Source organism: Alosa pseudoharengus, unplaced genomic scaffold, assembly GCF_046254945.1.
Source record: "Alosa pseudoharengus isolate Yale_2024_CS ecotype anadromous, Long Island Sound unplaced genomic scaffold, YU_APseudo_1.1 YU_APseudo_1.1_scf_6, whole genome shotgun sequence".
Taxonomy (NCBI): domain Eukaryota; kingdom Metazoa; phylum Chordata; class Actinopteri; order Clupeiformes; family Clupeidae; genus Alosa; species Alosa pseudoharengus.
In genome coordinates this window covers 26,708,330-26,832,574 of record NW_027468848.1, presented here as the reverse complement: position 1 = coordinate 26,832,574, position 124,245 = coordinate 26,708,330, and the positions used below count along the sequence as shown (strand labels likewise).

Sequence of the window (124,245 nt, the reverse complement as noted above, 5' to 3'; positions counted from 1 at the left end):
ACCCACCGACAGGGGGTTGAACTCAAGTCTGGGCGTGACATAACATCTTAAGACACTTTTTTTTTTTTATTCAGTCAGTCGATGGGCCTTTTTGCATGACTGGCAACTAATTCTAAGTTCAGGGATATCTTCACAGAACCTTAAGACTGCTCTCAAATTCATTCCAAGCTCACAAATATCTCCTCAGAACCATGTGTTTCTCATGTAAGCTGTGTTCACTAAGGCAAAGAGCTGGAATAGTAATTAGGTGGAGCTTGCAGAGACATTTTCAGGGACCTATTCCAACAGCAGTGTACTGATAGATGACACACGCAGTCGCTAAAAGATTCAGAGGCAGCTTTCGGGGATTTGGCAAGCCCGGCAACTTCGAGATTTAGTGGACAAATGTGCCTTACGTGCCTGAGAATGTGTGAGGGCCACACATTGCAGCGTCCACTTTCTGCCCTCGATGTCTCTGTGTGTGTGTGTGTGTGTGTGTGTGTCTGAGTCAGGGAGCTGGCCAAATCAACAGCCTGCTCTCTCTTTTTTCTTCTTTTTCTCCATCTCTCTTTCTCTCTCTCCTTCTCTTTTCCTCTCTCCCTGCTGTGCAGTAATCCCAGAGCCTGCACACAGGTTATGAGTTATGTGGAAGGTATCTGGCCCCTGAATCTTCAGAAGCACCAATAACCCTGAGTAACAAGACCTGTCCCCGCCACTCCTTTCACCTTGTTTGAATGTAAATTTCACAAATGAGCTGAATTAGTCACGGGCACTGCAGCGCATCCAGGCAAGCCATTGCAAGCTTCTGTGCACCCCAGACAATGTTGTGAAATCCCCTGAGTGTTCCAAAACAATGTAAGAATCGTCAGTGACACTGTATGCAGTAGAAGGTTTACAACTGCATTTGGCAACAGCATATTGTTCTTTCTTTCTTTCTTTCTTTCTTTCTTTCTTTCTTTCTTTCTTTCTCTCTCTCTTTGCTCTACTTCTGTCTGTGTGTGTGTGTGTGTGTGTGTGTGTTGGGAGGGGGGTCGAGGCTGGCTTCTGATTCATTTACAGATAAGACTCCACACAATGCTTTATTTAGCACCTCTATTCTGTTTCAAATGAGGGTCAAGTTCCTATTTAAGTTGCTTTAGGATTAGCTCCACAGTGTCCTCGGATGCACATCTTAGTTTCTTGATAAGAATCTCATTACTCATCAGGAAGCTACTCCGCATTAATAGCAATGGACCAACAATGCAGGCCTCCGCTGGTCTGTTTTGTTTATTCCAATGTCATGCTAAGAGACGTAGCATTTAGTCACTGGCTCATTATTGATAAGCCAATTACCTAACAGTATAATGCACTGCAGAGACATTATCTGAGTTGCTCTCTTTTCTCAACACCTGAGGCTATCAGTGAGAGACTAAATACAGTCAATTATGCAAACTTGGCAGTGGCACTTTGGGGGGGACTTGTAATGGCAACCTACATTAGTGAGGTGGGTGTCATTTGAGAAATGCCCCAAATGGTCAATACTTCAAAATATTAACAATAAACACAGGCTAAAACTTCCCCCTTCGACAAAAACACGTCAGCTTTTTTCTTCTAACATACATTTCTCATGTGTATAAACAGAGCAGCACACCGTGTCATATTGTTTAGCTGAGACAAGATGAAGCACGGTAATGGATGAAGGAAGTTTAGTAGCTCACACACACCATGTCCTCTGAGACATATATAGCCCCTATATGCACGTATGTGATTCTATTCACTTAAACACAGAGAGTGGAGAATGATGATCTGTGATCTGTAAAAGCCCACAGGAAAGGGCTCCCATACCACTGAGACTGCTTGTCAAAATATTTAGTCTCTCTATTGTTGAGGTTTTCATAACTTCATCCCTATAAGAGACCGGACACACCTGTCTTGCATGGAGTGGAGACGAGAAGATGGACTTACTGACCCTAGTGAAATTTGCATAATGTTTAGTGTGAGAATAAAATAAATGTACAAATACACACCCACGGATAATACATTATTTACATTATAGCCTAAAAATAGTTTACACCTGACACTGTCATATCATATTAATAGCCTACTAATTTCTCGGTTGCAAAATGATAATGAATTTGAATCAATTGCAACACTATGCCAGATATACTTTATACTCAAATGTACCTAATGGACGAATCAGTTACAGGCATAGCAGATAAAAATCTAGCTTTATTGTACATTAGTTGCCTACTCTAAGCATAGTCAGGATCGCAACGCTTTCAAAAGCGTCGAATTATTCTAAACGTTAGTTTAAGCATGCAATTTCCGCATTTCCGATCATTTTTGCATGTTCTTCAATAAAATGTGCCCAAATGTGTGTGTGTGTGTGTGTGTGTCACGGAGAGAGAGATTGTGCGTTTGCCAGCAATTACAACAGGGTGTTTGGGGTAATTGTCATGAGCTCTGTATTGTTAACTAAAGCGGGCCATTTGACTGGGTTTTCGACGTCATTAGCAGGACAAAGACATGCGAAGATAAATTGGTCGGGTTCACACTCCTAATCTCCCTATCATTAAAAATTATGAAAATCAGGCGGAGGGAAAACACTAACAAATCTAATATTGTCTGAAATGCAGACAGCGTAGCCTCGTGCACAGACTGTTGAGAGACCATTTCTTTACAAAAATACCGTCACATATTCCACATGTCATCGTTTTGGGAATGTTTAATGAACCTGTGACGAAGACAACGAAAGGTAGGGTACATGTATCACAACGTATGAACCTCCAAACTTAAGAGTTTGTTCGCGTAGGCTACTGGTGTCATTGTTCTAGAATACGAAATAAATACAAGATTCAAGCACATCCGTGTCATGTCCGAATTTAAACATGCATTGTTTTAAAATAGCCTAGTTGTCAGTGCCTCAGCGGCTGTACCATATCACCTTAACTGAGACTTGTTGCAAGAGTTTCAATAAGGTAATGTACCTAAGCTTCTGGGTAGAAATAAACTTGGATAAACTGGGAAGGGAGATAGGCGTGGAAGTTTACACCGAATTTTATTCACTGGGTAATTGAGCGCTTTGATTGACATGTGCGTGCCAAAAGGTCCCGGAGCATTTCCATTGGTCGACAAGTACTTCACAATCTCCCCTTGTTCCTCCACTTTGGGCATTTCAAGCAATGCTCTCTTGGCAAGCAGCCGTGTGAGTCAGCACCCGGACTCAGCTGCAGAACCCCGTTTTGTCGGCATCGGATTTCCAGAAACTCAACTTTTAACATTTTTCCAGGTCTTTTTTGGTCATCTTATTTAGGTTCTCTACACGAAGAAGATTTCATTATTTTCAGTTTTTCTTTTCTTTTTTTTACAATTAGCTCTCCATACTGAGAGCATCACATATTTTTTTGATTTTTTTTTCCAGTGACTGTTCAGACAATGAAGTGTTTTGCTGTTCTAAGTTTTTGGAGAGGCATTGCTGTGGCGTTGGCCATGACAATGTTCCCTGTGAGCAGTGCCTCAGAATATGAGTATGCAGACCCAAGCTGGAAGTCGGACCTGTACACCAGTGGGCGCATCTATGACAAGCCACCTCAGTGTGTGGACATCCCTGAGGACCTGAGACTCTGCCACAACGTTGGCTACGACCAGATGCTGCTACCTAACCTGCTGGAGCATGAGACCATGGCCGAGGTGAAGCAACAGGCTGGGAGCTGGGTGCCTCTGGTGCACAAGAACTGCCATCCTAGCACCCAGGTCTTCCTGTGCTCCCTGTTTGCCCCAGTTTGCATGGAGACACCCATCTACCCTTGTCGCTGGCTGTGCGAGAATGTCCGAGACGCCTGCACCCCGATCATGGAGGCGTTTGGCTTCCCCTGGCCCGAGATGCTCACCTGCGACAAGTTCCCCCTGGGCGACGTGTGCATCAGCACCCCTAATGCTACAGAAGCCTCAAAGCCTTCAGGTAACACAAACCTCTTTTTATTCGTTTTAATGCAGCACAGGTGTGAGACTGATGACGAGGACACAAGGAAGAGGAATGCTGAATTTAAATGTGTTTTGTTGTTGTTGTTGTTGTTTAAGAAAGAAATGCCTTGTAAGTTCTGCTACACAGTGGTTCTCTAAGTCAGACATGAATGGCATTGCAGATGGGGCAAGTAACCACAAAATGAGGGTATGTATGTCACACAGTGACAGTGTTGCCCACAACATGTCCTCACTCCTGACAACCTTGGCAGCATCCAGAGTATACCACGTCTCAAAAATGTGGGAATTGAGAGCATGTGACTTGCAGAAGACCTTGCAGTGTAAACACTAACACTTAGGATTTGGCTTTGAGAGACATGCTGACATTTTGAAGTCAACTGTATGCATGCAGGGTGATGTGACACCAGCAGTCACACCTTTTGCTTTCTGTGAGAAGTGACACTGTTGCCTTCTTAAAAGCGGTAGACTGTTATTTCAGGGGACAAGGTCTGTTTGTAGATCAGGACTCCCATGCTAACCACCTTTTGGACCTGTTCATCAGTCTTGTTTTTTTTTACCCTATAGCTTCAACATTCTTTGATCTGTATTTCAAAATGTGATAGTGATGTGGTAGTTTTTTGGTAGATTTCTGTTTAGTATGTCTTTAACCAAGTGTTTTAGTTTTTATTTACCAAGCACATTGTTCGAAATTAATATTGCCATGCTTGTTTAACAGCTGGTAGCAATTGATTTTGAATGTTTAAGATCCAGCACATACTGGGATGTTGTCCAGTAACAAACGTTTGTGTGTATCTACTTATTTCACCCGAGGAAAAACAGCTAGAACCCATTGTTCGGATCAACAGCTCTTGCTCTCCCTTAGTACCCCCAGGCCCCAAAACAGGCATTTATTAGCTCCTCAGTTAGCTAATGACACAGACCGAGATAAAAAAAAGAGGTTGTCCCACATTTGATAAGATTGCTCTGTCACCTCTGCAAATGTGATTCCCTTCAAGGCTACTACTGCTGTAAAACCCTTCCCACTGTCTTTACACCCCACAGAGATGTTAAAGTCCTGTGCACTCACATTGCCTTGTGCTACATGCCTGAGAGCAGTCTTGGTCAGATGCTTGAGTATAGAGGTGTCAGTTTTTGTTTTAAAAGGGTTAGGTATTCTCTCCCCCTGACTCTACTACCTTCACAGATACTAACAGCATTTGCATTAACCCCCCCCCACACACACACACACACACACACACACAAACACACAAACATTTTTTGTCTGAGAAAGTTCTGCAACGGCTTTGAGATGGTGGATTTATGTTGGAAACGTTCTGTGCCCCGAAAAACAGTGTTTGCATCACAGGGTGCTTTTATCACTTTCTCAGTGTTCCTGGCAAGAGAAAGCACTTCTCCTGGAAAGGCTCAGAGCCGTCAGTTGCGAGAGACTAGGGAAAGTACATCTAACTGAGATGGCTGGCTCATAAATCGAAGGGGAATTTCCATGAAACTCTCAGTCTATGTACGTCAAGACATGAGGAAAAAAATGGGAATATAAACAATAGAATCAATTAAATTTTTTTTAATCTTGGTCCATCATATCACTCAATATCATAAGACACAGTGGTGGCAGTGGTGGCAATGGTTGTGGCTGAAGCATATAGCAGAAGTGCTTCTGATGGGGGCACTGCACAGCAGGGGTAAGGAGCTCTTCAGTAACCAGCACAGCTGCTTAAGGTAGACAGCTCTCAGACCACACAGGCATACTTCAGCCCCGGTCACTCGCCACTTGTGATAAATAAACCAACTGTCCTGCCGTTTATAGCCACAGACCCAGAACCTGTTCAAACTATGTTTGCAAACACTTTTTTTTCTCATGCTAAATTTTAGTTATGATGTGTGGTAGCCTGATTTTTGTTTTTCATGTCCACATACCGTTTTTCATTTAAAGTTAGTTTTAATAATTTGTGTGCAAATAAATTTACCAAGTCATGACTCCTTGGTTCAATGGTGTTTACCTCTTCGAATGAGTTCTATTTTTTGGATTTGTAGATTGTAGAGAAGATGCACTGGAAAAAGTAGAAAAGATTTACTGGAAAAAAATGTTATCCTTTTGATTTTCTGAGTAGCACCTGTTGTCACAAGCATTTTCACTTGGGTGTAACTTCCACAAGGATTTGTCAAATACTTGTAATTAGTAGACAAGTGACTACAAAGAGTACTGTGTTTCAAAGGTAAACACATTTTCCATTTACTCTGGGCTGCAGTTAGTTTAGTATAAGGCCTTGTAAGAAGACATGCAAGAACAAAAAAATAAAAGTGAAAATAAAAACGCTAGGTACAAAAGTGGTGATTTGGGTTAAGACAATCAATCTGTCAATTTTATCTTTTTATCATTGTTGTTCCTCCTTGTTAACATTTACTTTGTTCTGCAGATGCAGAAGATATTATTTTCGTAACCAAATCACATCATGTGAATACAGTGAACACTAGTTGTTATATGAAATCTTAAGCAATTAGATTTATACTGTGGCCTTTTACAGTATAAAGGAAACATTAGTTTGTTATATTATGCTGTGAAGATGACTTTGATGATGAAATTCCAGTAAACCGTCTGTTATGAGATTTGTTTGCATGCTGCATTTATTATTTGAGGAACATGAAATTCACAACTCCCGTGGCCTTGGATTCATTGTGTTGCTATCTTAAATTAATAGTAAAATAATAGTGAAATAGGCTTATTCAATTTTGAAGACAATGACAGGAGAAAGTACTATGTATTATAGTAAAGTAGACATATTTAATGCACTGCTTCATTTGTTGCCAACTTCAGTTTTTTTGTGAGAGTGCTGTGTTTTTTTTTACACAAGAAAACTATAAAATGTAATAGAATATGACAGTGAGGAATTGCCACTGTTTTATTTTCTTCACATAGTCAAATAAGACTTTGATTTTCTTTGCAGGCGATTGCCTAGTGCATTGGTTTGTGCATTGACGGTTTAAATTCAGTTTGATCCACTTTTGTCTGACCAGACCCCATCTTGCCTCCTGCAGGTTTCTCCCCTGTCTGTCCCCCCTGTGACGACGAGATGAAGGCTGATGCTATTTTGGACCACATGTGTGCCAGTGAATTCGGTAAGCAGTTTTTACAAGTTAGCCACTTTGGTTGTAAGTTACAATTTACTATTTTCTTTAACTTGAGAAACAAGTACACACCACTTTTTATTATTATTTGCTGGTTTGATTTATCAGATACAGATCTTTAAAATGGGTATAATGAATAACTTTAGTAGTCAGTACAGTAGCTAGATCATGTACAGATTGAAAAAATGAAACAGTATACTCACAATAAGGTGGTGTTTTGCCAAGACGTTACATTAAAATTGATTGGCCTAGTCATTAACTTTCATGAACTTCATCCTCACAAGGCCAAGGGAATGCAGAGTGAAGCCTGTATTTCTGCTGTCCTCCGCCTCCTTGTTCTTCTTCTCTCTGTTGTATTTCATCTGCCATCTGTCTCTCTCCTCTGTATGGCTCTCCTCTCTGTATTTCTTTGTCATGGGGCTTTTGTTTGTCATTAGGTTTCTTTGCCAGAAATGCATTTAAAAAGTGTTGTTGTGATTTAGATTATGCCTTGGTGGTCTCTTTCATCACAGATTCAGGTCTTTTTTTACGGAAGCTTCTCAATTCCTTCAATCCCTTTACATAAACATGTTCTCAAGAGTGGAAAAACACCACTGCCATCCCTCTCTTGTGTTGTCACTTGTTGGGGGGAAACATGGGATTCATAGCTGAATTGATAGTGTTTGTTATGTATACAGAAAAAAGAATGCTCAAGAGATAGGACTGAGGGCCCATTGTGATTTTGGCTGCAGAATGCTGCCTTCAACAAACAAGTAAAAGTTGTCAAATAAAGGCAACATTGATCAAGTTTGTGTTCCATCTCAAGTCAATGGAAAATGAATTGCATGAAAAACATAAATGTATTGCTATCAGTCAGATTGAGGGCAGATGAATAATTACTTTTATTTTTAAACGAGTCATGCAGTTCACTAAGTTGACCAAGAGTTTATCAATGTTGAAACCCACAGGCATTTTAAGTGTCATGAAAACAACTGAATAGTTGTGACCACCATAAATCCATACCGTGTTTTAACATTACAATTTCAAGGTTATCACTTTGTATGTAATGGAAGAGAGCTGATCCAAAGTGGTAGTAAAACCTTTTACTTGGCAGTCATTTGGGGCAATAAACTGGGGTGTTTGTTCTGCTGTCTGGCCCTTGGGAAGTGACAAGAACCCCGAGACTGACCCCTGCTCAGGGTGATCACTCGACACCGTATGGTGTCGTTGAGGGCCGAGGGCCTAGTGCCACATCTCAATTCTTACCTCATTTTCAGGGTTATGACCAAATCAGCGAAGAACCTAAAATTATTGATAAAAAATAAAAGACACTTGAATATGTAATACATGTAATTAATATTAGATTTATATTTATATTTGGAATAAACAGAAGATCTGACAGAGAGCTTTTATTTAAATATCTGTGTACCATTATGGTCTCCCATTGCATAAATGCATGGAATCATGCAACAGTTTAAAAGACCATTCAAGTCACCACTGACTAAAATTAGGATAGGTTTGGCTATAATTCCATGGCCTTGCATCCTTCATGCTTGATATCTGATTTGACATCTGAGCACTAGTCCCTGACAATGACTGTTAAATGATGCCATTCTTGAAGCAATTAAGCCTAATCATGATAGCGGCGTAAGTGTCTGAACAAAAGTAGACTATAATTGCGTATACATTTGTGTGGCCCAAAAATAACCCAAGTGGACCCTGACGTTTTATTAGTCCTGATGTTAACTGATTTGCTAACCCTGAACCGTATATCTTGCAGGTGACTGTGACTCCACATGTGGAGACAAGCTTGTGTACCGTTCCGTCAGCTCCCCGAGCGGCGACTGTGTTTGTTTTGGCAGCGCCTTATGAGTGCTGACCCTGAGATTTAATCACTGGCTCATTTGTTATCCTGTAATCTTCACTGGTGGGGGAGAGGCATCTGTAGCAACTATTAGTGTTACAACACGCTTCTGTCAACAGTTACACAAAACTGTAATCATTATTTGTAATTTTGAGAATAGTTTATTTATTTCATTTTTTTCCTTAAGGGGATGGGGGATGGTCTTTTTTTCTTTGTGATACTGGTTTAACTGTAATCATTTGGAAACATTTCAGTGACAGCAGGCTAGAGTGGAACCTCTTCCAAGTCGCTTTGATCTTTTAATGGCAATGATTGTAACTTAACAGACTGCGTCACCTCGGCCCGAGCTGGTGAAAGATTTGCAGCTGCAGTTCGGCTGCTATCATGATTTACACCCGTCGCAGCAGGTTTATTATGCTCCCCGGCAACAAACTTTGTAGCCCCCTCAATTGAAGGCCTGCATGCACTTTTGTAGTAAATGACGCATGCTCGATTTTCCTCCTCTTCCTCTCCCTCTCCTCCTTCTTCTTCTTCTTCTTCTTCTTGTTTCTGGGAGGCAGTAAACAACGCTGTGCATCAGCAATGCTCCGGCTCCTGCCCCTTTCGCTCCCCCTGGCAGACAGAGCCCATGTTTGTGAATAGTTTGAGCGCAGCGCTCCTGCTGTGTTTACGACGCGGCCCCAGAGAAGCCGGAGAGGAGCCTGGCCCTCCATGCGGAGAAGGGCCGAGAGGAAGTAAGGGGTCGCAGGTCAGAGCAAAAGGTTAAACACCCCCAATGACCGCTGAGTGAAGGGGGCCGGGCGGCCACTGGCCCTCGCCACACTCCTCGGGCGTTTCCACCGTCTGGTTTAATTCTGAACTTTTTCCCTTAAGCGTAGAATTGATGATGCAGGTTTCATTTTAGGTCAGCCATAGATTACTGTGTCATATATAATAGAGATGCATGCTTGGTTTATGTGAGGGGCAAAGAGGTCACTCGTTGTAGCTCAGTATGTTGTCTGACTAAATATTTACAAGAGCTGTCTCCAGTGATGTAGTAATCCTGATGTGCTCGTTTCTCTGCTGAAAATTTCATTTAGGCAGAATGAGCTTCTGTTTGTGAATCCTCTACAAGATTATAACTTGATAAAATAGGCCCCTCTGTTGCTCTGTAATGAAATACAGACACACATTCCGCTCTATTTATAAATGCACATGGTACAGTTCGTATACAGATACCCATGCATTGACATGTTTCTCATGGTCTGACTGTCTGCTATGATAAGATTCGGAAACTATGAAATTTAGATGAAGTACCAGGGGATCTTTGTTAGGATTAAGGCCAGAATTTATATCTGGCGTTTTTGCTTAACATTTAAATGGTTTCATGTGGTGTTTGGACTCGGACCATCCTTATTGCATTTTTGTATAATGCTCTGTGATATTGAGTAGGAAGGAGAGTATAGTGTAGTCCCCAGGAGACATTAGACCAGATAACTTGTGATTGTCAAATGTTGTTGGAGGGGGGGAAAAAGTTCCATATTGCAGTCCTGAAGCTATTTTTGCTAAACCAACTGCAAAGATGTTCTCCAGAACGGGGTAACATTCTGCCTATAGTGACTCAGAGCACAAGAAGCTTAAGGTGCACAGAAAGTTCATAGCTTTGTTAAAGCGGGATTTGAATCAGATAAAGTGGTTCCTTGGGTGGGCTCGGGCTTCTCTTTATTACTTTGCTTATTATGAATGCTGCCCATTTTGATTCAGTTTAAGACTAAGCCACCTCCAAGAATAAGTTCAAGGGACTGAGACGCCGGATAAAGGCTCTTAATCCGTACCATGTGCATTGTTAATACCTGGAAAAACAGTTTTTTTTCTACAATGGTCATTAATTGTGAAAGTCTGAAGGTGTTAGAGATGGGCACTGCCACTCTGCCTAGTTTCCTGGGAGCATGGGGCTCGCATGAGTTTTCCAAACTCTATAGCATGCAGTGCTTACAACCCTACACGGCTCACACTTTTTTTTTTCCTTCCAGGGAGGGCTGTTTCCTCTACGAGCTGCTAAGAATATAAGTCACGGTTCAAAGAGATATGGGCAAGGATTACTTTTACCATGGTTTAGTCCCCGGCGTGTGATGGCGACTGACAGTGATTTTTATGGAACAATTAGCAGTAAATCTCGGCTTGGGTGTCAGAGTTTTCATGCCTCTTGGGAAACCTCACCATCATTAAGCGAAATTACTGTCTAGGTGGCAAAAAGCCTGAAGTTTACACAAGGGTCACAAGGCAAAACCACAGCGTGACGGAGAGAGTGGAAGTGATGAAGATGCACATTACAGTATGCAATGTCTTACTCATCTCCCATCGCCGCTGTTAAGATAAGTGTTGTAGTGTGCTGTGGCGAGTTGCTTTGTACATCAGGACTGAGAGAAGCAAAAGAGGGCACCCTCATGTTCATGGGTTGAAGAGCGATCCCTCTGGGGTTGACTCATGCACACGTACGGCAGAGAAGGTGAGGGAAACAAACAGATTAAGAGGTTAAAGAGAGTTTAGTGAAAGATCAAGCAGATTTAAGCAAATCTAAGGAGAAGTGTGGGATTAAGGAGAGATGAAAGTCGGAGCGGTCAGTCTGGCCTAGGACTGCTCAACGGACGAAATCAAGGAAATGAGGCATGGTTCATTTTTGGTCACTTTTTTTTTCCACATTCTAGGGAGACAGTGACTCATGGGCAGGTCCATCTGTCCCGTTTGATATTTTAGATGTCCAACTGCTAGAAGACCACTGACCTATTCCTAATTGGCACAGCCTCATAATGGGTGTATTCCCATGAATGAATATTCAAAGATCAGGTTACATCTGGAGTTGAAATTTCCTGAGTTAACAAAATGCCAAAAGGGCATAAGGCATGTCGTCTTTCTATGGATTGGGATCATGATATATGCCCCATCCTTTCCTCCACACACCCCATGCACACACCCCCAGGCCTTTCTAAAAGAGTTATGCTATTGATTACAAGCCCTCTTAAAGTCTTAAATGTGCTCTAAGAAGTTACATTTAGGTCAGGTTTTGTATCCACACTGACTAGCATTGGCTGGCTCAGGGACAAGAGAAAATGATACATTTACACTACAGTATGTATTAATCTTTTTAGGTGCCTTTAACCAAAGTCACTCTCGACAAAAACATTTTCATTAGTGTGTTTGCTCCCTGTGAATGAAAGAACAGAAGACACACAGATAAAACAAGGGTTTTGCATTCACAAATGGGACATGTCCAGCAAGGAGTTCAAAAATATTTAATATTCATGGCATCATATCTGAGTAAATTAACAACAGTAGTATTTTGAGGTAGGTAGCTATTGCTATTTAGATAGATGGGTAAACCTTAATGAAGGGGAAGCCAAACCTGTAAACCTTTGGAAATCTAGGACTGTAAACCTAAATTACAGTCTTGTCAAATTACAGGCTGTAAATTGACACTAGAAAACCTAGTATATTTTGTAGACACGAATGTACTATATGCATCTGCATTGTGTGGTCGCATGTGGACATTTTGGAGTATACTGAAACCTTTACGCCCATTTGTGCTCTTTTCTCTAGCGTTACTTAGTCAACTAATCTCCTCTTTGTTGGACCTGGTCTTGGGCTGCCCGATAGGCATACCCGCTGCAATACAAGCCTCTCTTGCCAATCGGCCTGACTGTGACCTGCTCCCAGAGGGAAAGGGATAATGTGACGCACTTTGGATTATTATTGTGCTCTGAAGCAAGAAGGGCTACTATAACTTTTCAGCTTTTTTCTCTTTCTTTCTGATTTTTCTTTTTTTGGCAAATGCTTCTTTGTATAAGATGAGGGGTGTGGGGGGTAAAAGCCACCAGTGTTTTGAGGGAAAATATGACTTGCCTCTCACCTCAGTTTATTTAACTGTCACACTTCTTCAACCTATTCTTTCAGCCATCAAGACCAAAATCAAGGAGGTCAAAAGGGAACAGAATGACCGTAAGGTGATCCTGCAGAAGAAGAAGAAGATACTTAAGCAAAGCACACTAAAGAAGAAGGACTTAAAGAAGCTCGTGCTGTACCTGAAGAATGGAGCAGACTGCCCATGTCAGCAACTAGACAACCTGGGAAACACTTACCTGATCATGGGCCGCAAGGTGGACAAGCAGTACCTCCTGACAGGCATTCACAAATGGGACAAGTCCAGCAAGGAGTTCAAAAAGACCATGAAGAAACTCAAGACCCACAAATGCCCAGCTTTTGAGAATGTTTTTTAAATAATCTGTTTTGTTTATTTGTTTCGTTTGTTTCTTTTTGCATCTCATTATACACATGAACTTGCACAACCAAGCAACCCAGAATATTGCCTATATTTTCATTGTTTATATAAATATATATATATATATTTCTATGTGTATTTACAGATTTACCATTGTAGTGAGTCCCTCATTTTGTGTGCAGTGGGGCTCTGATGGTGTAGAACTGGTGACGTTGAAAGAAAAAAAATGCAGTAGATTCTTAAAATATCAAACATAATGGATCACTTATGTACATAACCACATACATGTCCAGAGAATGTTATAAAATAATGAGAAACATCATAACAGAATTTTTATATCTCTTGTACAATTCTTACCTGAGTCAAAAATTGGTCATCGTGATCACCAGAAGTGAAGTGGAATGGTAAAGGCCATACATACAGACAATACTTCCATCATCCCATAACCATCACCACAACATATCACTGTGACAGCGTGTCCTAACAGCATGTGATGAGAGCGAACATTAGTGATAAAATCTGTTTTAATTACATTGTTTTCAATTGGAATGTCCTGACAGAATGCAATGCAAAGCAGAACTTTGCAATGCGACATTTTGAGAACTTTTTTCGGGTGCCCCGTTTCCATTTTCTTTCTGTCGCTAGCATTGCTCTGCTACTTTGACTAAGAAATATGACTCAACAGAAGGGTATATTTAACAGATTCAGTGTGGACAGATAGCATTAAATGCTACAAGACAGTCGCTCGCTCGGATCCTGTTAGGACACATTGTTACTTAAGACTCTGATATATAAAACTCAGACATACAAGTTGAGTCATAAGAATGTTCAGAATCGCTATGTACTGTGAAGTAGTCTCAAGGATGTCCATCTTTTTAGTGATGTCATTGTGCGTTTAACTCGTATTTTTGGGACAAATCAAATGAGAACAAATGTACGTGCTATATTTCTTAATTTCATTTTTTTGTGATTTAGCCCATCAGATAAAATAGCTCTAGGAAGTAATGAAATAATGAATAGGGCCTACTGGTTAAGCACATACATTTTTAAAACAGGACAGAAATGACATGCAAATCACTGTCATCTTAATCCCATACATGGTTAGTTAGTTTGATACCTGTTCTGAAAAGTGACTACCCCAAAACTTATAATGGACTGTTATGTATACATGACTCAAGACAACACAAATTTACCGATGTGCATACACTGCACTCAAACATGAGTCTAAACGGTAAATGTCTGTCCAAGATTAAACCATCGTTCTGTAGCTTGAAATGCACTGTTTTGTGTCTTAAAAACACTTAGACGAAATGGTTAGTGACATGACTGTACAGGAGGTTAACACTTCTGTTATAAAAATCTGTGTCAAATTGGACTCTTATTTGTTAGGTGGAAATAGTGCCAGAATATGATGAGTTCTATGCAGTTCACAATGTGCCCCCCATGCATTGAAATGTAAATGTATAAGACAGAATCAAAGGTGTTTAATTATATGCTTGATTTGTATGTATGTCACCAAGTGTCATGTCCCTGCTATTTTCTATGTAAGAGCAACACGTCTATAAGTTGATAGTTTCATTAGTGCACCTCAATTGTATACAATCCTGTACAATCAGCTTGTGTTTTGTCAAACAGTTTCTAAGTATAACAACCCCAACAATTAGGTAATGATGACTAATGGATAATTACAGTTTAATAGCAGACAGAACATCTGGTCACAGATAGGGCTTAAATTCTAAAAAGGCAAAGGCCTTACATGGAGCCTTGGTGTACTAATCACAAGAAAGAAACTGACTTGTTGACTACATCCATTATTGTGACTTTTTTTAAACTCTGCTCTACTACAGTAAAACTTTATAAAACATATCTTCTGTAAATACACATACGTGAATAAAAAGAGGTAATAATGACATTTGGCTTCCAGGTGTTCAGGTGTACATTTTCAAAATATGTGCCATATATCTATTTTCCAAGATAGGTTTTCAACAGCTTTTTTGTTCTGGTTTAATTTTTGATTCCAAAAGAAAAAGCTCATTACCTTTTATGCATTTAACTGTTAAGATAGAAATATGTTCAGTGAATATAGAAGTTTAATTCAATCGAAGGCCAATGCAATCATTGTCCCATTTCTCTCTCTTTATCACTCACTCACGCACACACACACACACACACACACACTCACACAGAGAGAGACAGGCAGACAGACAGACAGACAGATAGAGAGAACATTTCTCTCAATTAATGTATAATATTGTGATATAGTACAGAAATGTCTAGCTTATCAGTGTATCATCATGTTAATTTCTAAACATATGGTAAATGACACTTCAGTTCAAACAGAACTAATATAGTTAATGGAAATCATCTTCTGCTCTGCTGCCTCTATATGAATACACCTTTTGTTATTCATTCGTGCTGCTTAAGCAGAAAAAAGATTCCACAGCATCTGATATAGTTTGCACAAAAGCCATCTCACATGCTAAAGCATGGAATCAATATTTGTCAGGTCCCAAGTAAAAATCCTGAGGATATTACTTTTAGATGGAATAGATAGCAGTTTGGCTCAAGGACTAAGAGAGAGCAGAGCATAGAGGAGAAATGTGTGCTTCACAGGCCAGAGTCGAAATTCTTGGACTGCTTTCAAATTGGCAGATGCTTCACATCAGCACTAATATTTGTGAGCAGCTTGTACTCTTATAAGGCAAATTTGCTCTCTATTTTACAACTATTCCATCAAAACTTGAATGGTTTTAGTTCTGTGGCATTAGAAATATACTTTATATTTATTCAATCACATTGTTGTTTCCTCTCAAATTAGTAATAAACACTGTTTACATAATAGTTACACATTTCCCTTCAGGATATGAATACAAATAGGAAGATAAATGGCCTGCAGAAGTAGATATCTTAACTCATTGGTGTCAATGGCCCTCTGTTCATAATTTGCTTTGACCCCGATCTGTATTAACTTCTTGCTGTTCCATGCAACTAATGCAATCATCCCTCACTGATTATTTTCCATTGCTGAATTAGGATGAAACAAAAAGCAAAACAGGAATGCTGAGTAATGGCTGGCCATGCCAAAGTCAATGTAACATTGTCTATTTTGGAAAGTCAGTCACCAGTCACCTACACAACTACTGTGTTGCCAAATACTGTAGACCTGTGTAAATATTTAAGTAATATCCTTGGGCTGATTTATTTGTTAAGAGAGTGTATTAAACTTGTCAGGGTTTGTTGACTTAGCTTGATCTGATGACAGTTTCTGAAATGTGTATGCAAACATTACTATACATACATTCAGATGTGCTTTGGATGGGCAAAGTGTAATTCATGTTTGATACAGGTAGTCCAATGGAGTCCTTTCACCATCCAGATATGAGTGTATGCTATAAACATCCTCCATGGAAGATCATGGGGATGTGGCAGTAGAGATGTACTGACCTTGATGTATTTATACAGAAAATAAAAAATCATTCATCTGTCCATGTTAATCAAAGTGGGATTGCTTAATCTGGCAATACACAAATCTTAAAAACTCCAAAGAATCTCCACTGACCAATATCTCAGCAGGCAAGGAATATTTCAAATTATTGCAAGAGCTCAGAGGATATTGAATATTATTAGAGTATAATATGTATAATATCATAGTATCATAGTCCTGGGGATGTCTCTGCCTATATTTGTTTCAATGTTTCAATAATATATCTTTGTTATGGTATTGGTCTTGGTACCAGTCAGAAAGCATGGGGTAAGTCTACAGCACAGGAGAAGAGACAGGTGCTAACCAGCAAGAGCAAGCTAGACATTTAACAGCGGTTTCTCAAGAAAAACAAGGAAAATGGATAATCTGACGTTAAAATGGGTATTGAGAGGAGAGCTATGGGTCATTGATGCTAACCACAATAAATTCATTGTAGGAACCACTCATCAGATTAGGTAGAATACTCAACAAATCAGGTTCTAAAATCACTGGCGTATTTCCGTGAGAACAAGAGAGTTGAGGTTATCTCTTTGCCGGCAAATGACAGGGACAGTTGAATTTTGTTTGTGTTTTGTTTGTGTTTTGTGAGGCAAATACAAGCAATGCAGGAAGATGGGGCAAAGCACGGGACTGGAAGCTCCTGGTGGATGTCGCAAGGCAACCCAAGTACAATAGTGTATTGTTGTATAAGTATATATACTCTTTTGATCCCGTGAGGGAAATTTGGTCTCTGCATTTATCCCAATCCGTGAATTAGTGAAACACACTCAGCACACACTAATCCTGGCGCAGTGAGCTGCCTGCAACAAGAGCGCCGCTCGGGGAGCAGTGAGGGGTTAGGTGCCTTGCTCAAGGGCACTTCAGCCGTGCCTACTGGTCGGGGTTCAAACCGGCAACCCTCCGGTCACAAGTCCGAAGCCCTAACCAGTAGGCCACGGCTGCCCCTTGTGACTGCTTTGAGACCAGACATGGTGTTGTGTGGGGGTGTGTGAGCAGATCATCTACTTTACTAAGTTAAGTATTCCCTTTGAAGATGTGATGAAGGAAGTCTTAAAGGAAGAAGTCCAAATATACAGAACTGGTAGCAGAAGTGAGTGGACGCGGCTGGCAAGCACACACAAGACCAGTGGAGATAGGTCTTAGAGGCTTTGTAGCAAAGTCAGCCACAACACAAAGGAGCTGTTAAAGAGTTATCTGAGGCTGCTGAAAAGGCAAGCCAATGGCTATGGCTAAGACGCACACAGACTACTTGGGTTCATGTTGTAACCTGAATTGACTGAGATTTTGAAATCCTGTCGCTGTGTTTCTGGAGTGCTAGTTGTTGGTGCCTGCATGAAGCACTTACGTTTTGGATGGTTATGTTGCTGATCGGATCATAAATGGCAACAGCAATGAAGAGGTTTGACTGAAGAATTTGTTGGTATTTGTTGGTGTCTGCATTAAGGTTTTGTCTGGTTATGCAACAAAGAAGAATGACTTTAAAAAGTTTTGGGAGAGAAATGAGTATGGAGGGGGGTGGGTCTGGGACGCCAGACACTACTGTTCTTCAGCGAAACACTGATGAAAGAAGGTGTCTGCTTCTTGGATAATCCAGTGAAATGCTCCGTTGGTGGTGATGTTTTTTTTTAGTACAAAGGTTGCATTGTTAGACATTTTGTTTTTATTGCTTTGGTTCTTTGGTTGGTACAGGCTACTGCCAGTGCATGTGGTTCCTGGAAGGAGGGTTGTTACAGATCCTGGGTACAACATGTGGCATGTTTGGCATTGTCGTTGTATCCTGCTTCATGTTGTGTAATGTTAAATAGGCTTGGTTGTTGATTGGCAGCTGTGGGAAATCCTTTATCTACAGCTCTAGGAACACCTCTCCTGTGTATCTGAAAAATACATTGATGCAAATGTACGAGGAGCTATTTCAGGTTTTGTGTCATGTGCTTTAGCATCTAAAGATTTACAAACAAGGCAAACAGATCACACGTCTAACAAGGCAACTGTCATATTCTCATATTTAATTAATTAAATGATCTGTTATATTTTTATAGCATACTCAGCAGACACAGTCCAAGAATGTAAGTTAAATTTATCAATTTTGTGTTTACTTTTCAGCTGCATTATTTGTTTACAATATTTTCATACTGAATCATGCCACAATGTTTGTTTTCTATTTCCAGACCCAGGACTGTATATAGACATTTTTACTGCACACCCTGACCACCGAATCCACTAAATTTCACAAAAAAGTGTACCTGATTAAAATCCCTGTGTGAAATTCTGCATTACATTCATTCTAAAACTACATTTAACCAACATATTTCAGATTTCCACATCTTATGCAGCTCATATTTACCCTGGAAATCCAGAGTTATCGCGAGAGCACAATGGAATTGTCTCTGCGAGACACTCTGGCAATGAGCAATGATGCACGTTGCTTTTACCCCACATTCCTGGGAACCAGCTAAACGGAGACAGTTTTCTGTGAATATCTCGAGAACCGTAGGGCCTAGGAGGACCACCTTTTTTTTTATGTTGGTCTTAAGGGGCCATGTCAACCCATCCCATTACCACTTTTTTCATGTATAGCGCCACCTAGTTAAAAATTAAAAAGCAAACAATTAGGTGTTTTCATCACAATATCTCTGGCTGACATGGTCAAAACTGCACGAAATTGAATGTGTAGGATCATTATGACACCCTCCGAATGCATGCCAAGTTTCGTGAACTTTCGTTCATGGGGGGCCTTACAATAAAATAATTTATGTGTACATTTAGTGACCGTACACCAAGAGTTTTCTGTGAGCACACACAGGCACATACACAGGCACACACACGCACACACACACACACACACACACACACACACACACACACACACACACACACACACACACACACACACACAAACACACACATAAACATAAACATGTACACGCAGACATGCACACAATTCAAGAATTATGAACAGGCAAGATGGGGGTGGGGTTGTATAAAATGAATTTTACATGTGAAATCTATGAACTAATCATGTTTTGGTACTTGTTGTCTAGCAGATACCAGTGAGAATTGAGAGTGCATAATGCAATTTAGTGAGACAGTTAGAATCATATATGCCTTTCAGCGTGATTTATTTTTGTGGAAAAAATGTGCTGGACTGGGCGGCGGTCATATTTTGTACCGCTCTGCGGTACATCTAGTTATGAATAAAAAGGTCTTGGTCAGGTTTTATTCGGTCGGTTATTAAGGTCATAATAAGGAGGTTGGGGCACAGACTGAGGTGGGAAAAGCTGACTTTTTTCCTTGACCCAAGGAGGGATGGACCGTGTAGCCGTTGTAGAGCTCCACAGTCTGGGTTATTCAAACACCTTAAATGCCATAATGCCCACCATAATAATTTACAACATGACATTTTCTTCAAGCTTGTGAAACCAGACGTGGGTGTTGGGTCAGGGGGTTGCCTTCCCTTAAATATGCCATAAACATTACATATCCTTTGAGAGTGTTTAGTGAGAAGGGAAAATTGAAATGGTAGTCTAACTGTGCTGACGTTAACCCTTGTTCCACTGACTGTGTGCCATGGGCGATGTTTATTTTGGGTGGTTTGCATTTTGGGTGGTTATATAGATAAAGATATATCCATTGATTTAACACAGGCTTTTGGTTGGGACACCTTAAAAGCAACTCTCCTATATTTTGTTCACTTAGACACTTCAAGCATTTTTGATTCCAACCAACAACCCTCAGCTGTAACACAGAACCTATAGAACCATAGAACCTGGTAGAACCTATGGATATGATCTGTACCAAAGCCCACACTCAACAACAAATTGAAGCCTCAGTCCTCCTTGACACAGTTGTTGGTTAGTGTCCTCTGTCATACGACCATAATGTGACCTCATTTCTCAGAAAGCAAACTTTGGCCAATGACCTCCCCCATGTGTGATGACCCATCCCAAGGGGCGTAATTTAAGTCAGTAAAATGGGGACAGGAGAAAGAAACAAGAGAGGATAGAGAGGCTATGTGTGTGTGTGTGTGTGTGTGTGTGTGTGTGTCTGTTGAGTGTGTGCGTGTTTGCACATAAGCGAGCATATATGTGTGTGTGTTTGGGTGTCTACACTAGAAAAGAGAGCTAGAGAGACCGAAATTGAGAGTGCATGTGTACAAGGTGAATGTGTGTGTGTGTGAGAGAGAGAGGGGGAGTGAGGGAGAGAGAGAGAGAGCTCCCCATCTCAGTCAGCCATTGTTGTAGCACCTGGCTGCAAGGCCCATTGGTGATTTATAATGCATCAGTAAGAGCTGCCACTGGGGCTTATGTATGAAGTAACTCAGACCTCCATTGTTTATTATTCTACCCACTATGTACTACATTGGCTAGTGCAAATTCACAGACGCACACTAACACAGTAACACACACACACACACGCACACCAGAGAGAGAGAGAGTTTGAGAGAGAGACTCACAAAATATCAATGCTTTTCATATTCATATTTTTTTATTCCAATTGGGAAGTTAAATATGATTCACTTCAAAGATTTATTTCCATCTCTTCAATTCCATCGAGTTTTAAAACATCTTGTCTTGTGTCAGCATAATACAGCTTTGCACACACACACACACACACACACACACACACACACACACACACAAAACCATGTCCCATGCACAGCTTTGCAAGTATGTGATCAAATCTTTCAAAGCAGCCGCCAGTGTGAGTGGCCTGTCTGTGCGGACAGTGAGAGAAACCCCAGAGAGAGGGCCTGATCATATTTCACCTCTCTCAATGGTGGATTGAACTCGTATTTGTCCAAGCCCATGGTGCACATAATGAGCTGCATAGTGTTTCTGGTATTCAGTCACCATCAGGTAATAGATCTGCTGTGTCAGCAAAACAGTGTGGCCCCTGTCTTGATATGTTTGCAAAACATAATCCATAATGTTAACAATAATAATAAAAAAAAATTTCTTTTAGGAATTTTTTTGAAAAGAAATTGTTGGTTAAAATGTGTCTGTTGAGGGAGTGTACGGGTTAAAATGGGCCCTAATGAAGAGAGATTTTTTTTAAAGTTATGCCCACATTTTCTTACACAGACAATGTGTCTTTGTGCTAGCCGGCAAGATTATGAGTAATACTATCTTTCCAAGTGCCTGTGGGTTTTGGGTAATGGACTTGAATCTGTTCGAGAGTAGGTGCAGGTTAAAAAACCAAAGGCGAATCTAATAAAACAAGTCAAAGTGCTTTTTGAAAGCTGTAAATCTCAAAAAAGAATAGGAATGTGATGTATTTTTGTTTAAAAGGGACACATGTTATAAAGTTTTTGTGTGTGCCAGAAACTAGGTGAAATATTCATTTCAGAACAACCCTACATCTCCCTCTGCAGGTAGCAATGCTTCTTCAGCACTGTCATGGTTCATTAAAGACAAATGCTGTTCGAACAAAGACTTTTTGTGTGTAATATCCCAGGATGAGGTGGCGACCACCGCTGAAATCATCAGGGAACGCTAACTCGGCTCGGCCTATTTATCTGTTTAAGGTAATTACGATTGGTGGAAATCGGTCTGCTTTTGCGGTTAAACCACAAGTGTTCCTCCAGATATCCTCATTGGAGGAGCTATTTTTCGCTTCCTCTCCCATTAAGATATATGTATGTATGTATGCATGTGTATCCCCCTTTGGCCCCAGCTCGCAGCACGGCGTTTACCCCGACTCCCATTCCGTTGTCTCCTCCATCTGGGAAGGGTGAGGTGAGATGCTGTTTGACATTTACACCGACACCAAGTCGGCCAGCTGGGAGCAGAGGGGCTTCTCATCTCTCAAACCTGAGTGTGTGGGATTCCAAGACTAACAACGCGTTCTCAGGCTCTCCATTCCCCCCCCCTCTGCCTCCGCTGCTCTGTCCCTGCGGGCAGGGTTGGCTCCCCGAGCAGCCGGCAATGCCAGCGCTTGTGCGCTTTGGCCCCGGCTAAATACGTAAAGGCCCTGCGCACATTCTTTAAATGCCATTCATCCCCCCCCCCCCCAAAAAAAAAATGTACAAAAAAAGAGACAGGGAAAAGATGGTGGTTAACTGAAACAGTCCAGCAAATGTGGTTTTGGAGCAAGGCCTGTGGTTTTGGAGAGAAATAGCATGAAATGAGGTGTGGAATGGTAACCTTGATACACCCTTCTCTAATCCTCCTTAAGTACTTTCTTCCTTCTCACAGACTTCCTCCTCTGTGAGAATAGCTTTACGGTCGTGTTAGCTGGGAAGGCTCAGTTGATTAATTGCTGAGAATGCACCAGCAAAATTATCACTGCCCTGGAAACCCTTGATCTCTGGCAGATCTGAGTGGGCAGTGTACAAGTCAAATATTTTGCTCCTTCTTGAGAGAAACACAATTTCAGAGCATTTTTAACATTGTCATAAAAGACACGGTTACATGAAGTGTGCCAATATATTTTAATATGTAGCAAAGTGTTGTGTAAGTTAAAGCGACTCTTCTGGATACTTTAGTGATTGAGGCAATATTCCACAGGAGGGCAGTGTCAGCCAGATGTTGATTGAAGCAGACGCGACATCCGTGCTTCGCCTGTTGGGGGGCTCCAGATAAAATGTTTTCATTGCCAGTTCCCCAAAAATAGCTGAAGATGGTGTTGAGTGCACCAACATCAATACCAATATCAAATATTATACAGAGACACTTAAGACTTAAATACTTTATATTAGCATTAAATCTTCATGTGTCAGGGACAATTTAAAAGTCTTTCTCTGGGTGTCCGTAGGCGTAGGCCTATTTACTGATCTGTTGAATCTTCTGAAGAATCACTCGCATTACTGAATTACTCCCATGTTGATTCCACTATAATAGATTACTCTCAGACTTCTCAGGTGTCAGTTAAAAATATATACAGGCAAAAAGACAAGGTTAAACTGAAAGACACTGTATACGTGGAATGTTAAATTCTCTACAGTTTCCCCCCAAAATCATGACATTATGCAGTATATTTTTTCCAAGAAGTGTAATTTCCATAATTGCTGTTTATTGGACAAAAATATTAATCTCAGACTGAAAAAAATACTCTTGACAAACCATTCATTATACGAGCTAATACATCATTGTTCAGCTACGGCACTCTTTTTACAATAAATAGTTTAGAGGTCTGCTGGGTACATTTCTGAGAGTGTTTCAACTCAGACCTCCCGGGTTGAATAGAGGTAAGGGGAGGATTACTTCTGTGCTCTTTGGCTCATCTTAGAGCAACAATGAGGTTTCTCTCTCTCTCTTTCTCTCTCTCTCTCCCTCTCTCTCATGTTAGAACAAATGCCACAGTAAGCTAACTCCTCATTGTCCAGCAGCTCTGCTGGACAGAGATAGGAGAGGAGGCCCAGGTGTGTCGGTCAGATGAGAAATGCAAATACCGAGCGGCTCACACGACCCCATTATCATCTCCTTTCAGGTGGGATATAGAAATATCCAGGCCTTCTCTTTCACTCTTTCTTGCTATATTTAACGCCTCAGCCAGGCAGCCACTTTAGATATCCACATTAAATTATTCACATTGTTTGGATTTCATTTCCTGTCCACAAGATGATTTTTTTTTTTTTTTTGGGGGGGGGGGGGGGTTGGGGTAGTAGGGGGTGCATGGATGGGTGGTCTGTCTCATGTGTGTCAGCCAGTGGATCTTGGCTCGTGCCCTGTGCTCTCATCATCTTTGCAAGCATATGGGACCTTTCAGCTGGGTGACCCCAATTTTACAGGACACTGCCCTAGCCTGCCACCAGCCTCTGCCTGGCGCCCAGCCACAGTAAACACCGCCCGAATGTCCGCTAATCGAATCATTTCCCCAGGTAAACTTGTTATGTCTCGCCACCCAGGGAGTAACATTACAATGACATCTCCAGGGACACGGGGACACTTTTAATTAACTTTCAGACGGCTGCCTACATCCTGTAGTGCTTTTTAGCCCTTTCTGTCACAAAGCCATCAATATACTTTTCTATTTAATACAGAATAACTGTGGACTGAACATAGTATCTACCAATGGCTTTTGGTAGGTCTAAATCATCTATCAGACTCTCTGTACCAAAACTGGACCGCTGGCAGTTTCAATGGCAGGTTTCCACTGCCAAGCTATGGGAGCAGACGTGAGATTACAACTTCATTCCAAATGCATAACTAAGCAGGTCTGTTAGTTCTTACTGAAATAATACTTTCAGATGTTGTGTCCTGTGCTGTTTCCCACCGCCACTGTGCCAATATTCTGGCCTACTCTCCGAGGTAGGCCTTTATGGTATGCTGTGATAAGCATGCCAGCATGCATATGCCCAAAGGCTGACTACACACGTGCAATGTAAAACTGGAGGGTAAGCTGGAATCGCATATATTACCATATTTATTAAGCTTCCTGCCAGCATTCTTTCAATGTGACAAAGGCAGCACTGCTACAGTGCCATTGTTGTGAAATTATTGCTCTATCACTTTGCATTGCACAGACACAAGCAGGTGAAGACAAATGCACTTTGCCAAGTCTTGTCACTTAACTGGAGATGCATTAAGCTCTAATTTAGCATGATAGGAGGTGGCTGACCAGCATGTATTTATAATCTTAGTCAGGTGGCATTTATGCTATTCCCATAGAGCAATCATAACTGCTTCATGCCAAGTCTGTCAGGACCATCCCATGCATGGTTGGATTATTTTGGTATATCATCATACAGCATCTTATGTAATGTTCATTGGATATGATATATAATTTCATGGATGTGAAATTTGTGACCTAAAATATTAACAATTTGGGTGTCTATAAACACCTCTACAAATAGACAAAACATATACATTCCTATACATTGAAGTAGTATACATTTACTTCTCTAAAGAATGCCCTACATCGTATGTGACCTATATTAGCCAGAACCAGTTATTTACCCAGACTTATGATAGCCGTTAACCTTTTAGTGGGGGATGCTTTCTACTGTGCCTGTGGGAATATATTTATCTTAAAGGACATTAAGATCACACAAAGAGAGAAGGCGAGCAGTACAGAACACAGCACTTTGCTTTCAATGAAGATGACACTAGTTGTATATGAAGAGTTCAGATGCAAAAGGTGTTAAACACCACCTCTGTCAAAAATTAGATATCGATGACGAGTGGATGCTCTCCACACATAGTATAGCCTATTGTTAATAAAATAATTTAGCTTCAAAACACGCTAAATACCAATCTCTTCCTGGTCTGAAATATCGATCTGTAGGCAGAAGCCTCTAAAAGCCTCTCTTTCTCAGTAAAAGCCTAATATGAGTCTGATACTGCTCCATTGGGATGTGATTATGAGGTGGCTTTTAACCGATACAGGGGGTGAATCCTGTAGGAAGAACACCCGAACCATCCTTCTTCTCCACAATTGCCTTAACATTGTTTTCTGGTCGTCTTTTAAAGTTATTGCACTGTTAATATCTTCTACAGAGTTACAACTGTTACAACAGACGCGATGGCAACGTTTTTGTTAAGGAAGATCTGGGATGAATGAAACACTTTGTAATTAAACGTCACATCGTACCATACTGAAAGCTAATATTTTGTCACTAGCAACCTACATCTGTCCTCTGTCAAACACAGTTGCATTTTCAGCTCTGAACAAAACCGTTCAGGAGTTCTTCTGGTACGTACCGCTCTGGTTCGGGCATTGCTCCACAACGGAACAAGTCCAGACCGAACTTCTGGACCTCAAATGTTGTGGGCAGGGCTAAGTTCGGCTGGCATCCAGGCTAGCAAAAGCCACTACGTTCCGAGAACCAATCAGAATGCAACATCAATTTATGTGACTTCAAGTAGTTTCAACAGGGTAGCGCACAGATTACTGCACTACCATAACTTGATACAAAAGTTACAGTAGCTGTGTCTCGACGTTGCTTGGCAACCATTCAGATGGTTCAGATTTCTTGGCGGAAGAATGATTATCTATTAATAAATCGTTACATTTCTCGTTGCTTTGCCTTTACTTACCTTTACTACTATTTATAACAACAGTTTTAGAAAAGCAATAAGCCACTCGAGTCCGTAGGTTACACTGATTCTACAACACCTAAGCTCCGCTAGCGCGTCGTGCCTAACAACACCCCTTAGCGGTTGTAGAATCAGTGTAACTTACGGCCTCTATCGGCTTATTGCTTAAATTGAATTCAATGAACACAGATATTCTTTAGAAAGTTCATTTCCCAACATTCCCGTCACACCGGTTTGACGGTACTCCTTTAAGGGTTGTTTAGAGATTATTTAGGGGGAGATCAAGACCTCCTGTGAAAAACAACTCAGTTTGTAGGTGCTATGGTAAGGACAAACTTTGTTCCATGTACGACACAAAGTGCAGCTTCTCAAAGTAGCCTGCAAATTCGCTGATGTGTTACAATAACATTAGCCTATGTTATGGATACGTCTTGGCTGGAACTTTTTTCCAGGAATGTCAATTTCATTTATTTGTTAGAAAAAGCAATGAATTGACTAAAGTGATATTTCTGAAGAAGAAAAAAATACATTTTATTCATTAACTACACACCTTATCGTTGCCTTTAAAATTAAATGACTGAACTTGAACATAGGGGCCTGATAAAAAAAAGCTAATTTAAAGGAAAAATGGTCAGATGGATTTTTAGAGGGTTTTGCATGTGAACTCTTCATATATCCTGTCAAACCATATATTTACATAGAATATATATGATAGCATCTACAAACTACATGACAAGTATGAGTGTATGCAAGCATTAAAACATTACTTGATGTGCCCTGACTTCCTGCATCCTTCCCCAATGTAATGAGAGGATACATTGTGCAATACTCATACAGCATTAATATGCATGTGATGTTGCTAGAATCCAGATAGCTGTTCTCAGTGCATGTCACTACATTACAACAGATCATGATACATTGTTCATCCTAATGCCTCAGTCCACCAATTCTTCCTACAGAGCAAGACAGCAAGTTTCCCTCCATAACAGTCTATTATTCATTACTTTATTATTATGTAAAATTACATTTTACGTGGTTGCCGGCATCAAGCTGCATGAAACCACTCAGTTTATGGTTTAGTGTCTGCAAGGTGTCCAAAAACTCATGCTTTCATCTCAAAAGAATGAATATAATTCAAAATCAATATATAATCCTCTGTTAACAGGCGGAAATGATTATACCATAATAACCATTAACATCTTCTAACTGAATGCATTTACTAATATACTATTTAATCTGTGTTTTTTATGAAAGTGTGTAAGGCAGAGCCAGTGCATGGACGCTCATCTGTTTCTACATATATGTGTGTGTGTGTGTGTTTGTTTGTCTGTCCTTCCATGGGTGTGCAATGTGTATGTACGGTGTGCGAGCGTCTGGGTTTATGCAAACACATGCCTTTAGATCTGTCACAACGCTGCAAATGACCTTGAGCTGGCCGTCAGCTGAGGCTAGATGAAAGGTGGAGCCTGGTGCGTGCATGTCTGCATCGAGGATGTGTGTGTGTGTGTGTGTGCTGTTCATGTCTGCATCGAGGATGTGTGTGTGTGTGTTTGTGCTGTTGGTGCGTGCATGTCTGCATCGAGGATGTGTGTGTGTGTATGTGTGTGCTGTTCAGTGGCTGTGAAGCACAACAGCAGGCTTAACTTTTAAGGCACATTTGCCTGGAGCCAGGGCTCCAGAGCATGTGGATCGGATTCATATTGCCATTTCATTTTCTTTCCAGATGTATAGGTCCTCCTGCCTTATGTACCGTTAGGAAACTAATTACGACATTCAAAGTAGGCCATGTAACATGTCCTTATAGCAACATATGCTGTGTGTATGCGACCATGGATGATCTGGTCGGTGATTTCCTTCTCCAGTGAAGTCCAACAAATTCGCATAATGCACAATTTGCATAGCTTACTGGTGAGTTTCCATACTATTAACCACAATTCAGCATCTCTTTATCTCAGAAAAAAAGCTTTTCCTTTTTATTTTTGTGCTGAATGTAGCCATCACATCACAATGATATATCAAGATGGTCTTTTCATGTGTTACATTGCATTGGATGACATAATATTTTCATATGATTATTATCCAACATGAATTCAAACAGTAGTATTTTTTAGTAATTGCTGCTACATTCCTTGATAGGGTTCTGGTGCAAAAGCCACTTCCCATAAATGTGAGGAGTGCATTTTACCCTCCGAGGTCATCATGGTCCTGGCACTTTGAAGCATCCCAGCTCGCAACAAAATGGGAACTGAATACACTGTAATGATATAATAAAATGCATGACTTTTGTCTGACCCCGATGTGGAGAAATGATAAGCGGAGGAGACATGAGGTTTGCTGTGCCCAGGACCGGGAGGGGGCTCTGGCTAGGGCCTATGCTCTACCAGGCTCTTAGTGGAGATGGCAGGGGCATTTCAGGACCCCATCCTACTCTGGCCCTCAGAGCTGAGCATTACGAGTGCTGCCTACTGACCTCAAACACAGAGTCCACATTTACATCTGGAGGAGCGGGGCTGGGTCTCACAAGGTCACAGCCAAGCTGTAGCTCACCCTGTCTCTCTCTCTTTCTCACAGCTGTTTTTGTGTGGAATGCTTCCTGTATGGGATATGTAAGAGTAATAGCATTCATTGGGCAATATTTCTTAACATAATGTACAACAATGCATGTAAGGCTCCTTAGGCTTACTGTCTATGATGTAATCGTGTCAATATAATACTAGTACATAGTTTTTGTTTATCGTCAATATGATCACAACGCCTTATGAGGAATAAATGAAAGGGATAACTAGCCTAGAAATCTAGATGCACCCTAGCGGCAGCAAATGTAATTTGCAGCAAGGGTTGTCTAGCAACTCTCCGTTGGCTTGCGAACTGGAAAAAAAATGAAACTTTGAAAAAATGAAAAAGCAGAGTTGCGACGGTTCCGCATGAATTCCCTGCTACTTGAAAACAAAAAAGATGGATGCTGCTGCTGGCGAACAGCACGACACGAGTTAAGCTTTTTTTTAACTTGGCAAAAGTTTGATCAACTAGCCAACTAGCTCCGCTGGTGGGAAAAAGCATGGGACTCATGAGTTGTAGCGCTACCCTATTGCGTGCAGAGGGAATTTGAAAAGACAACCGTTTATCCCGGCCCTCGGATTGAGCACCGCGAATGGTGAGAGATAAGAGGCTAAGAGATAACTACAGACGAGACAACAGTTGTGTGAAAAACAACTAGACTAGAATTGAAATGATTCTTAATCATAATGCCGTTTGGCATCCTGCATTATGTCTTTGTTAATGTGTGCTCTACAGCTGTGTGGCTTTATTATGACCGCTGTGCTAGCGAAGAGGAACACACACGCGCACACATGCACAGGCACGCACACATAAACATACACACACTCACACACACATAAACACACACACACACACACATAAAGACACACACACACACACACACACAGTACACATTAAAAAAATTGTGAATAAGCTTTATAGTCTACTGTCCTTGTCCTATGCAAGCATCCTTTGTTTATCCTTGAATTCAATGAAAGCCTGTCTAGAGGCCTTTTGCCTATCACCAGGTGTGAAATGTTAATGTTTGTAGAACAGTGAGGGGCCAGGCCTCTGAGAAACTTCCAAGGTAAGGGGGTAGTTTTAATTAAAAGACAATAGAAGCTGACCAGACCTGATGAAGGCCTAATCCTCATCCTCCTTTTCTATTGCATATTCAAACTGGGTTGGAACTAGAGGTCACTCCTTCTTTTGTTTGTAACATAAAGTTAGTATACACCTCTGTGTAGTTAGAGATACGGGTGAATCCTCTTGGTGAAACTTGTGGCTCTCCCTTGATGCACATCATTGTAAAGAATAAAGCCTGTTTCCTGATTGACCATTCATCCTGACTGAGTTTCAAGATTACTGGGGTACATGAAAATTGCCATCAACATGCACACACATCCATAGCACGCACACACATAAACACACACACGCACACATAAACACACACACACACAGTGAACACACACACACACACACACATTAATTTACATACACAGAAGTTGCAATAGTAGGGGATGGAGATGGAGACAAATTGACAAGCGTGATTTCTTTTTGCAGAGAATGTGCAGGACTATGTGACGGTCATATTTTGTACCGCTATGCGGTACATCTAGTTTTCACATGAAACAGTTTGTTTCTGTAGATTGTATTATTTACCCTATCAGTGATAATCATCATCATCAATATCATCATCAATCATCAATATATTTCATGTGGTAATTTCAAATATACAAAGTAGAGATGTTACTGTAAATCATACCTGTCAACAGCTTTGGAGATTTTTTTCCCGGGGGGGACAGTATTTGTACCGGATCAGTGTTTGCATATTCAACAATGCATTTCGGTCGTTGCTTTTACCTTACCAAGTTACCATTACCTTACGCATGCCAGTTATGTATCCACCAGCTGCCTGCCTGCAGCCTACTTCCAAAACTCCAAAGCTGCTTGCTGTCAGATTTGGTTCCGAGGACACAAGTTCAGTGTATCAACAACACTCAATAACAGTTTATGTGATGTGTTAATCAATTAAATTCCCAACAATTTCACAACAGCTAGTTCTGGAGTAGCCTAGGCCATTCAACTAGCCCGCTTGCTTACGAGACTCAGGCTGCGCAGTCGCCACCCGCTTCCTTATTTGGGTTTTGGGTTGCCAGGTTTTAACCTATGACAAAATGGTTGAAATTGAAAGTAAGTGATTGTGTATGTGTAGGGTGTATTTCATACACAATCTGGCAACCTGGGAGATGTCAGACTAATAGAAAAAAATTAATGGATCAATGATTTTAAAATGAAGTTTTAGGAGGGTGCCAGGAGATGACCTTGAGTGTTGACAGGTATGCTGTAAATTCCTAGCGCTGTAGGTGGGGGATTTCACACAGCAGCCAATTAACAACCAAGCCTACTGTCAAAAACAAAATCACTAACACATCAACCTTTGTGGTCAAAAAACACCACCAACAGAACAGCCTTCAAGAGCATTTCACTAGGGTTATCAAGCAGGCATCTTCATGGGTGTTTCATTGAAGTAGGCCCACGACACCACCAGAAGGCTCAACAGTGGTATCTGGCATCCCAGTGGTAGTCTTATGAAAGTGATAGTGGTATGAGCGACTGAGAAGACCATGGGCCCTGACCGCAGTATGCATAAGCCTGGAGTACTTGGAGAGTACTGTAAACCTAATAGCGGAAAAAAGGGTTGGATCAAACGATTGTGGTCAATGCACGACTATGCATAACACATTGCCATACCATTTATTTACATTGCATCTTTAGATTCAAGAAATTACGGTAGTACCTTTCACTGAATGTTTACATAATCATTTGTGCACAGTACTGTTTTTTTCTTCATTGCTTTAGCTGTATATTTTCTGTTGTCTATTTGATGTTTGCCACTATCTGGCAAAGAAAAGAAACAGATCATCAAAACAAAATGTGTCAAATAATCATTAAACATATATCTGGTCTGACTGAAATGTTTGTTGCAACTAAAGGGTTAACTATGTCCAAAATGTCTATGATGAAAGGTGCGCTCAAAGCAGCGCTGATTCAATGTTGCTTCAAACAGGAAAGAGTTTGGGGGGAAAAAAAGTTTTGTTGTAGGTGGGTTTTACAGTTTTTCCTCAATTGTTTACACACAAAAACTGGTGCTTGAGACACAATGACCACGAAATGTAACTTATGCATCAACCCCCTGAACCAATTCTGCTAAATAGCACAATTCCTAGCTGCTTTACACTCAAATTGCAGTTTTCTCTTGTTTTCAACACTGCCATTCAAATTCTAAAGTTAATTGCCCTACTATGCACACTGACTTATCACATGGGCAAACACCTGTCACACAGTTTTACAATTAACAATCAGAGCTTTAGCATAATGCTTGTCATGTAGTGGTGGGTCGGTCGCGAACGAACCAGTTCGTTCGAACGGGTCTTTAAAATGAACGACCTGAACTGATTCGCCTTTCCAGTTCTTGTTCGTTCTTTCGTTCGTCGCTAAATTACACTGACCTAGTGCTGCTGTGAATGCCTTTCTAGGACGAGAGCCAAACCAATCATATGCTGTTGTCTGTATTGTTTCTAAAACGTTCTCATCGAATTAGCCAATGAGCGGCATGAAAGCATAGCAACCGTTTCCATGAAAAAAAAAACAAATGGGCTAGTGAGACTAGTGGGAGACTAGTGTCTAATGGTAAATGCATGCTGTCTTTGCATTTTCTGTGTCATGCCAGGTTAATAAATGTCTCTTCAATCTGTTTATTCGTTCGTTCTCACGCCAAGACCCCCCACCTGTTTCACTTCGGTCTGTCGTTCTCGTTCAGTCAGTCTCGTTCTTGGCTAGAAGCAGAGTGATTATGGCTCTGTAGCCTATAGGCAAAATGGGGACCTGTTCATCAATATAACCTTTCTGCCAAGCCTACATGTTTGTCGGCATACTGGGTCTTTGTTCCTTTATGAATGAACACATTTTTTAAAAAGAAATTAGTCTACTCTATTTACCGTCAAATTGTCAAGGTGAACACATTAGCTACTGCTGCTTTGTCTAAAAGTACACATAATCATGAAGTTGCAGCTATATATTTGCCGCTACAACTAGTGTTGTGTTGACCGTTTGCGTTGAGGAGCTGAGAACCTGCATTCCATGATTCACCGCCGGAAATGCGACTGAATGAATGAACGAACGATTCAGAACGAATCATCTTGGCGAACTGAACGACGCAAACTGTGTCATGAGAACGAACGATAAAATCCACCACTATTTTGATGTGGATGAGGTGCTGTGGCCAGACCGAAACAGAAGAGAGGATGCAGCATAGTTTTTTTTTTTTTACTGTAACTGTATACAGTAAATACTTCTGTTGTTTTGTATGTAGACCACTGTATGTGCAACTTTATGTTGGTTGGGATATACACTGTGCACATTGTTTTTGTGGGAAAAAATATATTTGTTACAGTATATTTGTGTGTTCTGAGTATAAAAACAATATTCTCAAATATGTTACAACTTATAAATGTCTATTCATATGATGGTTTGTGTGTGTCATTTGAAAACAAAACACCATTTTGAGAAGAAATAACTGTTTTGAATAAATGTTTTGAATGTAAAGTTTCATTTTGCAGGAGATTTGAGGGGTTTTGCCCATTGTGTGTGTGTTTCTTTATTTGTGTGTAGAGTTCTGAGAGTATGAAGCATGCTTTCAGAAAATGTGTGTAAACAATCGAGAAAAACTGTAAAAGGCACGCTGGTTTTGTCTGCAGGCGATTTCACCGCAGTTCACGGATAAAAAGGAAACAAGTTGTCCCCCTGATAATTGATGATTCACAAAATGCATGTCTCAGCCACGGCAGGCACTGAGAGACTACTGCGGCAGCAATGACCTAAAGAAATGAGACTGACCTGAGTCTCTCTATAGCTCAAACACATCCAAGGCCCGAGTTTACATCGGCATCTGAGTTGCGTATGGCATCCCTGTCCGTAAGGAAATAAAGCTGATGTCAGTGACTCCGCCTGGGCAACTCCCCTGGTCCTGGAACAGCACAGGCTCCATATATGAACTGTCACAGCAATTCACCCCTACCTGCCTTCAAACTCGCCCTGTATCTGATGTGAGGGATAACTTAATTTCTGCCAAACCGTTTCTTTGTTGATTGACTGAGTCAATTTCGGCAGCTCCACCAGAGGGGATGTACGTATGGGACTGGCAAAGGCCTTCATCTATCAAGAGAACTACCGGATTCAGCTTTGCAGTGTGCATGGATTGTAGAAATCTAGACGCACCCTAGCAGCAGCAAATGTAATTTGCAGCCAGGGTAGTCTAGTAACTATCCATTGGTTTGCGAGCTGGAAAAATTAAACTTCGATCAGGCCAATCACATCGTGTATAGAGTTGGTGGGCGGGCTCCGTGTGAATTCCCTGCTACTTGAAAACAAAGAAGATGGATGCTGATGCTGACCAACAGCACGACACTAGTTAAGCTTTTTTTTAAGTTGGCAAAAGTTTGGTCAACTAGCCAACTAGCTCCGCTGGTGGGAAAACGCATGGGACTCATGAGTTGTAGCACTATCCTATTGCGTGTAGAGGGAATTTGAAAGACAACCATTTATCCCGCCCCTCGGATTGAGCACTGCTAATGGTGAGTTCCCAGACCCTACATCTTGATGTGGGTCTGGCTCGTCAGGCTACATGGATGCACACTCAAGACACAAACAATCTATATGTTTTACATTAGGATTTATACATTTAAGTCATTGGATGAGAAGATACTTATTTAGTCCTACTGATGTTTCTGTGTGATTCCAAATCATCAAATAGCCTACCATGAATCCAAGTTGCCCTGTAAGAAACTTCAGGCTGTGGACCTGCTAAAGCCTAAACTCTAATCAATGACAAAAGAATAGTGCCTTAGGCCAGCGTATTCTGAGGCTTGGCTAGATAGGGGCCTTCTCAGCACTTCTGGAACCAACTGAATGTACCTGAATTCAAACCACAAAAGCCATCTCTAACACACAAACACACACACACAGACATCTCTAACACACACACACACACACACACGCAGACATCAACATCACATGACAATGCTTCAGCAAGAGTCTCCTAACTTGACACCGATGACTGTCCCCCACACCCCACCCGCAGAAACACACCGCAGCCTGTCAGTCTGGTGCATCCCACCCTGCAAAGATGACACAGGTTCAGAGCCGAAACACTCCGCCCGCTCCTTTGGTCGCCGCGGGCGATAGTGCATGGATTGACTGATGGTGACATTTACTCTCTCAGTGTGACTGCTCATGCAAAAACAGCCCTAGCCCCCAAAATACTGTCAAGCTCGCAGTCGCATGGAACAAGATGAGATCTTCAGGGCGATGTCGCTGATAGATAACAAAGTGGCAAATTTCCCATTTATTTTATCCAGCATTATTTTTGTCAGACTAAAAATGCTCTGGTTATTTCAGGTTTATTTCGTTTTGCTGATCCAGTACAGGTTGCTAAATAATGTATTGCAAGGGTCATCCCTGCTACAGAAATATAAGAAATCTAAGATCTGAGAAAGTACATTCTTTGTGAAATTTGGGACTGGGTCTTTCATGATTAGAACCTACAGTTAGGCACTGCTACTAGTATGACATTTTTAATTCAAAATAAACCAGAACATAAACTGTATTCTTGCTGGGCTCTCAAAATTGCTAAATGAATTGTGTAGTAGGTATTAACTGCAACTCTATCTGTAAAAGAGACAAAAATAAGTTTTTGAAAAGGAAATCCGAAGTGTCATTTCAGAAAATGCCAGTGAGCTCAGGAGAAAACCTTTCCGGAATGCTTCAAGGTGATTCAGTCACAGTGACAGTCTTATGCAACACCCCTCCTACCTTGAGTTTGGCTTCACCCCTTAGATTCAAATCAGTGCTGACTTTAAGGTCACAGTACTTTCCCTTGGCTGAAATGGATCACTGTAGATTAAAATAGTTGATGCATCACTGTACAACTCTTTTCCTATCTTTTTACTGTGTATGAGTGACCAACTGAAATTATGTTTTCTGGTTTTAGGTGGCTTTCGGTGTGGTCCTATTACAAATACATGGTTTAATTATTTAATTATTACTAATAAAAGCATTTTAGGCCTCGTGGCTGGCTGAATGCAACTACAATTGTCAATCAAAGAAAACAACACAAAAAGAAGAGAATTTTCAGTGTGGCAGTTGAAACGCTGTGGAGGCTGTTGAAATAGCCAGTGTGCTGAACTACAAGGTCACCCTTATTAACTCTGTGTTCCCCCAGGAGATTCAAAATTTGACAAGGTCACAAGGTGACAAGGTCGTTCAAAATTTGACAGGATAACAAGAACAACCGAAAACGTAGTCTAATACAGATACTGTGTGGTGCTGCCCTCGTGGTATTAACTTCACATGGCTTTCATGAATGGGGTTTTATTATTATTTTATCCGATGTTTTAGGCTACACTGAGTTACCCACTAGAACATCAGTCTCGCCATCGATCATTTATCAAATGTATGAACCTTCACATTCGATAACCTTCTAACAAAAACAGAGTACCTAGATTTCAATTTGAGTGGTCGTGCATCCTTTCACTAAATGTTTCGTGTTTTAATGTCATAATACCATGTGGACACGACAGAAAACAATGGGCAGACTGAACACCTGCTGTAGGAACTGTACCGTTGCCACCTTCATGTTCCACTGGCATCATGGGAGAGACGACTGTTGAAGAAAGAGTGAAGAAGCTCCGTGAAACTACTACTGTCTGCTGGCCAATGAGGCAAGAGCGGGGCGGAGAGCCGTCTGCAATTGTACTACAGGACTGCATGCAGCTGCATGAAGCTAGCATCTTCAATTCTCCATAAGCGTCTCGCTCATCTGGTCAATGGATTACACAGTTTCCCTTCAAGTGCAACACCAGCTGACAGTGTTCCCAACGCACTTGTACCAGGGTTACAGTTTGGAGTTACAGGTACACCGTTTTTAATTATTTACGTGCCATTTGTTGTGATCGGTTAAACTGTGTTTATACTCTGCAGTATGTCTGAGTAACCTAACTCTCAAACAGGCAAACTGCAGTCGTATACACCTGAGATTCAGAGCACAGTTGTCCCTGAGCCCAGCTTTACTTTAGCATGCCTATTTCTTAGCTCGTGTCAGCATCCTTGAAACTGTGGATGCGCCGGTGCCGAGAGTGCGCGTTGTGAAAAGCTACCAGGCAGAGTGCCCCATCTCTCGTCAACAGGATTCAGTGGCGGGGGTATTCTTACGACCTGAAATATAGGACAGCACGCTAATATTTCAGCCAGGCTATGCAGCGTGGCTGACACAATTCTTAATTTTATTGATGTACATTAGCCCGTCTTTGTTTTTATGATGAGAAATAGCTGTAGGATTTTGGATAATTATTGCGTTCTTCCGACAGAGCTCGGACTGTTGCAGCTCTTTATCTATACTTTGAGTGGTCGGATGTAGTTGGCAGGAACATAAAATTATACTCAGCTGGTGCATAATTTAGCATTAACCTTACCACATTAGAAAATTATTCCAACTCACCTGATTATGCGCCAGTTACTGCCTAATTATAGAGCGGCTGAACGAGGACAACGAGCGCAGTGTGCCTTGTGGAGTATTTACCAACATGTTGTTTTTACCTCCACCTAACTTGGTATTCTGGCGTACAGGCATATTTGTAGGTATTGTTACTGGTGCTTTTTAGTGCTTTTTCTGTGATGATGGGACCAACGAATCTGTGTTTGTTTTTTTTCTGTTTGTTTTTTCACAGTTAGTTTTCATGTTCATGGTCATCTATTTAGAACGTCCTTTTCTTGTTTTGCAGTCTTTTTATGTTAAGCTAACATTGTTTTTTATGTAGGCTACTCATGTTACAGGACTGCAGAATGGTGAAATACTTTAGTTGATTATACTGTGTGGATCAGGCCAAGATCAGTTCTGCTAACCATCCACTCCATTGTTGTTCTAGCATATATATTTAGAGAGAACTTCTCTTTAGTAGTCACCAATTTAGAAATGCAAGTCTATTTTTATCAGCACACATAGAGGCATCCAATTACAAATCAAGAGGTATTTGTGTATTTGAAATGGCCTTTGAAGTCTTCTTTTTCAGGTGGTGGAAAGATGATCTTATAGCCCTCAGTATAATAACATTAATATTCTCTTTGCTGTGATCACATGCCCTGAAGTGCAACATGAGACAAAAAAAAACGTCTATTTTGAGATAGGAAGCTACTTGCTTTCTTCTATTTCCTTCCCAGCACAGACTACAATGAGACAGCTTTGAAAGAGACCCTGTGATAAGGTTTCAAAGCAGAAAATCTGTTTTGGGCTCTGAAAGTGCATAAAGACGGAATTATATACAGTATGTTCTAAATCTGTTTAAGCACACAAGCGCACACACACACACACACTCCGTTTCTCTCACTTCTTGCTCTCTTGTCCTCACCTCTCATTTCCCTTAACCTTTCTGGTGCAATAGGTGGGCAGTTTTGACCGCACTTGCTCGTAAAGAATCCTTACAGATATGGATTAAAAAGGCCCCTGTGCGAAAGGGCTGGAATGAAATATATGAATTATTGATGCTTTGTTGACAGTGTGGTTCCACGCCCCCCCCCCCCAACCCCCCACCCCCACCCCAACTTCACCTTACGCTGTGGAGAGGCAGCACTTTTGGGTTTTCTGTAGTGGCGTGTAGGACTTAGCATGCACACTCTCAGTCACTCCGACATGCTCCTCGTAGAGTCTCGGGGAAAGAGAGGAATTTGAGAGATTACAAGATCAGTTCTCTGCTCATGCATTATAGATGCATCAGTCAAGCTCTCACAGCTCACAGGCCCCTTCTTGTGGAGAAACAGCAAATGAGTTTTCCCCCTGCATGAATGTAATTAGACCTTATTTGCCCCATCAATTAACTGGTAGGATTCTGGCTGATTGACAGCTGTTTTTTGCAACCAGTACAAACACCAGGAGGTTAGTCCTTGCCTGGTCCCAGAAGGAGAGCTTGTGATGGCACAGTCTTAGCTAGAGCACAGCTTGCTCCTTGATATTTTCCTCCAATATTATAAACCCATTTTTGGACTTAAAAAAAAAAAAACTCTGTCGCCTGTGCCAGAGGGGGTTGCGGTCTCCTGAGAACTTTATGTGCTTCGTGTGCAATTTTCTGAAAATACAAAATTCTACTTTAGCAATCTGTATTTGTCGTTGCTCAGTAACAATGAGTGTGTGGTACTGTATCTCAAGCCTTCCCCTGGGTGTTTTTGTGAAGAGCGGTTTTGCCCTGGAGAAGAGCCCTTTTCCAATACACTCTGCTAGAAAGACATAAAACCAGATTGCAGTTAAGCATAATCTTAGTAGAACACTATGCAGGTAACATAGTTAAATGTGGTTGGCACAACACAGTATAATCAACTTGGCATTAGGTGTCATGATGGGTTTCAATAGTTTTCTGGTACTGTGGTGTAATTTGTTTACTGTGCAGGGTGTTAAAAAGTGTTAACATAGATTGAATGACTTCCATAAAGTAACATTGTCAAAAGAAACATCATGAACTGTATAGGGTAAGGATGAATGACATACAGTACACTCTCTGTATTCCTGAGTAAAAGGAGTTGGACATTGTCTTTATTTGTTCAGAACATAAACTTGTCTCCCATTCAATCCCACTGCTTGAAAATGCCACATAGGCCTACTACGTTCATCTGTCCTTAAAGGCAATGCTACTCTTGATTTAATGGCTGTGACATATTTAAATCTATTTTTATCATAACTTAAGCAGAGATCAGTCTCTGGTCATCGGCAGGAGAAGCTGTGGGTCTGGAAGTTTATGAAACACTTTAACATGTTGTTAGATAACATTGCAGTCAATGTTAGTGACAAGTTATTAAGGATGATCTCTCCAGAGAATATGTATTCAGACAAGCAATAAAGACCTCCCCCCAAAAAAACAAAAGCTGGAACATATCCGGAGATGATAACCTCTGGGAATTCATCCCTGGGTTTCATACAGAAACGAGCTAGTGTAGTGACTAATCTTCCACTTTCACATTTCCTGCAGAACATCACTCCCTGTGGACAGCAGTTTTCAAAATGAGGCTCATTGTGGTGTGTTTACTTTCTATTGGGATCTGGGGCTCATGTTCGTTTCATGAAGATGAATAAAAATAACCTGTCGAAAACTTCCCTGGATCCTGCCATCTGCCTGGATGCCTGTATGAACCCCTTTCTGTCCACTTCAGCTTGGAGGAGGATCCTCCCCTTACTCCCTCTCCCCAACCTTCAGTGCCTGTTCACTCTCACTGAGTCCCATGATTAGGCCCTGAAGACAGTCCTCCCACCAGCTGCTTTGACATAATCCTTGTGACAGCTCAGGTCCCAGTGACTAATGTAGAATTACTTTGAAGCAAAGGATTCCGAAATGCCTAAATATTTATACTCGGGGTACATCTCTAGTAGGAATCTGGAGCAAACTGTTTCTCGGACTTGGTGTATTTCAGGTCCTGGAAACCACACCAAAGAGGGCAATTATTTTTAAAAGTCAATATGCTTGCTGGCATCCTTTTTTGCCAGTGCATTTAATATGGGAGAGCACATTAAGGCCTCTAATATTAAAGTGCCTCATTTTTATTCCACCTGATTATTTAAAGAAAGCTTTAAATGGCAAATCCCTATAATCCATCCCTGCTCTCAGTAGTATTGTACCATATGAAAATAAGCTCATAAATAAATGCTCTTTTTGGTGGATGATACTTGTTCCCCCTCATAATTCAATATATTTTTCCATACCTTCTTTTTCTTGTATAAAAGACAGCCTCTGTAATATGAGTTGTGTAACTTCATGCATTTTGTTGATGGCACTGAAGATGAATAAAAAATCAGAGCTTATGGTACTTTAAAGATCCACTGTACATTATTAGGTTTCATCAAGTGTACTGCACTGGGATTTTTCTTCCATTTATATTGTCATTAGCTCAGAGCATGAAAAATTATGATCATTAATTATGAAAGTCCGAGACCTTTTCTATTTGTACCTTAAGACAATCTCAAAGTTTTCGCTCCTTTTTTGTATATTATTTCGAACACAGAGTAGCCAATTAATTTCCTACAAAATCCCTTCTATGCTCTCTACAGATCACGGTAAGCGTCCAATTAATGCACTACAGCCTCGACTGGGCAGTGTTCCAGGTTCTACTTTAGACCTTGAGAATTACAGACACCTTGTAACAATAAGCTGTAGTTACAGCCAAGCTCTGAGACAGCAGTCTGAGTCACTCTGTCTATACTCGCGAGGGTTGTCTGCTGCAGTTGTGACATGATCTGATCAGCTATCTGTAAAGAGAGAACACTCTTCACTGAGAATGTTTTTTATGGCAGAAAGGGGAAAGAGGTAAATAGATGTGTACAATAGAGAAGTCAGTTTTATTTGATCCAAGGAGTCAATTACACACTTAGCTTTTTACAATCATTAATAATTATAATTACAGTCACTGATAAGAATAATTAGACTGGTTGACATATAGACTTACACATTTGGCTTTAAGATCTATGACTCGTGGATTTATACTCTTTAAACATCTTTGTAGAGGGGTTCTTTGACTGCAAGCTCATAGTTTCAGCTGTACTATGAAATTAAATTGAAACTAAAATTAACTACCCAGCCTCGAGAAGAAACATTTATGTGAGAAGTACCTATGTGTAACCTACTTTTGGTAAGGATGTAGTGTTGTGTTCCAGACTATGGAGCCCTATAAAAGGTTCTCTCTCTCTCTCTTTCCCTCTCTCCCTCTCTCTCTTAAAATTTCTGGCAAGAGGTTCTCTGTAATGAAAGCCTACAGCGAGAAACTCTATTTTAAGGTAACGTTGTGTCTGCTGTGGAGGAGGGAGAGGAAGCTGTGGGCTGTTTCGTAAAAAATGTCTGACTTTGTTAGTGGATCCACGGTCACTTTCAGCCACTGCTGTTAGCTGCAGGTTGGTGGCATCCAACATTAGTGTTTACCCAATGCTAATGTTAAGCCAGAAGCCAGGTTGTTGCTCAGTGGCATGTTTCATTAAGTAGTAAGTCTGGTAGCCATTCCCCATACACAATTATTTCTTCATTTAGTGACAGATGCACCCCTCTGTACTGTGTGAAGATGATGTGTCCAGTGGTTTCAATGTGAGCGTTCTTTTCCCACTGTGTTATAGAGTTTTTTTTAATTTTTTTATATAAACATAAAATATGTTATCAGAGTGCAAATGCATATAATAGAATCCTATCGCTATATATGGATAAGCAGAGACCTTGTGGAATTCTATGGGTGCATGTTGGTAGCTTCAGGACTTGCATGTTGTAGCCATTACATCATGTGAGAGATGAAAGGCTAACATAACAAATTTTGACTTACATGCAACTGAGGCAACACAAGGTTGAAAATGAAGTGTGCATAAATTAAGTAATGGCAACCACACGAACCACATCTGTACTTAACGCGATGTCTAAACTGAACCACATTACACATGAATGCACTCTCTCTTACATAAATGAATGTTGTAAATGGATTTAGGAGCCATTCTTGTGATCCTGCAAAATGCAGCGACTGCATTAGGCCACTGTTCATTTAGCGAGGCTTGATGAAATGCTAAAGTAATGAAATGTGCCCTTGTGGCTCCCTGCATGAGGAAAGTTCTTAATTTAAGCCGAAAAGTAAGTAAGTAGTAGAGTTCATCATTCTGCTGTATTTGTTGCAAATTCACATGTGCTTGGCAGTCAATTAGTGTGGTAAGTTGAACGCTCTGACCTTCAGTGTTCTGGCATGATGGAATTGTGGAGGATCGTTTGTTTTTCTTGAAGTAGAGGATTTGGTCTCGAAAGAATTAATAATTGTCCAAGTAATCATCAACAAACCAGTCTTGTTTGTTAATGCTTGGTGTTTTAATTAGGTTCTTGAGTTTCTTGTATGTTCTTGAGAGCTTGTATTAAAATATATTTCTCAAAAGTGCTCATGATGCAGCTGGAAGATGATAACTTTTTGAAAATCTTCCCTAGCTCCAGAGTTGAGCTTTGTTTCGTCATCCTCCTCGCTTTGTAAGTCACACGCTTTTTTTGCTCAGCCGTCGGTTGTGACAGACACCTTTTCTTTTTCAAACCTCTCTGTGGATGTCAACCAGAGGCTTGACAGGTTCAGAGACGCAGAGCCCGATTGCCTTTAATCCTCCCCCTCAACACAGAAAAAAAAGACAAGAGCATTATGATCCCAGCCCCGCCACCCGACACCTCTGCGTCAAAAGACGTCTTTGACAATATCTGAAGATCTGTGTGTGCATGGCCCCAGGCATCCAAAATGCATGAGCCCAGGATGCAGTGGGCTAGGGCCCATTGTCGGAAAGACCTCAACTGACACGCACAGATAGCCATTGTCGCTAAGTGAGAGAATTGCCTCTGTGGCACAAGTGCTGGCAGCTAGCCACAGAGCATTGGTAAATTATTTCTGCAGGGTTTAAATGAGTGGTTGTCACTTGAAGAGTCTATTCACTAATGAATTATTCCTGAGAAGCTCCTGAAGGTTTTTTTTTGACCTCATCAGCTTTACCAGAGCAGGAAGCAAGTGATGAATGGATAAATAAGAAATAAAAACACCAGAGATATGTCACTTGATGCAGGCTACCAGGACAAAAGGCTTTAAAGGAGTTGTTTTTTGTTTGTTTTTACAGTGTAGAGCTGTGCATGTCGAAAATGTTGTTCTTAATGTTGAGAGAGTCTCATCTGGGACACTGGAATAGCTTTGTGATTTAGATAAGTGCTTTGAATAAGATATAAATAAAAAAAAAACTATATATTCTACCAGATTTGTTGACATTAAAGCACACTTTGGTTCTGTCAGCTTCTTAGAGTCCTTCACAAAGACTTATAAATGTGCTATGCGCTGTCATGCATCGGCCTGGTCTTTTAATGTTTCATTATTATTTTGTTGTTGTTGTCGCTGGTCTCTTGCATTCGTGTCGTAGGTTTGTATGTCTTAACTTTTTGTCATACCTTTGGGGATTCTGCCTGCATCATTATTTTATTAGAATGTGCCTACTTTGCCAAAGGTATTTTGTTCGCCTCTCTGCTTAGCTATCTCTGTGATGGTGCCTTGAGTCTGTAAGGCAGCTAAATAGTGTGTTTGGACAGGAGCAGGCATCTTTCACTCTTTATTCTATTTTCAGGCTCTGCTGCAGTTGTGATTTCGTCAGTCACCAGAGTGCTGTTTCAGTTTTAATGTGTGCTCTGTGTCATCTATTTTCTATGAAACCGGCGCATTACTAACTGATGGCTCACGAGGTGTTTTCACATAATTTTGCCATTTTTAGTATCTTAGTAATAGAATCGTGTTGTTCATGTACCCTACTTAGTAATTCCATACATTGATACATGTTATATTGTACTGTCTATTGTATTGTCTGTGATATAGTATTGTCTTTTATATTAGCCAGAGAGCATATAGATTTATAATTAAACCCTTGCGCTAGCTTTCTTTTGAAGTGCCTCCACAGCTGTAAGGAAATCCATGATGGCAAGAAATCTGTTTAATTTCCTTTCTTAGACATCCTGTTCCCTGGAACCCTTCTCACCAATGTATAATCTATACCTCTCAGATCTTCCACTATATGTTTTACCACAGGGATTTATAGCAGGCTTTTATTTTTTTCCCAACCAGTGACTGTTTCTTTTTAACAATCACTTTCATTCCACGTCCTCCTTTGTGTCACCGCGCCAGCCAGGCTGCCTTGTGGCATTAAAGCACATTTTTTACCCCCCAACATAAAGTTAGCTCTTCGGCAGGAGAGTTGTTGCAGCACGTTAACACCCGCTGTCTATGGTAATTCCTCTGATTAGGATACATAGCAAGCGCGCCTCTTGCTCCGCTCCTCGCCTCTCATCCCAGTTTCTCAGCGTGCTCTGATGTGCTGCCATGGAATGGTAATGAGCTCAACTGGGACATGGGACAGCGCGAGAGAGAGAAGCGCGCTCTCCGACGATGGAGGGAGGGTTTCGGGAGCAATGCAGAAGTTTCCTCCACAAGGTCTCTTTCCCTGACAACGTCTCACGCAGCTCTGTCTTCTGTGCCGCGTTTAATTAAGGGTTGTTTACGGAATTCCATTTAATTTTGTATGGTTCAACAGAATGGCATGAATATTCAAAAATCTCGACTCGACTCCTCAGGAGTGGGGCTTTGTAGTGTTGCTAGGTCTCTCTGTGGAGAGACGATCACGTGATTCTTTTTTTCATTCTTCCTTTTGTTTAAATGTGAAGTTCTCATCACGAGTTCCTTTGGGTAATTCAACTCAAGTCATTTTCGTGAAACAAACAGGGGAAGCGGTAAACTTTAAAAGCTACCATCACCCTAAACTGTTCCATGGTCCTTGGGTTTGATCATGAATTATACAGCCACTCAGCCCTACTTAAAAAAAAGCATAGCTTTAATTGGAAGGAGAAAAACATGGAGCCGGTTGAGAAAATTAGGCTGACACAGAAAGGGTCTTCAGCTTCCCTTAGCTGTGATATACCATTAATTATGTAGGCTATGAAGGACCGTCATATCCACAGGATGCTCTTTCCTCTGCGTCAGCGTACATGTCATCTCTCATTGTGTCCTTAACAAGTTTTGGAAAGGAGAGAAAACATGTTGCAACCATAGCCAGCACTGTCAGCAGAGCTTACTCAGTACGTCGGTCACCATTGTCAGTGTTGGTTGATTTTTTTGGGGCTCCATAAACGAGCATCCGCATGTGTGTGTGTGTGTTTTTTCTGCTTGCTTACCCATCTATACCTGGACGGCGCAGCGCCGTTGCGCTGACACACCTGTCCAACAGTTGATGACTGCGTCAGACTGCAGCGTCAGGTGTTTTTTTTTTTTCCATGACTGAGTGTGTGTGTGTGGGGGGGGGCACCTTGACAGCAGCCCACGATGACCCCAGCACATGGCCGTGTGGGCTGCGGTCCAGCTTCACAGCTCAACACCTTCCCTCACGAATTACAACAGACCTTTTATGGGCTGAACATCTGTCAGGGCCGCCCACCACACTGGCCTCTCTGTTGTCTTGGCAATAACCCCCTCACCACCAGTTCCCTTCTCTGTCTCCCCCTCTTTCTCTCTCACTCTTTCACTCACTGTCTATCCATCTTTTTTTCATTACGTCTCTGTCTGTCTCCCATTCTCTCCCTCTGTCTCTCTCTCACCCATTCTCTGCCCCCACTCCACCCTACCATTTCTCCCTCTCAGACAGATAGACACTCAGGCCACTGGCTGTCGCGTTCAGAGTGATTTTCTGCTCCTTCAGCACTGGCCGATGCAAGACGCCAGAACCAGACCGAGACAGACTCCATTAAAGTATATGGCACAGAAAGTAAAAGCCTACTACCTTGGTTTGTTTATATTGCATTTAATACATCACCAGTGCTGACCTGACTTTACAAGTCACAGGATGTTTTTTTCGTCTTCGCCTCTGTATAATTGGAAAGCAGGCTTATTTATGGAATCATGGTTGCGTGAAACAGATACAGACATATCTAGTTTTTTCTTCATGTCGACTTATCATACCTTGACAGTTAATCATAGTTATTCACAGAGTGTTGACTTTGCTGAAAGAGGGCGTTGTTGATTTTATTGTATTTTTCAATGTTGCTTTGGTGTTGTTTTGAAAGGCCAACGTTTGAAAGCTGTACAGATAATTGTATGGTAATACTGTAATGTGTCATCAAGGTTCTGACATGGTAATCCAGGAAGGCTACGTGGCCATTTTTCCAAAACAGGCACTGACTAAATAATCAAATCTGTCTGGATGCATGGGTGCATGGGTGGCTTAGTGCAGACGGTGACCGCACTCCCGAAGCTGGGGCACCATTGAGGGTTGATCTGAAAAGAACTCTTAAAAGCGCTAATTTATGCTGCTCGTCCCGCTGTAACTCAGGCACTATCTTTGCCAGCGCTGAAGCGAGCTGCTCGCGGCCGATTTTGGAAGAGCACTTCACCGAGAGGCTTTGGGTTATTTATCCCCCCCCTTCCTCCCTCCCTCCCTTTCACCCTCGTCTTCCTCCTCCTCCCTTGGTTCTGCGATAGTCAGGCAGGCAGGCACTGTGTGATCTGACAGATTTTATTCTCATCTCCTCGTCATTGTTCCTCCCCATTGGACCCCTTAATGCCAGTGTGCCACTGACTGATGCAACAGCTAAGACTTGTTGTTCCATTGTGAAATGACACGCTATCAAGGTCACCCCAGGTTTTCAGGAACTGTGCCTAAAAATAGCGCTGGCATTGTGAACTCTTTCCCTTGGAATTAGCGGCAGAATTGTGACCAAATGGTTTTAAAAGTGGGGATTACTTGATTAGGGAGATACTGTATTTGTCCCATTTTCTAAATGAAATCACAGTGTAATGATATTTTGATTGACTGTTATTATTTTAGGTATTATAATGTCATATGACATTAGCTTTTGTGCATTGACATTAATTGACATAAGTGATTGATTATACTGAGGGAAAATAGCCGTCTGGTCCAAACTGGTCCTCGATACAATCTAGACAGCAATTACAACTCATTACGTTGGATGTGGCATTGAGAAGAAAACACCAATGCACTTATAATACATGTTTTATTCAAGCTCAAAATGCGGATCCAGGCTTTTGATCCACAGAGTTGGATATATGTCCATTAAACCTCAGTGGTCCTTCCCTGATACACCAACTGTTAGGATCTATATTTGAATCGGATGTCTGTGTCAGGAAAAGCCTAAAGCACCAAAGGGTTTGATATTTCCTTCACCTGTTTGTATAGCTTTTGCTAATCTTTTTCTACCTGCTGGTGAAAGAAGCAAATAATACATTCTAACCGCATATTACCCTTCTCAACACACCAAGGGTAAACAACAGCATCAAAAAGCTGAACTATGCTGGAACTATCTTTGTGGTGCAGCATTATGTGTTTAGGATTGCAAAACTGTAGCACTTTACTTAAAGCAACACCAAAGAACTTTTCCTCTGTCGCACGCACTATTTGTTTATCCAGCACTGGCTTTGGAAATAACAATGTCCACAGACAAGGTAGAATATGTGGCATGATTTTATGAAAGTACGATGTATTGCGACATCAGATGCAAGTCACATTTGTAGTTTCTTATGTGTCATTCCATCGAACTACAGATCCGCTACCCGATCTGGCAAACTTACATAGTGCGGTTATAGCCGATAGAGGGCTGCGAAGCGAATGCAGAAGTGCCGTTCACCCTGTTACGAGTTGATGAACCACTGAAACGATTTTGGAAACATTATTTTAAGGTAGAAACAACTCTTTGGTGTTGCTTTAAACCCAGTATCCATAAAGCACAAAGTATTTATAATGATAATAATAATGATGGTCATAAAGTGGTACAATGGCATAGTGAAAACTTTGCGTAACATTTATTTTGAAGGCTTGTATGTCACATCCATAAAGAGCATTCGATGTACTAGCATAAGGCAAAGATGTCACCAGTGCCAGTATCAACTGCTAAAAGATGCTCTATTACCGATTCTTCGATACTTACGTGAGGGCTGTAAGGGCTATACCATTGTAGTGAGTGCAGTCTGTAGTGATTTGTAGTTAGTGCGGTCATTACTGTGTACTTATATAGACATACGTCTAAATGTGGTATTATAAGTACTTTATAACATCTTAGGAATGTGTTTGTGATGCTTTATGGATACTGGGTTTGACATTATAGTGAAGTGTTACCAAAGATGTCTAATGATAATGTCTGATGAGAAAAAAAAGAACATGGCCTCATTGTATTGTGTGGCTTTCTGCTAACTGTGTGGTGAGTGACATTATTTGCAGTGGTATGCTAATGCTGGAGGTTTCCCTCTGAGCTTTGATCTTTCCTATTGATCCCTTAGGATGTCAATGAGGAGGCAGCTGGGATGGAGAATCTCTCAGAGGATGGGTTAACTAAAGCCTTATGTGTGGGTATAAGCTGAGCTGTCAAGTCTATGTTAATTACAGCACCAGATCTTAAAAGCTTTTTCACTGTCCCCTGCTTCACCCAGTAGACTATGCCCCATGCATGCATTTGTTTATTTTAGTATTTTAATACACTTTCCCATTCATAATTACATACATCTTCATAATCTCGTTGCACTCATAATCTCTGCACTCTTTTTTACCTCATAATCTGTGCACTCTTTATTTTATTCCTTTAACATGTTTGCCTGTGGTCGCTTGGTCTAAAAAAGTCTAAAATGGGGAGAGAGAGAGAGAGAGAGAGAGAGAGAGAGAGAGAAGTGTGAATATGCCTAAGACGTTAGGCTCTGAAGGAAGGGAGGAGAGGAGCTAAATTAGAAAAGAGAGTAGAAATAGCAGCAGGCTATGAATAGTGAAGAAGCATCTTGCCAAATCTAATTGCTATCTTCCCACTACCTCTACACGGTGGCATTAAAAGACCACATTAAGGGCCATTATTTCTTTTAGTCTCAAAATAAGTGTTCATTTATTCATGCTGACCCCAAATGGATATGACTTTTTGGATACGCTTTTTTTATTTTTGGGGGTGTAAATGGGGGAACTGATTGCCTCATAGTACCTACATCTGGCTCGAGAGTCGTTTCGTTTCGTTCAAATTGGTGTTCCAGAGACTGCAGGGGATATAAGAAATATTGACGAAAAAAGACTGAAAGAATGATGGAGAGGGAGGGAGGGAGCAATGGAGGAGGGAAGGATAAATTGCAGAGCACAACAGGAGATGCATAAATCTGAAGCAGCGCAGTGATTTCCACAGTGTGTCTTGCACTAAGAACTGATGACATGCATGCTAGCAGCACAAAATAGTGGAAACTTGCACGGCAGAATCTTCCCTAGCCTGGCAGCACACAAACATCAGTGGAGGGGGATGCATGGTTTTGTCACGGCTCTTTTGTCTGCGTCACCTGCTGAAGGCCGACCCTGACTCTTTCTCTCTCTCTCTCTTTCTCTCTCTCTCACTCTCCCTCTCTTCACAGATGAAGTCACCCGAAGTGGACCAGAGCCTCTTCACAGACAGCTACTGCAAGGTGTGCAGTGCACAGCTCATTTCCGAATCTCAGAGGGTTGCCCATTATGAGGTGAGCCGCTCTTCCCGTGGGGTCTGGGCCTCCAAACCCCATTATTCTTAGTCTCTCTCCGCTCTCCCTTTACACCTAACACACACACTCACACACACACACACACACACACACACACACACACACACACACACATACATTGCCCACCACTGTCTCCACAAACACCATAACCACCATCCCTCAGAGGTGTATAGGTCAGTGCGAGAATGGCCTTTGTGGTTGGAGTGGTTCACGCTGCAGTAAGTCCAGGCTGCTCTTGACTGAGAACAAAGGTGCGCTGTGTGTGAAAACCACAGGGTCAGAGCTTTCCAGAGGGCTGAAACTCCGCTGTGGCCACATGTATAGACCACAAGGCTGAGTCTATGGAGGGCTGCAGCACTCTCTGTGTTGCACTTCATTGTTATTTTATGTTAGTTTCGCTACATTCCTGGGAGAGCAAACAAAGGCAGCATAAGGGTTTTTCCTTTGAATTTCCAGAAAGGAGACTTCTGGGGTAAGCTATACTTCTGCATATCAAACATCTCCTATGCATCTGAATACAAAAAGGAAGGAAATACAGAATGCTCATGTCGTGAAGGTAGTAGAAGCCAGATACATGCAAGGTGCTCTTGAAGATTGAAAGTAGTACTATTGTAGAAACAACAAGGCTGCTTGGCTGACTTCAGGAAGGAACTAATGTTTACATTTTATATGCAGGTGTAATCAGACCATGTGACCACATTGTACTCTACATACAGCCCCTATAAGGTATTCTTCACATACCACAAACCTGAGGAAGGCTCAGAGGGCTGAAACCGGTCTGCATTTTTACCCACATTATGCCTTGACCTTAAATAAAGGGCTTTTAGGGGCAGCCGTGGCCTACTGGTTAGGGCTTCAGGCTTGAAACCGAAGCGTTGCTGGTTCGATCCCCGACCAGTAGGAAAAATGTGGGCGGGGGGAGTGGTCGAGCACTGCTCTCTCATGCCTACATCCACGGCTGAAGTACCCTTGAGCAAGGCACCTAACCTCTCACTTCTCCCCAAACGCTGCTGTAGCAAGTCAGCTCACTGCCCGGGGTTAGTGTGTGCTTCACCTCACTGTGTGTTCACTGTATGCTTTGTGTGTTCTCTAATTCACGGATGGGATAAATGCAGAGACCTAATTCCTTGTATACGCAAGTATACTTGGTCTATACATCTGATTTACATTTACTATTTACTTTCACCTATGCATTTTTGGAATGCTAGTGATTTGGTGTAGCCTGGAAGCCATCCCAGAATTGAACCGCGCCCACAACATTTCGGTCTGGACTTGTTCCATTGAGAAGCTTCTATGAAAACTGTGCGGACTAATCAAACCGTCTGGGCGGGATTTATACGATAATGGATTAATGAGCAATCATAGATATGTGAGCAACCGTGCCTAGTCATTCATGTCACCAGAGTGCCCTTTGGTTGATTTTGTTTACAACAAAATAGCTGTCGCTGGAAAAGCTAGACGTTTAGCTATTGTGCTATTGTGTCTGTTCTACAATATATTTACAGTGCAATCAGATAAAACAGATATTAAAGGAACACGCTGACTTTTTGGGACTAGCTCATTCACCGTATTCCCCAGAGTTCGATAAGTCGATACATACCCTTGTCATCTCCGTGCGTGTAGTTACTCGGTATGACACACCCACTGCTAGCCTAGCTTAGCACAAGTGCCTCGAAGTGACCGGCTTCATTAGCCTACACCTCCCAATAGTGACAAAAGAATTTCAGGTAACGCTTTAGAATAACATGTGCTTATTAGGTATTAACAGTGCATAATAAGCAGTTAACAATTCATTACTAACAGTTAGTTAACTGTTGTTATCCTTTAATAACATTAACTAACTGTTAACATGCAGCTTGTAAGTGTTAATAAGCAGCCTTTTAGGTTACTTACAAGCATATTTGTTAACAGTTGTAAGTGTTAACAAGCAGCTTGTTAATGCTTGTTAATGGTGTATAAGACAAAGAGGTGGATAACTAATACGCTTATAAGACCTTTCTTACCTATTTGTAGTAAATTTTGCAGCCCCCCAATCTAAAGCGAGGACCATGTAGCCTATAGTTCCACAAGCCCAACCTTCTATCTCTCTATACTATATCTCTCTATCTAGCTTGGTTTAGCTGTGAGAAATGCACCTTTAAAATTGTTGCAGTGAGCAGGGATCGAACCCCAGTCTCCTGCATCAGAGAGTGCATCGCTACCTATTGAGCTACACTACTTTTCTTGTTCGGCTGATGAATTTGTTTATTTTGATTCTATATTCCGAAAATATTCCGATGTTCTATATCACACTAGCTATGCTTTTTACAAATATGTTTCTAAAGGAAAAAGTGGTGTTTAATTAATGCAGAAACAGACCACGAATGTTCGCCTCTGTTCAAGGCAAACTGAAACATGTTTCAAATCGATCACGAACGTTCGCCTATGTTTGCAACTTTAAACCAGAGCTTTGAACGCACCCACTTATCGTCTTTAAGCCTCGGTTGCTAGGTAACCAAACTATATACAAAGCTGGCATATCTTTAGACTGCTGACAAACTGACAAACTGTTTTATGCGTTCACTGAACAAAGATTATGGAAATTAAACACCACTTTTCCATCAGAAACATTTGTAAAAAGCATAGCTAGTATGATATAGAACATCGGAATATTTTCCATCACCCAATTAGGAACAGTAGTGTAGCTCAACAAGTAGCGACGCACTCTTTGACGCGGGAGACTGGGGTTCGATTCCTGCTCACTGCAACAATTTTGAAGGTGTATTTCTCACAGCTAAACCAAGCTAGATAGAGAGATACAGTATAGAGAGATAGAAGGTTGGGCTTGTGGAACTTTAGGCTACATGGTCCTCGCTTTAGATTGGGGGGCTGCAAAATGTACTACAAATAGGTAAGAAAGGTCTTATAAGCGTATTATCCACCTCTTTGTCTTATACACCATTAACAAGCATTAACAAGCTGCTTGTTAACACTTACAACTGTTAACAAATATGCTTGTAAGTAACTTAAAAGGGTGCTTATTATCACCTACAAGCTGCATGTTAACAGTTAGTTAATGTTATTAAAGGATAACAACAGTTAACTAACTGTTAGCAATGAATTGTTAACTGCTTATTATGCACTGTTAATACCTAATAAGCACATGTTATTCTAAAGCGTTACCGAATTTCAATATTTTCCTATTTACATGCTGTGATTTGTATAGTTACAACATGTACAAATAACAATGTCAAATTTAAGCATATACATACAAACTATGTTTTCATTCAGGGAAATCAATGCTCCTTGGGGTTTGAAGAAGTAACACCGGAGCTTTTCAGGTGCTGCCTGCAAAACACTTCGCCCAAGTAGCTGTGCTTCGCTGGAATGTGAACAAGTATGTATAAGCTTACAAATGGGCTACAATTGTGTGCAGAGGTAATTTTCTCCCCTGTATCGGTTAAAACACGCCCCATGATCATGTCCCAATGGTGCAGTATGAGACTCAATTTCTGAATAGAAATAGAAATAGAAACAAAAAAAAAAATCCAACCTGCATGCACCTTTAGTACGCTGGGACCCGGATGTTTCAAGACAGGGTTCAGTCCATGCTTTGGGGGGGTATGGTCCAGTTCATGTCCAGTTCATGTCCGTCAGTTACAACTTGACCAACCGCCAAAGAAAACAAAATTAAATTGTTAGCCTGATGGTTGGAATTGCAAAAGTAATGGCTCCTGTCTGAACACCGGTTCTGCTTCTCACTCAGTGTTCTCATGCAGGCAGGCAGGTCCCAGGTGTGCTGGGCTGCACAAGGCTGCACTGGGCCCAGGATGGTGAGGAGGAGAGCTGTAATAATAGATGTTGAAGGGCCTCGTATGAGAACCTGTCAGGGCCTTTAAGTATTTATTACATTGCAGTGTGTGTGTGTGTGTGTGTGTGTGTGTGTGTGTGTGTGTGTGTGTGTGTGTGTGTGTGTGTGTGTGTGTGTGTGTGTGTGTGTGTGTGTGTGCGAGTGCGTGTGCGTGTGCATGTGTGTGTGGGTGCACCTGCCTACCCACTGAGAAAAAAACACAAGGTTTTTTGATTGGATCTCTGCTGCACTGTTGCCACGGCAGTCCGCCCATCCCTGTGTTTGCTATTAGCATCTAGAAACTGTACTGCATCGCTGCAATATTTAAGAGCTGCCTAATTAACGTTCTTGTCACATTTTTGTGGAGTGGCAAACAATGCTGGATAGTTCAGGTCCTAAATTATGTACGTAGTAGAATCACGCTTTGGTTACGGCAACTCAGAATTCATTGCCAAATTATGTAACACACACTCCTTGTGTGTGTGTGTTCGTGTGTATATGAGCCTCAAAGCAGGAATGGAAAATTGGGTACGCAAGGTGTGTGTGGACAAGTAATCCGAACAGCCTGCAGCAGGTATTCCAATAATTCAATTGTTCAGACAGGCATTTCAGATTGCAGGAAGTTGGCGTCTCTCTATGTGTGAAATATTCATTTAGGTTTTTTCCCTCCTCTCTTTTTGTCTTTTCCCCGGCCGTTCGCTCGCTGTCTGGAGAGCAGAGCCTGTGCCACTTGGACCGATGCCCCCCTTTGCAGATGGGACTTGTCTGCGCTCCATCTCCAAAGCATCTGCCTCCCCTCCCCTAACTCACTCTGACATGTTTGGGCCACTGTGACGGTGGCGGCGGAGCTGAACAAGAGTCAGAGGAGGAGGAGGTGGTGGGGGGGGGGGGGGGGGGTGCAGGGCCGTGGCGGCCCAGACCTGGTTCTTCAGATAGGGCTTACACCTCCTCCAGGAGTCTGGGTCTCAGGTGTCCCTGGCTGCAGACTGAGGTTTTGGCAGACATTTGGAGGACCTTATTTAGTTGAGATGTGGCTCGGATTAAAGTTCAGGTTACCGTCTGCCACGGCTGCTGCTCATTCCGCGGTTGCCGCCAAATGCCAGACATCAGGGATTTATCAAAAGCCTTTGAAAATCGAAGCTGCACTTTGGAGAGACCTTTTTTGCCTAATGAGACTTGGATTAAAGACCTTTTGGTGTCAAATTCAAAGTGTCTGTCTCACAAAGTAGAATACATCATTGCCATTGAATATGTACAGTGTTTTATAGTGAACCTCAGTGTCAGTGCTTGATGAGGCCAGAGCAGGTCGCGTTTTGTGCTTAATGCTTTGGATGGGTTTTCCATTTCAATGAGCTCGAAGTGTCTACTTCTAAGCCATCACATTTTAAGCCTGTGTCCAGAAGCATTAGTTTTGAGGTTTAAAAGTTGGCATAGTGCTTTTAAGGTGTTTTTGTGTTTATCTATGAAATGTGTTCAAAATGATCTGCAATTAGACAATATGCTCACCCTGACATGCCATGTGCAAATGTTAAGTAGATGCTTGAGAGAGGGCCTCTCATCTTTCTGTGGAGTGTTTACTCTTTAGCTATTTATTTCTATCTATTATATCTATATTCTGTACACTTGCGCTTTGTGGCCAACGTCAATGACAAACAAGTGTTGTGGTAAAAAATTAGCAGACTGCTCATTTTCAAGACTATACTGTAGATGTGATGAGACATGTCTTGCAAATAATATGCATTAATAGTTTAACTATAATGCTTGAGGCTGAAATAGAATTTGTGATATAATAAATTTTTGCAGCCTATTACCGACACAGGAACTCTGTTATAACAGTAGTGTCAAGAAGAGCACATACCCCACAACCCCCCCCCCCCCCCCCCCCCACACACACACACACACACACACACACACACCACCCCTCTCTCTCTCCTTGCCTGTAGCCTGTGTTTGTAGCCTAGGTTCACTCGACTCCCAGATCCAGTGCCTTCCGCTCCTGCATATGCATGAGGACCAGAGAGGAGAGAGCAGACCAGAGTGACCAGAGGGGTCTTAGTATCTCCCGGTCAGGGTGATATCATCGGCCGTCAAGGACAAACCCTCTCGTCTCCGCGACGCACTGAATGATCATCGTGACCCAGTTCTCTTTCCCCTAGCCGCCATCTCCCGACCTGTCCTTGCGATCGCTGCCCCGCTTTCAGACCTTTGTGCTGCACTGGGGGCCAGGCCGGGCTAATTCATATTAGATATAATTAGATGTCAAGTGTGTCTCTTCCTATTATCAAGACAACGGTGCGGTCATAGATTGCACTGCGCTGTGCCAGGAGCGGACTTCAGCGGCTGACCTCAGGAGTCAGATATGTGCTTTTCCCCTCGTTCACTGGGGAATGAATTGATTTTGGAACTATGTTAACCCATGATATTGAAGCCTAACTTCCCGGAAGAACGGCTGAGGACAGCTGTTTTTATTCCAAATTGCGTTCCGGCCTCCCAAAGACCATTGATATTCCGTGACAATGGGTAGCCCAAGTGACACAGCTCTTCATTGTGACTGCGATGGTTGCATCACAATGATTAAGGAAATGGGTCCCCAGTAGATTCAAGTCCCACATGGGATCCACGGTTATTGTCCCTCTCTGTCCTTCTGATGTGGTGGGAGGGGGCGGTTCCCTTCGCCTTAACCACTGAAAAAATAAATAGTTCATTATGAAGGACTATGGAGGATGTATTGATTGGACTGCTCCTATAGCTAATGGGTCCCGCCTGCCTGCTGTGGGTTGACCTAGGAGGGCACTGAGTTGGAAAATCTAAAGTGGGAGCAGGCGCAGGGAGCTATACAGCTCATGCATTTCAACTCTTAATCAAAGTGTCATTGTTTACTGTCCTTGAAAGATGAAGCGTTTGGGCAGCACAATCAATGGTGTGTCCCGTCCAAATCCATTAGGGTGCAAGACTGTTTCAATCACAGTCCTGAAAATGGGAACAGTGTGGTGAAAGAATGGAGCGATCATAATGATATCTGAGGACACTTTCTAATGAACCCCCCACCCATCCGCCACCCCATACACACACAAGCACTCACACACACACACACACACACACACACACACACACACACGCACACACACACACACACACAAACACACTCAGGGAAAGAGAGAGGGAGAGGAAATTTGTCTTCTGATGTAGTTAGAGCTAGAGAGTGAAAATAAGCACTGAAGCTGTCTGAATGACAGAGAACATGAGCTGCACCAGGTTTTTATGGGCGTAAGAAAATATTTAGTTTGCACTTCAGACACCCAACACTGCACCCATTCTATCCATTGTACGGTATAATTAGGGATGGTAAAGAAATCCAACAGACTTGTCAAGTTCCCTTTTCAAAAGTGCCTAAAAAAAAAACACAGTGCCTACCAGGGCTGATCAGACAGGGTTGGCTTGACGTGTTGACAGGATGTTCACGCCAAATGGCAGACTGTAGACTCAGAGTGTTATGAGCTAGGCCTGAATCGTATCAGTCTGTTCTTAAAGCACCGGAGAAGCTATCTGGACTCCACACCTGATCCCATCACTTGTACATATCACAGGAGCTCGGCAATCTCTTTATCTTCCTCAATTAAACCCTGTAATGGTCAGGATGAGCATCATGAACTCTTCCACGGGGATGTGTTCTCAGTGACACTGGTGTGGCTTTTGGAGGAGGTTGGTGGAGGACTTTTCCACAATACTCCCTGACCACTATATCCGGAGGGGCGGGTGAAGGCTCCAGCTCATCCTGATGAGAAATGACTCAATAACATATTTGTTCCATGACCTTTGTGGACCCAATCTCTGTCCATGTTCAGATCATTGGCCAGACCTCCTGTGTAGGACGCCGACTAATTTGATGCTGATGAACATGCTTAGGGAGCCCATAAATGTCACCTTCGCTCTGGCCGCAGATTCCTCATGAGGCAAGAGCATAAATGTCACATAGGAGTCACCAGCTCTCACAAAGCAACATACAGTATTAGCATCCAAATGATGTGTTCTTTGGCTCTTGAATCAAATTTAATACTTTTTCTTGTAAGACATTTTGACATGAAGAAACAACAGAATGTTAAAAAAAGCCTATGCTCAGTGTTGCCCAGCTATCCACTAAAGTTAGCATGTAAACCAGCTCGCACCGGGGTGGTAATACCACTTTGTACCACCATGTCTTAAAGGTACACCTTTACGAAGCCAATTTGATAATAAACAAACTTGTAATAGGTGAATCGTTCACCTAGAATAGCTGTACAGTAAAAACAGGGCAGAGCTAGTGAGCGGAGCTGAGCGGTGCGAATATCCCGCTCTTCGCTCAAGTGGCTGTTCACTCGGCCGCTCATCCGCTCAAATTCACGTCAGGCCGTTCAACTCAATTTCGCTCCCCGCTCCACTTAAAAATCCTCCCGCTCCAGTGAAATCGCTCCATGCTCACTCCAATTTAAAAGAGGGAGAAATAATCTATAAGCCGAATTGTCACCTTAGAAAACTTAAATCCCAAAGAACCAGGAGCAATGGCAATTTCACTCATAGAACATTTATTTTAAAATATAATGCAACACCGATAGTGCAACAACGAACAAGCTTGGCAACGTCAATACACATAAGCCTAAAACTAAAGGGATCAGTGGGACTAATTGCCTAACAGGCTTAGCATCCACGTTTTACTTCAGCCTTACTTGATATGAAGCATATTCAAATTGCTCACGTTTTTCTTTGCTCTCCGTAGCACACTCATGTTTCCGCGAAATGTGTCTTCTTAAATTCCAAAATGAATCTTTACTCACTGGAACAGTGTCACCACATGGTTGTTCTTGCTCTACATTGTTAGTATCTAGTTGTTTGGTAGGAAAAGTACGCTTGCAGGCCCTATGACTTTCAGTTTCCTTTCTAAAATATTTAGCGACTCCATCCCCATCAACAAACTTACTATGGCCAATATCTTTGAAATTTAACGGTCTTGGTTTCATTAGGAAGACATGAATTCTGGGTGGATTTGAGCATGCCTCAGACTAGTGGTGTGAGCGGTATGGGAGCGAAATTGGAGTGGACCAGAGCGGCCGCTCCGGCCTCTAAATTAAAAAGCGTTCCACGCTCAAACAAAATTCCATCCGCTCACTAGCTCTGGTACAGGGGGCCTAAGTGTTATGGAATTATTATGTGACCGCTTTGAAGACAATTCATAATATACAGAATTACACAACTCCTATAAAACATGTTGAATCATGGTGCCTTAAATCTTGTCTTCTTTCATTTTATGTTGTCAGCTTAATCTGAAAGCCTTTCTGTCTTAGTCCATATCTTGAATATTCTTGGGCCTCCCTTGCATGGTGATCAGTCAAAAGAATATGCAACTATGATAGCCATGTATGTGCCATGTGTTAAACGTGCACTCAACCCATTTCTGAACATATTGAACAGGTTATTTACAGAATACAATCCTGATGACAAAAGAGAGAAATTAACTAATGAGATGGCCAACCAAAATAGCTAGAGGTCCCCCCCACTGTGTTGGATTTCTCTCCAGATTCCAGCATGACTCAACGTGTAATCTGGTCACTTCAGCATGTTCTAATCAAAACAAGCAAACATTAGAAATATATATTTTTTAAATCATGGCTTGGGAAAGTTGCAGCATTCCATAATATTTCTACATCCTACTGATGAAATGGTTTATTTCTCACTATTAGCTCCAGTTACCAGGAGATTCCATCCATTGTTGTTAAGCGCACAGTAAATGAGTATTTAAACATATATTGAGTGTCTCCTATCAATATAATCATCCACGTTTCATGCTAACTTTTAACATGCTGCTCTGAAGCTCGGAGACTCAAGTTGCAAATGTGTTTTCTGATAGAACGTCATTAATGCCGGTGAAGTTAGACACTTCTGAACAAATTGCATGATGAAACTACTAATGGGCAGAACAAAAGGGATCTAAGGCCGTGGGGAATTACTGTAGAATAAGGTGGGTTGTCAGGACGTTGTCAAAAGAAGGGAAAGCTTGCCATTTTAATAGTCCCTGAGTGTGACAGGAGCCTACATTTATTTCATTATTTAGTGAAAGCTGAGCATTAATTTGGAGACCTGCATTACTAGCAGAGTTCATTTGTGGAGTGTGGCACACACACTGCAGGTTTCAAGAGGCAGAGTAAGACTTTGTGCTTGGATTCCTTCTCATTAATTAATTTGTATAATGATTTGATTTTTCATCACATTTTAAAGCATTATATCTTTACAGACAAGATACTTTTTTTAATTAATGACCCTCCAGAGAGACAGTGAAGCTGACAGATGAGGGTATTTAGCTCATGTTTGAGGACAGTTTTTTTTTTTTTTTTTTAATTTACAGGTTCGTAACGGAGTAGTGCATACAGTCATTTATACTCTGGCCTCCCTATGAACTTGTCACTGAGTAAAAATGCACATTGACTTAGGAGTACGCCTGTTCGTATTTGGAGTCGGATGTGTAGCACTTATAATAAAAGGTATTTTCACATAGCCTGAGAGCTTCCAAAAGCCCACTGAGACGTACCATGAAAGAGCAGCTTCCCAGCTTGAGGGAGTGTTGCTTGACTGGATAGAGCACCTCCATCTCTGGCTAGTCAAGGTCAGGTTGTTATGGCCGAGGAGCAGCACATTAAGTCTGTAAGGATGACAGAAACTGGGTCAGATGGTGTTATTTATGAATAGTGTAACATTCTGTTCTTTAACATTAATGGGTTTTTTTTCTCAGAATCCATATAACTCGCTACTGTATGTCCCTAAAAGCAGACCTATTTCCACATATTAGCAAAAGTAAGCTACTTAGACATTTTAATGGCAACTAATCATCTCTATATTATGCTATATGATATTCTTTTTTCTTCTGAAGCTAATAAAAGATTAGTAATTATCATTCTAGTATGTTGATTTCACATGCAGTGTCTATAGTCTTTAGTGCTGTCCTGTTAGAATAAAGTTAACAGAAGTGGAATGGGCTTGTTAGCAGTTCTACGCCAATGGTTTCTCTCCTATGTTTCTTTCATTCGGTGGAAATGGATTTAGTTTCGGTGGGTTTTTTAAACAGCGAGAGGCTCTAACTGTGGTGGCCCAGTTTTTGTGACAACACTCTGTCAAGTGTCCGCGGATGCGTGTCCCTATTGTCTACTGATCTGCCGGCTGCACAGTACAGGTGTAACTGCCAAGAAGCTGCTGGCCCCTATCTGAGATCCCACTCAGCAGTGCACACTAGGCTGTCTGAATGTGTGTTTGTATGTGTGTGTGTGTGTGCGTGTCCTCGTGTGTGTGTGTGTGTGTGTGTGTGTTTGTCTGCCTGCCTGAGAACGAGGAGTACGAGGAAGTATTGAACGGCATTTCAAAAATGAGACATACCGTATGATCACATGTTTTAGAACATTCGGCAGGAATGTGACTTTGAGTTCTGCTCTGTGTGTGTGTGTGTGTTTTCAGCTTTGATACTACTGCAGTGTTCCTCGTGCAGTGTGTTTTTGTCTGTTTGAGCTCTGATGCAGCAGCAGGGGTTGTTTTTTATTTTTCCAGGGCAGTGAAAAAGATGAGCAAATAGGTATAGAGGCATCATGGCAGCCATCTTGGCTCCAGGAGGGTGACGTATCACTCCTTGTCAGTCTCCTGTCACTCCTCCAGTCTCGTTCCCCCTGCTCCGTGCCATTACTAATCACACCATCCTCTCTGCGCCCAGATTCTACTTGTCAAACAAATTAAATCATTCCTAAATGTCCCACCAGCCTCTGTTTTGTGCATGATACAGTGCAACCTGTCCTTTTCAAGCGTTCTGGAGATACTTAATGTAAAAAAGTGGTTGGCGGTGTAGCCATGTGTTAAATTGCAATTGACAATGCCCTAGAAGAACAGGAGAACAACAACTGGCAGTGAGGCACAGCCCTCTGTGCTTTCATCAAATTAAGGCTGTGACATGTATTTATCACAACATGTTTACTTTACACTTAGGTGCCTTTTAAAATGAAGGCTGTCAAAGTATTAGGCTGTGTTTTGTTTTCAAACGATGTTGTTAGTCGTTAACTCCATTGATAATTCATGTATTGTGTATTCGGTGTGCACCTCCGGATAAATTGGATATGTTATTTGTTGTCTAGTCAGGACAAGCATACTGAAAAGTTGACTGAAGTCTTCAGTATGTTTACATTCAATTCCCCAGAACAGATGGAATGTATATTCTTTTGTTATCTTACTTCTTACTGTAAAACACTGCTCATAGCCATACATACTGTAGATAGTTAGATTGGTTCTCCTTATTAGCCTCACGTTACCTTAGTCAAGTAATCAAACTACAACTAACTGCATATAAAAGTGTAATGTTTGCTGAATCCGCCCTACCTTACATGTGCGTGATATTTCCAACAATATACTTCTAATGTTGTTCAAGGCCCTCTGTATACATTTGTTTTGAACAGTGGGTTTAGACAAGATATTCTTTCTTGCCCTTTTCTGTTGACATTTTAGTGTTATTAAAAGGACTATGCTTTATGACCGTGGCACTTCCAAAGAATTCACAGCGTGAAGGCACTCGGGCCATGTCACACCAATTAGTGCCTTGCTTATAATAGCCTGCATTCTAATGCCATAGCATCCCGTGGCTCACTGAAGCAGCAATGGGGACAGTTTGCTGCCTGGGTAGCCTTATCTTTTAAAACCTGTGGCAGGATATGAAAAGCACAGTATATGTGTGTGTCTCTGTACTCAGGATAATGAATCAATGTACAGTATATAAGCCAGGTTTTATTGCCGCACTCTGTATAGCTAGTGATAAGATTAAGTGTTTTTTGTTTCACCATTACCTATAAGGAGATGAGAAATATGTGTGTGTCAGTACTTCAGCAATTTGATCACCATCATTATACATGTCAGATCCACTGTGGATCACTACTGTGCTTTAATGTAAAGCCATTATGTAAGTGGCTGCAGAGAATATTTTTGGCTTTCAATCTACATTCAATATCCACAATGTCTCAATCAAAATCTGTTGAAGTTTACAATGTAAATACTTTATTTCCATGAACATTCAAACATTTCATTATGTGTAATTGATGTCCATGAGATGCCTCTTGAAGTCATCTGAGGTATAACTGCATAAACACAATTTAGAAAGGCTGTGCAGTTCAGGTCCCATAATTCAACGATCATCTTAACCATGTAGTCCAAGACTCTCTCCATAGACCTCCAGATCTTGTCTGAAGTACAGATATGACCAGCAGTGTTGAAACACTTTCATAGCATTGAATGAAGCAGGAAGCTTTTGACCTTCACTATGCAGCCAAACCCAGTAGCAGAGTGACCACATTTGACCAAAAACCGTTATCCTTTCTCTGGTCTGGTGGCCACTCTTTAGATCGGGAAGGATGTGAGGATCTTCTGGAAGTACAGCCATCTTATTGTGTTATATTGATCATGTATTTGTGTTAGAGACTAAAATAGAGGTCGTACCTAATTGACTTCCTGACTTTTACACAGCAAAAAATGAATTCTAACCAAGTGTTATTAATCTTATAATAAGATCAAAAAATCTATTTGGTATCGTTTTTAGTATGAAAAGACTTACCTAGCGCTCTCTCGAAAGATCATTTTGACTTAATTTAAGAAGACTTTGACTTATTTTAAGGAGTCGTATCAAGACAAATTTACTTAACGCACTGGCAGACAAATTTGCTTGTTTTTAGGACAAATTTGCTTAATACACTGGCAGAAAAATTTGCTTGTTTTCAGGATGAAATGTCTTAAAAATACAGTAAGTCAAACTTTTCTTAAATTAAGTCAAATGATTTCACAAGAAAGCGCTAGGTAAGTCTCTTTATACTGAAAACAATACTAACTAGTTTTTTTTATCTTGATATAAGATTAATAATCTTAGATTGGTTATATTAGAAAAGCAGTTTTTGCAGTGTACTAGGCGGTGTATTGTAAACTCTGACGTGGGGATGGAGATTCTCTTGTTTTGTAAGACACTAATTGAATTCTCAGGGCTTAGCCTTGAGTGCTGTGTTTGATGAAACCCAGACAGAGCTTATTATCACTTGACTCACCACCTCTGCAGAAAAGTCTTGTGATGGAAGAGTCAAGCTATGGTCACGCTTGACAGCAGGACAGAGACGTCATCATTGCTAAGGTGATGGGTGATCGCAGCCATATATTGTGAAATTCCTGGGAAAAGCCTGGTCTGCTGTAGCGTTTACAGGTTCGCCTCTATATATTGAGGTTCACCTGTAAGCATCAGTGATCCAGAGCATGCAATCAAGACAAATCACATTTTGATTCAGGACTAGTCTCTCTGATTGCCCAAGAGCGATCCGATTAAACAGACCTAAAACCTATAGAAAATCTAAATTTAATGTTCCAGGGTTACTTTAGCCAATGTGATGTCCTTTGCACTTGCACACAGTATTTTTTCGCTGTGTCATTATGGGCTGTTGCATGTTGAATGATTGGCAAAAAGAACATAGACATGGACTGTGATACATCAAAGAGAAGCAGTCTGAATAAGTATCTGCATGTAAGTGTCCTGTTTTTGTGACATTGTAATGAGACATTTAGTCTTTATTTTGGCTTTAGCTCGGCTTTGAAGTTGCCACTGCCTAGCCCCTGCGTGTTGGTGAGATCAAAGCAGAAATTTGCTCTTTCATTCCCACATTACGGAATATCACACTCTTAACAGAAATAGTGAGGTGTGAAGCCAAATCCGCTGTAAGTAGCAGTCCTCATATCCCCCGATGTGACAGCTAGCCTTTTGCCCTGACACTTTCGATGACCTCTCCTCGGGGCAGAACAAGCTTGACATAATAAGTGACATCAGACCTCTCCAGTCCCGTGAGGGGTCGGGGATGGCGTAGTTTCAGAACGTTCACCCCATGTTGAGGACCTCACCTCAATGGACGCACACAAGTACAGTACATACAAGAGTCCTCACTTTGAAATGGAGAGTGCTATGGTACGTTTGCAGAGTGTGGAGATAGAGTTGGGCGATTGGGGATATCTTTTTGACCTTGCGAGAGCTGCCAAAGGGGCCATTACTCTCTGGCCGATTGGTTGGCGTGCCGGTAATGGATTTTTCCTGAATTTCCGATCCTTCGCTCTCATGCCAGGCTGGCTGCCATTCAGCCTCAATCGGCGCCCTCATGCCGAGGCTATCATTTAGTGTCATTTCTGTCAAAAACTGACCACTAAGGTCTCTGGATCTAATCTCCTAGCAGCAGTTGACACACACACACAAACACACACACACACTCCAATGAAAATCACTTTTCTTGCCCAACGAGGGTCCATCTCTACCCTGTGGCATTTCTGGCTCCATTGGCTCTACCCTGTGGGATGTATCGTTGCTGATGACATCCCTGTCAGGACTGCCTTTTATACAGAATTCTTCCCCAGGTCCCCGCCAGAATTTCACTCCTCAGAGTGTAGGTGTTAACCTGGAATGCTCCTAGACCCACACCTGGGATGACTCTTGACTGTTTTATACAGGTCAAGAGTTACAACAGCTGCCTTATGCGCTGTTGTAAAGCCATCAGGTCGATGTTCAGCATATAAAAGAGCACCCTGTTCAGACGTGCTACAGTTGAATGCACCATTAGCGGTTTCATATGATCACATTCACATTGCCAGGGGCCCAGTCCGTTACCTCACAGGGCCTAGTTAGGCCAATGCCAAAAATACCTGTCACTGAAAGCCTCATTAGCACTGTACCACCATATTTGGCTAGCCGGATCTTGACATAAAAAACTTTATACTGTAGTAGAGTTTTGTTTTGTTTTTTGTTTTCTTTTTACAGTGCATTTGCCATCTCTTTGTCTGCCCATCTGTATTGTGTACTTCAAATTCAATAGTGGAGCTTTAATTACCGAGAGCTGTCAAAAGTGGTTGAGTGCATGGGGTAAACAGTCTTTAAAAAGAAGGCCCTTCCTTCTGGTTGGATTATCCATTTCTGTAGTTTCAATGCTACTGGTGGCTAGTGGACGTTTGCTCTGTATTTTTCACTTTACAGACCTGAGAGCTCAGTGACACAGCCTCAAAAATTGGTTCCCAAGAGAAACAAAGATTTCACAGAAACAAACTCCCCGTTTAATCTGACAACACTTGTGCATTTGTAATATCAGTTGGCAAATTCCCACTGTTCCACTAAAAGTATCCAAATGCCACCATCATGGTCTACAGAGATGTGGAAAGAAAACAATCTTTCTTTCAGTGCTCCATCTCTTTGCTCTCTCTTCTCTTTCTCTTTCTCTCTCTACTTTCTCTTTTTTTCAAATTCCCCCTTTTCTCCCTTTTCATCAGGAAACACAATCCTGCACACCCACTGTCAAAGGCCATGATTTGAGATAAACTGAACAGGGAATCAATTCTCTCCTGCTCTGAGAGTGCCCCTCCTGTCAAAGCAGAGGAATCAATGGCTTTGTCATGTGCTTCCTGCACTCTATTAACAACACCAGCAGTGCTAGTTAAGGGCCAAGCACCAGAGGTGTGTTTGTCAGGGACCAGCCACTTCTGTGTTCATTAGTTTGTTCATTGTGTGTTTCATTAGTTTAGCAAAGTGTTTTTGAGATTAGGAAGCAGATTTATTGGAAACAGATGAATAGCAAACAGATCAATCAACAAGTCATTTAGTGTTTGTGAAGTGGAATTTTTAATGAACTTTTTAGAATATCCCAGTCCCGTTTTTTCCCATTAAATATCGATCAAGTTTTTGAAACAGTAGACAATCTACTGATCTTGAGATCTACTAGCCCATCATTTAGTTTGAGGTGTTATCATGGAAGGCCATGACAAAAATTTTTTCACTGGTGTCACTGATGTTAGCCTTTTAGCATAATATATATAAGTATACACTGTATAGTAACTTTTAGCATCATGAAACTGATAAATGGACCACTTTTGCATTAGATGTTTCATTAATAAAGTAAAATAGACTATTATTTGATCAGTTGTCCATCTCACAGTTTGTTAACAAATTCTCAATTTCAAGGAGAAACTTAATAGAATATGACATGAAATGATGCGATGAGTGATATATCATGTCTTCTTTCTAGATGAAATATCTTTATTTTGTTTAAGTCGTTTTCTGTGTTTGTCTTTTCAGAGCCGAAAGCATGCAAATAAAGTCCGCCTGTATTACATGTTACACCCTGTGGATGGAGGTTGCCCAGCTAAGAAGCTCAGAACAGACAATGTGAGTACACAATATTTGTATTGCTTTGTTTCTGAATTATTCATCACGAGAAAAGCATATTGTATAGAACACAATGCCTCCTTGCCTCCTTACACATTTATACTTCATCACGATCACCCAAGCTGTTAAAAATTGCATAGCCCGTTGTGTATAGCCGATCTTGGAAACCTTTGGTCTTAATGGACTCTCCAGCTATTGATTTTCTTGACCCTACTCGCTTCTGTCTTGGCAAGGCAAACTGTTAAATAGTGCTGCATTTATTGGCAAGACTGAACCCAGAGCACTAGGATGTCACTGTGGATGTTCATCAAGTCAGAGAGTGTGAGACAGAGAGAGTGAGAGACAGACAGACAGACAGACAGACAGAGAGACAGAGGTACGGACAAATGTGCAGTTGAAGCATAGTACAACAAAAATTTGACAGCTACAATTATGCCCTCCTGTCAGAGAGAAACGGCAATAATGTGCGGCTGTCCTTGAGTGATGGAGAGACTGAGAGGTGCCGGTGATGGTGTGTGTGTGTGTGTGTGTGTGTGTGTGTGTGTGTGTGTGTGTGTGTGTGTGTGTGTGTGTGTGTGTTAACGCCTGCACGCCACAGCTCAATAGCGGGGGGTTTTGGAACGCTAAGATGTATGAGAGTGACTCACTGAAGCATTCTTTTCTGGGGCCTTTTGTTGGAAACTGTCAATGCCTTCACTGCGTGCCTGCCTACCCAGCTCTGGTCCTCACCACCCTGCCGTTTGAGCAGATGCTTCATTTCTGTCACAGTGTTCATAAATAGATCTACAAAAAACCCACTGTAGGAGGCAAAATCTCCACTAATTGCTTGTTGGTAATCAAAGCCAGACATCATTGGTGATTTACAGCGAGGGCGCCGTGTAGCAGTTGACTTGTCTTCATCTTGTGCAAGGGGGTTTAAAACCCACACACCATGACGCGCTTGGTATCATTTCTATTTCTTCCTCCCTGCTCTCTCCATCAACTGAACAGTTGCGTCTTCATAGAGTTTATGTCAGTGCCACAGGGTGCTGTAATAATGTGCGGGTGATTGAGACAGCGCCGTGTCAGGTTGTGTAAACCCGAGACGCGTCCGATGGGCCCCCGCCATAATTATTCCACAGGCTGCCACCTATCAGTCACCAGCCGTCCTCCTGCACCCCGAGAGAGCCCTGCCTAAAAGCAACACGGCAAGATACACACTGAGAGAGAGAGAGAGAGAGAGATCGAGAGAGAGAGAGAGAGAGTTCCTCTCGCTCAGCCTGCCGGTGCACCCTGCTCCTTCGCTCTCCAGGTCTGTGATTAGCATTCATCACCTGCGGATGTGACAGGCACCCATGTCCGGAGATAAGATAGGGTTACAGGTCTGATTGGACACAGGTAGTGATGCTTCACTAAGGCGCCTTCTGAGCACTGGAAAGGCAGTGGGGGAAAAGGGGTGGTGGGGGGATTGTATCCATCATCCTGATGGCCGTATACAATTAATTTTAGCTATTTCGAGCCTGATGGGAGCCTCTTGCGGTTATTTCCAGCTGCAAGTTGTCAGGTAGCTGGGCACCTTTGGTATCCACCTTTTCCGGTGGGTACTAAAAAAATAAGGTGGGTAAAACAGCGGCGGAAGTAGTATACCTACGATATTTTGTGTGCTAATTAGCAATTAGCAATCATTTTCGGGCTATTATGTAGTGTACTGTGTAAAGTCGCAAATCTTTATGAGACATAAAGGAGTTACGGAGCTTAGGGACAACATGTGCTGTCTGTGGTTGTATGTATAACTGGACTAAACTAATTCAGTGGCTTGAATGTGAATGTTTTGAACATAAGCCTAAAACTAAATTGGAGTGTTCCTACCAACGATGGTAAAGTTTCCATCGCATCCCAAAAGATGACGAATCAAAAAGAATATATTTGAAGAACTTAAACTTAAAAAAGCCCCCCAAACACGCCCCGTTTGTTCACTTAGAAGTGGGAGTCTTTTGACGCCAGGCCTCATGGGTCATAGTAAACTTGTGTATAGATCAGGAGTGTTATGCTATTGGTCTTAGAGCAAAGTACACTGCAAAGGAGAAATAATTATGTCTTTCTCCTGTAATTATAGGCAGCACTGTAGGGAATTCTACATTCTCTAATTAACAGCAATGATCAAACAGGTTTGTGTCATGTGCTATGTGTGGACAGTTTATTTACACATCCCACATACCATATTATGATTATCTTTTGTGATGTGTAACCAGCAATAATGCAATTAATATGAGGTTCCAGGTTCTGTGACTGACAGGCCTAAATTAGCAGCTATATAAATAAAAACTCTTGAACAAAATGTGCGTGGGCATCAGCTCTGTTTCTGCTATGTTAGCTTTTCAGATGTCCTCACACAAGGTGCTCAGCAAAGACACTGTTGTGTGAGTCCCTCATTGGGAATGTTGCCATCTTGGGTGTCTCAGCGTGCAGATTTGACTGTGCCCATGTGTTTGCATGTCATGGTGCTCATCTCAATCATTTTACTGAGACACTAAGTTGAGACGCACTCCCTTCCCTTAGCTAACACCAGCAATTAAAGAAGAAGCTATCACCAGCAATTAAAGAAAAAGTTAAAATTCTTTGATTTTACCTGTTTTTTTTCATTGGCTCAGCTATTGTTTACCTACTACCTAACACTCTGAATATGTTCACCCCACACAGCACATTAGAGTATGTTTGATCACCACCGCTGCAGTGACTGACTCTCTGCAGCATGAGCAATATTCCAGTAGCTCAGAGCAGCTGTTGTTTTCTAAAGCCTCACTCTCTCTCTCTGTGTGTGTGCAATCATCAGGGATGAGACAGCAACTGCGATGAAGGACTGCGGCAGACGGTCAGTCCGCACCAGTCAGCCTGCCTCTCACTCCCAATGTCACGGGAGGTGGACCTGACTATCTGTCAGTGTCGCGAACAAGACAAGCGTTTTGCCGTTATGGCCGCTTGTAAAAGTTCAGTTGAGCACTTTTATAGCAGGGAATCGTTATTTAGTGCTGCTCTTAATTGTAGAGTCCCACAATAAAATGTAAATAGTGTGATGGTGGTGGCATTGAGTAACTGAATGTGAAGTGTGTGTGGATAGTCAAGCTGAGTGATTGCTGGTGTCGCCCAGCTCTATTGATTCAGTAACAAAGACCAGTTTAATCAAAATGTCTTGCTTATTCATACCTTTACAGAAGTCTACTCAGTGAAAACAGTGTTAACTTTTGAACTGAATGACTTTCTGCTGAAATAAAAGCATGTGTCTGAAATAAGCTTGAGTTCACATTAGCTGTATCATCATTACTAATCATATCATTTATAATTTATGTACTGCTGTTTTTGTTCTGACTGTGTCGATACATCCTCCTTTCTGGTAATAAAGACGAGTGTAACTGTACATTGTGACAGTGTGGTCTTGGCCATCTGTTTAGCTCAAATCTGCCATCTGCATTGCTAGCTAATAGGTACATGCCCTCCTAAGAACTCCTCAGAAATGTGCATCCCTTACTGGATCAGTAATGTAATACTGAAACCATTGAGGTGGACACAATTCGTAGCTGGGGACATTTTTGTGATGATTAAATATGTGTCCCTCTGTCCAACATGTAATTAACGTTAGCCGTGTTTAAATCAAAATTCTGGTGAGGATTTAAATCTGGTGGGGAAACCGGCCCTGCTGTCAATAGCAAGAATGTCCCTCGCTCACTCTCTGAAACTAAAACATCCTTGATACCTGTGTAGCTACTCAGTCTCCTGGATGCATTCGTCTCCATGCTCACTTTCCTGTAATGCCTGGCATCATTCTGTCACAGAAGCTGGATAATTCAAGGTTTGGCTAGTCAGAAAACTTTGCCATGTTTTTTTTTTTTTTTTTTGCTCCGACAAGCTAGAGGACCCAGCTGAAATCACCTTAGTTCCACCTCCTGCTCTTCAAAGCCATGTTAGTTCATAAATCCATACAGTTGGCTCTAGAGGATTTCTACTTTGTGAGCTTCTGTGGGTTTAGAGGCGGGTGGACGTACACAGAGGAGCTGTGTGGATACTATTACATCCCAAGTTGACTTCTCATTAAGCTTGTTTAAGTTCCTGGCATATTGGCCAGGTCTGTATATCTAAATGCTGGTGCCATCTGAGTGATGGATTGCCTTGCCACCATACAAATCTCCTATCATACATCCCCCTCTCTAATAACGCTTTAAGCCATTTTATATGAGAGCGGCTTGGGCCATCAATATTCTTTTTTTATGTCTTCGCCTCTCTGCATATTGTGCCGGTGATGCATGGACAGACATTTTGGGTTCTCGGAAAGAGAGAGAGAGCGCGAGAGAGAGAGAAAGAAACAGAGAGAGAGAGAGAGAAAGAAACAGAGAGAGAGAGAGTGTGTGTGTGCGCATGGAGCGTGTGGCTCGCTCCCGGTCAAGCAAAGGGGACGCACACCAGCCAGGATCGTGGCCTCAAGGTGCCGGCGTCTAAAAATACAAGTGGAGGTCTGAGGGGGCTTTTAGGGTAGGACATGGCGTGCCTGTGTCAGGGGCCCCGGCTGAGCCGATGCAAACTGACAGCTGTGACGGGCTAATCTGTCTCTGCGGCCGGCATGGCAACGTGGAACGTTGCCACGGCGCACGCCACACGGATATCCGTTGAGCCCTGTCCATCCTGTGTAACCAAGGGCTGTTTTGAGGTTTGGGCAAATGTCCTTGGCGTTCATTGTCGCCTGCTTCCGACGTTCGTGTTCCGCTCCCTTCACTTTTGAATGCTGTTGAGAGTGTGTAGTCAGAAAGAGAGAGCGTCAGTTCACTGTTCCATCTGTGCAAACACTGCAGCAGCGATGCCGTGTCTCCGCGGACCACCTCTCTGCACCTGTGCTGCTTATTGTTGCCGGAGCATTCCGCTCGGAGTCAGGAATGAAGTCTTTGTCTTTCGAGTTGGTTTCAAACCTGTCAAACAGCAGGCTGTGAAAAGGATCTGGAGTAAACAAAGGCTTTGCCCTCAGAGGGGAAAATGTCTAATACAAAACCTTTGCCTTTTGAAAGCCAATCAATGCGGAGAATACAGTGAGCTGACCCAGAACGTCACTTAGTAGTTCAGTAGGTAAACAGAGTAGAGTCTTTCTCTTCGTCCTCAGTGTGAAGCTGTAGGATGTTATCTGCAGCCTAAGAGAGGATAGCCACTCTCAGCCTTTTGTTCAGCATCGCATCAGTCTTCTGTCAGCCTGGATGAGATTACTCCCAATCAGTTGTCTTGCATTTTTATGGAACAACATCATATTTTCTCTGACATGTCAAGTGAGTCTCCCTAATGGGCGTCAGTTTTCCCTCTCTGTGGCCATTTCCGCGCACACACCCGCATCCTCGTCCCGGGCACCGCAATCTCCGGGATTTTTTGGTGCTGTTGCCTGTTATCTGTCGTGCCTCAGACATCAGCAGTAAATTACAGCTTCATTGCTGTCCTCTGCTCCCATGAGGCCGTTCTGCACTGCTAATCAGATGGTTATCGCAATGGGCTGATTGCGCAGACAAGGGGCCCTCTGATTCTCTCTGTCAGCTACTTTGGGAGCTGTGAGGCATAAAATCGCTTTTCCCCCCTTTTTTTGTAGATTTATCCTTTTTATCTAAGTGACAGTGTATGTCTTTTTTCATCCTCCCGAGTGCTTGAAAGATACAACTTAATTGTTGTCTTAAAAAAAGTACATGAGAGACCCCAGCATGGGAGTCTGGTAAGTCGGTTAATTAAAGGATGAAAATGATTAACAACATTGCTCTTTAGCTCATAACAAATCAAATAGGCATGGTGTATGTATAGAAAAAGAGAGAAAGTGCCATAATACTTTTCCTTTAACATTGCCACCTAGGGGCACATATACAAGGCCATCATGCTGATGTGAACGAGCTGTATAATGTCCAGCCCTGATTGAGCCGATGTTCGGTGTCTCGGCTCCCTTTAATCTTCAGTAGAACACGGCAAGCAGACAGGTCCTGTGCACCTACAATCAATGGACACCACAATTAAACCACAGCCAGATTGATTTCGCACCCACATACAAGGGACATGGAAGAGCAGTGCCTTGCAGTGAACGTTAGCGGTGCTTTGGGCAGAATGGAATTTGACTGCTCTACAAAAGAGAGTTCTGCACCAATCTCTCCGATAGCCTAGCCTCTCTTCACACAGGGCAGGATTGTTTGGGTCTGTTGCCATAGGCACATGATGATGCTTCAATATACCAGCCTCACATATTTGACAGTGAACTCCCATGACCCATTAAGTAATATGTTCTCATTTAAAGAGCTGTTAAGGACTACTTGTATGGCTATAATTGTTACGATCTAATGGCTTCTCAGAAATTATGGCCACAATAAAGTCAGCGTGTACTATTAATGGTCTCCCATAAGTATGTGGTCATTACTGAGGCCAACTCATTGGTGCGGTGGGTCAGTAAGCATGACCTAAAGGGTTTACCTGTTAGCACATGGTTTTCCTTTGGGGAAAGGATTTATGAATTCAACCAAAGCCAGGGAGAGGCATAAGCACTGGAGGGAAGAGCCAATCCTGTTTGTGCTCAAACCTTAAACGTGGAGCCTGTTGTATTTCCACCTCAGCCCCTGCATTGAAATAGGTGTTGCCTCACTTCTGCTCATTGCAGAATACCCAGAGTGCTTTTGAAAAGGGAGCGGCGCAGTCCCAATTCACAGCCTCTAAAGGTGAGAAGGAGATTATGGGCTGCCTTGTCACCTATTAAGAAGTGCACATAGGCTCTGGGGCTCTTCATGCTTCGAGCTCTGTATTACAGGGGCGGAGCAGAGCTGAATGTTCTCATTTCTCGCCAAGCCATCTTTTTCATGGCTGAGTGCTGCAGCCCCACGACGCAGCGGGGACCCTTCGACTGTACCTCCCAACAGAGCACCAACCCGCAGCTTTGTTAAGCATGTGTCCGAGAGAAATGGAAGACATTGCTTTCTTTTTGTGTGCATGTCTGTTATTTCAGTTTTATTCATTCATTCATTCATTCAATATTTTTTGTATTTATTCATCTCTAGAAATACATAGTCAGATATTCTTATTGCAGAACTCCCATTACCATTGCCATAAAGGATATAACCATCATCATTAGCGGTATACAGGGTGAGCATACATGCTTAATGAATCATGGATAATTATGCTATGAATCTTAACATTACATGGCATATTAACTACTACTATCATCATCACTTTCACAGAATAGTTTTCAGACCAGTCGGAGGAGAGCACTTGCATAACAACTGTACAGTTGTGGTTGTAAAACTTTTCAGAAAAGACAACTATTCTGGTTCTTCTTTAATGTGTCATATTGTGTCCTTATCACAGTGCACTTGCATAAATAATACATAATACCATGTTTTCTCATGCAAGTATGTGTTACCATGGAATTAAGTGAGTAATTTACTTACTAATTGACACTAAACCTTATTGTTACCCTACTTGTTACATCCTGTAAGAAGAATGACAGGAATACCTTTGAGATATATTATAGTTACCAATGCAGTACTAAGTGGTGCCCGTGAGGACTTAAGATTAAGTGGGACCACTATTCTTAATGCTCTGATTCAGTTTTTGCTAACCTCACTCATAGCCTCACTTGTTTCAAATGTCCCAACAGTGCTTGCAAGGAATAGTAGGAAGGAGGATACTGTAAAGGTGCAACATGTAGGTTTTTTTTCTGCTGACAAAATAAAAATGCTTTTGGGATTGCCATTAGCATTGCATTGGTGTTGTAGAGAGGAAAGCATTTTTCTTGTTTGACAACAGAAACAGCTATACATATTGCACCTTTAAGAGCAGGAAGATGATCTTCACATCAGTCCTCGAGTTAGTAAGTTCACTTCATACATTTTCAATGAATGTACAATGTTGTAGTCTTTTTCTGCAAAAAGTTCATTCCACTTTTTTTCCCAGATCCTCCAAGCAGGGAAACATTAACTGAGAGAATGTTACGAACTGAAGTGTAGATGATGAGCACCATTACTTTGGGGGTTTCCTGCAGTAGCTCTAGAATGCTCTCTAGAAAATCCGCCCATCTGCTCTCCTGCAGCAAGCTCAATGTACGGTGGCTTAGGTCTCATTGCATGCAGCCCTTCTCTGTCTCCTAATGAACGTCTGCTCCTTCACAACGGGAGCCTCGGCAGTGATGATGATCTCCTCTGTGCTGTCGCTGTTGACTAGTTCCTGCCCCGCCAAGGCCCTTTCCCCACCGTAGCAATGGACCTCTGTGTTCCAGGCTATATCTGGAACGCCTTTTAAAATATATATTTACCGTTGTTATTATTTCATTATATTCTGCTTGGTTAGGCCCCTGCGCTGCACTCTGCTGGGCTGTCCTAGTTCTTGGGTCAGACGTGAGGAGCAGCCAGAGCTGGGCCCCTGCTGTGGCCGGGGGCATTATCCCCACTATCATATCACTGCTGGCAGCAGCCTCACAGGCAGAGGAACTCCAGGAACCAAGTGCACTAGAGAGGGTGGGGGTGGGGGTGGGATTGGAGAGGAGAGTGTTGGGTTAAGTCAACTAAGAGACTAAGGAGCTGAGGTACTAAGAGAATAGCACCTGTTTCTTTGTTGCTTCGAGATTACGGCAACTGAGTCATGTCTGCTGAAATATGGTAATGCGAGGGAAAATGCTTGATCTGTTCTAGATGAGTCAGGAGTTTTTCTGGCCTTGGAAAAAGAGTTCCAGATTTCAGCCGAAGTAGACAAGTGCCTTTTTCATGCTCTATTTGTGCCTTAAAACATGGCAACGTACGTACAGTACGAACAGACCGCATGTGAGTGAAAAGGCATTTTGCCTGTACGGCGAGCTGTGCTCTTCTTACTCATACATATGCATTTATGGGAAGGGAAAGTGGGGGTATCATACAAAAACGTAGGAGGAGAAGTGTTGAGTGATTGATTAGGTATTCCGGCATTTGTATGAAAACAGCGCATGTCTGTTTTGCGCTGGAAAAAAAATCTACCAAGTCCAGAATCCAGATTGCAGTTAAATGCATCAAAAATAAAACAGAACCAGTATTCAGAGCTGCAATTTTGCTTGTTTGAACCATGTCAAAAGCAATTTTAACTTTTGGTCACCTTTTTATGTGTTGCCTTCACTTCATATCATGGCATCCACCTACATAAGCCTGCTATTGCATCTGTCATAGCCTATAGCTTCACAAATAGTTTCAGTAGTAGGCCTAGTGTAGAACAATTATTTCCCTACATTATCTTGCTGTTTGTCGACATCTTATTACCATATATTTCATTTTTTCATTATCGCTAAACTTTTGATTCCTTCTAATGTTGTCATTGGTTGACCTTATTTAACTACATTCTGTTGTGGGCACCGCAAATTACATTAGAGGTGACAGGCGATGATGAGCACTGTTTACTTGATAAAGTGAAAGCTTAGTAAATTCCAAGTAATATGGCAAGGCACAGCGTGCACACACACACACACACACACACACACACACATGCACATAAAAGAGATGAACTCCCAACTATATGTATGAAAATATTGTGCACTGATGTCTTCAAACATGTAGAGATAACTGCATGAGTCTGGATTTCCTTTTTACAAATCAAAATAAGGAGGATTTTTTTATTGTGTTTCAAATGAATGAGAGCGTGGAAGGGGTTTCTATGGAACCGTCGCGTAGCACATTTATAAAATGCTGTGCAGCCGTACATTCTGGCGGCAGACAACGGTGATTATTTTTCTCTGTTGCTACGAGATTACGGCAACTGAGTCATATATGTCTGCTGAAATATGGTGATGCGAGGGAAAATGCTAGATCTGTTGTAGATGAGTCAGGAGTTTTTCTGGCCTTGGAAAAAGAGTTCCAGATTTCATCTGAAGTAGACAAATGGCTTCTTGCCATTTGAGAAATAAGAGCAATATTCAAGCAATGTTTCTCTTGTAAACTTTGGCTTCACTTCATTAAATTCAATCTCCAGGCTAAAAAAGGATCGAACATATTAAAAACTCAGAGTATGCATCAACTGCAAGAAACACAAATAAAGCATAAAGACTGAGACATCTGTTTTTATTCTTACTATATATGGAAATACATTTTAAAAAAGCCCACTAGGAAGGCTTGAATGTACATCACAATGTTCCTTTATATCATCTGAACAGTCAGAGGCAACCTGACGCAGTAATTAAACACTGTCCCCACAGCGGATATTCAACAGTTATTTACCCCCGTTCCACCGCCATTAATTAACATCAACGCAGATGCACGAATCCCATGGTTTTTCTTTTAACGTTAGAGCTCACCCACTTAGTCTCTCTCTCCATCTCACTTTGCCATAATTACACAATTTCAAAACCTTTTCGACGCTTCATTAATTCAGTCTTGACAGATGACTTCAAAGAGCAGGGAGGTATAGTGCGTGTGTGTGTGTGTGTTGTCAGCGCATTGCGGAGTGACGATAGGTAAAGGCATAGCAAAGCTGTGTCTGTGTGTGGTGTCTGTAGGCTTTGAAGGACAGGACAAGGTCATGGGGAGGGAACCTGTGTGTGTGTGTGTGTGTCGGCGAGTGACTCACTGTGCAACAGCAGGCAGCAGCCTAGATTCAGCTTCAGCTATCACTCTCTCTCTCATAGCGTGAAGTGCTAACACCGGGTGCACAGGCTGCAGGTTCTGATACCCACCCCCCCCCCCCACACACACACACACACACACACACACACACACTACTGGTCTCACCTACGTGGACCCTCCCACCCCACCCTGCATCTGCGAGTGATGCAGGCGCCCGTGCCACTACATTGAGTATGCCATCAGTTCTTCCTTTTAGAGTGAGGAGTTGTGATAGTGGGAGTGGAGAGTGTAGTGGTGGGGGGAGGGGGATGGGGTTATGTTGCCTCCTTGCCACATGGGAGGAGATTTGTTTTTGTGCTGCTTGCTCTGTGTGACAGTGCCTGGAAGCACAGCCCCCTTGTCAAAGCACATGTGTCATATCTGCTCCTCTGACACGGCCCTGCAAGGCACTGCTGTGTCTCAATGAAGAGAGAAAGAAAGGAACAGAAAGAGAGGCAAGGGAAAGATGCATGCAAACAAGTCTGTTGTTTAATTCATAAAAGCCATAAATCGTGCGATGCTGTGGCTGTTGCTTTTGATCATTTTCTGGTATGTTTTTGTTGTTTGGGTAACCCATTCTGATTAGTGCTAAAAGCTGCTGTGCCTGATTCAATGAGAAGCATCACAAGGGGCATGTTCGAGATGAAACGGCTTGTGAGCAGTCGGTCAAAGGATTCGAGACACTAGCGAGGCGATGCGGCAAATTGTTTTAAAGTCAGCCGTGGCTGCAGAACAACCTTCACTGGTGCCGGCCTGTGCATTGGCGTTTCTTTCCCTGCTAAGCAGTGTCTGTGGCTTGGAGGGTTGGCACCATCATGCCTTGGCAGCGCCAGTGTTGCCCTGGAGCTCTGGACGCATCCATCTCTGAAGTCCCCGAGCACATCTCTCTCTCTCTCTCTCTCTCTCTCTCTCTCTCTCTCTCTCTCTCTCTCTCTCTCTCTCTCTCTCTCTCTCTGTTTCTGTGGCAGTTCTAATTCAGCGTGCTACACAATGGCATACCTGAAACGTCAGCACAGATGGAGGCCCAGGGTGGAGCCCCCGCGTGCTCGGTCGGAGATTGCTCACTTTTAAGACCGCGCCCCTGTAACTGCCGAATTGACTCCATTTGCATCCCACCGGGAAGCCAAATGAGAAATCTCCGCAAGCACAGTCAATTGCTCCCGTCGTCTGGAACTGCAGCAAATGGACCTGCTGATGCGCTCACAGTGCATCTGCCCTTAAGTGCCGTGAAGTGTCTGACCTCGAGCGACAGAGAGAGAAACAGTGCCAGTGCATGATGGGAAAATGTGATAAGCCCCTTCGCTTCTTTCAAGTTTGTCCTGTCACTCCTGAAAAACAAGGCACAGTAGACCTCTACCTAACGTTGCATTGTCCATCCTGAGACTGTTTGTATGTGTATGTTAACACCAGGGCTCACTAAGAGTCCAATTTGACCCATTTCTTTCTCCCCCTCTTTCTTTCTCTCCCTCTCTCTCTCTTTCTTTTCCAGGGAAGTGAGGAGGGCGACGTTGACAAGAACAAGTGTTGCACTCTGTGCAACATGTCCTTCACCTCGGCCGTAGTAGCACAGTCCCATTACCAGGGAAAGATCCACGCCAAGAGACTAAAACTGCTACTGGGGGAACAACCTGCCATCACAGCCAAAGGTAAGGGGCCACTCGTATTGGGCTTTTAACCACCACTGGGCTTTTAACTGAGCGCAGGACTATTAGGAGGGTTGTGGTGAGAGGACGATTGGCAATGCTGGGAAGAGGAGAGTGCTTTTCAGAAGATTGGTGAGCCCTCAGCTAGAGTTCTGATAAGAAGGGGCTTATGCCCTTGGAGTTACTCAGGGCTTGAAACGGCACAGTGTGTTTATTGACCAAGACTACAGAGTCCCTGTCATGTAGTAATCTCAATTGATATGCAAAGAATGCTGATGAATGAGTTAATTAGGTAACTAAGGACTCTTTAATGTGTAGTTTAGGGCCTCAGTGTGTTTGACTTTCTTCTAAACAGCTGTTTTTGCTCTCGTTTTACCCATGATTTCCATAAACTTTCTATTCATCACACAGTCCCTGTGAGTGAAGGATCTGTGTCCCCTCTGCAGGTCTTTTAACTGGGCTTGTTTCATGCTCACTTCAGTTCTCCGACCGAGCAAATCACTTCTCCCCCACATGTATGCCTCAGTTCTTCCCGTTATGCCCAACAAATGTGCTTTACCTGCTGGAGATTTACTTTTTTATTTCCCCGTTTCTATTTCAAATCCAACATCCTTGTTGTGTGGATGTGTGGCATTTTTCGCATTGTTAACGCCAGTAAGCCAACAATGAGCGAACGGCGGTTTGATGGCTCTGCCATGTCACACGGCGTCTTCCACTGCGCTGCTGACAGCAGCACCATAAAAATGGATCGCGTTGCCGCGGCCTTTGTGACAAGCTATGTCTACGGAGACTGCACGGGGGCTTACCATGCGGCGTGACTGAGGAGAACATCTGGCGGTTATTTTTCTTACCGCCCTGGAACAAATCGAAGCACCCAGCAGGAAAAAAAAAAAGGGGGTGGATGGCAGAGAGGCAAACCACCAGGTGTCTGTAGACGTAGGCCATTTCTTAGTGCCCGGCCCGCCTCGCTCACACATACTGCGGCATCCACCGCTGCCGCCGCGCGTACGCATGTGCACACACATGTGTGTGGACAGGCAAGCTGGGCCGTGCTGACGCGCGGTGCATTCTACACATGCGACGTGTAGATTTAATTACAACTCCCCGCACCTCCGGCTGGAGCGAGAGAGAAAGACGAGCAGCCCTTCTAGGAAGTAATGTGTGGCAGCTGCTCCTCTTATATCTGTTTACAAATTGGTGGCGGGGAGAATAATGAACACCAGCCAAGAGGGGAGTAGGAGACTGAGGCTGAGACTGCCGCCACCGCCGTCGCCGCACAATGGAGTCGGGAGAATTGGATCGCTCCCTAATTCAACACCTGGGACCCAGGCGAGCCGTGGCTCTCTCCTCCACGGGAGAGGAGGCCTTTGCAGGTGTTGTGCCCGCAGTTGTCACCATTATGATAAACGAGCTCCCAGCAGCCTTTTTTTCGGGGCTCTTCGTTAGTTATGCACTGAGTTAAAGCTTGAGCTAGAGATTCAAAGAGTTGCTCCGAAAACTAGCGTAACAGTTGATGAGATTGGATGTGTAGTTATAGTAGTAGTGTTTATACCAGTTCATGCTTGTTTCTGAATGTGTGTGCGTGCGTGCGTGCGTGCGTGCGTGCGTGCGTGCGTGCGTGCGTGCGTGGGTGGGTGTGTGTGTGTGTGTGTGTGTCTGTCTGTCTGTCTGTCTGTCTGTGTGTCTGTATGTGTCTATGTGTGTGTGTGTGTGTGTGTGTGTGTGTGTCTGGCTGTCTGTCTGTGTCTGTGTGTGTCTATGTGTGTGTCTGGCTGTCTGGCTCTGTGTTTATGTGTGTCTACCTCTTTACTCCAAAGATCCGTCTCTGTAAATGCAGATTGTGTAAAGTCAGCATAATGTACCGCTTTATAGGAGTATTAAGAGTAGCACACAGTGCAATGTGCTTTGTCAGCACTCTGAAGTCATTCTTTGAGGAAGCTATAAAAACTTAGCTGGGTGCTGTGTGTGTCTTACACGCTCAGCTTTCATAATAAAAGAGCTGTATTCTGGAAGTCCTAACCTGAGAGTCATTTGGCCTGATAGATTTTCTAGCATGCCAGCAGGTAAAACTTGAAGGAACTTCAAGGTAGTTGCTTCGGTAACGATCAAAAAGAAAAGCGAACCAGCTCAAACAACTTGGCTGTGCTTGAAAAGGCTGAGATTGATGTCCCAACTGGTTTCTTTTTATTGGAACTCACACAAATAAATTAGCGGAAAACAGAGAGGAAAGTTGCTCTGCTAAATGCGTATCTCAGACAAAAACACTATATATTGTGTCTCCCCACTGACTTCTAAAGTGTCTGATTTATGGGCAGTTCTGCTTACTCCGCTGCTGCCAGCATAAATCTCACACGTACAGATTTTTACTAAAAAATATCACAATACAATTGCTCCAGTCTCTTTCCATGTCCATGCTCCATATCGACAGTGACTCCCTTAAATATAAAACCCTGTAAAGGGTTCCCAGACTACACATAGCACTTCGGAACTTTTGGAAGGGCACCGGCAGTTTAAAAAAGTGTCTAAATGCTCAAATGGCAGTGGCATACCTCTCTACACACAGAATCCATTCCAAGCGCACCAGCCTTATGCCCACCTTGGCAGCCATGCATGGCAAGAGCTGCCAGACCGAACCCATCCAACTTTTACACCACCACCTCACAACTCTGCACCTGGTGGAGCAGAAGATTGGCTTACCTTCCAAACAACAAGGTGGGCCTCTCTGGCGATATCACACATGTGATTGTGATGGTGTGCTATCCTCATACAAATAGTCTTTATTATTACTGGGTAACATATCAGTGGTCCTCAAGGTTTTTCATTCAGCACTTGAAATCAAAATCATAGAATTACTAGTTGTCAAACAAATGTTATTAACAAATGTTATTACAAATGGTCGAACCAATGTTATTAAAAGCAACTACATTGACAGTGACATACATCTACCCACTTTCCACTACCTACAAATAGCCTAGCATATGTCTCACCACAGAAAAGGCCTGATAAGACCATTAAGGTGAGTTTTCCAACTAGAAAACAAACAGATAATGTGAACTCTTTCCAAACTTTCAGGGTGTTTTGCAACCCTGACTCATAGCGTTATGATCAACTCCCCTAATAAAATTAATCTACCAATATATGGGAGCTTAATTAGAAGCAATGACCCATTTTGTCATCCAGCATATGGGAAACAATTAAACTCAGAATTAGCATTAAAACAGTGTGTCCCTGAAATGCTGTAAACTTCAGCGTTGCCATAAACCACAGTTTGAAGAGCTTTTGCCTGTAGGCATCAGTTGTAAGATTTCACAGAAAATCTGTTGAAGACTGGGCTGACAGTATTCTTCAGAGGTCAAGGCACAGGCTACGGCGCATCCGTGATGCTGTGGGTCTCTGAAGTGATACAACTTGTGAGTGACAAAGCTTTTGATTTAGTGTTGGGGAAATATACGGAAGGCATGAAGCATAAAGCTCAAAGAAAAATGGAGATCCGCACGCCGGAGAGCTCCATTAAAGTTTTTTTTTTTTTATTTATTTACAGTGACGTTTCAAGCCCTTACAGTCCTTCCTCAGACAAACAAGTGTTACACAGCTGCCCTTTTAAAATTCCATTTCCCACGTGATTACAGTTAGGTTGGAGGATCCATTATACAATCACTTCACAATCTGTTCACTTCACAATTCACGTAAATACTATCAATTGAATAAATATAGAATATTGCACCATGTACATGTACATAAACAATACAGACATACACAGATACAAATATACACATCATTGCAAATGCTTACAATATTTATTTCATTTTGGGTATATAATCTAATATTCAATCCACACTTCAGACCACAGTATATTCACATAATTCATTCACAGAGCAGTATTAGACCATACATAGCCACAATACCAATAGGTCTCTGTGAAAAGGTAGTCCCTCCTTTTCCCCAACCCACCTGACCCTTGCATAACATTTCAACTGACTACTTTTCTCCTACACACACAAACACTGAAACACCCTCACACGCACATTGTCACTCCCTGTAATTGGGTAACTTGTTCCCTGATTGGGCAAGGGAAATGTGTTTGATTGTGTGGGGGTGGTTTTCATCCCCATTTTAAATCATTGTATGTATTGCCCATGTGTGCTTCTATGGGAGCTGATCCCTGGAGCACCAAAAAAGTTGGGAGCACACTCTCTGACCTGGGTTATAGCATCACTTGATGGAAATGGAAGAGAGCCCAAGAGTTAGTCAGTCAGCTGTGTGCTGTGCGTGTGTTTGTCTGTTGTTGTTTGTTGTGTTGTGCATGCGGGTCAGTTCAGGACTGTCACCAGTCCACATTGGGGTAGGAGTCTGCTGGCCACAGTTAATCAAATCAATGTGATCGGATTAAAGAGGAAATCAGTGCTACACTCTAGGGGCATGTTCCTGAGCCCCCATGTTCATGCCCCCAGAGTTTGGCACTGTTTGGCTGTTTTAGCTGCTGTCTGTAGCAACTCGTGCTACTGTAGGTACAACCGAATATTTTTGTTTTGTTCCGTACCGACAGTACTCAGTGACCTTGAGAAACGGAGCTCTATGTGAAAAATCGCCGGATATCCTCTTTAAGCAAAAAATCTGAATGGAGCATTAAGTAAGTATAAGTATATATACTCTTTTTTGATCCCGTGAGGGAAATTTGGTCTCTGCATTTATCCCAATCCGTGAATTAGTGAAACACACTCAGCACACAGTGAACACACAGTGAGGTGAAGCACACACTAATCCCCGCGCAGTGAGCTGCCTGCAACAACACAACAACACCGGCGCTCGGGGAGCAGTGAGGGGTTAGGCGCCTTGCCCAAGGGCACTTCAGCCGTGCCTACTGGTCGGGGTTCGAACCGGCAAACCTCCGGCTACAAGTCCAAAGCGCTAACCAGTGGGCCACGGCTGCCCCGTGACGTGACCTTAGCCTTAGTTAATTTCATGGGAGACTCAAAAGAGCAGAGGAGAAGCACCATGACAGAGAACCTTATTTTAGATATGTTAGATTCACTCTGTTATCCAGTGTGTGCTTGTGTGGTAGTGAATTTATGAGTGCCGTCCATAGTAAGTGCTAAAGTGAGGCTGGACAAATAGCTCCTCAACAGTAGATGACTATCTGTTTGGTACTTGATGTTGATTTCAGGGCCTTACACCTAGTTTGAAAAAAAGCTGTAAAACACCATTTTACCTAACTAAACAACCAATTGCAGCCCTGCTGTTTGAACACCACACTAGTGCTCATCTCAACATCCCATATCCAACACTACTCCTGATCGGCTGTAAAATGAATAATAAATATCCATAAAATATGTCAAAGCATAAAAACTGCCTAGCGTCATTAAAAATCAATTCTAAATCTACAAAAAACATGACCATTTAACATAAATGTACCTTTATTTCAATTGATTTCATTGTTCACAGGCACTTTGAAATTCCAGGTGAACTGGGTCAGCCAGTGTCACGCCACACATTAGCGATGCACCTTAAATCCTAACACAATAGGAGGGTTTTAAGGTGTCTGCGCCTGCGTAAAGGCTGAATCTCTAGCGCTCTCTCTCTCTTTCCAGCATTTGCTGCAAGGTTATGCTATCAGAGTGAACCTATGCACAAGGCATGCTGTGTCACCCTTTCAACACACATCAGCATCCAGCGCCAGCCTCCCTCCAGTGGTAATTGACCCAAAAAGAAGAGCTGAAAGCCTGCACTGGAGCTGCGCGCTCAGTGGTGGAACCAGCCACAAAGGATTATGAAAGGCACAGGGAGAGTGAGGGCAGCCAAGTGGAAGACCTTGACGTCTGAGAACACTGTTGGATAGCTGCACACTCAGAATCAGTGTGTGTGTGTGTGTGTGTGTGTGTGTGTGTGTGTGTGTGTGTGTGTGTGTGTGTGTGTGTGTGTGTGTATTTATGTTTTCGCAGAAACATTCAATGTAGCGCAGTCACGTATTGTGCGTGTGCTCACATCCCATGTGCTCACATGTGTATGTAGGAATGTACTGTGCATTTTACTTCTGTGCTCATGTGTGCATGTCAGTGTGTGTGTATTTGTGTGTGTGTGTGTGTGTGTGTTCCATGTGTATGTATGTCTGTTTGTGTGGAAAAGTGGCGCGTACACACATCCATGCCAATGCTCTCTGCCCCCACCCCTCCCATCCTACAGTATGCCTCATCCTATGCTCCATGTGTGTGACACGAGGTCATCCTCCTTACCATGAGAGCTCTGTCTCACACGCACATCTGTGGGGGCTATGGACTCATGTGGCGTAATTAGATGGACCTTAAGGGGGGGTTGGTCTTGACTGCCGCTCTGCCGGGTGACTCGCACAACTCTCCGCCACTGCCGTCGCATGTCATTACAATCACCGCGACTTCCCGGCCAGTCCCCCCTGCCCTTTGGCCTTCCTCTGCAGTGGGCACATTCATCACCTTCCGTTAGCTTTGTCCAGGTACAAGCGATTAGTTTTCTCCTAGCATGGGTTGTATGCTGTTTTAAAGTGTAATGAGCCCAATTTATGGTAATTGGAAATGGAGTCCGTATTGAGATGGAATGCTGTCAGACATAATGTAACAGGTAATTGTTGTCCCCGAGTGTATTACATGCATGATAGACTGGAACAAACCCAGTGCCATTGCCACATTAATGGATATCGTCTGGGTAATTCCTACTGATGCACATTCCACAGGTTATTGAAAAAATACTGCACACAACGTGTCTGGGTTTGCTGGCAAGGGCAGATATTACACTTTATGGATTATACCAGCTAGTAAGGGCAGATATTACACTTTATGGATTATACCAGCTAGTGAGGGCAGGTATTACACTTTATGGATTATACCAGCTAGTAAGGGCAGATATTACACTTTATGGATTATACCAGCTAGTGAGGGCAGGTATTACACTTTATGGATTATACCAGCTAGTGAGGGCAGGTATTACACTTTATGGATTATACCAGCTAGTGAGGGCAGGTATTACACTTTATGGATTATACCAGCTAGTGAGGGCAGGTATTACACTTTATGGATTATACCAGCTAATGATGAGTTTTGGAACAGAGTGCCAAACAGCAGAGTTGTAAAAGTCTGGCTTCAGGCACCTACCATGTATTGGTTCCACCTGTGCACTTCACACAGGTGATTTCACCAATTAGCTGCTCTACCTGGCATTCAGCTGGTTTAGTGAATAGTTGGAAGTGGAACAAATATGTGGTAGAACTTTTTAATTTTGAAGTCGGACTGTTACACCTGTGCCAAATTGGCCCCTGATCTGACATGGGCATAGCTCAGTGTTACCTTCTCTACGGAATAACATTGCATCATGTTTTCTGCTCATTCCCGACGCTTTACTTCCTGCCACTGACAGATTTGGCCATTAGCGGTGCCATCTGTATCCAGTGGTTCGCGACTCGAGGAGGCAGGGCCCAGAGGAGGACTCGACGGAGGCCCATCCATCCTTCTGACACCTGACAGACACCAGGAACCCCAAAGTCCATTTGTCCAAACTTTACGGGGTATTAGAGGGGAGCAGACTTTTTATGGCAAGGTTTCAAGACGGGGATTGAAATTAATCCTGCACTAAATGTGATCTGCAGCAGAGACGCCATCCATAATGTCATTTTATCTCCGCAGAACCAGACATATTGTCTGTTTAGGAAGCAAAAATGATTAAACCGGTGGATTTATACTGTAGTTCTAATGAAAGCTCAACCGAACACCTTTTCCAGTGTTAAACACTAGTCAAACTGTGATAATCTTGATAGTGTCTCTTCCCTATCTCTTCCACAAATCAAGCTACCATGGGCCACCTAACCAGTTCCATTTAGAGCATCGGTGCAGTCTAGTGTCTCACTGTGCAGCGAGTGGCCCTTCATTGGCTTCTAATGCGGCCTGTCATGAAGATGAATCTGAGGCATCCCCAGGCTGCTGTTATTGATTTCTGCATAACGAACATTAGTGGGCCGGTGGAGTGCAGCCACTGACCCGTCTGTCTCTCGGGGAGAGCCTTCTGTTCGAGCCTGACATCAGCCAGAAACACAGTGCAACCACTTTCTCTCTCTCTTTCTTTCTGTCTCTTTCTCTCTCTCTCTCTCGCCTCTTTCCCCTCTACCTTTTTCTCTTTCCTCTCTGCCCTGCCTCTCTCTGGCTTTTACAAAAAGGGACTAGGCATAACATAAGCCTTGTCTGTTCTCCACAAAATCATAAAACCACACATTATGTGAAGGGAGAGTCTTGTCGCATTCGAAATGCAAAGTGCACAAAACACGCATTTAAATGTAAAACGAGGCGAAGACCCGCTAATTATCTTTCAGGGAAAAAAGCTTCTCAGAGAAAAAGCTAAATGCACGTTAATTTCCTGTACTACTATCATGTCGTCGGCGTAGACACGCAGAAAAGGAATTTCTCAGCTGCCACTTGAGGTCTTAAGCACAGCTGTTATTTTAAAGCTCTGGCCAGACTCCAAGCGCCCGTCTGCAGTGCCATATCTGTTAATGTCTCTGCCTTTGTTAGCCATGGGATTAAGCCCAAGCAGATTTGTCCTCTATACGTTTTGGTGTCGTGTATGTTAGAGGTTTATTTTTTCTCCTATATAAGCAAATGAATATGGCTGCTTATTATGGTTGTGGAATGCATATTAGGTCATTAAAGTGCCTCAATGTCTCAGTGACATTTTTGAAAATATTAATTTAAAAAATGTGACTATAAACCTCTAATAATAGCCATTCGGCCCCATTGAAGGAGCAGAATGGTGGTAATTAAGGATGTGGATGTTTGATTCACATGAGCAGGAAATGGCAGGCTTTTGTTTATTTCGTCGGACAGCCTAGCTGTTCCTTCGTCTCATCTCAGCAGTGAATTTTTTAGCATTGAGGAAATATTTAGTTTTTGCTGCTCGCAGAGGGGGATAAGGCAGAGAGAGAGAGAGAGAGAGAGAGGGAAATGCAAAGCCCAAAAGGGAAGGCATTGTAGGAACAGATAAGTGCATGGGATTCGGAGAGCTTTGATCTTCCTCTTTTTGATCCAACAGCTGAATATCTCTCGCTGTGGTGTACACAGTGCCTTCTCTCGGGTTGGACAAGTCGGTACGCTCTGGGTCTCCATGCGGATGCAGTGCTTCCTCTGACTGCGGGTTATGGGATTCATTTCATTACTCTACATACTGCACTTCTGGACTCAAGAAACCGCATTGAAGTGTGCTGCGCTGCTGGATATATGCTAAACTATTCCTGTAGGTCTTACACAGCCTGCTACAGTAAAAATAGGTTTAAGCTAAGATGGTGTGTGCCATAATATGTTCTGTTTGTATGTGTGTATTTGATAGATAGTAGGCTTTGTCTTAAATAGCTTGGAAATATTTTTAAAGCCCTTCAAAAGTATGACAAGCATTTGGCCATAGCGTATGCTTCTGTTTTTGCATCTTAGTTTGCTGGTATGAAAAATAATGGGGGGTTTTTTCCGATGCCCAAGCTGGCAACCATCTCTGTTGTGCTGCTTTATTTGTTAAATGCAATATTAAAATGGCATCACATAATACCCTTTGGATATTGTCAGGAGAAAAATGAGGTTTGTGAGTTGTGGTGCATTTTTTCCCAATTTAATCATAATTGGGAAGAAAAAATAATAATTACAGTATGTGAGTACTGAGGTCTTTTCATCATGCAAAAACTTCTGTGTTGATTGTGAAGAGACCACAGGCTACCACATGTGTACACTGTTCAACACAGTGTTGATGAGCACTTCTTTTCTCTAGAGAGGAGCAGGCTTACACATGGAACCACAATTTGCGTGAAGGGTTTGTGCGCTTAAAAACACTATGCTTCTTGTACTCATCCATCACTTTGTTTGGCACCCTGGCCATCAGGGAAAAAACTGTAGCAGTAAAGGGGGCCATTTCCAAGACTAGCTCCCCATCCATGACACCATTTCCAAGACTAGCTCCCCATCCATGAGACCGTTTCCAAGACCTACCCCCCACCACCACCACCACCACCATCCATGAGACCATTTCCAAGACTAGCTCCCCATCCGTGAAGCCTGGCAGTTGTGCTCAGCTGGGCACCTGCTCCAGCCAGGGGAAGCACTGTCACATCTCAAATGCTGCTTTCCACGGTGATGAGACATCCCTTCAGGCCACCTGAGCACCTTCTTGCATTGTTGTTGTTTTTTGAATATACTGTAGGCTCATAAATGCAGTATGTGTTTGTCCCTATTTATGCAGTGGAACATGGAGTTTTGTATGCGTATTGGGAATGCAGAACACTTTATTTTTTTATTTGTTTATGAGATAAGTACATTATCAGATGGAATTTGTGTATTTTTCACCGTCAAGATAAATAGGCCATTACTAAAGCACCAAACTCTCCAGAAGTTTTTCCTCAATGTTCCCTGCCAAAGTCAACATCCATTTCCTCATCCGTTAATCTTTCAAATCCCAGCCCGGATAGCAGCTGACTAGAGAACAGCTCCGCATCTGGTTCCGATCAGGCCCAGAGCTGGCTACCATCTGTTCCACAGGACTCCGCTGGTGAAGAAGCCAGAATGCATTAGCGTGCCACTGATTTGTTTCTTCGAGCTCAAATTGGAAAGTTGACTGGCAGGCCCATTTCTCAAACAAACCTAATGGGGAGCGGTTTTGTCTAGCTCACGAGCACGTTATAAATATACGGGCACTTTCTGTGCAGTGTGTGTGCCTCAATGCTTAATGTATTCATTAATATTTAGCAACAACATTGTTTTATTCAAGACAATCCATGCATTGGGTGCAGATCTATTATTACATGAAGTTAATTTGTCAGTTTGCTTATAGGGAAATGGTCTTTAACACAGCATTTTGTTTATTAATCATTACGTTGAAGAGAATCAAATTAAATGTCTCAGAGCATTTAAGACATTTTGATGACTGATTTGTCATTTTCTTTCAAAAGTGTGTAATATAATCTATTCTGCAATTTGCTCTGTTATGTAGCAGTTCTGCTGTTAACAAAACTTGATTTGATAGTTACCACCTCACAAAAATAAACAATCAGCCACTCAGTTGTGCCATCATCGAGTGAGAAGAGTAGCAGACTGGAACGTTCTATCTTGTCCTTGTTTGCCCTCTCGTTGTTTAATCCCATGGTCTATAAATATACCCCCCCCACACACACACACACACACACACACACACACTTTTCTCTCTCTCTGGGCGACTATGCTACCAAGAGTTTTTTACCACTAAGTGCCTTTTAGCCAGGCGGCACATTGATATCCTCACACACATGGCCCAGCTGCAAGAGGACCGGGCGGCAGAATCCGCTCCCTTTTCTGGTATGGGAGCGTTGCCCGGCGCTCTCCTGAGCTGCAGATGGGCTCAGTGGGGCGGGCGACAGCGAAGTGGCCAAGCGGCACGCCAGTGATGATATACTGAAGTGGTGAGAGGAGACTTCCTGCTCTGCCGCAAAAACCTACCGGAGTGGATCAAATATCTTAACTTAAGGGCATTCCAAAAAACGGAATAGAGAAAGAGATACAGGAAAAAGGAAGAGAAAGGAGAGAGAGAGAGAGAGAGGTACAGTAGATGGAAAGTGAGGGCAAGAGAGAGAGAGAGAGAGAGAGAAATAGAGGCAGGGTGAGAACAATCCATCCATGATGTGTTAAGAAAAGGCCATCCCCAGTGACCATAGAAACATTAGGGAGAACTAGGAGAGCGGTAACAAATGCCTTTTGGCTTTACAGGGGTGCTGAAAGTTAAGGCCCAGAACTTAATTTGGGGGAAGCAGCTGGGCCATTAAGTCTTAGGTCGCTCTGCTATAATTACATTGGGCCCGACAGAACACCCCGCAGTGAAATTATATTGATGATGAATAATGGGCCTTGGTGGAATTCAGGTTTCCTGTAGGAGAGAACAGCTCCTGCCGTGGTGGTAGCCCCCTCCTGGCGGTTTCTCGTGGTTGACGTGCGTGAAATGTTTTTTTTTAAGCATATTTTTTTGAGCTTTTTATGCCTTTAATTCGATAGGACAGTGGAGAATGACAGGAAGCGAGTGGGAGAGAGAGTCGGGGTGGGATCCGGAAGGGACCTCGGGGCGGGAATCAAACCCGGGTCACCGGCGTATGGTGCAGGGGCCCCAGCCAGTTGTGCCACGGCTGGGGCCGAAATGTGAAGTTTTTGAGGAAACATTGATTACCCCCCATCATCTAATTCTTTGTTACATGCACACATCCTGTGGGGAGCTTTTAGATTGTCGAAATGATGTATTTATAGGCTATTTTTTTTAAGCTTTTATTTAAAAAAAGAGCTTCTACGTCACATTTGCTGTACAAATTGAAGAGGTATACAGTAGTTGTTCTCAGAGTGAGATGTGTTGAGTTAACCACCTCCATCTGATATACCTATGCAGTTTCATCTTCAGCTCTTTACATATCAGAGATATTAACACCGCAATTCCCAAAGCATTCCCTGGTAGAGTGTATAATAGCTCCATGGTGTTTAAGCCCCCACCGTCAACTTCAAGGCAGCGTTGCGACCGTCGACTTCAAGGCACCTAACCCTAACCTTAGTGCCTTCCATGCAGCGCGGCCTGGAAGACGACGTTGGGGGCTTAAAACACCAAACACCGTGTATAATATACCCTATATACACTACAGACACCTACAGTATATACAGGCAGCCCCGCAGACATACTGCATGCTGGAGAAGCTGTAAAGAGATGCATGCTGCGACCAGTCTTAGAGATGTGGACTTCAGATGCAAAAGGTATTTCTTTTGTTTTCATTTATTGCTTCTCTCTCTTCAGTGGGGATAGCACCACTGGCATCATATTTAAAGAGGATCCCAAAACCATGTATTGGATGTTTCGACATCTCCTGTCATTCTACCCCCAGGCAGGATTTAAATCCTTAAAACACTTACTAAAGGCTAAATAAAGAACATCTGCCCCAGATTGAGTGAAACCAGAGGCTGTGGTTTTGCTTTGACTTTCCTTGGAGTGCCAGTTTTTTATTTATTTTTTTGTGATGGATGTTTTTCTATAAATCTCCAAACACCTGAATCAATAAGGCCATATTTCACCGTTGGCTGGAGCTAATATCTATGCCACTTTAGTGACGGCTGGCAGGCAAGGCACTCATGCCTCTGGAGGCACACTTAAAAGAGTTCAATTTTTACGGCAGCACTTGTTCCTAATACTCTTGATTTGCCCTGCGCTAGGTGTTCTGCCAGAAGTAGATTGAAACGATCAAGGTCCAACATGCCCTGATGGAAAAACACTGCTGCTGAAAACTGCACACATTTACAAATAATCATGTTTGTGCTGCCGAACAGTCTAATTGATGATTCCCAATTCAGATTGATACACCTTCTTTTAGAACTGACCAAACACCTGCTGTACACAGTTCTGATCACCTACAAATATTACAAATATAATATGTGCAAGGTTCACACAAAGGTCTCAAGTCTAATATTTCTTCTTCCATTTTTTGCAGCACATCATCTAGAGCTATAAACTGCAGTCCATTATGAATGTGAAATGTAGGCTGGACATATCTCAGTCCCCCTCCCAATAGAGTCGCTGTATAAAAAAGTAATCATAGCTAAGAAGCAGCCTGGTGAGGATCAAACAGTGACCTTGGATAAAGTGGACTAAGAAATTGAAAGTTGGGGTGGGGAATTCAGCCTGAATGGCACAGCTAAATCCTGGCAGTGGGTGAGGGAGGCTAGGAGTGATCTGATTTAAGGGAAGTGTAGTCAGCTCTAACGTGCTACGTCCGTAGTCAAGGTCACGCAGCCTACCTCTTCAAACAGTGAAGCAAATGCTGATCACAGACTTTGTGAAGGGATGGGGGATGTAGATTCGTAATACCTTGCCACAACCTTTGAAAAAGCTCAGATGAATATTCTAGCAAGCATTGTATCTACCCGCCTACTGTGACAGGACGGCTTTGACGTCGTTTTTTTTTTATTATGAGTTGGTAGAAAAAAAAGTTAAAGAAGAAGTATTATGTGAGCTGTAAGACATGTTGAAGTTATCTTTTTAAAGTTTAGTTAATTTTGTATGATTGTGTTATTATGTTGTACATTCTTTAATGAATTCTCTCATACAGTAAAGAGACAGGCAAGGGCACGCAAACACACACAAATGCACGCGCACACACACCACTGGAAGCTGCAAACAAGACACATCACCTTGCGTGTTTGCTCATGGAAATTGCGATCGTATTAAGGATGTGACAACTGAAGCAAGACTCATTAATTTTATTGCTCCCACGGATATGTTTCTGTAGGTTTATGCAGAGGCACAGGGCCACAATTAACAACAAAGACTTTGAATCAGTGTGCCTTGGTTTGAGATAAGAGAGAAAAGAAAAGGATCCCCATTTAGGTGAAATTATCTCTTCTCATTTCTCCCTCGGTTCTATTGTCATCCTTTACTAAGGCTTTCCCGCCCGTGCACACACACATACACACATACACACACACCAAAGCAGTAATTCAGAACTTGCGTGGAGGCTAAACTCCTTTAGCCATATTTCATCTTCTTAGCTTACGGCAGCTAATTGTTTGATGTGGGTCCTTTGGAAACAAATTTGGCATCTTTTTTCCCCCACAAGTTTACAGAAGAAGCCTAGGCATCCCATACCTTTTCACTGTTCATAACCCATTGTGCAAAACAATGGATTTTTTCAGCATTTCTATTGTCCTCTCTGCCCTAGTTTCTCTGTTGAACACAGTGATATATTAAAATGTTTGGTACTGATACAGCAGCTTTTTGGCAAGAGTAGGATGACTATTTTTCTCTTTTGTCAGCACTGTCTCCATACAGCATGATCAAATAAACACGGCCTTGCAGCGGTAAAAACAATAGCCATTGAATAAATGAAATAACAATAGCATGGATAGGGATGGCCATGTCCTAGTTTAAGTGTTTGTTCTGCAAATCTCTTGTGAAAGCCACAGAAACCTGATGGTCCTCAACACTGTCTCTGCGATCTTGGCCCACTGACACCAAATGTGATATGATGCCCCCTAAATGGGCCCCAATAAATGTTGTCTAAGCCATGACAGAGCGAGCAGTGCGAGTGCTAAAACTGATTAGCGGGATGGGGTGCGTTGGTATGGATGTGAGCGGCTCTGTCTCGTCCCGTTGTTTTGTCCAATATGTCCATTAGGGGCCGCAGTCATGCGTGAGGACTTAAGTGGGCAGGAACTGAGTGCTGTGTCTAGTCCATACATGGCATCTCAAATTTTCTGTCTGCCTCAAATAGTCAACAGCTATTTTTTTTGTTATTCTTTTTTTTAACGATGACTTAACTGGCTATCTAACTAACTACTATGATTTTGTTTTAACATATCTAATCTATCTAATTAACTAATCTAATTAACTAGTTGCCATGTATGTATGTATTGCTGACTATTGTCTTTTGCTTTCTTGCATAATGGTGAATAAAAGAAGTTCAAGTGAATTGTGGAGGAAGCTGAAGCATACAATAGCCATGCATGTCCTCCACCTTTTCACATGCTGGATGTCTTCATTTGCCAGACGGTCTTCACATACAATCTTATTCCTTCCACAGAGGTGCCCCCGAGTCCCGTGAAGGCCCCCTCGGAAGCCTCGCCCATGGCCTCGCCCCGGCAGCGCCGCGACTCGGACCGCTACTGCCAGCTATGCAACGCGTGGTTCAACAACCCCGGCATGGCCCAACAGCACTACGACGGCAAGAAGCACAAGAAGAACGCCGCCCGCGCCGACCTTCTGGAGCAGCTGGGCAAGACTCTGGACATGGGAGAGATGAAAGGTACAGAAACACAGGGCACCCCTTGTGGCGTAATGGTGGCCAGCCTTATTGCCGGTGCTGTTTGTTCTTCTATCACTGCTGTGGTTGAGAGCCATGATATTATTGCAGTCCCCAGCAAACAGCATGAACTTAACAAAGCCTTAACACTCCTGCTGCTCTGCGGAAACATCAAGGACAATTCACCTTTAGCTTTGTCCCTGCAGGCAAAAGAACCCAAACATCAATCATTTTCCTGTTTTAAAGAAGGCATAGTTTTCCTTCAGTTAATGGCTTTACATTGACAGGAATGAAATCCTCTACATCACCTCTGATGTCCTCACGCTTTTCTGTTACTGTGTCGTCTCCATTTACTATGTTAAACACCTGGCATATGCCAAAGTTCCCACTATCTCGCTCCTGCTCTGCTTATACAAATAGTTCAGAGGGAGTGCTCTAGTGGAGCCATGTTTTTATCAAATAATTGAAATGCGGCTCGCCGCGCCGTGTGCCTCCTCTCCTTACCTTGGCCTCCTCTGGCGGTGAAGAGCGAGTGGGAGTGGCAGGGAGCAGGGCCTCTCCTCTCCTCTCCTCTCCTCTCCGCCGTTTGTTACGGGGGCTGCTGCTCGCTTCACAGGCTCGGAAGAAACACGTTGCCCCATTATCTTCCCCCAGTCGCATTACCGTGTGTCAATAATAATTACCAAACATTGTCTCCCCGGTGCTCGGTGCAAAATGTTGGCTCTATTATCGCTCCATGTGAGCACATAAAACAGGCAGGTTGAGGAACAAGGCTGTTGGAATGATAGATTGCCGGATCCTTTTTTTAAGGCCATTAATTATCATTTCAAATTTGGACGTAAAAATGTGAGGCTATCACTCACGTTCTTCGGAAGCACTCAGTTAATGCACAAGAATGGTGCGAACACATAATTTATAAGTCATAATGGCCCAGACATAACGGGGGCTGCCAGTTCACTGAGGTGTCTGTGTGTGACGTTGGGTAATGGGATTGGTCGATGCTGGATCATTTGTTGCAGTCTATCTTGATGAGCACAGTGCAGTCAGTGGCCTCTCTATGCAATAACATGTTTCCTCAAACAATGTGTGAAAAATCGCAGGTGTGCTGTGAGTTCGCAAGGGTACAGGCTAATTTTGAGAATCACACTCGACATGTGAGAGCTGGCAGCCCTGTGAGAGGTATTGTTTAGTTTCCCAATGGCATTTATTTAAAGTTCAAGGATGACTCAGCTTCAACATTAAACCAAGGATCACAGATATTGTTTTAGCCGTTTTCATAAAACATGTTGTTTGTTATTTGGATTCCAATCAAAATTAAGTTTATGTAATGTCCTAAATAAGAAACTACTTTGATTACAAGACAATCCACTGCAGTGCCCCGAGAAAAGACTTCCAGTTTGCCAGTGACAGGGTGCTAATTATCTTTTCTAGTAAGCCAACATCAGATGTAAGTCTTTAATCCACCCCAATAAGGTCAGAGGTGCAACAGAATCATTGCATGCACTGTGTGGGTGTGAAGATTCTACTGCCCTATAGACACAAATTAAGCACAGGTTATTTGTTCATCCCACAAAGTGGTAAGCTAGTTTCGTGCTAACAAGCGAGTATACAGTAAATGTGAGACAAGTCACTGTTAATAACATCCCAAATGTAAAACCGTTTGCTGTCAAGCCACAGTCTCTTCCCCAAGGATACCTCCATAGCTCTTAGCGGTTTTCACCTCTGATCATTGCACGGGAGTTGTGCAGAAGGTTTCTGAATTGCTACACAGCCATTATGGGGATGAGTGTGTATGTGTGTGTGTGTGTGTGTGTGTGTGTGTGTGTGTGTGTGTGTGTGAGCTAGAGTGTCAGCACGAAGGGAGCCGCCGCAGTGTTCAGCAGCCACCTAATGAGCGTTTCTCTCCGGCGATTATCAATTAATAATGATGTGGCAAATCACCCTAACAGGCAGAAATAGCATTGTGCGCCAGCGGAAAAGGGTGGAGGCTGGAGGGGTGCCATGGAGGGGGGCAAGCGCAGCGCAGCGGGCAGGATTGCGCTGCCTAATTCATGGGGTTGCCGAGCGGGCGCTGGCAGACCCATCACTCACACGAAGCTATCTCACAACCTGGAGCACTTCGGCACGTCGGATCCTTCCCCTCCCCCTGAGCCCCCTCCTAACGCTTCCAATCGCTCGCCTTTTCTTCCTCACACTATTTTCCCCACTCCCTGACACCCAGGCGATGGAAACGGCTGTCTTTTTACCCCCATCGTCATTTTTCTTATCCTTTTTTTTTTTATACACATGCCCCTGCCCCCTCCATCACCACGTTGTGTTTATGTGTGTATGGGCTGCTGTTGCGGAGGTTGTCTCGTAAACCCGGAAGAGCTCGGGGAGGGGAATACCCACAGACCGACTTTGAAGATTGCCACGTGATGAAATATTTATCTTGTTTCGATCGAGCGCAAGTGCATCCGCAAGCGTGTCTACATACATACTGTAGCGCCTGGCGCGGCAAGCGGCGGTCGCTCGGGGAGGAGAGGCGAGTGCTTGCTTATTTACACTGCAGGATAGGTACCCATTAGCCATGTGTGCTCCCTAGATTATAAGGGCCCTGACCCCCCTGTGGGGCACCTGCTCTGACATTAGCTCAGATTTATGGCATGCGAGGCAGGATATCTTTCCGCTCTATTTTCTCTTCATCATGCTGTCTCACACCTCTCGTCCTCTCCATCCATTCTCTCCCTCCGCCTGCTACCTAGGCTCAGCCCTCGCGACCTCATCTTATTATCCACGCGCTCGGGTGCTTGTGGTTCTTTATTTTTCTCCCCCGAACGAGGCCCAGTCATCTCCCTGCGGCAGTAAAGCCTGATTCTATTACAGTACATCAGAGGGGAAAAAAAGCAGTTGCTTCCTACTCCAAGTGGGCCACCCATTACACTTGTGTTTTACATTTTGAAAGGCTATCTGGAGAGCGCCCCTGAGCGCGCTTCATCCATCTCCACTAGGCTCACGGAGAGAGAAGGCTTCCATTTATCTGCCCCTGGACCGAGCGCGATGTTCGGTTGGGAAAAAAAGGCGTGAGCGGGCGATTGGGCTATTTTCCCCGCATTTGCTCGTGGTGTCATATAATGGAGACGATCTGGGGATGTTAACATTCAGTGCTGGCATACCCCCCCCCCCCCCCCCACCCTATGCTGCGGTATGCAGATGATTGCTTGCTTTCATCTTCCAAAGCAATCTGTCTCCAGCCACACCCATTGTGTCACAGCGACAAGGCTGTGTCCCCTTTGAACGCGCTCAAAACTAGCTAACCAGTTCAGAATCATTGTGAAGGATTGCACCCCCACACACCCCCAACCCTCCACCACCCGTTAATTCAACAGAAAGTGCTTACCGCGGAAGTAAATGCTGCAGCCTTTGATTTGCTCTCGTTTTAGCTATGCGCTTTCACTAGGCGGCCGGGGCGGGCACCGCTTGAGCCAGCAATTATTTGCATGCTGGTAGCACCGGAGGGCCATGGCCTTTAGCCACGCTGGGAGGCACTGCTGTCGTGAGCAACAGACAGGCCAGCCAGCTGCCACAACACACTCGCAAATCAGCCCCCACCCCCACCCCGAGTCTATGGTATTTATCAATCAATCTGTTTGGATTCCGCGTAACGGCACTGAGGAGAGATATAATGCGAGCTGATTTGATTGCATCACTGATTAGGACTCCCTCCGCCGAGTTTCATTTGGAGCATGGCTTCGGCCGTCATTCAAAAGAGCCGCAGACAAACTGGGCTCCCTCCTGCAGAACCCCGTTGTCTTCGCCATTAATTGGAGGGACGCGGCGGAGGATGTAATTTGGCACGTCCTCTCCCCGGCCTCCTCCCAGGACTCTGCCATCTCAATTTTGGAGCAATCCATCCTGTCGACATGCTGTTCTCCGTGCCTCCCCTGACCCAGGAATAGATCTATTACTGCCCTAATGGCAGACTGCAAGACTAGAGAATCACAGGTTCACACGATGGGGCAAGTTGCTCATCTGTCAGAATGGACAGTAGAACATTGCATCACTGGCCGGCCAAACAAGCCCGTTTTTGTATTGATTAAAACAACTGTGACACTATTTTATCATGACATGTTGCTGATTCCTTTATTGCATTGCCAAACACAGTATTTAAACAAATCATGCTGCACTCTATGCTGACTGTCAGCATCGGTATCATCTTAAAGCTTTTTAATCCTCATCGTTGATGCTCTTTTTGTTCCAAACAGCCGTGTAAATAGATCTATGGGTAATGATTAGGATGTGTTTGATGCCACCTGCTCAGTATTAAAACAGATGCCAGCTTGTGATTTTTTTTAAAAAAAATTATGCGTTCACACCTTTCAGCATAAGCCGCTGCCACACATCACTGCTTGCACCATAATTGGTATATTTTATTAAGATTTTCAAGGCCAGTGGCAATGATGCAATATCGCTCCAAATGAATTCACTCCTAAATGACTCTTACAGTACCATATCCAATGACATACATGATTAAAGGGTATAATAAAAGAAAAATAGCTGTGTGACGAAAGGTTCAGATTTGGGTTAATGAATCCCCTGAATGTGCTGTACCCTTTTCTGCCATTAAACTGAATTGCTCGTTGTGTCCTAAATTGTGTCCCATGTGATGTCCACTTCTTAAAATGAACCATATGCTCTTTCAGCTTGGGTGCTCTACCATAGCTAGAAAGGATCTGGGCATGATAAGTACCATCTGAAGGAAACAGATGGCCAAAGGTAAATTTAGCTTACACAAAGTGCACTATTACAACCACCTTAATATTTTTCCAAGAGTAGCAACCAGTGTATATATAAATAAATTATGGGAATCTCTATGTCCAGCTACAGTGCTCAGTGTCCAGTGGCTGCCCATCAAAATGGCAGAGTGCATCTACAGTTCAAACTCAAAATACTGAACATGTTCATTCTGAATGATGTAAAAGGCAACTAGTGTTGCCTGTGGCAGGCAAGTCCAATGCTGTTAAATAAATCAATATTAAAGACTGAGCTATGAGCTATGTGACTAAGTGAGTGACACAGCAATGTTGGCTACATTTCTAAAAAAGAACAAAAGTACAAACTTTCCGTTTTTTGAAGAGACAAATCACCATAATATGTCAGAGTATTAAAGGTAATAATTTGCCTTCTTGGTATAAAATGATACATGGAAAGGCACTAGTGGTGCAGGGGAAATAAATGGTGAGGCTGTTCTGCATTTTATCTCCATTCATTTATCCTGCTACCTGTTACTTCCCCCTCTCTCAAAGACAGTTTTGAATCCAGCCTAACTGAAATGAATGTGCTCCTCTCAGCCACTCCGTGCTGAGTGAGGACCTTGCAGAAGCCACAGATCTCGCAGGGGATTGTGGGGCTGAGTGGGTCAGGGAGGGGGAGGGGGCGTGGGGTGCCGTGATGCACACTGGGCACGGTGGCACGGGTGGATGATTGCCCATGCAGGGCACCACCGCAGGAGGCACCTCAGGTGGCTGGCAGTGATGGATGCCAAGTCGGCGGTACATTATTTCACCTTTTCAGAATGCATTTCAGAAGCGTCCTGTCAAAAGGCCACCTCTGAGCACCCTGCTTGCTGCTGCTGCTGCTTTAATGTCAGCTTGTGAGCGTGCGGCTCAAGAGGCGGCAGCGCAAAACAAAAATTTGAAATGGCCACGGCCACAGAGAACATTGCCCCTGACGTGGAGGGGAGGGGGGGTGTGGGTCAGGGTCAGGAACAACGTGATCCCTTGTGATCCCACAGAACCAGCTCAACTAAGCCCCCATTCACACTTGTGTGATTCACAAGCCAGCAAACAATAATGTCCTCACATTCAGTCTCTCTTTGCCATCACATTCCATCACAGTAAACAATCAGGCAGCCGAAAACATCTGCCCTAAGCTGATTTTGTCCTTTCTTATATGATCACTTTGTAACATTTTCTTTTTGCCGTGTTATGTGTTTTAAAAATGGCCTTTGATATCCCTAAGCTGCGTTCAACCTTTCAGGTTATTTGAGGCAATTATTAGAAATGACAACACAACTGCCAAGCGATGACACGTGTGGGGAAATGTGGAAATTGGACGAGCCAACAGAGAAGCAATGGATCATTCATTCATTTTTGCCCTTTCTCTCCAAACATTGTTTATAGGCTTAACTCAATTTGGAGAGCGGAGATTGCATTGGCCATTTTTCAAGCCGCAATATCATTAGTGCAACATGACAGCAATTACTCGGGGCACTTAATCCTCCACACTCTAACACAAGGGCACTGGGGGGAAAAAAATATTGATGATGGCAAGGGAAAGTGTTGACCATTTAATCGCTTTAGCAGTGACTGTTTCTGAGCCACGCAAAGTCAACAGGAAGACAAAGTGCTTGCAGACGCTCCAGTTCAAAAACTTCTCCATCAAACGTTTTTTCTTCAAGTCCCGAATTCCCACATCTTCGCTTTGTAAATTCAAAAAGGGCTCTGTAGACTGAGAAAAACAAAGTCTTTCCTCGAGCACAAACACACCCACGGTGTCTGTTAACCCAACACAAACCCTTTTTTTTCCCTGTTCGTGCGCACACCTATCCTCGGTTCCCCCTCAACCTACAAGGTGTCTCTAACCTCCGCACACCTTAGCAGCGTGTGACATGTCTATATCGATGACACGTTAATTGGCTGCGGACTCGTGCAGCTGGGAATCAGCGGAGTCAATCGGCAGAGGGGGAAGCAGACTGGAGCGCTGACCCGACTCCTAAACACAGCTGGGTGGGGGAGATAGGGGCTGCGCTTATCTCTCGCTCCTTCCCCAGACTCCCAATTTATTGTCCTGACATGATAAGGGAGGGCCCCCGTACCATACAGTGTGCCCTCCGACGTAATTGATCACTCTGGATGGTAAATGAACAGGGTCTGTGGCGCAGGGGGGTGGATTGGTTTGGCTCATCGTGTCGCATTTTAATCAGCCCCCTGAAGAACAGCAGTTTATTTTTTCTCGGTTCCTTCCCCTCAAACCGAAGAACATTGTCTGCAAATGAGATGATGGCCACAGATAGGGGTTGTTTAAGAATATCTATTGCTAAATGGAGGGTGTAGTGGGCTGTATGTGACGGTGCTGACAGTGCGCAAGCTTCCTATCGCCAGCACCTCAATGAATTTAAGTACAGATAAAAAAAGAGTTTGTTTTGTGCTAGGCTACTTTGGACTGATATGTTGCCATTGCCTTGGATTGTTTGTGTGTGTTTCTTGGAGTGTTGGTAGTATGCCTCACATCACATATTTATTGTGTCTGTCTCTGTTTGTGTGTTGTTCCCTGTTTTTCCCTCCATCCAGGTCTCAAGCGCAGCTACACCTGTGATGTCTGCAGCGTAACGCTCAACTCCGTGGCGCAGTACCACGCACATCTGCAGGGCTCCAAGCACCAAAACAAGTAGGCAGCGTGCTTCCTAAATCTTTACACCCATCCATCCCCAACCACCACAAGTACACACCTTCAAGACTCCATGCTGCATGCGCTCACACTCTCACTCCACAACCAGACACACACATACACATACACATACACACACATACCCCAGTGCGTGCTCAGCTCACAGGAAACCCCTCGGTTTTTCCATCTGCTCCACTAGCCCTCTGGTGGTGCTGCTGCTGCTGCTAAAGAAAGGTCGAAGACTGGAGCTGAACAAATATGCTGACAGTGTTTGAGAGTTTAAAAGAGGGAGTACGAGAGAGGTGCGAGTTATGGAGGAAGAATGTGGAGTATTGTGGAGATAGGGAAGGGGATGCGTTGTTTAGCATGCTGGAGGCTTTGTTAGCTTAGCTTTTTTTTCTTCTCTTAGGCCATTACAGAGTTATTGGAAGCAATTACAATTTTCAACTCATCCAACTACGCCACTCTCTTTTTTTCTCTCCCAGTGATTGTGCACTAGTACTAATCTGTGGCCATACTGCCCGAAGGAGCTAACCATGCACATTAGGCTTGACTAACCGGCAGCGCTTGGCAACTCTTAAGCGCTCAGCACCAACAAAAAAAAAAATGTTGAGTGAGTCAACAAAGAGTCAGCGTTCAGCGTACGGTCACCATAGATACCGCAGACAAACAAAGTGTCCCTTCCCTTTGCAGATCTGTTTGAATCACCTGAGACTGTGTGCCGTCTCAACAGATATCTGTCACACAAACACACTGTGCCCTGCAGATAGCCACGAGACGTGACAAAGAAAGTGGCGTTTGTAGATTGTGAATGTGCTGAGTGCCGGAAACCATCAAGTACATGAAGCAATTGCTTTGGAGCCCTGCGAGGAATGACAGCTCCTAAAACAGGCAAGGGTACAGGGGGGGGGTACATCAGGGAAAAGAGCTATAAGCTCCCCTGAGCTCACAGCGACTCTGGCGGAATCTGCATTGTGGAATTCAAAATGCAGCCACAAGGCGTGTGGGGGAATTACCGTTGGGACGGTTTCTGCTCCCCCACAGAGAAACTGATGTACACACATACACATAAATATGTGTGCGCGCGCACACACACACACACACACACATGCACATACATACACACACATGTCTTCAGGGATGTGGGTGAAGAAGGGGGGGGGGGGCGGGGGGTGGTAAGGCAACGTGATGTTCTCTGCCGTGCTGCGTCGGCAGAGCCACTCTGCTCTCCAGTCACGCTCGCCTAGAATGCAGGAGGGGGGCTTTGCCATGCTTCTGATCCTCACACCGCCATATACCCCCTACAAACCAGCCCCTAGTAGGAAGCACACACACACACACACAAACACAAACACACACACACACACACACACACACACACAGTAGGCTACTGTGCTATGGTCCACTCTCTCTGTCTCTAGCCCAGTCTCCCGTCTCTCTCCCTGCCTACCCTCTTTACCCGTCCCCCTCCACCACCACCACCCTGGCCGCTCTTGTCCCTGACGCTTGGGACTCCCCCATAGGGTGGGTGAGTGCTTTGCTCTCAAAAGGCATGATGCAGCAACTCTGGACCTCCGCCCAGAATACCTCCACTTTCCCTCCAAAAAAACCAAACACTGCCTCCTCCCTCCCTCCCTCCCTCCCCCACCCTCCTGTGCATCCACGGCGCCGCATCCTCTGTCGGCTGTATTTAGGTCATTTCATGGCAGTTTATCCGAATATAATAAAGGAACGTCTCCCTGAGCTAGATCCCAGTGGAGCGCGGGAGAGTGCTATTCTCTCCTTTTTGTGAGTGTTTCAGACATCACCGATGGCACTGAAAAGAGGATTTTAAAAAAGGAGAGAGAGAGAGGGAGAGAGATATATAGAAAACTACTAGTCCTAGTTAGGAGCATAATCCTGTCTGCTGCTTTCCAGTTATTCTGATGTTGTAGCGACGACATTTCTGCTGGGAAGAAAACATCCCAGTGGTCTCCCTTACCAGTAAGCACATCATGATATGACCACTGTAGATGCATGTCCTAACAGCAATAGTGTAGCGAACAGGACTGCACTTTGTGTGTGTGTGTGTGTGTGTGTGTGTGTGTGTGTGTGTGTGTGTGTGTGTGTGTGAGAGAGAGAGAGAAAGAGAGAGAGATAGAGGTAGAGTGTTTGTGTGTGTGTAATGTGGTGAGTCTGGAAACTCAATGAATAAGTTCAATTGTGACCCTGCGAGGGAGGAACGGAAAAACAAATTAGCCAGTCACGACGGGTTTCCTGACGAGCGGCCTGATCAATACACTGCTAACAAGCTCGGCCACAACAGCACACCAGTGCAATCCCGACCCAAGTGCATTAAATCAACTATTGTGCGTGCGCCTGGCAGATCTAAAGCACCCCATATTTTCATATTAAGAGCAGTACATGATTGAGAAGGCCAATTTCCCTTGCATATCCCTGCTTTAATTTGGGTGTGCGTCGTGTTGGCTCTCATCTCTTGCTGGCACAAAAGCAGTTTGACAAATGTGTCCTTGTGACTGTAGAGGGTTGTGGCAGGGCATGGGACAATGTGACAGAAATAGCGGTCTGCCAGTGTAATTTCCTTAGCTTGGGGAGAGTGATGGGCTGCCTTTTGCTAACTGTAGCAGAATGCACTCAGGCCCCCAAATGACTAGCCAGACAGCGTTTAAATACAGGACGCAAATGACAAAGTCAGATTATTATGAAAATGAACCGGCAGGAACTTTGTGCTGTTAATTACAGAAAGAGAGGACAAAGGAACAGCCACTTTCTAGAGGAGGGGAGATGTTTTTTTTAGGCACCTAGTCTAACCTTGCCCTGTACAAAATTGTCTGAAACACATCTATTATTAAACTCATCTCTGGCTTTGCCTGCTCGCACACTTTTTTTTTTAATAATCTTGTGGCATTTGATGGACATTTGAAGAATAGACTATTAGAAGGTGCCCTAAAAATGATCAGAATGATGATAAATTGACTGCCTTTGATAAGGAAACAAAAATGTTCATTATAATAAATTATTAGGCATGGCCCATAATAACTGGGGATGAGACTGAGGCGCCAAGCCGGGTGCGAGTAGAAAAACTCAGTCCTAAAATCTCATCCTCCGTTAGGGAGAGGGACAAGCCAAAGTGAAAAGCTTATTACCATGCCATCACTGGTTTATAGTCATGGCCCACACACACACACACACACACACACACACACACACACACACACACACACTCACTCACACATGCATACATACACATCCCTCTGTTTCTCGCCTATACATGCTGGTGCTGTGCGGAGACGTGCACACAAGCCGATTAATGCATCTGGGGGCCTAGTGACGTGCACAATGACACAGTGATTTGTTAGTGCCCCTTTTTTCTGTCCCTCCCATTGCCGCCTGTATTGTCTGTTGTCCTCTGGAACCCCACAGCTTTGCCATGAAGGTTATTTTGTCATTTTGTGTCGTTAAAGGGATCATTTCATGTTAAAAAAATAATAAGAATTAAGACATCACATCACGCAGCTATCTGGTAAACTGCACACAGGTTTTGACACGGCCGTGGGCGACACATTTACAGGTTTTGAACTGCAGGAGCTCGCTCTGTGTGCAGCTCTATTTTCCTGACCTTCAAACTCTTGTGCTGTTTCATCATGGCAGTGTGGAGATTTAAAAAGAAATATGTTAAATCCCCCGCATGGTCCTTTTGTTGTCTTTTGGCCAAGAAGTTCCCTCTTTCAAAATGTGCTTGCATGCTTGCAAGCGTTTCAATTTTCCACCTCCACAGACGCAGCGGTTTTATTATTGGAGGCTGAAATATTGCTTAGATTTCCAATGCAACCACTGAGCAAGGGATGTCGTGTGTGACCAGCATTGTTTTTTTTTTTAATGAGATTGCATAGTATGGCAACTGTAGCATGAAATATATAAAGCACTCTGAACTCAGCAACTAAAAGCTGTCAGACAGATGCTGGCTGATTCATTCTGTTTACATGCGTGCCACTGATGGCTGCTGGCACCCACGCCACCCAGGCATGGACTTGAAACGGAATGCTAGATCACGTGAAGGCCTGTTTCTGGAAGGTTCCACCGCCCCCCCCCCCCCTCATCCATCCTCCATCACCTGTTTCCTCGCGGCCACTCTTTGCCTCGCCGCTGTCCCTGTGGTCATCCAGTGAGGCGGCAACGGCCCCTTTTATCCCCGCCTGACCACCTGCTGTTTCTGCCACGCAGCCTTCCCCCTGCTGCAAAGCTAAACAGATGTGCTTTGCTCCATAGTTTCTTAGCCTCCTTCTTTGATATCTCTCTCCAGCCTGCCCACCTGAAAAGCTCATTTGCCTTCCATCTCGACCTGCCCCCCACCCCCACCCCTACCCTCATTCTGAACGCAGTCATCACAGACTTTCATTGTCTGCTTGTACCAATGGAATGGGTGTTTTTTTTTTCACCTTTTCACTCCCTTGAGTAATTTGAGGTGCTCGCAGAAACACAAACACATTTACGCTCTATAAATCGCACTGAAACCTGTCTTATTGAATTTTACCATCTGAATAAACAGACCAGGACCAAGCTTCTCTATAGTATTTGTTGCTGCCTCACATTTCAACTAAACGGCAGCAAATACTCTCACAGACATCCTTTCCCAGGCCAATACTGAATCAGTAAAACATTCAGATCATTATTATCATCAGCAGCAGCATCATAATGATATTCATAGAGTACTGAAATAGTCTAGCCTTGAGTCGGACTGTGAGTTGGAATTTTGAAGGTCGTCATAAAAGAGGTCACAGAAAATTTTAATGGAGTAAATGCAGTACTTTTTGCAGGTTTGTACTGATTGCAGTGAATGCAATGAAGGCTGGTCCTTTGCTAGTTATTGACTTGTAAGTGGTTTATAAGTGGTGTGAATAGCATATACAGTAGTAGTCCATATTTTGAAGGTTAAGTTAGATGAGAATGGTCATCAGAGAAATAGACAGAATGGACAGAAAATAGACAAACATTACTCAGTTGCTGTTGCCTTATGACAGGGCCCTTTTGACTGGACTGTCAGATTGTTAGTTGTCCCTTTTGATTGCATAGTAATTATAGAAGAGCACTTTAAATAAGACAAGATCATTAAAGTGCATTAAAGGCTGAAAGGTAACAGCTCAGAGCTGTTATTTTCTACAAAAATAATTCCTTGGGGTCAAAGCTGTACCAATGTACCAATTATCGGCTAATTTGTTGAAATGCCACATACAGTAAGAGAATCATTTGCCAAACACATCACTGATCTCACTGTTGGAGGTGCACTAAGCCGCCGCCGCGTACAGCATATGCAGTATTTTATTTGCTTTGACATCTGTAGTACACACAATTCCTTTGAAGCTCTTGAACTGATTCACTGACAGCCCTGTTTCCCCTGTGAAGCCTCAGAGATATCCCAGAGATAATGTGCTGCTTTAACCACACTAAAAGTACCTCACTAACTTCGAAGGCCATAGACCCAGAGCCTCTTCGCATACAGACATAATTAAATTGAGGATGGCGCATGCATACCTACGACTGTGCACATGTCCTAAAAAGAAAGGCCAGTCCTAAATCAATTCTGACACTTCATCTCATTGCCATTCGAATTGCGAAAAGTGCACGCATGCAAATTTTTCACCATTGTTTTCCGGGACTCGCTGATGAGCTGCACCACTCAAAAGCAGACAGTGCAGCAGCATTGAGGCCTTATGAATATGAATATGAAAGTGCTGTGCTTTAAGAGGAAAGGCGGGGGTAAAAATGTATGCAGTGTTTGTTTGGGTCAAGGTAGGCAACAGACCGTGTCTCAATGGTAGTATGAGTGAACATATGGAGAATCCTAGAGAGAGTTCCTTTTTACTAGCATACATCTGGCAACTCACAGTCTAAGCATTGAGTCAAGAAAACAGTGCCAGGAGGAGGGACAGAGGGGAGGCAGCTATAGAAATTGATTCCGAGAGCACTATCCGAAGCTATTAAATCCCTAACGTCTGGTGTGGCTTGGGGCAAAATTTCTTCCGAAAGGTACTTAGATTTTAAATTATTGACCAAAAAGTGTAGTTTTTTCCTCACAAGCACAGGCAATCATTGAGAGTGGAAGGTGTGTGTGTGTGTGTGTATGTGTGTGTGTGTGAGAGAGAGAGAGAGAGAGAGAGAGAGAGAGAGAGAAAGAGAGAGAGAGAGAGAGAGAATGTGTGTGTGTCTGTGTGTGTGTGTGTGTGTGTGTGTGTGTGTGTGTTGGGGGGATGTGATCTGCTCCTGTATTATAGGCTATTACTCACAGCAGGGGTTACTGTCTGAAGTGTCTAGTTTACCGTTCGGTGAAGTGTGTCTAGAGAAACAATCGGATGACTTTGTGTAAGTTAATCTCCTGCGGAATGTCTAGAAGGCAAAAAAAACCATGAAAACCATTGAAGCACAAACTGGAAGAGACCATACAAACCCAAGCCAAACGGACATTGTGTTTGTTGAACTAGGCTTCCTTTGTTCTGTAACACCGCTCACTCTGTGTCTCTGTTGTGCTTCCAAGCCTCTGGGTTTCATCGTGGCAACAGATGAAATCTTTGTCAGTTGCTTATGAAATTAGTCCATGTCGCTAGCTAAATCATCTCTCGTGCTATTTTCCCCGGCCCTTCATATTCACAATAAACGCACCAGATCCCCTGATGGAAATTTACCATATGTCGAGTGGAACCAAGTGAAGAAAATAGCTCTCTACAGCAGGCCTCTCCACCGCAGATCTAGAGGGCAGGGAAAAAAATAAAGGAGCGTTTGGTGCAGTTTTCTATCCCAGTGGGTCGTGCAGTAAAGTATGGCTCATTAGCACGATTAGAATTAACATAAATAACCTGCCCAGTTATGGAAGCGAGTTTCGGAGGAAGAGGAAAACGCAGGCGCATGGAAACTAGCTCACTAACTCGCTTCCTTTTGTCCGCAGTCGATTCGATCATTCATTAAACTAACACAAATTATCATTAGCCCAGAAGCATGGTGTTTACAACACGACAGGCACATGTTCAAGCTCATTATTCATCTTCATTTCAACCACTCAAACCGTCTTAACCCCGGCAAGCTGGGAGTCGAGTGATAGCGTTGCGTTATGACATTCTACCGCATAAATGTATAAAATCCAGCACGGGGGCTCTCAGGTGGTATAGCCGTTTCCTCTCCAGCTGCCCTCACCGAGACCATGTAACTCACACCCACTTTGCGATACATTAATTATGAGCCAGTTTGCCTCAAGAGGGGAAGAGAAAAAGCCTTGATGTTGGTCGCGCAATTTCCCCCCCACTTTTCTTCTGACTTGGTTGGCCAAGGCGGAGGAGCCGGGGGGGCTGGGGTGCTGGCTGGCTGGTTGGGCTGGAAGCGTTCTGAAGGGCCATCCTCCTGCTGTCTCCCCTCTGAAGCAAGGAGGCCCTTTGAGGACTGGCATTTTGAAGTGGAGGATGGACACGGCAGGAGGCCCGAATGCAAATTGTGCTTTTAGGGAGCATCAGGTGACAGGCGCGGATGAGTTTTGTCACAGCCGTTGTGATTAACATTTCTTCTTCTTCTTTTTTTTCGTTTCTCTTCCACTTCGTCTTCGTCTCTTTCTCTTCCTCATTGTCTTCCTCTTTTTTCTTCTTTTTATTTTATTCTTGTCTCAGACTTTTGCATAATATGTGCTTAACACTGCTCAAGCTGCCATGCAGTTCTCATCACCTTTTTATACCAACTGTCAAATATATTGACAATGGAAATGATAGCCGAGGTGGCCAGGCATTAAATGGAAGGCTATCATGAGCATTTGCAGTCAGAATTTAATTGCCACTGTCAATCTCTGTCAGGATTGTGTGTGTGTATGTGAGGTGGGGATGGGATGGGAAGGACGGTGGACAGGGTATGTGTGTTTGCATTTGTGAGTGTGTTTATGCGTGTGTGTTTGTGCATGTGTATGTGTGTGTGTGTGTGTTTGTGTGTGTTCATAAGTGTTTGTGTATGCGTGTGTGTTTGGGCATGTGTGTGTGTGTATGTGTGTGTGTGTACGTGTGTGTGTGTTTGTGTGTGTTCGTGTGTGTTTGTGTATGTGTTTGTGTGTGTGTGTGTGTGTGTGTGTGTGTGTGTGTGTGTGTGTGTGTGTGTGTGTGTGTGTGTGTGTCTGTGAACCATGCCAATCACCAATCACTGCATACAGCATCTGCTCCACCAAGGAAGCCTCATCACTCCATCATCTCCAGCCTCATGGCTCATTTGCATATACGTTGAGGGCTCAATAATGGGGTAGAGTGCAGTACTCTAAAATCATGAAAACCAGATCTCAAGGACATTCGTCTCTCTCTCTCTCTCTCTCTCTCTCTCTCTCTCTCTCTATCACCTTCACTGTGTTCCCTTGAGTATAACCTCCTGAAGTTATGCCTGCGATGAGGTTAGAGACTGTTTTGTAATGAGATCAGAGCTGTTTGGAGATAAGCAGTCCAAGACCTGTGCACTGGCTTTACCATTTCTCTCTGCCCACATTGATATCTTTAAGCATCAGTCCCATCACTCAGTCCTGAGCGTGAACAGAGCGGAACACAGTGAGCTGCGGGGAGAGTCAAACCAAAAAGTTGGTTTGACTTGAAACAAGACAAACGGCAGCCTTGGAGTGCTGCTTGTACGGCAATGAACGACAAATTTCCCCACTTTGTGACAACGATAATGGTATAGCCAAAATGTGTTTTTTCTTTTTTTTCACACTCTGAAACATCATTAGAGGGGATTTCAGACAGGCTCAGACTGTTCCAAGCTAGTTGTGTTCAGATGAGACAAAACCCCCTTTTTTGTTTTTAAATATTTTTTAAGGACTTAAAACACTGACTGTGTATGCAGCTGTGTTCATTTGGCAGGTGGCCCGTCTTGCTATGGAGCAACATCAGCTGGCAGGACTATAAGGACTCGAGTGTCTGACAGGGGTCCTAGGTACTGGACTTCTACTCCGGGACTGCGCGAGCACCCTCCAGCTGACCTTGAAAAAAGTTTGAGGGAAAGTGGAGTGAATTGCCTCGGATATAACAACCTGGATGCTCATTGTGTGAAGCAGTTCAACATCTCCACAGCATTCTTTGTTTCATCTATCCCAACTAGGAAGACTGAAGCACAAGACATTATTTCAAATGGTTTGAATGCAGCAGGGTACCCAGGTTGGGTGGTACGTGAGTAGCATAGCAATTGCTCTGTGCTTATTTCGAGGCAGGATGGAAAAAGAATGACATTTCTTCATACTCTGAATAGATTTTGACCTGCTCAGCTTGTGAGCTGAACAGGCACTGGGTAACTGACACGGCAGCAGTAGCAGCAGCATCACCAACACCCATCCTCCCAGACTTCTCAGTGTATTATAAATTAGTCATTAAGGGAGCTTGAATATGGAAAGATGCACGAAGACTCTTGCACTGATTGCTGCGATGATGATTAAATGCTAAATGCCCCCCCCCTCTCTCTCTCTTTCTCTTTCTCTCGTTCTGTCTGTCTCTCAGCCTAAAGAATCAGTCGTGTGTCCAGTGAATCTAGACGAGAACCCACGATTGGATTGATGTCAGACAAGCTGTGGTCGGCTTGCCCTGCTGTTCCTGCCTCTTCCCGTACCTCTGTTCTTTTCATCTGTTCACTCTCTCTTTCTCTCTCTGTCTGTCTCTCTCACACACACACACACAAACACTATCTCACTCACTACAAACACACAGACAAACAGACAGACACACACACACACTCACACACACACACACACACACACACACACACACCAGTACAGAGAATGGACAGACTCTCATTTCCATTTAATCAGCTCTCTTCGCTCGCTACAGCCCCCTCGACTCGTGATGCCGTCTTCATTACGACTCCTAGATACTCAGCAATATGTTCATTGCCCTGCAGTCTATAGGCTAAATTATGGAAAGGGCATGCAAGACTACCTAAATGTCGCTGTAAGGGTGAAATGAAAAATGTAACGGTAACTTCATTCCAATCTTTCACTCCACAGTCATTCACGATTTTTCATACATCCATTCTGTTGCTCTCAAATGGTTTTACAAATATGTGTATATATCGTCGTGTTTCAAACTTTTCAAATTTCACTGTTTTGTTTCTTTTTTGCTGAGTTACCATCTTAACCACACAAAGATACAGTAGCATTTAAACCACCACTTCCACCTTCAAGTTCTTTGTCTTCTATTTGGACACAGTCTTTTTGATTTATGGAGCTAAATGTCTGCGTAAAGATGTGCTACAGGGTATTGCAGATTGCTCTTTTGAGACAGATACGAATTACTGCACTCAATGGCGATAATTGCTATTTGGGCAGTAATAATTGATTTCTGATGGAATAATATTTCAGCTCAGTTCAGCGGCTAGAAGAGTGTGACAAAACTGCAAATTGCAAGGCACTCCCAAATGCAAAATAACAGAGCTGGGAGATGAGAAGATGAAAGCAGCTTGACTGTGGGTTGGGTTCTCTTTTTCTTTTTTCCTTATTTTTTTCTTGGGGGTGGGGGTTGCATTTCATCTAAGGGATCTTGTTTTCCTGCTCCTTGATCTTGGACCAACAGACCAACAAAATCTACAGTGACTAATGACTTTAGGTTGCACTCACCATCCGCTGTTTGTCTCAGGGAGGTTCCTATGGTTAACAAGGGCATTTTCTTTGCTGACTCGAAAATTCACATGCAGCGCTTGTTTGACTTCTAAAGAGCTGTAGTCAGATTCAAGCAAAGCCTGAAGTGAAAACCAAAACCAAATGTGTTGCAATGCCCCTGCAAGTGAATTGTACCTGTAAGAAGAAGTTAATTAAAATGCATTTGTCAAACATATAGTTCTTAGAGCCACTACTGTCGCTAAATGGTATCACTGTAATAAATGTGATGTCTTTTACCATGAGGTCCAGGCACGTGGAGTAGAAATGAAACTATTAATGGTTGTTTTAATAGTGGTTTGTATGTGAAGAGAAGTATCAGAGTATTTATGTTTGCAAATGAAGATATATATATATATATATATATATACTGTACTTAGAGGAGATATTTATTTATTTTGTTGGATTCACATAAAAGTTACAGGTAGCAACTGCCTTTTCATGTGTACTATATTTGCGATATGGTGTGATTTTAATTCAGATTTATTTATTTGTTTCTATGTTTGGGAAGATATCACACACTACGATGGGCATTGTCTTTTTTATGTTTCTTCCCTAGCTTTAAAGGACTTGTTTTCCTAAGCATCAATCTGGTGTGTTTATAGGCGACAGAGAGCGAAATAGGTTCATCTACAGTCATCCATTCCAATCCCTGATCAACTGAAAACCAACTGAGCCTCGGACCACCCAGAGCCAGGGACCTTTTCTGATGGCCTCAGTCAAAAACTCAATGTATATACTGTTTTTAAAAAGTACTCTGTGCACGAATCAGTTTGTTGATGTACTGCAACTGTCAATTCATTGTATGACTTTTACTACATGAAGGGCCAAATTCTGAGAGGTGTATTCTCACACACAAATGTATATGTACTGGCCAGGCCAAAACACAGGAAAGAAGGGGGAAACTATTCAATTTCAAATGAATTCACATGTGTCTCACATTTTTAGTGACCTTATTTTTTGGTGTGAAGCATTTTCTCTGTGACTTGGCCAGTTTTTTTTTTTTTTTTACTTCATTTGTCGTTAGCATCGCAATGGTAATAGCGAGTTTCTCCAATGACGCAGAGGAAGACCATCCCTCATGCCTTCCCCCCTCTTCTTTGTGCTCTGGGTTATGTCTAATGTGTCTTCTGGAAAAATAAAAGACATTTGCAACCCTCCCTTCTGCCACTCCCAGTGACTTTCCTTGTGCTGAAAGAACTTAAATTGCATGCTGTCCTTTTAACTCCACTGAGTGCTTGCCACTTATTTCAGTGTCTCTTTTAATGTCTCTTCATCTTTGCTGAGTATAAAGCTTCTCAATTAGTCAAAGTCTAATGTGCTCGACAACAGGTATAGCCCAAAGGCAACATCAGTACCCGGCTTGACTCCTAAAGCTAAAGCATCAACCCCACTGACAAATAGAGTTCCCATCCTGCTTGTGCGGTAGAAAAGGCGAAAGTACACGACGGAGCAACACCACTTAAAAAGTGCACCGCAGTCCCTCCAGACGTCAAAGAGCTATTTATTTGATAATGAACTTCTCTAATGAAATTTTCTCGCGCCGCATGGCTTTCTGCATCCTGACCCATCGAGATAGATCGTTCTAATTAACTGATCTCGACGACGGCACCTCGTCGGGAGGGCAAAGTCATTAATTCACTCATTTCAAATTTAAATAATGGAATGGAAGTGGGCGAGGGGCGTCCAAATGAGATTTCTCATGTGTGGGAGTAGACGTGTGATGAAGCGCATGTGTGCATTACATGAGCCGTGATTGACCTTAAAGGGGTCATTGAAGACTAATAAGATATATATATATATATATATATATATATACACTGTATATATAATTGTATGCCGATTTAGAATCCAAGTCAAACTCATCCATTATAGTTACACTTTCACCCAGTGACATGTTCATGAACTGAGTGCCGATTACAATATGTTTGCACCATCTGTGTCAAAGGCCTACTGTAGCCTAGCCTGGTCCTACCAGACTCTCGTACTATACATTACTGTACATAATGTACAGAGAGTCTGGTCACTTTCCATCGCCAAGCGTTAACTTCCTTGAAGGCGAGTACTCTGTTGAAGTTTAAAACTATTGGATCTGCCCAGAGCCACTTTGGATCTGCCATAATCAATCGCTAACGTTTGGTCATGTATGACATGGTGAAACTAGCGCACAACCTCAACGTCATCGTTCTCAGCCACCCCTTCTGTTCGCTGATTGAACAGGAAAAATTTGGCCTGACAAAACCCGCGAATATACCGAAATCCCAGACGACGTACTGAAGGTAAATGAAAATTGAGCGGAAGTACGTAGGAGGGCGGAGCCAGGCTAACTGTTGCCTTCACTAATTATAATTTGCATGTGTATCTTCATATTTGCACGTAACAGGAACATTACCAATATCTCGCTTGGATGGTTTGTTAAGTTATCTAATTGAAATGCTTAATATCACAAATCATTACCTCTGTTAAAGTTCCTCTTCATTCAAAATATCGGTTAAAAACTTAAAGATGTGAATTGTGTGTATTGTAATAATATATCTGCTATGGTCGTTCAACAGTGATAAGGTTTATCTTATTTAGGTACAGTATGCCACAACGAGTGTTGAGGGTTAGTGAACTACATAAAACTAGTAGTTTAAACACATGGAAGTTCAGCTACACTCATATTTGCAGTGAGTATAGTCGTTGTGCCCATTGAGTTACTTATCCATGAGATTATGCAGGATTATGCCAAAACTGCCTGGCCAATTTTCATGCAATTTGATGAAGCGGTGTAACGTGAGCCAAGGACGAGCCTGTTAAATTTTGGGGTGGACTAGAGTCATGGGTTGGATTCACAAATTATTCTTGATCTTCAGTAGAGTTGCCAGATAGGGCATTTGGCCTTGGCAGAGGTCTGCACTCTTTGTACCCCACCTACAGTAGTTAATTTTGTATCACATGCATATTGTCAGTTTGATCTTTCTCTTTCTGCTAATAGTTTGTACTACTTTTGCTTCTGACTAACTTTAGTTTACCAAACTAGATTTCTCCCTTGGGTAGCTTTAATGCAACTTTTTAACCTCAAAAGGGACATCGTACCTTCTAAAACACCTTCGGTATGATCTTTGTGTATATTTACAAGAAGCCAAGGAAAGATTCAGGCATAACAGGAGAAGTGTGCCCATGACGATGAGGTGCAACCTTGAGTGGGTGAACCGTGGCAAAGTGATTAAATGTGCCGCACGGACACGTCGTGGGCAAAACGGCTCCCCCAGCCATGCAGCACAGTCTCTCATTGTTTCCCAAGCTGTTTGTTTTGCCAAGATGGCGCAGCATGAGGATCGCCTTGTGCATCTCCCTCCCTTTTGTGTACAAACACGGCACAGAGCAAAGGGCCGTAGGCTGGAAGTGTGAACATCAGAGCTACGAAGTGTGTGTGTGTGTGGGGGGGGGGGGGGGGTTCTGGCCCGTACGGAGCCCTCTCTGAGATGATGAATCAGTGAGTTATTGGGGGTTGTTTTAATTATTTAGTTATTTGTGTGTGTCGTAGAGAGGTGAAAATCTCACCACACGCCTCCTCGCCTCCTCACTCACCACAGCATGAAATCTCTCTCTCTCTCTCAAGGACACGAAATGAGAGAGAGAGAGAATGATTTTGTGAGGAAATGAAAATGTAAACACTCAGAGGAGGGGAAAGTCCAAAGGCTTTGTCTCAGATTCTTGCAGAAGCGCACGCTAAATCCAACAGTAGCCCATAAAGATGCAGTCATCCATAGCCTCTAAGTAAGAACTGGAATTAGGGCCTTCTTTTCCATAGCAGGACGAATTAGAGAGCCGACGTGAAAAAGCCAGGCAGAGCTTCTTGATGAAAGCCCATTTGTCTAATGCTACACTTCTAGCATGCATTTTCCATTTGGGTTTGGGGATGTTGTACAGTGAAATACATAATAAAGGCACTCTGGAAAACACAGAATAAATTAAATATTCATAATCACTGTGTGATTCAAGAGAGCTCCTCTCACTTCTGGCTTTGAACAGACGAAAGGGAGGAATGATAATTTATTCTGCTAAGAGAGCGTTACCCATCAAAAACATCCGCTTGCGTTGTGTCCGCTTTTTTAAGATGTGTTTTTGCTTTGCACTGAACTTCCAGTCACCCCCCTCTGCAAATGCTGCAGGGTCATGCTACACCGTGAACAAGCTTACATTGGAGGGTGTAACAGTACGGGCGTTAACATTTTTCCCAGTGTATGTGAATGGGCAGTTTTACACAAACCCCAGAGAGCTTTGGCGAGGTGAAGCAGATAATAGACAGTAAAGATGAACTTGGATTAGCTAATAAAATATGACAAAATTGCAAGTGAAGTGTGTCCACAAAGGGGGAAAAGAGAGTTCTGATAGTATATTTTTTACTACCATATTTCTCTGGAGACTCAATCAGGACGATGCAAGTCAGTATCCAGGCTTTATTCTTTTCAATGAGGGGCCTAGTGCCCCTCAAGGGAGAAAAGTACATGTTTGTGTCACCCCATCATGGGTTTCACCAGATTCTCAATATTCTCTTCTAACTTCTCTGACTAACAGAGACCATATTTAAAGTTACACACAAAGAAGGAGTGACCTCTAGGTCCAACCCAGTTTGAATATGCAATAGAAAGGGAGGATGAGGATTAGGCCTTCATCAGGTCTGGTCAGCTTCTATTATCTTTTAATTAAAACTACCCCCTTTCCTGGGAAGTCCTTCAGAGGCTTGGACACATGCTGTTCTACAAACATTCACACCTTGGTGATGGGCAAAAGGCATAAACAATGGATACACTGCATACAGACCAAAGACACACACACAGGGTACACATGGGTACACAATCACAAATGACCATAAGAACTATACAGTCTTCAAGTCATAAAGACTTGAATCATTAAACCATTCACATAAAATATGAATACAAAATATTCCCTTCAATTCCCCCTTTTCAAGTCCTTAAAGACTTGAACATCTAAACTTGCTTACATAAATTATGAATCAGCTTATTAACAACAGAGGACTTTTAGGGTGTGGAAGGAGGTTACAGATAAAAATAACAACAGTAGAAAGACTGACATCGTCTATCATAGAAACAGCTAAGAAAATGCAACCAAAGCCAGTTTCCATTCTTCGTGTGGTGCACAATGTTTAGTATGTGTATGTGTGTGCAAAATGTGCTTAGGGCGGCGCTTGGCTCTATTAATAGGGGGCGTTCCCCCACACCCTGTGTTCCTCTTCTTTTTCTTCAATGTTTCCTTCTCCAGTTAAAGTATACCAACAAAATAAAAATTCTCTAGTCTGAAGGTCAGGGTCGACTACCTGGAACCTTCGGATCCTTGCTGTTTTTGGGGGTTATTCTGCCCACAGCAGGTCCACTATTCTACCAATCTTTCTCGTGATGTTCTGACTAAGGTCCTTTTGTGGGATGTTACACAAGACTTCCAAATGCTGCTCTCCCAGGAACACTGAAGTCTGCTGGGGTCTCACGGGGAGGTGTTGGTTGCTTTCCCCCTTTCGATAAGTTGTGTCTCGTCACACTTCTGAAGCCAGCGGGGGAAGTGAGATATGCGTCGTTAGGATGTTTCTGGGTCTGCGACTGTCTGAGTCTGTAAACAGATCTTGCAAATACATGTAGCTTTGGAGCAAAAGGTTTAAGCTGTCATTCCAGTACTAATAAGGAAATTATTATTCAGTGGAGTTCAACATTTTTCAAAGATGACGTCAGCTGCAGTCAGGTCTGTCTTGACCTCTCAGTTATACCTCCAAACACGCAAACAATACAGTACATGAACTTTGAGGCTTGTGATGCCTCAGAACAGAATTCCTAGTAATAATGTAAACATTTCTTATGACTGGTAACAAAACATCTCGTCCAAATCTACTAAACAGTGTTCTTGAGAAGTAGGTTCAAGTCCTCAACCTGTAATGTAACAGGCTATTTACACACATCACCATCACCATTGTTAAAAAACCATCAACATGGTAAGGGTCTGTTTGTAGACATCAAATATCATCCGGTGATGGGTGGCTAGGAGAAAAGCTTGTAAATGTATGAATTAAATCATTACAAAACAACAAACAAACAACATAAAAATGAAACTTCAACCCATATGTTTTCTAATGAAATTAAAATATATCAGCCGTTAAGGCACTTTTAAAGAGATTTTGCATTAGAAGTGAGGGTAAAACAAAACATTAAGCATTTAAAAATGACAATTTAAGGAATAAAACCATTAAACTTAGAAAAGAAAGTATTTCAAGTCAATACCATCTATCTCCCCCTTTTTATAGTTTCTTAACTATAACCAAATAAAAGTAATTTCAAACATAAAGAAACTCAAGTTGTGGGTATGAATCCATTCAATTGAACATTTGCCCACATCAAACAAGGCGTAAACATGTAGCAAACATTTCCCATTGGCATACAAGCAAAAATAAAAATCTGTCTTAACATGTTAAACCCCAAAAGACAAAATAAAGAAAGACAAATGGTTGAAATCAACAATGGTTTATATCTCCCCAGTGAAGTTCCTTTGTGTCCATGGGGGAGAAGCTGGGGGGTTGGTTATAGAATACAGTGGTGCTAAAACAAAGGCAGTGAGATAAGATAGCAAAAGGTGTGAAAACTTTTGACCCAAGAAAACAGACAAAAGAAAGAACATAATTTCAACAGTTCAAGACTTAAAATAAAGTAGGCCTAAAACATCATAAACAGCAATCCATTTCAGCTGGGAAATAAAAGTTACAGGAAAAGAAAAGGTACTTGATACTAAATCCTTGATCCTGCTAAGATTATAAACTTGCAACAATTCCTCACCCATACATTTCAAAACAGAAGGACTTGAAACAAAAATGGAAACAGACACATACAAAGAAATAAAAAAAATTCACACACACAGGGCCGGCCCACACGCGCCTTCATTCATACTGGACACACACAGACACACACAGCTCCATGGAGCTGGAGGACAACTTTAAACGGGCTGCAAGAATATTTTCCTGCTTAAAAAACGGAACAAAAGAAGGCATTTTCGTTATGTGCTCTCATGTTAGCTCTGACAAAGACATCGAGGCGCCTCTAGCGGCAGCTAGTTAGCTCAGGCGTACTTAAAAGAGGCCTAACCATGCTCTCTTGAGGTTATGCTATGTTTGCACACTTGAAAAAGGTTATTAGCCTACGACATGAATCCTGGTTTCATCATCCATAATAAGTCTCCATAATTTAAAAAGTTATTATTATCAATCCAATTTCAAATTAGTTGTATTTTATCAATTTGAAGAACACAGTATCATATCCACTCTAATGTTTTTACTTTAAACGGTGGAAAGCGTCATTCGACGCCCCAACTATTAACTTACGCTTTCAGTGCAACATCTTTATAGGCTATTTCAAACTGTGATCTTAGTTACACAATCTAGAGATGGTTTCATACATCTGTTATGACCAGCAACACTCTTATGCAATTTCATTTTCAGGTGAGAGATCCTCAGGCGAGCAGTCCCCCTTTTTGGTAGACTTTTACAGAAGATTGGTCATTTCTCCTAACTACCCCAGAATTTTGACCCCAAAATTCTCAATAGTGTCCATAGGACCGACTGCATTTTAGTCTTAAATGCATAGGCTATTTCCAGAAACACAACTGTTTCTAACGCCGAAAGCTTAGATTCATGGAACCGATATGATATTTATTTCAATACCTAGAGCCATTTCCAGAAACAAAGACTGTTTCTAACGCCCGACCAGTCTGACTAGAACTGTTTAGGAGCTCCCTAGATCTCACCACCAGAAAATATAAATTACCTTACCTTAAGAGTGTGCCTTCAAACACGATGATGAAGATCTCTTTCAGCAAAACGTTGAATCCAATTTAAATCCAAAGTTTTTATCTCACGGTTGGAACCTCCATAACTGATAGTATATTTTTTACTACCATATTTCTCTGGAGACTCAATCAGGACGATGCAAGTCAGTATCCAGGCTTTATTCTTTTCAATGAGGGGCCTAGTGCCCCTCAAGGGAGAAAAGTACATGTTTGTGTCACCCCATCATGGGTTTCACCAGATTCTCAATATTCTCTTCTAACTTCTCTGACTAACAGAGACCATATTTAAAGTTACACACAAAGAAGGAGTGACCTCTAGGTCCAACCCAGTTTGAATATGCAATAGAAAGGGAGGATGAGGATTAGGCCTTCATCAGGTCTGGTCAGCTTCTATTATCTTTTAATTAAAACTACCCCCTTTCCTGGGAAGTCCTTCAGAGGCTTGGACACATGCTGTTCTACAAACATTCACACCTTGGTGATGGGCAAAAGGCATAAACAATGGATACACTGCATACAGACCAAAGACACACACACAGGGTACACATGGGTACACAATCACAAATGACCATAAGAACTATACAGTCTTCAAGTCATAAAGACTTGAATCATTAAACCATTCACATAAAATATGAATACAAAATATTCCCTTCAGTTCCAATTTTTCAAAAGCTTCCTTCTCCAATCCTTTCATAAATCCCTATACTGAAAATATACATGTATAGTGTGTATCAAGCATGTTTTTTTCCCATTGCAACAGAAGCACTGTATGTGGCATAAATGCTAAATGGTGTCTAACCAAACTAGTGGCATGTGCTTGCCCAGTGGCATACGCTCTGTGCCATAAGGGTGAGAACAGTGCCAACGGGTACACACATGGCCAGGGCCGACGACTCTACACACCAAGTGCGGTGCCATAGCAAACATAAACATAATATGTGTTCTTATAGACTGGCTGGTGGACCATGGTGTTCAAGATCAAGGGATTCAACCCCTAGTGATAACAAAGGCTGGTGAAAAAAAAAAAAAATGTTTTAATCAAACTGAGATAAAAGAAAGGCAAATGCAAAATGGATGGATCAAGCACAGTGAATAGTGTTGTACTTGTCTTGGAGGTCAATAACTCTGATTCATAAGTTACTTCACATGCCCAAGGGCATGTATACCTTTAACAGAAAAAGAGATCTCAGCTTTGGAAAACACTTTGTGTAAGAAGATGGCAATTAATGATAATTATGTATTGCATATGCGTACAAATGTGGGCTTCTGACCAGATGCTCTTAAACACATTCTGTCACATCATCTGTTACCTACCTTCTTGGATCCAATGGGAGACAAGAATCTACTGATTTGGTCTGTGGCTTGTAGTGTGGATTCCCATGGCTTGGCGCTCTATGCTTCACGTGCCTAGAAATAAAGATAAGATTTAAGATAAGATCTTAAGATACTGGGACTTAGTTTGCGTCATGGAACATGTTAACTCCATGTAATACTACATATAATACACTTTAGCTACATGTCAGGTATATTTGGCCTAGAAACCTGATTTACATTTAAAGGGCACCTCATTTAATGGCACATTTCCCTCCTACTGTATATCCAATATGTACAATTATATACCATGTCATTGCTTTACACAAGGTGAATGAGAACTAGACACAGATGCATGAGAGGTCAATCAGTCGGTTTATATGAACAGCGCTACTTCTATCTTTTTGAACTTGTCTGTGTCCCCCAATTAGCAGAAAGCACAAGAATGACACTTTTAATGAGACACTGTAGTGCTATTTTCCTTTTTAAAAGAAGACTTTGCATCAGTTTCCCTCTTCGACACTGGCTGTTTTGAAAGAGTGTTTCTTTAATGGTGAGAGATGAGGATGAAGTGTTTGCCAGAACAACCTCAGGAGCTTCTCATCATTCAAAATGCATTGAAAACATAAGTGGGGAGTGGAGGGGGTAAGTCTATAAGCAGAGGTGAAGTCTTGCTTGCTGAAGATATTGAGTTAGAATCCATTTTTTATGGTGCATCAATTAGAGACTTTTGCTTCCAAATCACCTCAGGCTCAAATGTAGTCTACATTTCTCCAAGTACGTGTCTTTCTTTGGTATCATTATTCAGGAGAATTTCACAGATTACACTGAGGTAGAATTATAGAGCTGTGTACGCTGCTTCACTCTCTCTCTCTCTCTGTCTGACATACACACATTCACATGTACACACACACAAATACACACATTTGCCTACACACATACACACACATACAGACCCAACTCTCGTTTATGTGTAGTAAACACTCGCACACAATCTTCACTGGATATGCTAAACATTTGGCAGAGGAGAAAACTGCCTACTGGGATATTCTTTATTCACAGCCTCCTCGCGCACCACAGCTAGTCGGATTTTGTTCTCCCGACCGGCCCTAATGCGGCATAAGACCGTTTTCTGTGACTCCTGATGAGATTCGCACAAACACATCCGCAGACAGACTGCAGAAATAACCCCGTAGCGCCACTGCCACATTCCAAAGCAGATGTTTTTAGCATGCAACACGCGTGCACATTAAAGATGCCTGCGATCAAAATGTCAAGTGTGCGCATTGAAGCTCCTCGGCAGCTTTTCACCTGTGTGTGTGTGTGTGTGTGTGTGTGTGTGCAAGCGCCCCAGTGCCACGGTATCCTGTTTACCAAAAAGACTATGAGACAAGCACAAAGCCTCCCTTTTCCTTTCCCTACCGTGAGTCATGCTCAGCCCCCAGAGGAGGCGAGAGGAGAAGAGATTAGAGCCTGTCCTTTTCACTTTGCTCATGCATGGCTTGATGGCCCGATTTTGCCCTGGTAGGCATTAGGGTTGTCAAGGTGTATCTATCTAGACATCAAAGTGTGAGGACTGTTATATATATATATATATATATATATATATATATATATATATATATATAAAATATATATTTATATATTTATATATATTTTATATATTTGGTCTT

The 124,245-nt window shown here is 42.8% G+C and overlaps 2 protein-coding genes across 2 annotated transcripts; both read left to right on the top strand.

Moving 5' to 3' along the window:
* The first annotated feature begins 3,144 nt into the window (after window positions 1-3,144).
* sfrp1a (secreted frizzled-related protein 1a) lies at window positions 3,145-15,075 on the top strand. The gene is made up of 3 exons (XM_076270362.1): window positions 3,145-3,919; window positions 6,976-7,056; window positions 12,839-15,075. Exons 1-3 carry the CDS (start codon window positions 3,394-3,396, stop codon window positions 13,159-13,161), a joined length of 930 nt encoding a protein of 309 aa, XP_076126477.1. The 5' UTR covers window positions 3,145-3,393; the 3' UTR covers window positions 13,162-15,075.
* A 21,973-nt stretch (window positions 15,076-37,048) lies between these two features.
* On the top strand, window positions 37,049-112,311 carry zmat4a (zinc finger, matrin-type 4a). Its single transcript, XM_076270312.1, has 7 exons — window positions 37,049-37,135; window positions 50,166-50,267; window positions 67,250-67,339; window positions 79,418-79,574; window positions 95,140-95,361; window positions 102,690-102,786; window positions 112,284-112,311. Exons 1-7 carry the CDS (start codon window positions 37,049-37,051, stop codon window positions 112,309-112,311), a joined length of 783 nt encoding a protein of 260 aa, XP_076126427.1.
* The last annotated feature ends 11,934 nt before the right edge of the window (window positions 112,312-124,245 follow it).

What these genes read in the sequence shown, in the direction of transcription:
- zmat4a (XM_076270312.1), top strand. Translation starts at nt 37,049, where the DNA reads ATGGATTACACAGTTTCCCTTCAAGTGCAACACCAGCTGACAGTGTTC. An exon ending in GTTACAGTTTGGAGTTACAG is followed by an intron (nt 37,136 to 50,165) that starts GTACACCGTTTT and finishes CTCTCTTCACAG; the next exon opens with ATGAAGTCACCCGAAGTGGA. An exon ending in ACCTGCCATCACAGCCAAAG is followed by an intron (nt 79,575 to 95,139) that starts GTAAGGGGCCAC and finishes TTCCTTCCACAG; the next exon opens with AGGTGCCCCCGAGTCCCGTG.
- sfrp1a (XM_076270362.1), top strand. Translation starts at nt 3,394, where the DNA reads ATGAAGTGTTTTGCTGTTCTAAGTTTTTGGAGAGGCATTGCTGTGGCG. An exon ending in AGAAGCCTCAAAGCCTTCAG is followed by an intron (nt 3,920 to 6,975) that starts GTAACACAAACC and finishes TGCCTCCTGCAG; the next exon opens with GTTTCTCCCCTGTCTGTCCC. An exon ending in CATGTGTGCCAGTGAATTCG is followed by an intron (nt 7,057 to 12,838) that starts GTAAGCAGTTTT and finishes CTATTCTTTCAG; the next exon opens with CCATCAAGACCAAAATCAAG.